This window comes from Dermacentor variabilis, unplaced genomic scaffold, assembly GCF_050947875.1.
Source record: "Dermacentor variabilis isolate Ectoservices unplaced genomic scaffold, ASM5094787v1 scaffold_17, whole genome shotgun sequence".
Lineage (NCBI taxonomy): Eukaryota > Metazoa > Arthropoda > Arachnida > Ixodida > Ixodidae > Dermacentor > Dermacentor variabilis.
In genome coordinates this window covers 5268155-5412333 of record NW_027460335.1, presented here as the reverse complement: position 1 = coordinate 5412333, position 144179 = coordinate 5268155, and the positions used below count along the sequence as shown (strand labels likewise).

General features: G+C 45.0%; 1 protein-coding gene across 1 annotated transcript; it reads right to left on the bottom strand.

Moving 5' to 3' along the window:
* Positions 1-63235: 63235 nt before the first annotated feature.
* LOC142568179 (uncharacterized) lies at positions 63236-112820 on the bottom strand. Its single transcript, XM_075678237.1, has 2 exons — positions 112667-112820; positions 63236-63469 (listed from the first exon to the last, which is right to left on the bottom strand). Exons 1-2 carry the CDS (start codon positions 112808-112810, stop codon positions 63236-63238), a joined length of 378 nt encoding a protein of 125 aa, XP_075534352.1. The 5' UTR covers positions 112811-112820.
* Between the last annotated feature and the right edge of the window lie 31359 nt (positions 112821-144179).

Genomic DNA, 144179 nt, shown 5'->3' with positions numbered 1-144179 from the left:
AAAGGCGTAGGATCACAAATGTCTACTTTTTTATTGTCTTCAGTGGGGGTTGCCCGAAAAGTTATTTAACGAATCGTGGAGGCCTGATTGCAGAAGCGGAATACAATCATTTGGAATAGCTTTACGTTATAGCTTCCCAAGTTTATGCTTGTGGTGGTGCTGTCATCGCGGTTATTCTACTGTCATTCCAGCTTCGTCATCCGCGTCTTGTGATGTCATCGTCGTCACATCTCTTACACCGACGATGCGCGCCAGATTGTCTGATAGCTTGGACCAATAGGAACGTGCTCCTGGTTTTGATGCCTTCGTAGTAGTTGCATCATCGTCACTATAGCTTCCTCTTCTGACTCTCAGCGTGCTATCGTCGTCACGCCATCATTTTTATACAGTGACCAAGCATTTCTAGTCCTACTGTCGAAGTGATGCCACCATGGTCTTTCTATAGTCGTTTCATCTGCTTCGTCATCCAATCATCGTCATGCCGGCGCCTTGACACCATCGTAGCCACATCGTAATCACACGCGATCGTTTTCATACTCTCGTAGTTATCCCATTGTCTATCATGCTGTTGTCATCCCATCGTAGTCACTGCGTCGTGGTGACATAGTCGTGCTCAAGCATTCGTTTTTATACGTTGGGAAGATACCATCGCGGTCGCATCATCGATACCAATCCAGCTTCGTCGTTCGACGCTCATCACGTCTTTGTGGTCATGCCATCGGATCACAAGATCGTCGTCATACCACTGTGGTTTCACCGTCATTGGCATACCGCAATAGTCGTTGTAAGCTTATCGTCGCTAAGTCATCTTCAAACAGTAATTGTCACGTTGTCATCGTCATACTATGGTCATCATTTCAGAATTGTCATGTCGTTATCGTCATGCCGTTTCGTCATACCACCTTCATTTTTCCAGTGACGTAATTCTTCTTTTCATTGTTGCTGCGTCGCCATCATGCAGTCCTCGTCATGCCGTCATGCTCATGCCTGACCTTGGCAACTGAGGACCATAGCAAAGTGGGCCGATGCAAGAGTCGGTGTATGTCCGATGGTGCTGAAGTAACAAAAGTCTCAGGTTGTCCACTATACAGGGTGTTTCAGCGAACATTTTCAAAAATCTTTAAAAGTTGCCTGTGTCAGATATCACAATTCTAATTCATGAGCTGCTCTACTCGAAGCGGCGGACAATACTTGCATAAAAAATTCTGAAGCAAAATCGACTAATGAATGAAAATTCACTAATTATGTTTCAGCTAATTAAATTATGGCCAATAGTCCGATTTGCTAATTCTACCCGTGGTGGTCGCAAGGCGGATCCACTTGGAGGGAATTTTCAAGTTGACACCAGTTTCGAGATATAAATTCCCGAAAATTGCGGAGAAATGCGTTGGCGTTCGAGTTAATTTCATAAGAAAACGTTGTTTCATGCACTGAAGCACACAAGTAACTGGAAGGCCAATGCATTTCTCCGCTATGTTCGGGAATTTAAATACTTGAAACGGTTGCTGTCCTGAGAATTCGTTCCGAATGGATCCGCCTTGCGAAGTCCACTGCTAGAATCAGTAGATTGCAATATGGGTCACACGATAAATAGCTAAAAGGTTAATTAGTAGATCCGTGTTAATTAGTAGATTTTGCATTTCTATTTTTGTGAAAGGTGTCCGCCGCTTCGAATAGACCGGTTCATAAACTAGAATTTAGCTTTCTGCCACAGGCAATGTTTAAAACATTTTGAAAGTGTTCGTTGAAACACCCTGTATATTGTAAATGAAGGTATATCAGCAATACGGCGTGCCACTACTTTGCGTGAATGGTAATGGAATTACCGTCGCTCTTCATGATGAAATATATTGGGGCGGAATTCCGGTTGTTTTTACAGCGAAGCTGTATACCTCCACCCCCAAATGCTTTTGTAATGTCCGTGGACAAAAATATGGGCTGATCCCGGCGGTACTGAAATACCGGACCGATCCGAAGTGGAGGTGATGCAGGCTTCAAGCACTCCGCGCCTAGTATAAATAATATTCCTGATAAATATTAGTAAGTGAAACAAATTAATCAACATTCACATGTATTCCTGTGTTCGTGCGTCACATACAAAAAAGGTGAGCGCGGGCCAATCATGGAGATAGTGCAATGCTGCGCACCTTCTAATACTACTACTACTACTACTACTACTACATCTAATAATAATAACAACAATAATAAATGAAATGAATCATTCACGATCAATTGCTGCAATTCGATGGGTATACTAGACCCGTTTCTGACCATCACATTGGCTCACAAGCAAAAGGCATTGCCATATACGCAAAGCAGAAAATGTATGTACAACAATACAACCTTGTCTTGCAAGAGGACAATGCCACCAACCATGGGGACGTCTGTGCCGTAGAAATGAAAGATGGAATTGTGATATTCATTGTGTATACAGGTTGTCCCAACTATCATTCACCAAGGTTTAAAAGTATGCAAATGCAACGTAGCTGGACAGAATCAAGGCAATGTTGTTTGCCTTCGCGTAGAGATTATTTCTGAAGTTATTTCTTTTTTGCATTCAGTCTTATTGAGTGTTTAGTCTTTATTAATAGACTTTTTAGATATTATAAGTTGATAAAATATGTCAATGAGAAAATTCCCGACATGAGAAATTCCCGATAGCGCTCATTGTTGCTAAATGCATGCGACAAAAAAGTTTTTCCGAGCATGAAAGAAGCATGCGAATACACGCAAATTCCTCGAACGGCCAGTTGCGCGGTAATCTTGCGCGTATGCGCGGGTTTCCTTCACGCTCGGGATAACACTTGCATGGAGCACGTATCTATCAACAGAAAGCTGTATCGGGAGTTTTAATGCGATAGCCTTAAAGCCCCCACGTCGTAGAAGATCAAGCGTCGGCGTCCCGCGTCCTGCGTCGACCATCCTGTGAGCCAAAGATCATACCGAATAATGTATACCTAACCACGCAGACCCACCGCATAGCATAAACCTTTACTGAATTAATTGAATTTTGCAAATTAAAATACGCCAGAAAAATTGTAAAGTACGACTTGCACACAACCTACAGGGATGATAACGTAAATCTGTAATTTGAACAGACGGGATGAAATAATTCTTTTACGTGAAAATTCAAACACAAACCTCTTTTCCAGCTTTTCTACCATTCATAGAGCCGCGCGCCCGGTTCCTGCAGCAACATCATTCAGATGGCACCCGCATCCGCGCTTCCACGGCTGACGCATGAGAGAGAGAGAGAGAGAGAGAGAGAGAGAGAGAGAGAGAAGAAACTTTATTATAACGTGAAAGGATTTATGTGGTTGGGGCCCTCCGTCTAGGGCCCCAATGGCTGTCGCTACCGCTTGTGCTCGTCGTATCAGGGTCAGCCAGAGCTGAGGCTCGGAGCGACGGAGAATCGCCTCCTCCTGCGCATATGTTGGTTGGGGGGATTGTAGAACAGGGATATCCTTTGGTAGTTTTTGGCACTCAACCGTGACGTGGAACGTCGTCGGTGGTGCACCGGAGCCTGGGCAGGTGGTGGGATGTAAGGTTGGGGAGAACATGTTGAGAATGAGGAGGTTCGGATATGAGTTGGTTTGAAGCCGTCTCAGGGATACGGCTTCATTCCGGGAGAAGGATTTTATTTATTTCCGCAACAGGCTTGTTGCGGAAATAAACTTTCTTGTGAATGGCGCCGGTCCTGTCGTTTGTGCTCTTCTTGAGTCCTGGTCTTCCGCGCCTTGCCCTTACTAATTCAAGCATGAACCAACTAGCCCAAGCAGGAGTTTTACTTGAGCATAGGTTGCTTGCCTCACTGCCAGGTACCCGGCAGGGTAGCTCTCGGCAGCCGCATGAACACGGTCATTGCCCGACACTGAGGCATGAGCAGGTGTCCAAATCAGCCTGATGCATAGTATTGAGGGATCGGTAATGGCGGGGACCTTACGTGTGCTGGTGGGAGCGCGATCGGCTTCCTGAGGTATGTGACCCCTAAGGTAGGCTCGACATGTGTCTTGGGAGTCTGTAATGATGGTGTGGTCGTGTTTTGGTGATCTTTTCATGTGACTGACGATGTGGTTGATGGCGAATGCAAAGAGCCGCGTTTCTATCAGAAAGCTCACCTTCTTGCATAGCGTACGCTGCCAGTGTTTCCCGGTAAACATTACGATAACCTAAACTGCAGTTGCCGGGAAGCGTGAGAAGCAGTCGGGGACCTTTGAATGCTATTGGGTTCCGCTCCCAAAGGCGAAGTTTAAGCGCCCTCCAATTTTTTCATGTTACTGTACAATTCTCTCATTGACACTTTTCACTTAGCTAAGATATTTCAGTAGCCCATTAATTAATCAGACTAATTATGTAATTAGGCGGAATGGAAGAAACACTCTGCGTATATCCAAGTGACAGCAAACAACATTACCTTGTTTCATTGCAACAACGTAGCATTTGCATATATTTAGATCCCGGTCCGGACGACGGAATCCCGCACCAGGCCGAATTTTTCATCAAATGCGAAGCCTTCTTTATGAAAAACCCTTATGAATTTTCTTTGTAGCTTCGTGCTACATTCTGGTGAATGCCAATTTTTTTCCTTGGAAGTACTCCCTAAATATGATAAAAAACAATTTTCCAAGAACTTTGCAAGATGCAGGAGGTCAACAATATTGTTGAGCTGCCGGTTGAAGGTAAATGTGTGGTCATAGACTGGCGTTTTTTTACTTACTTATGAAAGCCAGCAGTGTGCTGTTCTTTAAATCTATACCTATGATGGAAAGCAGCGTAAAAGTTGTTTGTACTCTTCAAACACACAAACTAATTGCTTTTCCAACATTTGAATCAACAAGTACATCTGTGCCATATGAAACAGTGTCTTCTCTTCTAAATACCAACTGGAGGAAAACTGAAGGACTACTTTCCTGCTGCAACTAGACATCCTGCAAAAGCATTTTCTGGCATAGGCATTTCAGTATATCGCTTTTTTTATTAACTACATTTTGTGATATTGAGGTCCATCTACTTTTCGTAGTATATGCTGTGTTGATTTTCGTCAGTAGAAGATCGCCACAAAATTTTAGCTGGGTGTCATCGAAAATATGATGAAAAATATGCGAGCATGCTTTTGACGTTTTGGCATTTACATTTCAGCTTGGCTCACTGCTATGATCATCTGCATTATCGTCATTTGAATCAAGATCTGAGTGGGTAAGCAACCGGGTAATTTATATGCTGCCCTCTGCTGCCCTATTTAATTGCCACCGAATAGCATTTTGTTCAGAGCTAGGTAAAGTAAACCCTGTCGGAGTTACTAGTCCCTCCCAAAATGATGCTTTTACGGTTGTGTATGCGTCAATTGCCAAAGAAATATTTTTTTTAATTCGCTGTAACCATAATTCGAAAGGAGAAATCGACACTATTTAATGTAAATGCGAATATTCAGTAAATATTTCTTGCCCGAAATACATAAAGGCCATTGTTGCGTTTCGCCTGCGACACGTGGTTTTGCCGGCGCGACTGCGGCGGGGCGGCAGACATTTTGGCCCGATCGTCGTCGCCGCAACACTCATCGCCAGGTGTTTCCAGGCGCGTCTGCGGCGATGCGACCGCCTAGGGATCCTCCTCGCATTCCAGTCATTGTGCCCGAAACAGGCGATGCCAAAGCAGGGATCTCATTCCAGTTATTGTGCCCGAAACAGGCGATGCCAAAGCAGGGATCTCGTTCCAGTCATTGTGCCCGAAACAGGCGATGCCAAAGCAGGGATCTCATTCCAGTTATTGGGCCCGAAACAGGCGATGCCAAAGCAGGGATCTCGTTCCAGTCATTGTGTCCGACCGGCAGCGCCACGACAGGGTGCTACGAGATCGTGCGCAGCGCCACGACAGGGTGCTACGAGATCGTGCGCAGCGCTACGACAGTGTGCGTCACCATTAGCCCATTGTACATTCACGTGCTCGTCTTTTGAGGGGTTCCTTCTTGCCCTCAACTGCGAGAGTATAAAAACAGCTGCCCCCGGACGCCAAAAAGGAGGGCTCCGATTTCTTCTGCTGAGTGAAGTGCTCTCCCGTCTCTCTACTTCGGTCAAACCTGACCGCCAACTCTTTGCGATGTTAAAATAAACAAGTTGTTTCGTTGTTACCAGTCGACTCATGCTTTGCCGGGACCTTCGGATGCTTCGAGTTGTACCCCAGGCCGCCAGGCCAACGCTACCCTTGGGGCTTGCGACCCAGGTACAACCACGGGCGTCAGCGCCGAGTTCCCAACAGATCGTACCAGCAGTCAGATCCCAAACATCTGGTTGGCAGCGGTGAGATCGCCTACGACTTCAAACAACGGTCTGCCAGCGGCGAGATCGCGACAACGGAGGCCAGCAGCAAAGAGATGCAGTTGACTGTATGCTGAGCAGCTCAACGACGATCCGGGAGCAGTGCAACGAGCCCTGTGTGACGACTGGTTGCCTGCAGCGGAACGACTGCGCGGAATTCCTGCCTGCGAGGTTTGGTGAGTGCGGGACTTTCTTCTTCTGAGCTTTGCCAGGCTTTTGTTAGTGTCAGAAACAGAGCTGGTAATTGTGGTTGTCGTTGCTGCCGGGTTAGTTTGCGGCAAGACAATAGTAAGCAGTAGAGAAAGCAGCATTCAGAGCAGCCATGGATTTGAAGTCGTTGCGCAAACCGAAATTGTTGGAGCTTGCAAGAGAGTTGGGTCTGGATGTCTCGGACAAACTCAGAAAACCAGAACTGCTAAAGGCTATTCTTGAGTTAGAGGCTGAGGATGACGAGCTGTCGGAATGCCTTGAGACTATTGAAGAGAGGGAGACTGCAAAAGAAAAAGAAGAGCGTGAACGTAAAGAACAGAAAGAGCGAGAGCAACAAGAGCGTGACCGTCAACACGCTTTGGAAATGAAGCGTCTTGAGGTAGAAATGGAACGCGCTCGTAATGGAAGTCAGGCACACGGTGCAGGAGAACGCGTATTGTTCAAAATGACTGACCTGATGCGGCCGTTTAAGCTTGGAGAGGACATTGGTTTGTTCCTGGTTAACTTTGAGCGAACGTGCGAGAAGCAGGGGTTCTCTCGGGAAACGTGGCCACAGCGCTTGCTCACTTTGTTACCCGGCGAGGCGGCCGACGTAGTCGCTCGCTTGGATAGAGAGGAGGCAGAGGATTTCGACAAAGTAAAATCGAGTCTGCTAAAAAAGTACCGGCTGTCTGCGGAGGCGTTCCGTCGGAAGTTTCGGGAAAATGAGAAAGGCAAAAGTGAGTCATATACAGAGTTTGCGTATAGGCTTATGTCGAACATGCAGGAGTGGCTCAAAGAAGAGAAAGCGTTTGGTGACCACGATAAAGTTCTGCAGTGCTTCGGGCTAGAACAGTTTTATAGTCGGTTACCGGAGAACGTGCGATACTGGGTCTTGGATAGGCCAGACGTTTGTACGGTGGCTAAAGCCGCTGAGCTAGCCGAGGAGTTTGTGACGCGTCGGGCTCGCGGAGCTAAGGACGGTCAAAAGGGTGAATTTGGCTCGAAGTTTGAGAGGCCGAAGTTCACACCCATGAGATTAAAGGGGGACACGCGTAGTAAGGATGCGAGTGAAAGCAGTCCGACCAAACGTAAAGAGACGGCGGCAGCCAAACGCAGAAAGCGGTTCGAGATGAGGCGAGCGGGCGTTTGTTATACGTGCCAGAAGCCGGGTCACTTTTCGGCGCAGTGTCCGGAAACAACACCAAAAGTTGTGTTTTTTTCAATAGGCAGCACTGACGAGAACATGAAGCTTCTCGAGCCTTACATGCGAGACCTCCTCGTGAACGGGAAAGAGTGCCGAGTGCTTCGCGATTCCGCAGCTACGATGGATGTAGTTCACCCGTCTTACGTAGAACCCCATATGTTCACGGGCGAGTGCGCGTGGATCAAGCAAGCCGTGGAAGCTCATAGCGTGTGTCTGCCAGTAGCAAAGGTGCTTATTGAAGGACCTTTCGGAGCGCTTGAGACAGAGGCGGCAGTGTCATCTATGCTGCCACCCCAGTACCCGTACTTATTTTCAAACAGGTCCGATCACCTCCTGCGCGAGAAGGGGCTTTTGTTTGGTGAAGCTAGTGTTCAGGCCTTAACCAGATCGAAGGTTCGGGAGCTCGCTGCAAAGGCGGTAGTTGCGGGGCCGACGTTATCAAACAACGAAAAAGGGTCAGAGGCGCAGCAAGCTGATATGCCGAGCACGCCCGAACTGAATAAACTAGAGTCTGTAACGTTAAAGGCGCCAGATACTGGAGAGGAAAATCCCGATTCGGGAAAGTTAGAAGAGCTATCTACTGATTTGCTCATCGCGCCTACGTCAGACGGACTTGATAGGTTGCTAAAAGTCAGCCGGTCGGCTTTGATAGCCGAGCAAAAAAAGGATGGCAGCCTGGAAAACGTGCGCTGCAATGTCAAAGAAGGTATCGCCAGGAAAACTGCGCGTTTTGTGGAAAGAGGTGGAGTCCTGTACCGGAAGTATCTAGACCGAAGAGGAGTGGAGTTCGATCAGCTGATCGTGCCTCAATGCTATCGTCAGGATCTGTTGCGCTTGTCGCATGGGGGTTCGTGGTCCGGACACCTAGGAGTTAAGAAAACTAAGGACCGTCTCTTGCAAGAGTACTATTGGCCAGGGTGTTTTCGGGACGCAGACCATTTCGTGAGGACATGTGACACTTGTCAGCGGGTGGGCAAACCAGGGGACAAATCGAGGGCGCCGTTGAAATTGGTACCTATCATTACGGAGCCTTTTAGACGGCTCGTTATTGATACTGTGGGACCTCTGCCGGTAACAGCCACGGGGTACAGACACATTTTGACTGTGATCTGCCCAGCGACAAAGTTCCCTGAAGCAGTGCCGCTTAAAGAACTCAGCTCAGTTGAGATAGTTAATGCACTACTGTCCATATTTGCGCGAGTTGGTTTTCCTGCAGAAATTCAATCAGATCAGGGCACAGTGTTTACTAGCGCTTTGACGACAACTTTTCTCGAAAGGTGTGGGGTAAAGCTGTTTCACAGCTCAGTGTACCACCCACAGTCGAATTCCGTTGAGAAGCTCCACTCCGTCATGAAGCGCGTGTTGAGAGCGTTGTGTTTTGAACATCAAACTGACTGGGAGCTGTGTCTGCCTGGGGTGATGTTTGCTTTAAGGACCGCGCCGCATGCGGCTACGGGGTTTTCGCCAGCTGAACTGGTGTACGGTCGCTCGCTTCGATCTCCGCTTCGCATGCTTCGAGAATCATGGGAAGGTAGGGGCGACGACCCAGTCGTGGTGGAGTACGTGCTTAAGCTCCTCGAACGCTTAAGAAGGGCACAGGAGTTGTCAGGTGAAGCAATGACAAAGGCCCAGCAGAGGGCCAAGGTTTATTATGATCGGACAGCCAGGGCCCGTCGTTTTGAGGTTGGCGATGAGGTCATGATATTGCGCACATCGCTAAACAACAAACTAGACGTGCAGTGGGAGGGCCCAGCACGAATTGTTCAGAAACTGTCGGACGTTAACTACGTGGTAAGTCTGCCAGGAAAGCGGAAAGCACAGCAAGTTTACCACTGTAATCTGCTCAAACCTTATAGACAAAGGGAAGCAGTGGTGTGCATGATGGTAAACGTTCCTGAAGAGCTTCCGGTCGAGCTTCCGGGACTAGGCTCAGTGACGAACAGGGAAGACACCGGTCAAGTCATTAGTGACCTTATCAGTAAAGCACCGCTGTCGCCTGAGCAGAAAACCGAACTACACCAGCTATTACGAGAGTTTCAAGGTCTGTTCTCTGAGAGGCCTGGTAGGACTTCTGTACTTACTCATGATATAGAACTTACCTCCCCAGAGCCAGTACGATCCAAGGCGTATCGGGTGTCACCCCGCCAGAGCGATATTATGGAGGCTGAGGTAAAGAAAATGCTACAGCTCGGTGTTATTGAGGCAGGTGAGAGTGATTATACCTCCCCTTTGATTTTAGTTGAGGTACCGGGCAAGGAACCTCGTCCTTGCGTCGACTACCGCAGGCTTAATTCCATCACTAAGGATCAAATTTATCCGATCCCTAACATCGAGGAGCGCCTTGAGAAAGTTAGTAGCGCTCAGTTTATTTCCACCCTAGGTCTTGTCAGGGGTTATTGGCAGGTTCCACTTACAGAAGAGGCTAGTAGGTATGCGGCGTTCATTTCACCAATGGGAACATTCCGTCCTAAAGTGTTGAGTTTTGGTTTGAAGAACGCGCCATACTGTTTTTCAAGCCTCATGGATAAAGTGTTGCGGGGACAGCAAGAATTCGCTTTACCGTATCTAGACGACGTAGCGATATTCTCCGCATCCTGGTCTGAGCATATGACACACTTGCGGGCAGTGCTAACCCGCCTGCGCGAAGCGGGCTTGACAGTCAAGGCTCCTAAGTGCCAGTTAGCACAGGCCGAGGTTGTCTACCTCGGTCACATGATTGGTCAGGGTCGTCGCCGCCCCTCTGAAATAAAAGTGGCCGCTGTGCGAGACTTTCCGCAACCGCGCACCAAGACCGATATTCGGTCGTTCTTGGGTGTCGCCGGCTACTATCAGAGGTACATCCCTAGGTACTCTGATATCGCGGCTCCCCTGACGGATGCTCTAAGAAAAACAGAGCCTCAAACAGTCGTCTGGGACGAGACAAAGGAAAGAGCTTTTAGCGCCCTAAAGAGTGCCCTAACAAGCCAGCCTGTGCTACGATCGCCAGACTATACAAAAGGGTTCATTGTTCAGTGCGATGCTAGTGAGCGAGGCATGGGCGTTGTACTGTGCCAACGGGAAAATGGAGAAGTAGAACACCCCGTCCTGTATGCTAGTCGTAAGCTGACCAGTCGTGAGCAGGCGTATAGCGCCACCGAGAAAGAGTGTGCGTGTCTCGTGTGGGCCGTTCAGAAATTGTCATGCTATCTAGCCGGCTCGAGGTTTATCATTGAGACGGATCACTGCCCTCTCCAATGGCTGCAGACCATCTCTCCCAAAAATGGCCGCCTCCTGCGCTGGAGCCTCGCTTTACAACAATATTCCTTTGAGGTGCGTTACAAAAAGGGGAGTCTCAACGGTAACGCCGATGGCTTAAGTCGAAGCCCCTAACGTAGGAATCAGCCTCAAAATTGTTTGTTACTGATGTTTTTCTTCCTGAGGCAGGATTTTTTTTAACATATTGCTTTTGTTTAGTGTTTCAAAGTGATGATATGCTTTCTAGTGCAATTTTTCAATTTGTGGACGCGTTCTGAGTGATGCTAGACTACTGTAAGGAACTAGGCAGTGGTATAAAAAGGGGAAAGAGCCTGGCAGGGCTTAGTGAGGGTTGTGCCGTGCTTGCTGACTGAGCGGTTGAGTTTTCAGCGTAGTTCTAACGCTTGCCGGGAACGAGAACAAAAATGTGAACTCTCCCGAAGTCACTTTGCAGTGTCCCGTGCGAACCTGAACGAGAGAACGAGGCCTTCTCTGTGCGCTGCGCTCAAGAAACGTCAAGGGACGCCCGACTTCGGTTATGAGCATCATCGAGCGACATCCCTCCGGACAGCGGATGCAGTCCCCTGTCCATCGGGATCTCCTTCCCCCGGCGGGGCGGTCTGTTGCGTTTCGCCTGCGACACGTGGTTTTGCCGGCGCGACTGCGGCGGGGCGGCAGACATTTTGGCCCGATCGTCGTCGCCGCAACACTCATCGCCAGGTGTTTCCAGGCGCGTCTGCGGCGATGCGACCGCCTAGGGATCCTCCTCGCATTCCAGTCATTGTGCCCGAAACAGGCGATGCCAAAGCAGGGATCTCATTCCAGTTATTGGGCCCGAAACAGGCGATGCCAAAGCAGGGATCTCGTTCCAGTCATTGTGCCCGAAACAGGCGATGCCAAAGCAGGGATCTCATTCCAGTTATTGGGCCCGAAACAGGCGATGCCAAAGCAGGGATCTCGTTCCAGTCATTGTGTCCGACCGGCAGCGCCACGACAGGGTGCTACGAGATCGTGCGCAGCGCCACGACAGGGTGCTACGAGATCGTGCGCAGCGCTACGACAGTGTGCGTCACCATTAGCCCATTGTACATTCACGTGCTCGTCTTTTGAGGGGTTCCTTCTTGCCCTCAACTGCGAGAGTATAAAAACAGCTGCCCCCGGACGCCAAAAAGGAGGGCTCCGATTTCTTCTGCTGAGTGAAGTGCTCTCCCGTCTCTCTACTTCGGTCAAACCTGACCGCCAACTCTTTGCGATGTTAAAATAAACAAGTTGTTTCGTTGTTACCAGTCGACTCATGCTTTGCCGGGACCTTCGGATGCTTCGAGTTGTACCCCAGGCCGCCAGGCCAACGCTACCCTTGGGGCTTGCGACCCAGGTACAACCACGGGCGTCAGCGCCGAGTTCCCAACAGATCGTACCAGCAGTCCAGATCGAAACACCATGAAGTCGGTATGCGCCTGCGCGTAGTACGAAAAGCATGCCGCGACCCGATAACTGACGGCTGAACGATTTGTTGAGTGTCACCTTGCACCGCCAAGAGGAGATCCAACACCAAAAACGTTTTTATAAGGTGTCAGTGGATAAGCTTTATTTCAGTTATCAAGCTGCTAGCGTGGGCGACCATCAGGCGTATTCCACGCCGCGGTGGCCCTGTGATAATATCTTAGTCCTGCGAACAAGCCATAGCTGGTCCTCCGGACTTGGACTTGTCTGCTGGGCCTTCCACTGGTCTTCGGTTGGTGCTTGGATGAGCGTTGTTCCTGCGTTCTTTTTGCCTTCCCAGTCCACGTGGTAAAGGCTGTGTGGCGTTTGCAGAACTGGATGTCTCTGGTATGTCAATCTATGGTTTTGAGACGCACCTCTCTATATATAAAGAACAGGAGCTTACTTAAAGAAAGCGCGCAATTTCGACAGTGATGAAAATGCGAAATAAAGTTTGCCACCACCACCACTATGAAAATGCCACCCCCACGTGCGCTAAGAAGAGAACGACGAAGCCTGCCAATTTTGTGGCAAAAAAAAAAAAATTGCAGCTGCTTACTGTCGATATTTTTGTTAAGACCAAGGTTGAGCCGGTGGCTAAAGAAACACAAATTTCGACGCTCAGGATTCATATTTGGATTTGTCTTGTTTTTGCGGAAGCTTTCTCAGGTCGACATTATTGTTGAGCCGACACTTAAAGGGTTCACCGAAATGGTTGCCACAAACAGCACAAAAAGAACGAAAGTTTTGCAAATATGAACGGTTGCATGAGTGATCTACGAGTTTTTGTGCTGGACAACCATCTCACCTTCCCCTATAAGGTTGATGGCCACGGGTGGCTGCGGTTCTTGACATGCTGACGGTGTAGTCCCATGCGAATTCTGCAGTGGTTTTATGCAACTTGCCTTTTTAGTATACCGCCGGCGTAAAGTTTTTGTCAGTAAGAATATTATCAGCGCAGTATAAAATGACTAACAAAGTGGAGGCACACATACCGTAAAGGCCGGTGCTTTCTTCTCTTTCTGTCTCAGTCTATTTTGGGCTCATAAATATGAATCAAGTACCGAGCACCCAACTATCCTCGCCTTACATAATTACTTACACTTCCGTATTATAATGCGGCGTCTTACACTCTTCACTACTTGCAGTAAGTGCTTTGTCTCGTGTTCATTCAACGGCAGCTTGGAATGCTTTCAATTTTTCTTACAACTACCTGCTTCTCATATGCAAAAGCTGAATGCATTTGCTTGCACTTGTTTTCATTCGCAGAAGTATCTTACTATCCCTATGAAATATTCAAATAAGAGTAAGATGCCTATAGAGATGAAGAACAGTGTGTACCAACTGCATTTTCGCAAGATCAGTGAACTGTTGAAAATGTCTTACAACTGTGCACTTTTATGCCGGAATATCTGTGATGTCAGCGTGGTACTGCAGCAGCCACTTGTCAGTTGCTGAACATTCAAGGCACCGCCGATATAGGCGTATTTATCAAGCATTCACAGCCTCAGAAAAAAAGCAATTATCACATCTAGGTAATCTCGGAAAATCAATGCTGTCCATTACACACTAGCAGCTCCTGCGCATTTTAGCATCTGTCACTAGCGTTACTGAGTATGAGTATTGTATGTTGTTGCAGGTGAGCCCAAAAGAATGAGTAACCACAATGCATTGCCACTTGTGAGATCCAGCAGTCGTAGCACTTATCGCGAGGAAGCATTCGCGCATAAATTTCAGCGAGCAGAGGTCAATAATTATTTTCTTGGAATTCTTCCCAGAAAATATTTTCCACAAGTTACGTGACCACAAACTCTTGTCTACGTACGTGCTATCGGTAGCAAACTTTCAAGGATCACGGCATCTGACAAAGAGATGCATTATTTTTTTTCAGCAGCCTGAACAAGCCGTTCGAAAATTTCATTTCGAGCCTGTACTAGTATTCGCGAACACAGCGCGGTACGCTTCTAATGAGTACTGTTAAAGGCGTGTTCTGACGAACTCGTAAATTAAACGTTGTATCACATCGAACCGCTAATTGTTACGGTCAACTGCACCTCTATGGCACTAAGCTTAACTGCCCGCAGTTTTCTTTATCAAATCCCAGATGTTTTTTTTTTCCTGTATTGGCCTCGTAGTGAAAGAAACCGTGCGATGGCTGCAGCAGTTATGCTGCCAAGGCAATCCTATATATGCCAGGAAAGGGCGACACGGTAGAGGCGCAGACTTTACAAAACTGTGTTTCTTAGAAATAGTACTTTATTTAAAATGTACGGCACCACTTGAACTGCTGTATTCACGCAAAGTCATTTGTACACACCATTACCGTGAACCGGAATCTTGGAACTGCGGCCTTGCACAGATGAGAGAGCATTCAGCTGGGCCTGGGTCGCCTACCACCACCCGTGCCCACCGTAACCACCGCCATATCCACCTCCGTATCCGCCACCGTAACCACCGCCACCGTATCCACCATGACCGTGAATGACGATGACCTTGCCATATCCGCCATGACCGCGACCGTAACCGCCGCCACCGCCGCCGTAACCTCCACCGCCGTAGCCTCCGCCTCCGTAGCCTCCACCGCCGTAGCCTCCGTAGTGGTAGCCCGCGTTGACGGACGATGCGACGAGAGCTAGCATCAACAGCAGGAGAGTCTGCAGTGAACAACGTGGAGCATGTTTTTAAAGTCGTCGCTGCTTCAAAAGCCGAATTTGCGGCATGTACATATGTCAGGAAATGTTTTGCTATGTATAAGATGTTACATTTCCTATTTAAAGAAAGAGTCGCTCGCACCAACTGAAATGTATTTGAAAGCTAGGCAAATATAAAACATACTAATTGGTTTCACTCTTATTTTCTGCAAAGGAATTAAACCGGTGTATCATTTTTTAGCGACATCCTGGCGAGTGAGAGTGATGCCCCGTGTAGACGAGAGTTCTGGCAGCTTCGGCCCATTGAAGAGTACTAATGCCTGATGCTGTCATGAAGCCACGTAATGCATAATTTTGTCTTGCCTTGCGGCCATACACCAGTTTCCGTAAAGAGAAAATGTAACAGAGACTCAAGTTATTTGAATTGGTTATTTGCTGAACATTCAAGAAATTTATTTTAATATATTGATATGTCTTTACTTATGGCGCGCATGAAATGATGAAAAATAAAGAATTATCTTCCCGTGCATCCTTGCTGCCAATTTGCTACGTCATTTGAAGACACGCTGTATCCCCCTGTCTCGGCGCAAGAAATGCCTGCCTTACAACGTCTACTACCTTTATTTTCTTACTGTACCCGCTTATAGTGTCATTGTGTACGCTGTCCCTCCCACACGTACTCAGTACACTCTAAGAAAAAAGAGAGTAAAAAGTGAGTCACGGCAACTTGACTCTCTTTTTTCTTACGAAGACCCATTTTCGCGCGGGTAGAGTCACAAAACAAGAGTCAACATTTGTGTGTGGGTCGTTTGACTCTTAATAGGACGCGAAGAGTCGTCGTGCAAGATTCGTCGTCGCGACTTCTCTGATATTCGAGATGAGTCTGGCGAGAGAAAGATTAAAATGCAGGAGAATAAATACCGGATAACGTCTTATGTTTTAGGCAGGCCCTCGGTTTCCTGTCCTGGTTGTAATGCGGTGTATTATTCTTTCGTCAAGCTTGTCATGTTCTGCAATTACATCGAACTCTAAATATCGATTTTCCTTGAACATGTTTGTTAATATCTCGCACGCTGGCATCCTATGCTAAGGAATACCCAGATTTGTCAAACTGGATTCTGACCATAAGTAAATCTAAAAAATATAGCATTGGCTACTACAGAGAGCACAGCAACGAGATAACAAGTTCAGTATAGGCGCACTCAACACTGTCGATTGTAAATGTAATGGCACTACGTAAAGTTAAATTTTGAGGATTTAGGTTCCAAAATCAAGATCTTGTTATGAGGCGCACGGTAATGGAAAACTGCAGATTTATTTTCAGCAGCTCGGGTTATTTAACGCGCACGGAATGCACAATATACGCGCGTTTTCGCATTCTGCCCCCATTGGAACGCGACTGCTGCGGGTGTGATTGTTCCCGTCACCTCGAGCTCAGCAGCGCAACACCAAAGCCACTGGGCTACCGGAGTGCGTTGCGTTCCGCGACCAGAAACAAACATTAACGTACGCAGCACTGCTTTTGAACCCCCTAGAAATTTAAAAAGAAAAATGTAGCAGTTTCCCCCCAATGCTGCATGAACCACTGCACGAACAACTGCACGAACCAAGGTTCGTAGTTTCATCGCCTGAATAAACTGCAGTAAACAATCGCTTACTCCTTAAATTAGCAAGCACGGGGTCACACGCGCACGTGCAAACATGAACAGATTTCACTCAATGACCGCGAACACTCGCTGTCACAGCCTCGGCGGGATGAAGGGCGCGAACAGAGCGGACAGAACACTGCTGCTCCCTCATCCTTCGAAGCGCCTCCGAAACTTGAAATGGCGCAATAAAAGCGCCCTTCCCCTCTCCCCCCCCTCCCCTCGCCGCTTCGCACCTATCGCAAATTATCTCCAAGACAGAGCGAGAGTGGCGCCAGACCGGGCTAGAGCAACGGCCAGAGGAGAAGCGTGCTAAATAAGCGCCTCCTTTCCCCGGCTTGCGCGCTTTTTATCACGTGACCACCTATAGATACTTGGGGCACCCATCCAGACACTATACATCTCGGCTCGCCCTCGTACACTTCTTTTAACGCGCACAGCTAACGGCGCAGGATAGGATCTTATCGCACTTGACTTTATGCGTAAGGTCACGGCAACACCGACAGATATATTTCGACGGTTGTGTCCATATAATTGCTATCGCAAAATTCGCAATAAATAGAAAATTTCACTAAGGACCAACCCCGCTGCTTCTCCATGTTGTGATATAGCGGTGAACGATAGTTCTAGAAAATGTGTTGCTAAATCTCCGCCAAATGACTACGCTCGCATTTGGTGATCGCGGCACACAGTCGCAAGAACTTGTGGAGGAAATACCGGAGTTCTGGCAGCTTCAGGTGCACTAGATCATTCAGTAACATGGGTGGCTTTGTAGTTCTACTTTACATCAGAGCAAACTGCACTCGACAGAAATCAAGGGCAGCCGCACCGTTATAGCTAAGCAAATTAAGGACAATTACGCCGCGTCTTCACACTTCGAGCACGCTCCGACAGCCCAGCGATAGATATTTCAAACACAACCACACTCGGACGAGCAAATTTTGCTTCTGCCAAGTGAACGTAGCGGGTATTTCAAGACGCGTGTTAAATTCATGGCTGTTTCATTCGTGAACATTACTTAAGTAACGTAAAATTTATCAGTGAGCAAAACAGTTTTTATTTCAACGCAAGGAAACAAAACCGAAACTAGCGCAACTGTTTTGCCCAGTTGTGCAGACACAAAATGATCCAAAGCTGAAGCCGTCAATAGCATGACGCCATTTTTAAGTTGCGCCGCATCACGCGCGAGTACGTTGTCGTTGAGTAGTTCTGAAATCGCTACGTTAGGGGCGACTGCAACCAGGCGTTGCGGCAAGTTACGGTGGGAGCTTCTGTCCGTGCTGTGTGATTGCGACGAGGGGGACCGCCGCCAGCAGCAGCGTGTCGCCGATTTCGTCTTTGCCGACATCGCGCAAGTGCAGCTCGCCGGACCGTCACAAGCGCCCGAAGTGCTGCGGTTTGCACAGCATCTTTTATTGTGATATGGGAGATCGCAACGGACAGAGACGACCAGATGCATACGAACGACTACCAGCGGGGAGTGACCTGTGCCATATTTCTCTTAACGTCTCAGGTAAGCATATCAGCTTTTGTTCCGAGTTTACAAACGGCGCGTACTCGGCCCTTCCGGTATGGCTACATTTTGCGCCACGTTTCTCTTGGCAGTTCACAGACGTTTCTTAGGCATGCGTGCGCGTATGTATGCGAAAATACTAGTGACCGACGGAAAGCCTCAGGAGAGCATCTGAAATTATTGCAAAGCTGTACTGCCAGGAGAAACACCGTTCTTAAGGACCCTAGTGACGAGTGGCCTGTCGCATCGAAAAATACGTAGAATATCAAGTACTGCGTAACTTGAAGTGTAGATACAATACTAGCGCCAGTGTGACTTTCGCATGGCGAAGACAGGTAGTCGAAAAGGCAGCTTGTGTATTCTGAAGATTTACTAGCGCTTTAGGCATATTACCGCGAATAATAAAAGCGCTACAACGCTGTACGGCAGTGTCAGGCGATGTGGCAGCACAGAAATTTTAAGAGCGGTAAAGCGGCTGCATGCACAAGCGAACAGACACAGCGCTTTAAAAGCGCTGAAAGAGAACAAATTTTTTGTGCATTTGGCTGTAAGTAGAAAACACATTAGCTCACAATCTAAGCCTATATATAATGTATTATTTTTACTTAATCTTTATTTTCACGGTTGTAAATATTTGAAAGCATGAATATGCTGCAACATTTATATAGTAAATCCTACTAGGCTTACAAAACCTGGCTGTGTTATGTGGTGAAATTGTAATATTGCTACTGGATTTTCTATTTTGAGTCCGGTGTTTTATGAAAAAGAGGGTCTTTTTATTTGTAGTCTTATGTTAGTGCAGATATTTGGCGAGCAGAAATGAGTTGATTGCAAAGTTGTATCTCCCGGTGAGCTGCATATGAACCCAAATGTATCCTGTCTTGGCTATTGCAATGTGCATATAACAATTTTAGGTATATACAGCCGTAGTTGGCTTAGGCGCTGTAGCGTATTTTGTAAAATTAGAAGGCTATGATTATTTTACTGTTTTCATGCAGAAATACCTTTTTTTCTTGTACCAAGAAACGCTCACAGCATTGAATGAGATAAGGTGTGGTGTATTTTTCTACTAATTTAATAAAGGAAATTTCGTCTGCGGTGTATCAGAGATTAGTTTACTTTCTTTTACTAAACAATGCGTTGTCTCTTCTGCTACTGCTGTTGTTCTGTGTATTTTTGTAATTTTGAAATTTACTTTACTTTAGGTATTCAAGAAATGGCAACATCTAGAAGAAGACGCCATCTTATCCAGCACGTTATGGGTGAGACAGATCGTAGCAGGCACTTTTGCATATCTCATTAGCATATGATGCCATTTGTTGTAATTTTTGTGTCCACTTTCCTGTCTTGATGCATTTTACTATTATTGTGCAAAGGGTAACAGTTTTACATTTAGACAGAGTAATCGCCCAAAGGGGAGACATGGCTGGAGGTGACAACACACACAAACCTCCTTTGTCCGTATCTCTACGTTGCGCAGTTACTCTGTTGTTATCTACCAACAAGCCCAAGTTCCTCATCAGCTACATTTACTAATGATCCGTTATTACAGTTTCATTGACATCACATTGAAAGTACAGAGGTACACAGGAAGACAGAGACGTGAACTGATGAAGAGCCGTTGAACAAGAATCTCTGGAGCCAATATTTCGACAGAGAAGGAGATTTTTCTTCTCAAAACGTTGGCTCCAATGAATTTTCTTGTTCTATCACTATTTAAAAGAAAGCATCATTGCTCTTGCTGAAGTATTATGCATTATGGCATAAAAATTAGCAGGGTGAAATATCAGGAATGTCAGAATTCTTGTATATTCCAGTGCTGGAGCGAAAGCCAGGAAAACAAGATGTAGAGAACCACATTGTTATTTTTCACTGCCCAGTTTGGCCAGCTTCATTCCGAGCTTGCACTTTGTTGCATTAACGACCACTGGAATTCGTTAATTGAATTACCTTGGTGATTTTCTTATATTAAAAGATTTTGAACTTGTATTAATGCAGCTTAACATAATGCATGTAAAAGAATTTACAATGACATTTTAAGGTGGCAGGCTTACAGTTGACTAGCAGGTCACTTGATGGTATGAGCTCAGGTTTAAACCGAGCTTCCATGCACTAACCAGTTACACATTTTTTGTTTCATTGTTTGGATTTTCATAAACATAAGTACTGTTTCTTTTTTGTCGGGCTTCTAGTTGTGTCGTAGGACCTAACTGTTTATCTTTATTTGTATTGGTAGCCATGTTACACAGACAGCTCAATTTTTACTGTAAATCGTGACATGGTAGGACTAAGAACATTTGTGCAAATTTGTTGCAGGTGCACTCTGGCGGCTCCTACCCCTGCGTCCTGCCACCACCCTGTCCTGACTACGTCCACTAGGTAGTTGGGAGCCTTTGGCGGCTTCTGTTACTGCATCCTGCCGCCACCATGTCCCGACTATGTCCACTAGGGAGTTGGCAGCCTTAGTGATGATGCCAGCAGGCTGACAGCCGACAGAAAAATTCAGGTAAATACCTGTAATTAAGCAGCGTCTTTTTGAGTGAAATGGCTTGTAGTCACTCAGCAATAACAGAAGTAACTTCGAAGCAGTTTAGACTTCCTGCTATCCGTGCAGGGATGCTCAAGTCCATGCATTTTGTCTTAGCCGCCAAGAGGCTATGTGTATTAGGCGAAATGCGATGCAAATTTTGAAACTACAAGAGACCACTTGTACAATTTTTTTCTTGCTTAACACAAAAACTACTTTGATAAAGCTTTACCAATTTAAAAACAATACAATGTACTCTCATAAATGGTATTTGGCATAAATTTACTAGGGCTGCCTCAATGGTAAGTAGGCCGATAAACGTACGCCAAAACTGACTTCTTTTCCAAGTTCATCCTCCTCTCTCTGCACTGCTGCATAATGTATCTTTCTGATACCATTCTTGCACACAGGACAAGTCCTAAACACATAGATTGCATAAATTTGCAGCTTTTGCTGTAGGTCACTTCTGTGAAAATAAAGTTAATAAGCCATTTTGTCCATTTTTAATCAGCCATAATAAACTGAGCCGTGGCTAATAAGCAGTTAAGTTTTTGGTGTAAGGCCTCTCTTCATTGTCGTTAAAGATTCGGCCCTCTTAATGAAGGAACCATATTTTTGGCTATGCCATTTTATGATGCATTCTTTGGTGCGTTACACAAAATTTGACATAATGTTTATGCCAGTAAATATTTTTTTTTGCTTTAAGTATTGCGTGAAATTGAGATTTGTTCTATATTGAAGGGCCCTCAGTGTTCAAAATAAAATTCCAAGTGGTCGTGTGCCAGGTTGGAACAGCTGGCATGGAATAGCCTACCTACACAAATAGGGAGGGTCATGTACACTTTATGTTAATATACTATTATTGATCCACAAAAGACAAAATGAAGGATTCCGTCCTATAAGCAGCTCTTTGCATTCATTTCCACTTTTGCACATTTATATACCTTGAGTCTGGTGACTTGTGTCTGTTTTCATCATCTGCTATGTGCAGAGGGTAAACTTCAGATTTGCCCTATGGTACAGAATATTTTGGTGCTAAATATATGGATCTGTGTTTTTCAGGTTGCCTCGAAATTTTACCCAAGCCATGCCGCACACTCGGGCCAGGCCTCGTGCAAACGACGTATAACCAGGTTCAACGCATCAGGGTCGAGGGAGTCCGGAGATAAGGCAACCTGCTGTGCAACCAGCGTGCAACCTTTGGTGACCCCTCTACATGTGCTACCTATTTGACAGCTGTGCCTCACTTTCATCTATCCAAACAGCATCACCGACTGTGATCACTTATCGAACCATGGATGAGTGTTGGGGTGGAGTGATTTGAACAGACATTCTATTTGTCTCTTCAAATTCTTTGCAAATATTTCTGTAATTATAATTCATATGTGTCTTTAGTATCTAGTTTTTAATAGTTCCTTTCTCTTAGAATTCTCACCATCAGCTCCTGCTATTCTAATGTATACCTGCCTTTAAGCCCCGTTTCTCGTAGTTCTTTTGTACTTGTGGATGTAATTGATAGGTTCTTAATTCTTGTTGTACAGAAGGCTAAAATGCGAACTTACTGCATTTTTTCTTCCTTTGATAATCTACAGCACTGCAATGTGTTCAAGAAATGTAACATAACACAGGCTCTGGTGCAGGATAAATTTGAGAGCAATATAGAGTACTTATTTCAAGCACCCGTTATTTTTGAAAAACTCAAGGATATAGGAGCACAAGAAAGAATATATTGAACTAGAGAAACATAAATTCCCCTCATGAGTCTGGTAATAATGTGACTTCCTTTCACTGCAAAGATACTGGTACTCGCATACAAGGTTTGAAACATGAAAGCTATGATACCCTTGGCATTTCTCAGTGCTTATTTGCCACACTGACGAATGTCAAAGGCAGCTGCATAGGTTTCATGCACACATTGGTTGTATTACACCTTTTGAGTATTGCATTTCTCAAACACACGGGTTTGCAACAGTGCTTTAAATAGCAGATGTATTTCCTAATTTTCAGAATTTGTTAGTGCAAGAGTAACGCTACAGATCATGTAAAAATAATTTTACAGACTATATGTCCATGGATGCATGCTTCTTCTGATGACGTAGCAGTGCCATGTGGTCGGGGAATGAATGTCTATTTCAGATTTAAATATTGGCTTCCAGGCCTGGGTTAGTCTCCTACACTTAGTATTCTAGGTCAGAGCCCAGTTAATATAGGAAAGTGAATTAAACTAGGAATTATAAACATCAAAAGATCTTGTTCGGGACACTAATGTAACAATCAGCAAGGTTCTTCGTGCATTCATTTCCAGATTTGCGAGATTATATTTTGACTGGTTTCATTAATGCGAGAACAAATATTTCTTTATTCTCATACTAGAATTGGCTGCCCCCATTCGCACACAACCCTTTACAGGCTAAAAATTAAGTGTTATAATAGGCTGTTTTTTCGTTATGCGCCCTCAGTGTTAAGGGATGCAAACGGTGGCATACAACAGAATGCAGAAAAATGTCTAAGGAATGCAAGCAGGGCATGGGGCTATTTAGGCAGATGCGTGCGTGTGCTATTTATAAAACTCCCTATGGTATGCCTCAAGGTATTTTGTAACCCTTTGGTAGAAACACTGACACCCATTTAAGGGGAAATGCTCCTCGAAACAACTTTTTAAATTATTTGTGCTAGAAATTTGAATGTACGGCCGTTCATAGGGAGTTTTATGTAGACTTGAATTGTCATTGGTTTTTGTGTAGCTGGTGTTCTTTAGTTATGTCCTACATAGTGGCAATATATTTTTATGGGCACTTGTTTATAAAAGTTTCACAAATAGTTTCATGCTGTATCTTATTTAGCTAGTTGTATACCGCAAAGTGGTGATACCTATCCAAACAGCTTGTACAATTTCTGGAACTATGCAAAAAATATTAGGCCACTTTAAATAATTTTTGCAGATTGCAATTTCAATTAGATATTGGTGTTCTGCTTATCTTGAAGAGTATGTACGCCAAATTTAATTTGTATAGGACATTTATAAGTGCACAAGCTCATTCTCATGCTATTGTGAGAAAAAATTATTGAAGTATTCTCAATAATTTTTTTTTTCAGAGTACATGAGAGGTATGCAAGATTAGTATGCAGGCCTGCCTGCCTACTAATCTTGCATACTTCTAGTAACTTTACGTGCTGTTTGAATAGATATCGGCACCTTGCAGACTACAGGGAGTTGAGTTAACTGCAGCACACTGCTTTTTGTGAAAATTTAATACACAAGAAAGTGCCCGCAAATATGACTATATTTTGCCGTTGTGTAGGACATAACTCAAGAAGCAGCTAAACAAAAGCTAATGGAATATATGAAATCTGCATGAAGCACTCTACAATTGGGTCTCTTTTCAAACCTCTAGTACAAATAATAAAAATATTTCGAGTAATATTCGATCAGCAAAACGTTCCCGTTGCTACAGTGACCTACAACATAGCGATGCAAAGCTTAAGGCAAGTCCTCTTGTCGAAGTGATTCTGGGCTGTCTTCCCAAGGGCTTCTGTTAAAGACGGTGAATTTTCCTGCATTTACCAGAAGTGCAATACTAAAATGTTTGTGAATGTGCGATTGGTATTGGCACACTAACAGAAAAAAAGACAGCTCTGTGAAATGTAGACTTGAGACGTGACCTTGTTGGACATTTATATTTTGACTCCATGTATTTATGTTATGTTTTGTACTGAGTGTTTCAGCGGTGACTGCCACTAATTATTGAACATAGCTGCTTCATGAAAGTGCGACAATTTTCACTACCAGAAATTTATAGCAGTGGCAGGCATTAAAATTACAGTACTCCATAACGTCTACTTTGTAAGAACTCGGACTAGCACCAGTTCTGAGATACATATACCCAAAAAGTAATGATCAAATAGATTTCTCTTCCACACAGAATTGTCACACAAGGCTTACAGAAGGCTTTTTGGCAAAGTAATATCTGAAAGAGCAAAGCATTTTCCACCAAGTATGGTGACAAATATTTCAGAGCTGCCAGTCTGAGGACTCCTACAAGCTAACAATACCTTCAGCACTGACTAGCTTCAATAATGGGATGTCAGCGTTTTGCTGAAGTTAATGAAACTTCAAATATTGTGATCTTGTTTAAGAAGACATTTGAAATTAACATGCAGTTCTAATCCCTGTCGCTTTTGTAAATATTTGCCAATTATTTTTTCAGGCTACAATTTTTGATAATAATGGTATTCATTGCAGAAAGAGCTATTACATGGCATTTAATAAAAAAGGTACTGGTCGTTGTAGATTTTCGGTCTTCAGCATTTGTTCTGTTCCATAGCTGTTTCTTGAAATCTGAAATGATGTACCCATCTCTTTGTTAGCAATAAACAGGGAAATCTGTCAGTATGCTTTGTTCAAAATGGAGCTGATCAACCCAATAGTTAGGCTATTCGCTAATTATAAATTACAACGATAATAGTACAGGTCCATAAAAACAGACTGATGCTGAATAACAGCTGTGCCCAGCTACATCCACGCAGCTGTGCCACACAATTTGCATGTGTTCAGAAGAGCCAAATTGCCCAGAGAGAAAGCAGCAGTAACTCATTTTTCGTCATCTTGTACAAGCAGATTATGCGCTAAATGTAATTTATGCTCAGTAAATACATAAGTCAGTCATGTGAGGTGTCTCACTTTAGGTTGCAAGTTGGAACTTCTTGCAATCTTGCTTGTTTTTATTTTTTTTCCTTTGTGAGCATGAGTGACTTAGTTGCCTTGGCACATATTGTCAAAAGTGTTTCTTCATCAATGGGAATCACAAAATTTCAATTACACATAATATTCCCAGTTACTGATATGGTAGACTTCGAGCTTAATTCTCTTATTTTTCATACGTTTATCTACTACGTAGTTTTATCATTCATTGAAACAAAACCATGCAATGCACAGTGGCAACCCAAATTATAAATATCTGTTGCTTTCTACCTTGCTCTACAACATTATGAAGATACAAAGCAAAACTGTAAGTTTGCAATTGTCCCCCATAACCAGAGTTTCGCTTAGAATTTGAAAAACAAAATTGACATCCTGCTATGGTGTGAGAGTTGCTTTGGGCACCAAGTGAACTGCGTAGCACCTGTGCTAGAGTGCACAACAAAGCAGAAAATCGCACCAGATTGGAATGGCAGTGGTAAGTTAATTTCACGCACCATTAATGTGGCTTATCATCTGCTCCTGTTTTGTTTTGTGGGAACGCATACATTGGGAAGACAATTTTTTGCACCAATCTTACCTTAGCGGGACACCAGAGAAAGGTAGAAATCAAGAACAGGTATTCACACTTTGTTGCCCACACTGTATTATCTGGATGTGTTTCACTCTACAAAAGACTACTGTGGTAGATAATCATAAAGACAAAAGAATTAAAAGAGGTATGTGTCAGTCATCCTTCGATGACCTCCAGTGTTTATAGAAACACTTCTTTCTGTATATGTGCCAAGCCGTAGGGAGGCTTTACGTTACTCAGTCATGCTTTCCAAGTTAAAAATCTGAATAAGGACAATCACAAGAACATTGTATGAGTGATTTGTAAATGTGGCACCTAATGTAACTTATTTACGTGCGTGCTGAGGGTAGATTATAGCCAGTGCATAATCTGCTCTTACAGGATAGCTTGTCATGAGTAAAAGAAGCCTTCCTCACATCTTCCTCTTTGTTTCTTTTGGACATTGGTGCACCATGTGTATGGTTACAGCTGCATGCATGCAGCTGGGTATAGTTTGTTTATGTGTTCTGCTTCCTCCCTTGTCCTCATTATTCATGTGCAATCTTTGCCGTAACAAAATACAGCTACCTGTGCTACATATTTTGTCAGCGTGTTTGCAATATGGCAGGTTTTGTATTAGTGGTTATTGCAATCTCTGAAATTGTCTGTGTCAGCTATTATACTTCGTCTTGCAAAAGTATGTTTGTCAACATAAATAAACAATTAGTATAAATTTTGCTGTATTTATTTTTGTAATATCTGTTGTGAAGCTTTTATACACTGTTGCACGTTGTATGACAGAATAAAATTGATGCACAACTTTTTAATGTGGTATTTTTCAGATCAATTTTCAACTGCCACTAACATGCACAAGTTGTGGGGGAAAAGTGCCAACAAGAGTACCATAAGGTAAGACAGCTGTTCTTACTGTTAGATTGGATTATCAATTGCCGACCAGTTGTTTTCAGCAAGCATAGTATAACGCATAGATTATGTAATCTAAGTTGGAATATTGTTTTTCTTGCACTTGATTATCTGGGTCTCCTTTGTACATAAGTGCGGCCTTTTTTATTTGTTATGTGTAGCTTACTTGCTTAATATGCTAAATCGTAAGTTCTAAATAAAAACACGTCTCGAAGAACAGTGAAATAGGTTTAACTTATAAATGTTTTGACATTAGAGACTTGTGCAGTGCTTAATTGAACTTCTACATGAGTTACCTAATATTTTGGGGTCTCATTATGGTTCTGAGTTGCATTGCAGTGTCATGCATATGCACCTGCAGGCTACATATTGGATGTTTATTTAAGGCTGTTTTGCTTGGTTGGCTATTGATTCCAGTTTAATAGTAATGAGAACTGTCTTGCTTTCATGGTGATTCTGTGCTGACTAATACATTTGAATTTTCCAGAAGACAACAAAGGGTGATGAAATGCTAACTTATTGTTGCTAACCTGCCACGTCCTTTTTGGCAAGTTTGCTATGGGTTCTTTTATGTTGTCTTTTCACAGTAGTCATCTTGAGAACTAGCCGTAGTCGTGTGTACTTACAGCAAAAGTTGGTGACCCATTTTGAAAAGTGGCTCGACACTGCCATCCGAGAGTCAAACGACTTACATGGATTAGTTATTTTACTCTATTTGCAAGAGTCCTGCACCACACACTAAGGGTAACTTGACACACACTGCTGGAGTCGTCAGACTCATCACGACTAGTTGCCCGAATCCTTGAGCAGTGGTCATGTGACCCTTTATCTTGACTCGTCTGACTCATGCAGAATAGTTAACGGGACTCCCTCAGCAGTAGTCGTGTAACCCTTTTGAGAAGGTTAGGAGACTACTACAAGAGAGTGTGCATGACTATTGTGTGTGGAGTCACGTAACCACCTTGTATCGAGCACAGATAGTCTCGGGACTCTCTGCCGAAAGAGAGTTCGGGTGTCTCCCACAAAGTGTGTCGTATACGTGGCGAGTCCAGACTCTTCGAAAAGAGTAAGCGGTACTCTTTTTTTTCTTAGTGTGTACTTACTCTCTCCCTTTCTTCCTCTTTCTATTCCCTTTCACCCTCCCCCAGTGTGGGGTAGCAAACCGGATGCTGTTCTGGTTGACCTCCCTGCCTTTCCTACCCTTGCTTTCTCTCTCTCTCTCTTACTGTACCTACTTCATTTCACGAACACAACCTCTATTATACTTGATATACACCTATCCTTCTGAAGTCTGGTTCACTCTTGATGTGATCAAGTGCTGATGTCCTATAATTTATTTTCCTTTGCACAATCTCTTGCTTCCTGTTGATGTTACCCAAGCCTATTCTTATATCAAGGAACTAACAAATGATGGACAAGAAAAAAGCAATAAGTCACTGCCGAAACAGAACTGAACTTGAGTTACCACTATCCTTAAAGCAGTTTAGTTGCGATGATTACTTCGTAAGTTATACTTCCATATTTCGGGCATCAATACCCCAACATTGTTCAAGAAACTAGACTGACCTGCTAAACAAGAAAGAAAAAATTGTCACCACCCAAGAACGCCGCCTCTAATCAATACGTGAAGTCGATACTTTCCAATGCTAACCTCACACGAGTTATATAATTTTCAAGATGATACATTATTTCTAAGAGCAATTGCAGTTTATCGTTAAGTGTGCTTCCCGTAAACTTTTCCGATAGGCAGAAGATGGTCTGAGGCGTTAAGATTATTGTAATACATTAAGATCGCAGAAATGCTTTTATGAATCAACCGCTGGACTGATCTGAATAAAAGTTGTTGCATTTGAAAGAAAAACATAAATTATAGTGTCTGTAGGAATCAGAATGTAAGGCCCGGAAAAGTTTTATAAAGCTTTACGAATATCGGTGACTTTTCACAAAGCTGGACGCATGAAGTTCACAAATTCGTAACAGTGCACCAAGAACAGATACTGATGCTTTGTAAACTGCATCTGTTAGCGCGTTTAGAGCGAATGAACTTGACGCAATTATTCTTATCTTGCGTGCATTTATTACAACGTTTACAAGGTTTCGTTAGGACTCCTACTCACCTAATAATGGTATTTGTAGAAAGATACAGTATTAATCGATTTGCCCGCGTCAGATGTAATAATATGTGCACTTTATAGAATTGGGATATACTTTTTTTCATGGCTGAAGCAGAGATTTGTAAACATGAAAGTTTCGCTTTTTGAAATCTGCGACTTCAACAATTTCTACAACAATAATTAGTGGTCTAAATAAGAAATCCGTTAACTACAATCACTAGATTTGAACATCTTTTTTTTTTTAATGCGACAAACTTCATCTCATTCGGTGTAGTGGTTGCTGAGAAAACGCGATTTCCCCGATGCTATGCATTTAGATAGGAGCGCCTGAGCTAAAGCTTCCCTTTAATGTAGCGTTATTGCTGAATCTTTATTGCTAAGGGCAAGGTGTAAGACGTTAACGTGGCGCTATTGGATGTGTGATATGCGACCGGGTGCCCATAAAAGCACATTAATATGCTGGTGTCCGATTCGGTGCTTGGGCAAATGGACTTCTATCCTACAGCTTACACCTGCGGGCAAGCCGGAGCCGTTAGAGGCGCATGTCTCGAGTTACTTGGCTGGACATGATGACGGCGTAACATAACGCTTTGAAGAGACGAAAGCGCCTTTTTAATCTATGAATGACGGATTTTCTTAGCGCTACTTCATGATAGTGCCATGTAATTGCACAAACATAACAAGCGGGACCACTTTGCACCTAAAGCGAACAGATGGACAGCACAGTTTACGTATATAATAGCGTAAAGGTTTAAAGTGATATGTAACTGCAGTTCCTTTGCCTTTGAAGTTACTCCTAAAACATTCAGCGCCTCTATTGGTTTTCGGTGGAGGTAGAGGTAAACGCCTCAACCTTTTTACAATTAAATTTACAGGCAGTTCGAAGATTGATAGCTAAAGTTAGATTAGCGTAGTCTGCAAGGATGCGACCCCGTTTCATAACTGCCCTTAAGTCGCGCACTACTACAGACACAAAAAAACTCAGGGAGCGGATACGATACTAAAATATCACTGAAAATTCTTTAAAAGTTGTTAATCTCCATATCGAGAACAATGGGCCAGGAACATACCGTTGTCTTCATTATGGCCTGAGTTTGACTTGGAGGTTTGAACGGCGCCTCTACGTTGAGCGGTCAGACAATGAATCACTGCGAGCTATGGCGCACCTGGTGTTCTTATATACTATTCTCCCGCCGTAGGCAGAGCGTAAGTAAACCAGCACACGTCCGACATTGCGTTCGCAAAGAGGTGAGAGATCGACGTCACACCTTTGAGAAGCCACGCGCCGGTCTTTGCGGCGGCGGCGGCGCGTAACGGAGTACCTGATAAATCGGTGCTTCGCCACGGGTGCATTCAGTCCATGCAGGCACCAAGCAGATATTGCGGACAGGAAGGGGCAGCCTACGACACGGACAGCTGCCGTGCGAGAGAAAGTCATTGTTCGTACGGCGAAACGCGTCACTGAACGAGCGGCGCTTCGGCTGATATTCCAGCGAGGGGAGGGGTGGGAGAATGTGCGCGGAAGCGTTCGACCTGGCCACACTGCAGTTTGAAGGTGAATGCAACAAGGCGGCGTTCTCAAAATGATCGGCCCCTATTTTACGAGTTGCGTGTCGTTGCGAATGTTTGCGATTCCCCGACATAATGTCTGCATCAATTTATTCGTCCTTTTTTATTAGCTGTCAAATCGGCAGCCGTAAATCATTATGAAAGAGGAAACACTAAAACAAAACGTTCTAAAAACGTATCCATGACGTACACACAGTGGAATGAAAGGAGGGAGGTTACAAAGGAACGGCAACACCACAACCCTGAATAACTTTTAAAAACACATAAGAAGCGCACCGACAAATAACTGTTAACAAACAGACAAGGAAGTCACTGTTCATTCCGCAGGGCTTTCAGAGCCCATCTTCGCTTCACTAGTGCTAGCTGCTATAGCGTGTCAGCTCGCATTGAGAATGATAAAGGATGTATACCAATGCGACATTTCCAAGCGGCATTTTTTCATAGTGTGAACAAACAGCACTGATATTAATAACGCAGACTAAGTTAGCCCAGATGAGCGTTAGCGAATGGTCTTCTTTTTTTTCAGGAGAGGCAGGTATGAATAAATAGAAAGCAGGAGAGAGGAGAGGTTTGCTCAGTGAGCATGCTTCGTGCCCGCGTACAAGCTCTCCGCGAGGGGGTGGGTGTCCAGTATTTCCACTGAAAATTTGAATATTCCTTGCTAAGCCGCACGTTGAGGGCGCATGCAAAGTATGTCGCGCATCGACTCGGAATTGGGACAGGTGCAGCAGTCAGAGTTTTGTTCCCGTCCATTCTTGCGAAGTTATCGACGAGGGTACGTAACAGCCAGGCGTTTTTGATGGAGTAGAATTTTTTGCTTCGCCGCCACCCAATCGGAGACATGCAGAATCCTCAGGCTAAGACACGAGCAGCAGTTTTGACTTTAACAGATCTAGAACTCTCTAGATCTAGAACAGATCTAGAACAGATCTAGAACAGATATAGAACAGATCTAGATCTAGATCTAGCGATCTAGAACTAGACCTGTGCAGGACTGAAACAGCTACTAAACTATGGTTAGGCAAGCATAGATTTTTTCATCACAGAAAATTAGCGCTGAATGACTTAAGAGATCATGTGAATTGATTCTCATTTGATAGACATGGTCCGATGCGTGCAGTCACTAGATTATCGCAACTTATTCATGAGAACCGTATTTAACCCATGAACTAGCAAGATACAATATATTTGGATATAATTCTTTTATTGATTGGTTTGTTATTCATATTTTCGAAACACCTACGAAAGGAAACATCAAAACGTTCCTCCAATACCCAAGCTAGATACACTAGTTAAAGCCTTGTGTAGCTGCTGGTCAAAGGTAAACGTATGGCCAAAGACTGGCATTTGGTGATTGCTTTTCAAATGTAAATGCGTGTTATCGAGATGTCTCTGCATAGAAATAATGAAAACAAGAGCTTGCTTAAACAAAGGAAAAGCTTTCGCAGTGGCGACAACATGACCGCTGCGTCCGCTAAGAGAAGAATGACGAAGACGGCGGGTTTTCTCAATGGAACATCTACTGCTTCTAACGATTGATATTTTACGTAAACACTGCTGAGCAAGCACGTAAATAAGGGTAAATTTAAAGGCACAGACTTATATTTCGATTTGCATAGTTGCAGATGTTTTTGCGAGGTTAACAATAAGTGTTACATTTACATTAGGCATATATTAGCATTTACTGTGTTACTGTTTATGAGGAATGGAAGAGGTGACTGTACCAGACGGTTATTTAATGACGTTAGGACATTTTGCGTAGTGCGAAATTTTGTCTGAGGAATACTTGTCGGAGTAAATGATGACACAAGTGATGGTTCATGAACAGGAGAAATCGTCTTCCACCAGGCCGGAGCACGCAAGTACAAAGGAAACTTATAGGGTTTACTTGAGAAAAAGCTCCTCCGGCCTAAAAAATATCCGGCTTAATGCAGATTAAGTGTGACCCTCCTTGTACAGAACTGCAATGCGTTACTAGCCCGCATTGCCCTGGTTGAAATGTGGATGGGGCTTTGCAACATATTTCATGTGCGCAGTAGACGACACTGTGAGATGAAGAATTAGGGATGAATTTTGTCAGTTTGTTCAGCATTGACAATGAAATAAATTATGCGGACGAAGCGCTCAAGCACAAGTCTATAGAAAGCGAAGCTTTTGTGCAAATGCCATACAAGTAAATGCAATGTATGTAATTTTGTTTAGGTTCACGGTATGCCAGGCGTAATCCCCTGCAGTGTTAATATCTATGCACCCCACAGGTCATAAATTTAACTTCATGCCGTGTTTATGTTACGCACTACACCTTTGATAAGCTGGGCCGTAATGTAGACACCAAGCCAGCGAATGCTCATTGTGAGAAGTCGACACAGCGATTACATGAGAATAAAGACAATGTTTGATGCTTCCTCAGTACACGAATGCTGAGGAGGGATCCAGGCACAGATTATGACGACACATATGCAAATGGATGTAATGCTTCTATAACCCTTTTGTTACATTGCAACAGTGTATCAGATGGATTAGCTCAAGAATATAACCTGCGTGTAAGATTATGAACCAAATGTAGCAAATCAGAATCAGAATCAGAATCGGTTTTTATTGATATCATTAGAATGATCATTAGAATATCATTAGAATAGAATATCATAAGAAAGTAAAGGAAACCGCTCAATATCATGCGGATCTGATGAAAGATCTGCGTTCTATAGTGATTCGTATGGAAGGACATTACGCGAGCAGTCATCTAGTGCGGTTATTTATGTTATTATTAGGCAGAACAGAAGCGCTATCGTCAGCACTACTTTCTCGGGCCGCATTGTGCGTTTACACGGCGCATTTTTCATAAAACACAGGTTTTTTTTATATAAAGAGGCTGCTAAACTACAGAACGTGGCGTCTTTCCAGAGGAGTTCCCAGCCGGAACGAATGTGTCTGGCCGCACATACAGGATAGTTAACAAGACCAATTACCACAAATTTGTGAATTATTATTTGTTATTAGAACCTTAGGGGCAGTTGCGAACATATTGAAGTTAGTGGCAGCGACCTTTAAATAGAAGTTAGAAAAAAGGCGCGCTGACGCGCTCACAAGAAGAGAAAAACGGACGACACAAACGCCTACTATCAACTGATGGGGATCACAGTGCCCGGAAAGAACCTCGAAACGAACTACATCTGCGCATTGTCAGGAATGGCAGCTGTCAAGCTTACATGTCAAGCTTATCTACGCAGATTCGGGAGAGGCCACGCTAACCGTAACTCAGGGACACGCGTAACCCTACGTGAACAATAACTGTTGAGGCTTGATACTTCATCTTAGTGTGGCGAAATCAAAGGCTGGATAAGTCACGCACTTCCGCTATTATTGATATGCTAACCCTCTACTACACAAAGCTCTTCTTCGCTCTTATGTCTGAATAAAACTATAGAGTCATCAAATTCAAGTTCATCAATTTACGATCACGACAGCACAACGAAGATTTAGGTGGTTTGTTGCTCCGGTTAACAGCACTTTACGCTCAACTACTCTCTGATTGATGCAATGACCTTGTCCTACATAGCAGCAACCACAGCAAGAATGAACTTTATATACGACGCCCATACGATATTTGGTGAACGTGTTAGTGTGTCTTACATAACACCTGTCGGGCCTCCATTTGCCGTTCACCTCTTTTTTATTGGTCTCTACAGCGGCGCATAACGTGCTTCCGTAAACACAACGTTAAACCGGTATTACTCCCTGCTTTCTACCCGCCGAGGTGGCGTAGTGGCCTTGCGCGGCAAAGCATGAGGGCGCGGATGAAATCCCCGCGGCTGTGGTCGCATTTCTAGGAGGGCGAAATGTAACAAAACGGGGAAAAATTTGTGTATTGTGGATTGGGTGTACGCTAAGCAGCTTCAGGTAGTACAAATTAATGTGGAGCCCATTTCTACGGCGTGCCTCATAATAATATTGTGGTTCTGACTCATGAAACTCCTGAATACTGCTCCCTACTTTCTCAAGTGTATGCGACCAGGGGCGCTATAACGTAAAACTATTCCAAACTTTTCTATTCCAATTTTGCAATCAGCCTTCCGCGATTGGTCAAAAACTTTTTGGACCCCCCCCCCCTCCCTTTACCTGTCTGCCACGCGACGTCACGAAAACCGTGATAGCTCCCCATCTGATATAACATGCACACATGAATTATGCATGATTTCACCGAGAAAAAGAAAAATAGTTATTTCACATTCGACGCTTCTTCGCCATTAGCCCTGAGTCATTGGTCAAAAGTTTTCGGGCTGCGCCCACTTCACCTGCCTCTCACGCGACGTCATAAAACCGTAAAAACTCAGCGCGTCAAAGTGACGTGTACGCGATAAAGATGCAATAATATGCCGAACAAAACTGAATTTTCGTCTGAATAGCCACAGGCTGCCCCGTTCCGAAAGGAATAAAAGATGGCTGCCGCTGATCGCTCAGGCACTGGCTACTTGCACCTGTCGAAGAGCATGCGTTTATTTGCGTGTAATAAAACTTTCTATGTGGCCGTGTAACGTTTTCGAACACTATCGGCCCGTTTACGACCTCGTTCTGCCAACTCTCCTTTGCTAAGGATCCGTTTTAGCGTCATTCTTATGCTTCCTTTGCATGCCGCCGCGATTGTCGACGAGCCACCGCAAGCTAAATAAGGGAAAGCGGACCAATCGCAGACGCCGGCACCACTCTCTTCATCCGGTTATCGATTTTCAGTGCAGTGCCTCGGCCCTATCGAATCCCTCTCCACTTTAGCGTGCTCCTCGCCTCTTGTGAGCCAATTAGATAAGACAAGCCGATCAGTGTAGGCAATGTGATTCGTTTTTCAAGCAAACAAAAGTGACCTCCTATGAAGGAGGAGAACATTTGATTGGTCAATTCAGGCAACCCTGTGGGTGACCGCCCGATATTTGCGTCGGCGGTTACGCAAATTTGACGTCAGGAAATTGGAATAAAAACACATTGGAATAGTTTTACGTTATAGGGCCCCAGGAATGGATGCAAGCACTACCCACGACTTTCTTCTTATTCTCATTGCTTTTGGCAACCGTGAAGGAACTTGAGGAAATGATGAACTGATGGAAGCATTTCGAAACATAGGTTAATGCAACGCGAGTATTGCCTGCTACAATTAAGAGTGTAACTTGAGCGTTAAAGCCGACGCTTATTAAGTGCAAGCATGACTTGGTGAGCGAGGAGTTAAGGCGAGGCGTGGCTATTCCGTTCTTTACATCGATAGAGCGTGTCGACGGAAAGTTTAGTAGTGGTGTTGACACCCTTGGACAGCATCGAAAACGCACAGGGTTATCGGGAAACGTCAATGTATTCTTTAGAAATCATTAGCTGTTTCCTCCGACAGTTCTGTAGTAAACATGAAGCCTCCCCCCCCCCTTACTTTGAGTTCATCAGTAACAGAGGCAATGAGATTGTCAAAATGATCACTAGAAAAAAAAGCAAGCAATTGTCCGCATAGTGAAAAATATTTAGTGCGCGGTCACTTATGCGGCACTCTAGCTCATTGTAGACATTGGTTAAGTGAATATAACTTAGCAAAGGCGATACCTTAGAACCAATGTAAATTTCCGGTTTGTATAGAAACATACCAACCTTCCACTCCACTAGCGTCGACATTAAATACTTAAATACACGGAAAATAACTACAGGAAAGCACCGGACAAAAAAAATCAAATTTTTCTTTGCAAACTCATTCCTGACTTTGTTCCTTTATATACTGCTCTATTCTATATATTATATATATATTCCTTTATTAATTCTGGTTAACCTCCTTGCCTTTCACTCATTTGCATCTCTCTATCTCTCTCTTTATATACTCCTTAACACATCTCAACAACCCGTCGTGTGGCCGAGAGTAATAAATGACTGCAGTATCCACAATGAAAGCTGAAGAACTGTCACCCTACGTCGCTCTTAAGGACTGAGCAATTGTCTGGGAGTTACGCCTACGGAATGAGTCTTAACAGCTTAGTGAAGCTAAGTTGTGCTCCACGTAACTAGGGACAACAACCTGTTAGATCTCTTTCTCCTCAATAATCGCGCAGAAAGGAATCCCCTGTTTATATGTTTTAGCGCAAAAGAACTGTTCTGTCGTGGGCGATTTGACTTTGTTAACATAAAAAACAACGTACTCGCTTTCTTGCTAGCGTGAATCTTTACTGACTATCTCAACTTTCTGTTCTTGTAAGTTTCATTTAACTCCATCCCCATTTATTTGAATTTAATTAAAATTGGATTAGATATGGGTAATTCCATGTGACACACAGCAGCCGACAACTACATACTCTCCGATTTCTTTTAAGAAAATTGTCGGCATTTATTGGGCATAAAAATGCACTCCCAAAATATTTTGCGTGAAAAATTACTTTTATCCTTGAGCTTTAATTCACTACTATCCCTAAGAATCTTGCGTAGAGAGAGAGAGAGAGAAAGGCAAAGGAAAGACAGGGAGGTTAACCAGAGATTATCTCCGGTTGGCTACCCTGTACTGGGAGGGGAAAGGGGATGCAATAGGTGAGAAAGAAAGAAGGATAAAAAAGGAAAAAAACAACCTAAACACACACACGCACGTACACACGAACTAGGCGTTCCTAGTCTCACGCAGTGTCACCCTACAGCCCTACGTCGCACAGTGTACATTCACAATTTGTCAGAAAGTCCCGTGCCTTTCAAGCATCGCAGCAGCGCCTTCATAGCAGATCGCGCTGATGTTCGCGTAGGGCAGTTTCCAAGGATCTTCTTTTCTGACATTGGGCGCTTGTCCAATTTGTCTAGGGTGGCTCAGAGGATCGCTCTTTGTGGGTTAAAACGAGAGCACTGACAAAGAAGATGCTCGATTGTTTCATTGCACGCGCAGAAGTCACAAAGTGGGCTGTTGGCCATTCCGATAAGGAAAGAGTAGGCATTTGAAAATGCTACTCCAAGCCATAGACGGACTAGAAGGGTGCAGTCACATCGTGGAAGCTCGGGCGCAGTATGGAGCTGTAAATTAGGGTCCAGGGTATGGAGGTGTGCACTTGTGAAATCGGATGAATTCCATTGGGCTAATGTTAGGTCACGCGCAAGAGCGGAAAGTTTTTTCACTGCGTCGGCTCTCGAAAGAGGAGTGGCAACGCAGTTGACGCCGTCATGGGCAGATCGGGCAGCTGCGTCTGCTCGATCATTGCCATGTATGCCACAGTGACTAGGCAACCACTGATATATTATATCGTGTCCTTCGTCAACTAGTCGATGGTGGACTTCTCTGATCTCTGCGACGAGCTGCTCATGTGATCCACGTCGCAGTGCTGACAGTACACTCTGTAGGGCTGCCTTGGAATCACAGAAGACTGACCATGCGTGGGATGTTTCCTCCTTAATGGAATGAAGAGCAGCACGCAGGGCTACCAGTTCAGCAGCTGTCGTTGATGATACATGTGACGTCTTTAGCTGTATTTTGACAGATCTTCTTGGTATCACCACAGCGGCAGCTGCGCTTGCAGATGTGACTGAACCATCGATGTAAACGTGTACGCGGCCACTGTGCACCTCATGTAAAAGTTCTAATGTGGCCTGCTTAAGGGCAAACGACGGCATCTTGGCTTTCTTCATGATTCCTGGGATGATGAGGCGTATTTCAGGTCTGTGCAGGCACCATAAAGGTGAGGATGGTCTTGCTGCAGGCATGTAGTTCGATGGCAATGAGGTACGATTGGCAACAATTATGCGACTGAAAGTTGCGTGTGGCCTTTCTGTGGGTAGAGCGGCAAGATGGTGAGAAGGTAGTCGGGCAACGTGCCGAATGTGTGCCCTGAGAGCGTCGGTTGCCAAGTATGTTGATATTGGGTAATCTCGAGCTATGACAATCGTTGCCGCTGTAGATGCATACCTCGAAAGACCGAGACACGTCCTTAGGGCTTGAGCTTGTAGTCCCTGGAGCACACACAGGTTTGTTTTGCAGGTGTTACCAAGCACAGGAAGGCTGTATCTTGCGTAACCGAGGAACAAGGGGTTATAAAGCTGCAGCATTGACCGCACCGATGTACCCCATGACTTTCCGCCGAGAAATTTCACGAGATGTATTATTATCATCAACCTCTTCTTTAGGTATGAAACGTGCGGGCTCCATGATAGGCCGCGGTCAATAATTACCCCTAAAAAGCGGTGTTTTCGTGCATTTGCTACTGCTTGCCGATTGACCTTTACAGTGTAACGCTTCATTTCCTTCCGAGTTAAAGTAACAAGGCAGCATTTCTCTGAAGCCAGCTCTAAGTTCTGCTTTCGCAAGTACAGTGATGTTAGCGTAGCTGCCTTTTGTAGCCGTGCTCGTACCTGCAGTCGTGTTACAGCAGACGCCCAAATGCAGATATCGTCGGCATATATTGATACCTGAACTGTGTTGGGCAAGTATCGGACTAGGCCAACGAGCACTAGCTTGAATAGCGTCGGGCTCCCCGCCCCCTCCAACACTTCGCCTTGCGGTACTCCACGGCACGTTTTGTGTTCAGTCGTGGCGCCATCCTCGGTCATCACGAAGAAATGCCTGTCGGTAAAATAACTGCACAGCCACTGAAAAGTGCGGCCACCGATTCCGGTTTCAATCAGAGCATCTATAATGGAATAATGTGCTATATTATCATAGGCGCCTTTTATGTCTAGGAATAATGCAGCAGTGAGTCGTTTCAGACATTTTTGATGCTGAACAAACGTTACCAAATCAATGACATTATCTATGGATGAGCGCCCACGCCGGAAGTCAGCCATATCATCTGGGTACACGTTGTAATTTTCCAGGTACCATTCCAGGCGCGTCAAAATCATTCTTTCTATTATTTTACCTATGCAGCTGCCCAGGGCGATGGGGCGGTACGATGACAAGTTTAACGGTGATTTACCAGGTTTGGGAAGTGGAACCAAGCGGCTGCATTTTCATTCACGTAGAACCAAACCGCTGCGCCAAGACTAGTTGTAATAGTTTAGTACCATGAGTCGTGCTTTCTGCCCAAGATTGGAGAGCACCGCATGGGTAACCCCGTCCGGGCCAGGTGACGAAGAGCGCCTGCAAGTCGCTAGTGCCGCTTCAAGCTCCTCCAGCGAAAAAATTACATCCATGCGCGGATCCCGTGGCACAGGAGTGGGACATGGTGTAATTGCGCGTTGGAAGTGTAAGCTGGCAAGTCTTGAGCAAAATTCTTCAGCAATGTTAATTTCGCTGCGACTTTGGTGCAAAGCGAGGGATTTGAAAGGAACACGCTGTTGCGGGGATACGCGAAGCCCACGCACGGTTCTGCATATCTGAGATAATCGCTGACGTGGATCCAACCACTCACAGAAACGTTTCCATCTTTGAGATTGTAGTGCATCGATGCGACATTGAATCTTCTTTTGCATCAGCCTTGCACCTCGGAGATCTTGGATGGATATAGTTCTCCTGTAACTTCTTTCAGCCCGCTGGCGAATTGCTCGTAGTCGCTGCAGTTCTGCTTCATATTCTTTATTTTCCGGGAAAGGCTGGAAACTACGCGTAGCCTCTTGCATAGCTTTTTGAATTTCGTGTTCCAGACTTGAACGGTTCCCTTGCTGACATACTCCCTCCATGTGCGACCGAAACGCCGACCAGTCAATTCGCCGGAGGGTCATGGAGGAGCATTTCGATAGTCCCTTGATCTTCAGGCACGTCGGGATATGGTCGCTTCCATGTGATTCGATGTCTGTAAACAATTTTACGTTTCTTTCAAGACGCCGAGAAACCAGGGTCAAGCCTAGGCAGCTGCTGTACGTAGGTCCGTGTAAATATGTCGGACTACCATCGTTGAGGCAGTAAAGGTCGTGCTGTGTGGCAAATGATGCTAGTCGCCTTCCCCTGGAGTTTATCTTCAACCTCCCCCAAAGCGGATGGTGAGCATTAAAATCTTCTGTGAGAATCGTCGGGCCGGGTGTCGCTGATATCACGTTTTGCAGTCGTTTAGAGTCGAAGCCACTAGAAGGAGCGATGTACATAGCGACGAGTGTGAACGTAAGCTTGTTCGTTTTCACAATTAAACAAACGTACTAATTGCCGTCGTGAGGTGGGACTGGGTGCAACACGTAAGTCAGATCACATCCAATATATGCAGTTACCTTGCTCACATCACCACAGGTAGAGGACAAGAATGCCTCATAGCCCGAAATGCGTATAACATTCTGCACGTTCAGTTCGCATATTACGAGGATTGGAAACGGTTTTCGAAGACAAAGTGTCTAAAATCTGAAATTCTCGATTTGAGACCACGGGCATTCCACTGCAGTAGAGGTGCCTTCTTGAATTCCTTGTGGAAGGGCAGCGAAGGGCGGGCCATGGTGCTATGCGATGCTTTCAAGTAGTGGAGTCAGCGCGTCCAATACTTGCACTGCGCTACGAGCAGCCGGAGTGTCCATGTTCGTCAGTAGCAGACGCATGACATTCGTGAGCGATTTGAGCATAGCAATCACTTGTGAGTCCTTGTCTTGCATTTGGTCAACTGTAGTGACATTTGACTTTAAGTGGCGAGTCATTTGGTGTGGCTCCGGCGCGTGGCATGTCCTCGGCAGTGCCGGCCACGCCTCACTTGATGAAGCATGGCCACTTCTTTCGTTGACATTCGTGGTCCTACTGGAGACAGATGGAACAGGAGGCGGCGTTGCCGGACGAGACATTTCCCTTGAACCGGAAGAGTATTTCATAGACTTTCGTTTCCGGGAGCGATGTCGCATTATCGCTTCAGAAGCATCTCTGTGTGGCGATCTGTCTCTGGCCATTTTTCTCAAGATTTTCTGCTCTTTCTTTAGGCGTGGACAGTCTTTTGAGGATGCAGCGTGCGATCCTTGACAATTTGGGCAATTGAGCTCTGTTGCACGGCAGGTGTCAGTGTCGTGTTTTTCGGAGGATGGTAGCCATATCGTTGTATTTCGGCAAACAGCACTCACATGTCCAATTCTTTGCCACCTTCTGCACTGAAGTGGTTTGGATACGAAAGGTCGTACCACATGCCGAAAGTGGTCTACCTTTACATGTGATGGTAGGCAGTCACCTTTAAACACGAGCCTTACACAGGTCGACTTGACAAGGCGCTGAGCTTGTAGTAAGGCAACACCATCTGTCGCAGGTTTGATTACAATTGGCAGGTCGCTGTCGTTAATGGATGTGTTAGTGTCATAAACAACAAAAGCCGTGGTTTCGTTCTCCAGCGGAAGGAGGTAGTGGACATTGATGTTGCCCAGGAGCTTTACTGGAATCAAAGCATTGATTGCGCTTCGGTTGTGGACGTCAATAGCCAGGACGTTCTTTCGAGTAATAATTCTTATATATTTGATTTCTCCAGGGATTAGAGCCTCCAGAGGAAAGGAAATCGCTTGTCGATTAAGGCGGTTGAGGTTGTCGGCAGGTGTGTCCGGCACAAAAAGAATTGTGTGCGCCGATGGCCTTCGCTGTGAAACGATGCTAGATATTCTTGACGAAGACCGTCCGCTGATGTTTCTTCTCTTGGCCTTCCGGTGTACCACTCTTTCGAAGCCTCCGTCATCTGAGGCATCGTCGCTTGAGCAGGAGTACAACACAGTGCCCTCGCTGTCAGCTTGACTCGGTGGGCAATTTCTCTTCTTCGGGCCGGTACCTGCCGAAGCAGCCACGTCGCGTCGGCACTCTGCCAACTCCACTTCCATTGCCGTGGCAATGGGAGCGGCGTCTCCCAGTAAAACACGGGAAAAGCCGAAAATACTGCAGCGCGAAGGAATAGTGGTCTCTACGAGAATCACTTCGTCTTCGTCCAAGAATCCTGCGTAACACAAGAAAGAGCTGCGTGACTACCGCGGCAGTTCTTACGGGCTTTCGGGTGCTGTCTCTAGGGGTTGTAAAACTCAGTGAACTTCCACATTGTAAAGAAGGATGACCAGGGAAACTGTGTATGTGGGCCCCTTAATGGCGAACTGCACCTCCACCGCCGGTCGGCCCGACATCGCAGTATCTTCGGGATTGGCCTACACATGGGGAGGACTTAACGCCATCTTCACCTCTGCCGAGTGTCGGCCCGGCAATGCACTATCTTCAGGATCGGCTCCCGTATGGAGAGTGATTAAAGCCTTCACCTCCGCCACGTGTTGGGCCGCTATTGCACTATCTTCGGGATTGGCCCACGTATAGGGAGTGCTTAACGCCTGCTTCAGCTCTGCCGCGGGTCAGGCTGGTATTGCACTATATTCGGGATCGGCACACATATGGGGAGTGCTTAATGCCTGCTTCACCTCCGCCGCTGGTCGGCCCGGCATTGCACCATCTTCGAGATCGGTCCACGTACTGGGAGTGCGTAACGCCTGCTTCACCTCCGCCGCGGGTCGGGCCGGTATAGCACTACCTCCGGGATCGGCCGACGTATGGGGAGTTTTTTGCTTAGGACTTGAAAATTTCCTTGGACGGTAGAGGTATACAGCTTCGCTGTAAATGTATTTGTGTAGCACATATTGAGCAACACAAAGCTCGATCAAGAGTTTTCCTTAATGGCCTACAAATTACTGGGTGACAGTTTTGCTCTGATTATAATGTTTGAGAAGTTCAATTTAATTTTAATAACTAATCACGTAACTAGGCAAAATGCAAAAATGACTCATATGCCTGCGCAGCACACGCAGCACCGTCAGGGCGTAGTTTGGAGGAGCGGCTCCTTAGCAGACCGAGGAAAACTGCTCCCGAAGCGGCGAAGCTCCCGGCCTCATTTACCTATGCACGGATATGAGGGTATTCGTGGCGAAGCTGTCGTGCCCGATTTGCGGCTGCACGCACGTCAGGTGTTTTGCGAAAAAGCTGTCGTTCCTGGCACATGAGGTCATTCACGAAAAAAGCTGGCGTGCTTGCATTTCGGCAGCACTCACTTGAGCGTCTTTGGGGCGGAGCTGCCGAGCTGCATTTTCGGTCGCACGCACTTGAGCAGAATTTTCGGCCGCGCCCTGTCCCGTTTTATTCTCTTGTGTGTGTCTGTTAATTTGGCGTCTTCATATTTTATAATGAATAGCTACCAACTAGCCCAACAAGAAGTGCTTTTAAGCACTTGAGGGTCTTTGCGGCGAAGCATGCACTACACAGTCTGCGCGGCGGAGTCTCGGCGTCGTTTTCAACAGAACTGAACTGTCCGCCAGTCGTCGATGGCGAGCAGCGGCTTGTGCTGCTCACCACACAGCCATTTGTTGAGCCCGACGTTGGCTGTTTGCAGCCGCGCACCGCGCACGCTCGTGTCCGGACGCTTCAGTGGCGATCAGGCCGTTGAACCGCTGGGCACTCAGCGGCCATGGCTGCGCAGCCATGTTGCTTCCTCATTTTAGAGCGCAGCTCTTTCCTGCCTTTCGCGTCGTAGTCGCCGTCGTGCCTCGCCGTAGCCAGTTCCGTAGCCGGGGCCAGCGTGCTGCTGAAGAGAGTAAGACTCGCGCACGGCGCGAGCCTTACCCTCTTCGCCTCTCCTTCAATGCTACCCCTGCGCGGCAGCCATCAGAGCGCCGGCTCGGTGGCAGCTGATCTCGGTGATGTGCTGCTGTCCAAGCCGAAACGCATAGGCGCCGACGTTCGCCACTGCGCGTACCCCTCCTCCCTGGCAGCGACCGCGCGAGAGCGTTCGGTGTTCTCCGATTGCCGAAGCGTTGGCTCGGTGTCAGTCGATCACGGTGCGCGCTCCACAAGCCGAAGCGCAGAGCCACCTTCAGTTGACTCGCTAGCAGCGTCAGTCAGTTGCTGACATCTCTTCGCCGGGCGAAGTTCCTATGCGCCTACGCGCTGCCTCCCGCAACCTCGCGATAAGGGAGGCAGTTGCGCCAAGTTACGCTCTGATTTCGGCGGCTGATGCGAAATGTTCCGCATGAGACGGATTGTCCGAGGCTCACAGACGGTTTGTATTATAATATAATCCGTCTGCCTATATGAATAGCTTATTCTCAGCCAGTTCTTTCTGAGCCATGAGCGAGGCAACCGGTGGAAGTCATTCGTCTGCCGCTGCTGCTAAACGAGCTGCCCGAGCAGAGGCCCAGCGCCGTTGCCGCCAGAATCCAGAGGTGCCCTACGCCAAACCAGGCATTGGTGCAGCAAGTCGAGCATATATCCATATATTTCTTCGATCACAAAGCTTCCTTGATGACAGTCACGAACTGGGAGTAGAGTGTTTCTTGAAGAAAGATGTGTGAAGAATAAGAAGTCTGCAACTGTACATACATGTCTTCCTCAAATCGTTTGCCTCAATATATCGGGAATCCGAAACAGCTGAAGAGCTGCGCTCAAAGTTCACATTTCGAACTTACGCAATCGTGGGCTATTTTTGTAACACTAAACGTAATAGAAATATGATTCGAGAACAAGGATCTACAAGTAGCACGTACGTGTGCACTATGTGTGAAATTCATTGCACATATTTTTCAGAAAGATCGGAGGGCTATTTTTAAAGATTTGGTGCAAAATTTATGGTCCGTGAAAGGATGTGTATGCAGGCGCCTGGACTAGTCGTTGCCTCCGTATTCAGTGAGGCTCGGGATTGCGTTGATTCCACGTCTGGTCTGAATCGTCTCTCATGCCATCTGTGCCTGCGTGGCTGCACAGAGTAGCAAGGTGGCGGTGCACTACCGGCAACCGATTTCAGACCCGGGCGTAAGGATGAACTTTTAATCTAGAGATCGTTATATTAATTCTGTGGTAGTAAACCTAAGCGGGGCATCGAAAACAGCGGTGTAAGATGTTTCCAACAAATAATAGCGACTCCAGAGGGGCTGCCCTGACGGCTCGAAACTTTTATTAGTTTCAATAACAATAACAGTTAAGTTCTCCTGTGCATCCCCTGACTTAGTTGCCCAGTGGCTTAGTGTAGCCATGCCTAATGAAATCGAGCTCCGCGGGTCTTATTATTCTCTGTCCAAGCAAATTGCGGTTCACGTGATGTGGCACTGAATCAGAGCACAACCAACTGCAGTGATTTATTGTCAATTATATTGTTTATTTACAGCATAGGGTGCCTTTCCGTGAAAACAAAAAGTGCCTAGGGTTCTTCAAAGCAGGTTTCATTTCATCGACTTCCCCAGGTAGATCTGCACGCAGTGCAGTCTGCACGTGCGTGACCAGCCTACCACCATCCATGGCCGCCGTAACCACCTCCGCCGCCACCACCACCGCCACCGCCACCGTAGCCGCCGCCGCCGTGTCCATGGAGCACGATGACTTTCCCGTATCCCCCATGGCCGCCGTAACCACCTCCGCCGCCGCCGCCACCCCCACCCCCACCTCCACCACCGTAGCCTCCGTAATGGTGGCCCGCATTCACAGTCGACACAGCAAGTGAACCAATCAGCAGTAGGAGGGTGGCCTGTTTTGAAAAGAGAAATATGTGCCGATATCATACATAATTCTTATTTCATTTCATTTACTTTTACCATCAGGCCTTTACCGCATTACAGAGGGAAGCACACCTGTTCACCAACTATTGGACAACGAGATATGCTAGGATCGTTCAGAGTTAACCAGCAGTCACATCCTTATAACGGAAACAAAAACGGTACTTTTAGGAATGCAAACCCGAAGTATTCCTTCCATGCATTTTCGTAACACTGTCATCATTTCTGCAAGTATCTAGCTCTTACGGGCTGTAGAAGGAACCTCGTTGCTGCCGCAGCAGGCACTGCACAATTTTCTTTTTTCACCGAGAAAAAAGCAACCATGAAGCTAGCCCATTGCTACCTCCCGCTCTATTCATGCCGATTCCTATTGAAGTTCCTGAAACGCACCAGCCCGAGCGACTGTTTATGCTCCTCCTGTGCCTTATTGCGGCAGCATCCGCTGCTTACTCTCTCATTATCTTACTCTTTATTTCCCCCTCTCTTCACCCCCATTGTGGGCTAGCCATCCAGACGCTCCTCTGATTGGCATCTCGGCCTTTTCTCTCCTTTCTTTCGCTGTTTCTATAATTTCGACATCAATACTGATACATCTAGTAGTACTGGTGGTGCGGATTTCCTCCGTGCATCTACAACAATCATGGCATTGCTAGAAAGCGCGCAGATTTGCCTATGCTTGGCTCTGGCTTCGAAGAGCCTTTTAACGTCTTCAAGCTTACTTTCTACCGCAAAATATTTTTACCGCAAACAGAAAAGCATATCGCGGGCTTTTCTTGCAGATTATTTTACATAAAACAAAATTTACTCTCATATCCATTATGTAGCGTCGCGCATAAAAGCTCCAAGAGACACTCAGGCAGGTTTCACCATCTGAAAACAACAAAAAGTCCAGGCAGACAAGCAAACGTTCATTTAAAATGTATTATTGAACGAAGCAAAACAAATCGCCAAGCGTACTTGTTGCAAAAAATAGAGTTACATATGAAAGCGGCAGGAAGCTTAAAAGCGACATTTAAGGTTGGTTGCCAACCAAAGACATCATCTGGTTTATCGCGAGGCCGTTCATTTCCATTCTTGAAAATCCGTTCCCTATCAACGTACACAGTGTGAGGCGACTTTCCTGACTTTTTTTTTCGAATACTGAAATAGCGGATGGATAAAAGAATTTGGGCAATAAACGTCTGGTAAATTGAACCCCCGAGTACTCAGCAGATTCATTTACTTATTTATATACTTTCTTATTTATTTTGCCCAAAGAAACTTTAGGCATTAGGGAGAGGAGTGCTTTACTGGATGAATAACAGGGCCGGTATTTTGCAGCGATGCCTTTTCCGATTCTATGCTTTTTGACGCTTTTCGCGCTTTGCCAGTGGTCAGAGCGACGGTCTGCCCACATTATCAACAGGATCGAACGGCCGTGTGTGGTGGATGATAAGAATAGCATAGAATAAGGCATAAGGCATCGCTACAAAATAGCTGCCCAGGTTCGAAATAAGTTGGACGATTGTGCGCATTATTTCCCGAACATGCATTGCAAGTTGAGGGTTTAGTTTTTAGAGCATTACAGTACAAGGTAGTCTAAGTAGCAACAAAAAATAACCAACATTAGTTTATACATGTACTTGCTTTTAATACAAATTTAGCTAATGCTTTTCCAACATTCTGGTTATTATTATTAATACGAGTCCGAAGTCCACTATATTTTGTCGACGTGTGGGGCAGCAGTAATATCAAAAGTATGACACGTTACATGCACAAATTTTAACTTTATGCTGATGATCAGGTGGGGGAGATAGTTGATGTGGTCGTGACATAAGCTCAGATGTGAATTAGGGTGCTTATACAGCGCATGAAAGAAAAATGTGCCTCGCTTCAAGGCCCTGATTACTGCTGCACAATACAGCTTTCCGAAGGTTTGGTGGGATGATTTGCGTGACGCGTCCTGTTGGCAAGTAAGAATAAGAAGGCTTATGACGAAGTGCTTTCCTTTTCTCGATATGCTTGCAATCTATCATAAGTTGTGCACATGCTAAGAGTTGGCGATTTCATTTTTTCACTAGAACAAGGAGCATTTAATTACAAGACATGGGATGTATAGGAACTAAAAATATATATGTTTTAGGCTCCTCTAACAGATACTAAAGCTGTCTTTTAATGTTGAGTACATAGGCACCAAATACTCTCCTTTAGGCCCCAAGTATAGGCCCCACAAATAAAAACTTCCGCCATGCAACTGAACGTAAACTACTATTTGCTAAGAAACAAAGCTCACTAGTGCGCTGTTTCGTCAAATTCACTTTACTTGTGCGGCATACAGCTGCAACTACGAATGTCTCATAATTACCACCACATGTGTTAAAGAAACGTGACTTCAGGATTATGACCTGTCGCTTCATTGCTCGATCGACAGTGATCGTGAGATGAGTTCTGCCGTTAATTTTAATCTGAGAAATAAGTTCGCTATACCGCTGTTTTGTGAAATTCACTTGTTTCCTCCATAGAAAGCAAGGAGGCAAGCCGCATAGGTTACAAGACTTATCTCATGACTAGGTTGCCTGACACTACGAGAAAAGTTGTGAAATAAGTGAGTCACATTAAAATTTTCAAGTTCCATCTTGCTCCTGTTTTCAGTGAGTGTTGGTTTGTATTCAGAAAAGGAACGGCTCAACATCTACCGAAGTTAGGGGCACATAGTGGTACTTCGGAACTTTCGATGATTCAACACTCTCTAGAATTTCAGGATGTTCGCTATTCAGAAGCTTTGACAGTTCTTTCGGCACCGAAAAGCCGTAATTTGTTGTGCGAGGCGGATTGAAGTTCTGATACGAATATATCAGCAATAATTTCATCGGGGATGGTGGGGAACATTTCCTGAACATCTGAAATGACCCACACATCCCGGTCGGTCTTGCGCCTGAGCATTCAAGTTTCTCGAGGATGTCGGCTAAAAACGTTAAGCAAGCGCACAAGTACTCTTAATCACCTTCAAGTGAATTTCGCATAGCGTAGTTACAGCACTTGTCACAGCGACGTTGTCGCCTGCTGCAAAGCTGTTAACAACAGCCTCTGAAGCCCCTAAGTGTTTGTGGTAATAACCGGCTGCCTTCATCCAAGTTCCCCAGTGGGTGATAGCACAACAAATAAAATGAGGCTTGGACAAAACAGAGAAAAATACATTTTAGGCTTTAAAAATCTGCTATAGGTCCTAACGTCATAGGCCAGTGCAGGCACTAGAAAATGTACTAAGATATTTCTAGGTCCATACTTAGGGCTTCCGTTTCGAATTGGTACGATAACCCAGAAGAAAGAAAGAGGTTTTGCCTAATGTTCTGGCCTCTACTCTAATACAACGGTTATGTCGCATTTACGAGCAGTCACTAAAAAATTCGATACTTGTCCTATGACTGACTTTCTGCAGAGAAAGATCGGCCTTTGATTTAATGCACGGCTTTGACAATTATCGAAAATAACAAGACAGGGAACTGTAAGAGTGGCTTTCTTCCCATAGAGGACTAGAAAAGGACGACCCATACATACCGTTGTCTTCATACCGAACTTAGGTGCACTTTCGCGTTGTCAAGATCCAACCGTAAGCAATGTCTCACCGACTCAATGAAAACTGTTGCGCGGTTTCCCTCCTTATATACGACTGAACAACCAAGGCGTGAGAGCGTAACTAAACCAGCACATGCCCGACAAATGAACTGTAGAGAGCCGTAAGAGTTACGTCACATTATTTCGCGCGCTACGCTCTTGTGCGGCGGCGTCGATGCGTAACGGATCTCGGAATCGCTGCCAGTGCTCGAGCACCGGCATGAATTAAAGCCAAGTCAATGACTGTGACAGAGCTTTAGTTGTGCACGCTTGATTACAGTCTTAGCTCTTACATGTATAGCCGTACCACATGTGTCAGTTAAAAAATAATAACTAAAAAACAACTCCATGATGCGGCTCTCGTGCGCAACCACATCGGTGGCCAGCGCACTGCGCTGAGATGTGGTTGTTCTGTTTCAGCTGTTAACGGGAGCAATACCTTTCGCAAAGACAATAATGGTCGTCGCAAATTGCCCACGCGTCCTTGGTTGGTGTGGTCAGCGTTATAGTTTTATTACAGTAAGAGGCATAAGGCTTCGTAAGGACCCCCTTCTTTTATTGCTCAACAACATTTCTTTGAAGTACGTTAGGCATACTTCGTGCAACACACATGCCTTTGTAAGTTTGTGAATACAGACACCAGTGCATTATTGCTCAAGTGGAAGCGATGCGATGGCAATCCCGCTGGGTAGGAAGGCCTAATGCTCCTGTATCGCATTTTTGGTGCGAAAGAAAGAACACAGCGGACGCGAATTATAATTAGTCTCGATCCCGTTACTGTGGCCGCGAATCTCATAGCCAGCGGGCATAGCTGATCTGTACTCCGCATGTTATTTGTCTGCCTGTTTCTTGATATATATTCTTTGTTAGCACTGACGTTTAATGTGCTCATGCGCTGCCATCGTGTTTACGTAGTTTCTTGTCAAGCGAAAGGTAGGCAAGCCTGCGGAAAACAGAGTATATGGTTTGAAAATGGGAAATTTTTTGCATTGCATAAAGAGAGCTTTGAAATATATTTGGGCACGTCCTGATTCTTTAGTTGATGTTTCATAAACTCGTGCAATCTAAGAAAAGAAACTTCGGAAGCCACTAGCTTATAGTGCCCCAGAAGCTGGGCATGAATACCAGATCGTATTGTAGTACGGTGAGCAGTGGAAGTTTGGCGCCATACACTAAGCAGTACTTATGGGCTGTTATTATTGCGGTAGAAATTATATGCGCGCTTCAAACTAATTTTAGCCGCCGTTATCACCGTCAGGCTCCACATATATTTGCGTTAAGCATAGGCTCTATGCCTTTTTTAATATTGACTGATTGTCAATTCTATATATATATATATATATATATATATATATATATATATATATATATATATATATATATATATATATATATAACATACTGCATTGTGCGTGTTATACCGCCACACTATTATTACGCTAACGCAGCTCATACCAGGTCACACATACATTCTTGACAAAATTATTTCTTAGAGCTTGGTACCTCACAAACAAATGTCATGAAAGTGAACACTGACAGGGCTTACCTTTTATCTTAAATCATCTCAGGCTATTAGATAATAAAATTGCACAACAACATCAGTGCTCAAACCTGAAAATGATGTAATCTTTTATGGCACGCATTTTTTAGGCTGCTCAATCTCAGGGATCTGTCCATCAAAAAGATTCGGAACGTAACCGTACGGAAATGTGGTGCTATGCCATTGAGAAAGATTTTGTCTGTAATAAACAAACGTAAATGAAATTGTGCCAAGGTAGGTTTTGAACACAGGACCACTAGCACAATAGCTCAATCCTCTAACCATTAGGCCACGGGCGCATACCTCCGCAAACTGTAAACAATATCGTGAAGAATTCCCCGTGCGCAAGCTAGCGTGTTCAGAAGATTGGCGGATTTTACGAACACTCCACGCGATCTTTACCCGAAATCAATAATTGCACATAAAAGTACTGTTTCCTTTAGTTATATTAAGTTTTATGTAGAACATTACTCACATTAACCGTACGACTTCCCCATGCGTCAAAATTATAACGCCAAGTGGCGAAATATGCTTAAACCTGTTCGTGTTCCAATTGCAGAGACTGTTGCACAGAAGAAGCTGTAATATAAGATCTCAGCCTATATCACTTTGCTTGCTGGAACTTATGATAAAACAGCCAACGCGGACTAGGCAGACCTTGTAGGCTTTTGCCAACGTCCTCCCAGGCGTTGTAGCCGAGGTAGGGTGACTAGAATTGTACCTGCCGGTTCGTGGTTACCGCAGTGAAGACCACGTACCTCACATCGCGGTAAGCACGGCCCCGTGTGTTGTCGTAATACTGGCCTAGAAGCTGCAGGCACGGGGGGAGTTGTGGGGAAGGGGGGGGGGGAGATATAATTTATGAGAACGGCAGAGTGGTCGGCCTGAGCTAGCCTAGAAGCCCTAGTGAAATCGCAATGAAGCAAGGTAGGCCCGCCCATATGTGCAAAACCTTTCCGTAGTTCAGATGCAGAAAGAATGCCCTGCTCCGCGTGCGGCGCATGCTGCAGCTCTACGCTAGAGGAGCCCATACGTGGTACTACGGGAACAGGAGGCCCAAGCTAGGCGTCATCGCAGAAAATAGAAAAAGCGCTGCAGTTGAAAAGCGCAAAGCTGATGCCCACATCGTGGACGTCGTGAGCGTGCCGCAGTACGGCAACATGCGGTTTAATACAAGGCAACGCGCCGACAAGGCCCTCTAGTTCTAACCGGCGCTGCTCACGGTTATCGAGCTTTATCTGCTCATGTGTGTACACATGCATACCACACCAGGCGTTTTTACCTGGTCTGCTCACGTTTATTGCAATTCGTACTACCACTACCGCTACGAGTATTACACCTCGTGTAATCTTGACACGTGTACTTTTTTTTTTCTCTCTTTCTGCGGTGGCCGCTTTTCACCGGTGTTAAGGGGACGGGTTTTTCTGAAGCATTAATAGCCCCTGCTTGGAGCTCGATTCAGGTTGACTGCAGGACGGCAATTAGGCGGGTAAGAAGAGGGGATGTAAATACAAATAACAGAAGTTTAATACATCGTTACAGTTGAGCGGTGCGCTCCAAGGAAAAAAAACAATAAAAACGTTCAGTTTGCGTGCACCTGCCCCTTGGGGGCCGGTGCACCACACGTGGCGGCTTTCTGGCCTTCTTATACCCCCCACCATCCGGGCATCCTCATTCCCTGCTGGTTCTGGTACAGTGCCTTGTTAGGACACGTGGGGGCAACCCAGACGGAGGAACACGAGAGAGAATCCACCCCTTGGAGTAGAGGGGTTGAACGTCGTAAGGAGGAGAGCAGGATTTGCACATTCTGTGTATACTCTCGTCGCATAAACTCGACGGACCACTCTGTACATGTTGACGAGCGTGCTGGTTCGGCACGCCGTGTCCCATGCCTTTGGCATTTTTTTGCATACATTGCCCCACAAAGTCAACCGTAACACCGGCTAAGAAATGGTAAACGTCATCGCTCGGAGAAGGACGCTCCCGCATGTATCGGAAGTTCCGTGAAAGTTATCCACGGTTCTACCTGTTGTCTGTTGCCACCGAAACTCATGTAATCTGACTGTATGCGCGACGCGAATTCTGTAGTATTTTCTTAAAGGCACGCGGGCGCCAGCGATTAAGCTGGGAACTTCGTTGAGTCATGTAGAAAAGCGGACGCACTTAGCCCGCAGATCAGATTTGCGACAATCGCCGTCTTCGCTCGCCGCTATCATTGTGCCTGAGTGTTACTGGCTTTTTTTTAGCACAAGTTGCCACAATAACGAGTTAGTTGTCAGTGACGTGACTCACAGTTGTCGCTACTGCGTTCTTCACCGTCACCGCAACGTGTCATCTGGCGGAAGTGCTTCTGTGTCCATGTAGAAGTGCTTCTGTGTCCATGTAGCGGACGCCCCCGTCCAACCGCGAGCCTTGCCCGAAGCGTGAACAGGACGCCAAAGCCGCCGCGAACCATCGATCTAGCCGCAGGCTACAAGTACGGCCTCTGTGGCGCTGGCTTTTACCCGAGACGACCAATAGCGAAGCCAAGTCAAGTACCACCATGACAGACTGAGTATCACCTGCAGCCATCGTACTGTGAAATCCCAGGGAATCACCTATCTTTCACGGAACTTCGTTCGATGGCGCAGAAAGCTGGCTCGAAACATCCGAAAATGTTTCAAACTTCAACAACTGGAACTCTGAGGACAAGCTTCGTCAAGTGTACATTTTCTTGGAGTGTTCGAGCCTCGAGCGCCCAGTCGCGCGGCAATATTGCGTGCATTTGCGGGCTCCTTTCACACTCGGAAAAGCACTTTTATGCAGCACGTATTGAGCAACAGAAAGCTGCATCGGGATTTTTTCATGTCGCCCTACAATTTTCTCATGGATATTTGTTATGAAATTATAATATTTGAAAAATTGAGTTGAAAAAGATATTTATTTAGGCGAAATAAATAATTGAGTATTTCCAAGCCACTGCAAACAACAGTACATTGGTTCTGTCAAGGTACGCGAGATTCGCATATTTTTATACTTTGGCTATAATTTAGCTGGGACACCATGTATATTAATGTTCTCAAATATTATTCAAGCAGGCCCATTTTTTGTATTTCTTTTCGCTTACCACCACTGTACTAGATCTTAGTTTAAAGTGGTTAAAAAAGCTTTCATTTGCTCGTTTTTTGCGTCATTCGCTCGACTTAGGATTCGCAAGTCGAACTATTTCGGGGGTCATTCTAGAAAAATCAAATTACGGCAGAACTCACCTCACCATCACTGTCGACGGTAATGCGATTAGCACTCGAGCAATGTAGCGACAGACCACATTCCTAAAGTCACGTTTCTTTTTTGTTTACACGTGTGGTAGTGATTATTAGACTTTCATTGCTGCGGCTATTTTCCGCATACTTCTATATCATCCCAATTTGCAATCGTACGCGCTAGCCAAGCACGCTCATGAGCATGGAAGCATAACGACGACTGTATGACGCTGGCGCAGTGACGATGGAATAACGAAGAAGGAACTATATCGAAAAAACGACGATGGCGTATATCGACGACGGCATGACAATGAGATGTCGAATCCTACAATATGACGATAGAATAAAGAGGACGTTGAGGACATGAAGACAATGGGATGACGACGACTGTGTGACGAAGATGGCGTGAAGATTACAGATGACAGCAGGACGAAGAAGCGGGAATAAGGGGGATGGCACGACCAAGGCGACATGACGCCGACGGTATGACAACGAATTCACGGTATCGGCTGAGTGACGACGACGCTAAGATGACGATTGAATGGCAACGGCGGCGTACTCGCCGTGATATGGTGACAGGATTATTCGCGATAGAAGTGCGGACAACGAATGACGTCGATGAATTGACGAAGGTGGCATGATGGTGACGGCATGAAGACAACTGGACGGTGATACCCAAGTGATGAGGATGGTGAAAAGACAGTGCGACGACGATGGCATGACGACAACAGTACGATGACGACGGCATGACGAAAGTTGGCTGTAGAAGTTATAAATGATCACGATAGAACGACCGCGACGGCATCCCTACGACTGAAGGTCAAAAGCGTGGCAGTTTGGGCGAGTTGGTATGTCATAACTGTTTAAGGCTATTAGCGCAGCTCAGGACGAGCAAAAAAGGAAAGAGGTAGGGGTAATCAAAAAGAGCGGAAAACAGGGTTTTCCGCTCCCTTTGATTACCCCTACCTCTTTCCTTTTTTGCTCGTCCTGAGCTGCGCTAATAGCCTTAAACAGTTATCCCTACGACTGTATGACAACAAATGCATGACGACGATGCTGTGACGACGATCACATAAGAAATGCTTGAGGACAATGGGATGATGACAATTACGGGGTGATGACTATACGATACCTGTATGACGGTGATGGGATGGCGACGACGGCATCACGAAAGTCAGATGACAATGCTAGATTGACAATGATGACATGACCACGGCAGCACTAGACGACGGTCTCACAATGAAAACATGGTAGCGACTGTCTGACGATGACGTCATGACAAGGGCCGGCATAATCGCGATTGAATGGCGACAGTATGATTACAATACAATGGTGAGGAAAGATTGATGTCAGTGGAACAAAAAAGGCGCTATGACGACGACTGCATGACGACAATGGCATGACGTTACTTAAATGATGACAATGATAAACGGCAGCGCGACGGCGAGTAGGTATGCCGATGACTTTGTGACGGCAGAGCTGTGTTGACGACATTACGGGAATCCGATGGCAAAGTTGGAGTGAGGAGGGTACAACGATCACAACGGCATCACGCCCTCGAACGAACTTCTTATGGCTCAAGGTATTTGGGACCACTGGGTCGGAGTAGGCGTGACGATGACAGTGAGAGCATAGATAGATAGATAGATAGATAGATAGATAGATAGATAGATAGATAGATAGATAGATAGATAGATAGATAGATAGATAGATAGATAGATAGATAGATAGATAGATAGATAGATAGATAGATAGGCTAAAAACTCCTTATTAGTATCCACGACGAAGTCCGTGTTTCTTCAAAATTCGCTGTCAATTCGCCGTCCAGTTTGTACGATGGTACTGCTGCAGCTCCCTCCGCTGTTTTCGTTTGCTCAAGTCATTTTAAAGTTCGAGCTGCCGATTAGACGGATTGAACTTAAGACACCTTCAGTTGACATAGCCTACTGCGCCCTATCTTAAATAATGCCATCAGTTAATTTATTCGCAGAAGCACCTGATTCCTATTCGTCTCCTCTTCTTCCTGTTCTCTGCGCTAGCCGCCTCGTCCACTTTTGTATTCCTCAAATTAGCGAAAAAAACTATTGTTTTTCTCAGTGCTCTAAGAACATATACTGCGTCAGCGAAGCAGCAAATATATTGGTGTGATAAGCTTTAACTACAAATGAAGTGATTACGTTGCACTGAGTTTTACATCGGCAACAAGCTTTTTTGCCAGTGTAAAAACTCAGCGCGGCGTAATCGTGAACCTTTCGCCAACTTCATCGCTTTTCAAATAAAATACTTACCCTTCATTTCAAGAATTCGCTATTCGAAATGGCGGAGTATACACTCGTGCTTGATTATAAGGACCAACACCACGTATCAAAGTCTCGAGGATGTTAGATTCTTACAGTGAGAACATTTTCGAATGCTTTTGCTGCCCGACTGGCGCTGTTGTAGTGCAGCGGCGCCTGTTCCTCATCGAATGAACGAGGCGGAATTAATTCTACTGAATATTTCGCTCTCATTTATTCTGAATGCCTTCCTTTTATGAGCTTATGCTGCAGGTATTGTCTGCAGTTCAAGAAGGTGTTTGGCTCTTTAACGAATCCCACGAAAATCGCATCCATTAAATAAAAAAGAACAATTATTGGGTTTTTCGCGCCAAAACCACGATCCGATTACGACGCACGCCGTAGTCAGGGACTCATGTAGAATTTAGACCGCCAGCGGTGTTTTAACGCGCACCTAAATCTAAGTAGACGGGTCACATCTCTTTAAACAATATGTGTAACGGTAGCGAGTCACTGCTGTCATTCAGCGATTACGACAGTCAACTCGTATTTCGTGGCCTCCTGTTGCATCGGCTCATTGCATTCATTACGATGAAGCACCACAGAGCTTCATTTATTCTGTTAGCAATTACCAGAATACTGAACAAAAAAGAGACTTCACCGTTGCCATGGTGATTCGCACGAAGCCCAAGTGCAAGGTTGATGAGTGGCCCGCGTCCATCATACTGCGTGTGCAAGAGCAAGAGCCGAGAAGGGTGAACCCAGAAAGGTGATCCGAGAAGGGTGATGAAATGATGCACGCTGCGTTCCCGTGCACCATTTGTTTGAGATTGCGTGAGGAGGAGGAAGAAGTATGGAACTTTATTATTGCAGAAATCGTTGCGCGGTTCATTCCTGGGTGGTTCCCTCTGACAGGGCTCCACTGGCGATCGCAGCTCGCCGGGCCTGGTAGAGGGTCGTCAGTTGGCTTTCCAAGTCCAGTTCGGAGAGTCTCGCCTCCAAAGACCACGTAGCGAGTGTGTGTGCTGTGACTCGTGGCGAAATTGCGTCGCCCGGACGGTCGGTGCATTCGTGTGTTATGTGTGCGAGTGTCGCTGTGTGGTTGCTACACCAGGGACATGTCCGGGACGTATACCTGTCTGGGGAGATTGCTTGTAAACGAGACAAGTGTGGGTATGTGTTCGTTTGCAGGCGGCGCCAGTTCCTTGCCTGGAGTTTATTTAGAGCTTTGTGTGGGGGAGCGTATTGTGTTCTTTCGAGACGTTGGGGCTGCAGTATTTGTTGACTTGTGGTTAATAACTCGTGGGTCGCTCGTCCGTCTGTCGGGGGCTGAAGAACGGTGTGGTCTGTCGCTCGGCTAGTGAGACCTCGAGCTGCGTAGTCCGCCTCTTCGTTGCCCCGCAGGCCTTCGTGCCCGGGGCACCAGACCATACCGTGGGTCCATTCTAGTGAGCGGCGCAGGTTTCGAATAGCTTGTATAGGGAGTGTTCCATTCATGTATAGTCGACACGCCGCTTGCGATTCCGTAAGGACCCGTGCGGACGTTCGCTTGCTCTCGGCGTCGCGAAGTGCGAGAGCGATCGCTGCTGCTTCTGCTGCTGCGCTGCATGTGGCGCGGATGGAGGCTGAGGCTACCAGGTTCCGCTGATTGACGACCGCGATTGTGTATTTGGGCCCACGACGTGGCGACGAGGGATACGGACTCGCGTCCGTGTAGTATGCATCTGGGTCTCTGAAACAGCGTTTGTGCAACATGCGGGCACGCGCTGCTCTCCTCTCTTGATTGTGCGTAGGGTGCATGTTTTTGGGGGTAGGGTCCACTACAATGTTCTCTCTAATGTGGTTAGGCAGTAGTTGTTTTTTCTTTGCAGTACTGGGGTGTCAGCGGGTACTCGCTGAAGATGGTGCTTTCCCTGTTGTGAATTGCTGAGGCGCTCTCTCTGCGCTATGAGATCGTATACTGGATCCTCAAAGGTGTTGTATACCCCTAGCGCTAGTAATTTCTTTGTGCTTGCCGGTAGCTGTAAGGCTGTTTTGTACGTCGTTCTTATAAGACTGTCCATGCGCTCGGTCTTGCTTTTGCGCTTGGCTTGATATGGGAGTGCGTACGGGACACGGCTGATAAACGAGGGCTTGTATCAGTCTTAAGGTTTCGTCCTCTGTGAAACCATCTTTGCTGCACGCCACTCTGGCGATGAGTGATTCGACGCTTCTTATAGCGTGATTTAATATGTCTGAGGCCACCTTTATGCCGTCGTTCTCCTGGACGTGCATACCTAGTAAGCGTGTTTTCGGGACGAGCTTTATAGGTTGCCCAGCAATCTCGAGATGTACTGGCGGGGCTCGATGTTTCTTAGCTTGCTTGGGCCGGACTTGAATGTACTCCGACTTGTGTGGGGCACATCTCATTACTGCTGTGGTTAGGTATGACTCGATGTGTCCGATAGCTGTGAGTAATGTGTTTTCTCTGTCGCCATATGAACCCTTGGTTGCCCATAAGGTGATATCGTCGGCATAGAAGGCACATCCGAGTTTTGGGATGATTTCCATTTGTAATGCAAGTTTTCTAAGTCCAATGTTGAAGAGAAAAGGAGATATTATTGATCCTTGCGGAGAACTCTTCTGCGTTAGACCATATATGTGTGACTACATGCCTGCTATGCCGATGCGGGCATTGCGGTGACTGAGAAAAGCCACGGTATACTGATATACCCGATCTCCGCATCCTATATTACGGCGAGGCCATCTAGGATGGTTTCGTGTACTATATTATCAAAGGCTTTTTCTACGTCGGGGGCTAAGAGTATGTTATTGTGGCTACCCGGTTGTGGGTTGAGGACTTCTTCCTTGAGGAGGAGGAAGACATCCTGTGCTGACATACCTTTCCGGAACATCCTTACATGCAATCGGGGTGTAGTCCATGTTCCTGCATGTGTTGTTCTATTCGAGTGGGTACAATTCGTTCAAGAAGTTCGCCCAGGCAAGACGGCGAGATCTGTCGTAGTTGATCGAGCCTGCACGGTTTTCCTGGTTTGGCTATAAGGACTATGTGAGCCGTAGTCCATTCCACCGGTAATTTTCCGCCCGGTGTCCACATTTCTTGCTTCAGCTGCTGTGTGAGATTGCGTGACCTTGCGCGCACTAGGGGAGGATACCACGCATCTCCTCTTCTAGCCTGACCGTCCTCGCGCAAGTCTATGTGATCGGCTCAGCAAAAACGCGGCCCACGTTCTCTATGTTAGAGGTAATTTGCGGCGGATGCCATGCATAAGATTTGGGTTTGAGCCTTGTTGGTAAACCCTTCCTTTTGTGTAGTACAGAAACTTCCAAAACCACAGACAGCAAAGCAGTCTACAGAAGGTGAGATACGCTTGTTTTACGCTTGTGTGTTTTTGAAGTTTCTGCGTTCAACAGTATAAACAGCGACAAGCGTTTTTTGAGGTTCCTGGGGCCTTTCTACGCGTTTTCTTCCCGTGCACCTAGTGTCGCAGGTCACGCAATCGGAGTCGCGGAGCCACGGCATCGTTAAAATGATTGAAATGAGAGGCAGAACGAGGAGTTCTCTCCCCGCTGCCGAGTTTCATCATCACGCCAGCCTTGTAGCAGTGATTACTTGCTTTTATCTTTATGTGTGCTGGCGCGCGCGCGATACCATGCTTGTTTAGCTAGTAAGTGAATTTTTAGTGCAATAAGAACTGCCTATAGATTTGCACACCTTGTTTTTTTACTGCGATAGCAATTATACGGAGACTCCACGCGCATTCTTGCCGTAGGTGTCGTCCTGATGTTCCGTATAAAGTCCAAGCCCATAAGACTGTCGCCACGCGTTGTATGCTGTATGTTCGAGGGAAAGCACCCTAGAGAAGCCGACAATCGCGGCTTAATATGACGTGCACGAAGGAGAAAGGGAAGAGTAAACGCACCGTCTTCCGGCGCGCGAAAGGCCTTAGGGGGATGGGAGGGAGGGGGGGGGGCGGCGGCGTTGTACTTCGGCAGCAACTGCGCATTTCGCAACCCGGCGCAAAGAGAACTGACACTGACGATCGCAGCTCAGTCTCGCGCGCCATATATGGAGTAAAACGGGGATGCAGCGCGAGAGGGAGGGGACCGGCTTCGACTCCGCCAACAAGTGCGTGCTTTGCCCAGCCGCGAGCGGTCGCGCGCCATATCATGAAATGGATCTGCAAACAGCTCACACCTTTTTGCGCACTGCATTCTAGCCGCTCTTGCTTTGATACGGTAGACGGTGCAAAGGTCACTTCGCTCGCTGCTGCTGCCGCGCTTGCTCACACCAGCGCTTTGACAGCGAGTGTCCGCACTGATTGAGTGCAATGTGTTCATGTTTGCTTGCTCGCGCTGACGCAATGCCTGGTAATTCATTTATTCAGCGAATGTTTCCAAGTTTATATGGCTGATAAAACTCCTATCCTTACTTCGTATAGCTGTCTCGTATAGCTGTATCAGCTTCATCGAAATCAATGCTTCGCTTTTCGGGCGAAACTGCGTTTTTTTTGCAAGCGCTTCTGGTGTTTCCTCCTGTAGTCACCAGGCATGACTGACTCCTCTATCACGGAACTGCGGCTAGCATTTTGCCAATTCACTGCCGTGGTGGCTTAGTACCTATGAATGCTAAGCACGAGGTCCTGGGACCGAAGTCTGGCCACGGGGGCCACATTTCGATGTCGGTGCAAGGAAAGAACGCGCGTGTTCCGTGCATTTTTGGCGTCTTAAATATCCCCAGGTGGTCAAAATTAACCCGCAGTCTCTCACTATGGCGTGCCTCAAAATAATATCTTGATATTGACACGCAAAACTCCAGCAATAACTTCACTTTCCCACTTCAAACACAATTTGACACAGCTGTCTAGCATGTGCAATGAGTGCACCTTGGCTACAATGAAACCACTATCGAATTCACTACATCTACGGCGCTGTAACGTAAAGCTATTTTAAGCTCTTCTATTCCAATTCTGCAATCAGTCCTCCACGATTGGCAAAACAAAATAACCCCCACTTCGCATTTCTCTCACGCGAGGTCACGACAACCGCGATATAGCTCACCATCTGATATCACGTGCACACATTCATTATGCATGAACAGAACGAATAAGAAAAATGTTTATTTGTGATTATCTAGTCATTAGCCCTCTGCTATTTGTCAAAAGCTTTAGGGCTGCGCCCACTTCGCCTGGCAGTCCTCACCGCGTCAAAGTGACAAATTTAAAGATGCAATAATATGCCGAACAAAACAGATCTTTTTTTTCTAAGTAGCCTGAGACTGCCCCGTTCTGACGTGAATAGAAGGTGCCTGCCTTCCGATCACTCAGGCCCTGGTAATTAGTAACTGCCAGACAGCGTGGATTTCTTTGCGCATAATAAACTTTTCCGTGGCAATATAACGTTATCAAGCCTTTCGGCACGCATACGACATCGCTCTGCAAACTCTTCTTTGCTGAGGATCCCTTTTAGCGGCATTCTTAACCTTCCGTTGCACGCCTTCAAAATTTTCAACCAGCCACCTAAAGCTAAGTAAGGCTAAGCATACTAATCGCGGACGCCAGCACCACCCTTTTCATACGGTTATCTATTTTCACTGCACTGCCATGGGCCCACCAAAGCCCTCTCCATTTTAGCGTGCTGCTCACCTCTTCTCAACCAACGAGGAAAGCGTTTGGTTGGGTTGTGCAGACAACACTGTGGGTCACCACACGATGTTGCGTCGGCGGATACGTAAATTTGACGTCAGGTGACTGGAATAAGAATATATTGGAATTGTTTTACATTATAGGGCCCCTACTCGTCACTTTTGGGACAAAAATATAGCTACTGTGGCATTTAGCGTAATTGCTTGCGGACATTTCAGGGGCACCTGTTTCCCACTGTTAAATCAGTGAATATTTACAATTGCACTGACTGAGATCTTGGAATTGTGCATCGCGCTTGGTTGGGTTGGTTGTAACAAAATATAATGTTCAGGTGCTTAAGATGGTGTTTTTCTTTTGCATTGCTTTAAGGTAGCTACTCAGTTTCAATGCTAATAAAGAAAACTCTATTGGGAAGAGCGCTGAGCTATTTCGCATTTTCCTACTGCTTTAGTTGTCCATTCTAACCTAAAGATAATTTTTTGACGTTCTCACGTGGCAAAGTGCGCTTCGTTTTCTAGCGTTCTTCTTTTTTTTTTCGTAGACACCTGTTGCTGATGAACCAGTACGTCAGTTATTACCTCTAGTACTGTTGCATACCAACCCAAAAGAGATACCTTTTGCACTCTAGTGGCAGCAAACCTCGCTGCTCCGTGGTAGGTCCAGGATACGATCCATGGGTGAATGGTAATTTCCTACAACACATTGTTTTCGCTGACTGCAGTAGATTCATGAAAGACGGGGAACAGCGCACATTGCCTATGACTGCAGTACAATTAAGAGGTCTTGCTTCGAGTACGATTCTTTATTTACAGCATGAAACAGTACTACACAAGTAGACCTTTCTTTCGTTTCTGTAGCCCGCGATTTCACCTTTTCATTCCTTACAGGATTGAAGCGTGGTGGGCACGAAGGGGGGCATACTGTGCCTGGCCATGTTACCACCATCCGTGGCCGCCGTAGCCGCCACCGCCTCCTCCTCCCCCTCCGCCACCGCCATAGCCTCCTCCACCATGTCCATGAATCACGATGACCTTGCCGTATCCTCCATGACCACCGTATCCACCGCCGCCGCCGCCTCCACCACCGCCACCTCCACCGTAGCCTCCGTAGTGGTGACCCGCATCCACACTTGACACAGCAAGTACAACTGTCAGCAGCAGAACACCAACCTGTGTTTTAACGGAGAAAAAGAAGACCGCAGATCATTAAAAATTCGAAAGCAAAACTACGTTCCAAATCAGACGGATACGGGATACAGCGTGAACCAGATGGTCACCCGTAGTGCGTCAGCATGCCGTATATTGATTATATTTTTTGCTCATTTTCTCTCCAAGCAGAGTGTCATGCTAGAGCACAGCTACCTCAGATCCATCTCCCTGCGTTTCCTGCACAGGTTTAAAGTTCGAGGAAAAACTGCCGGAATTAACTCAAACGTGACCGAGCAGAAGCCTCACTTTCGTTCAATGTGACAAGCTTGTATTTGACAAATCCTGCGCGTGAGAACGCGAATTCATGATATGTTTCCAAATCAATAACAATTACACCGGTTCATCAACTAAATGCAGCCTACTCCTTCCTTAACTAACCTTTGCCTTAGTATTAGCATCCTTTATGACAGTGCAACTTCCACAGGCTTCTGCCAGTGTAAGAATATCGATTTTACACATCGTATTCGAATTGGCAATATGCAGTCCACGGCACTATACAGATTAAAGCGTATAGAACTGCAAAGCTGGGAGAGTAGTCAATTTTACAGTAAAGGTCGTTAAAGGTTCTCATTCAGGCTTTCGACTAAACTGTCACTGGCATGATATCGCCAGTTTTCTTTTAGAAGTACAAATAACGCCTATGTCCGTTTTAGTAGTTGAGAAAGGCAGTCCTTGAGGTGCCGCCAGGAAGGTTCTGTTTTGATCCATGATATCTTTTTTTTTGTTGTAATCTTTCAGTGCAGCACTGCCCATTAAAGCCCTTACTGTGGAACTTATGAGCAAAAGGAGTAAAAAGGCAAAAGCAGGAGCCAACGTTTCGACAAGTGGCCTTGTCATTTTCAAGGGAATGAAAGTCCGCTTGTCGAAACGTGGCTCCTGCTTTTACCTTGTCCTCCCGCCTTCCCGTGTTTTCCCTGTTGTTGATACCGTGATTGATATCACAAAATATTCATTGGAACGGCTTTATCTGCGAGTGACCAATTCTGCCTGTTTAAATTACCGTTGTCGTATAGTTTACACGTTCTATAGGTATCATGTGAAGAGTGCGCATGTAAATGATTTTAAGTTGATAATAATGCCATTGAATGTATCGTATAAAGTATCAATTATTTAGAGAGTTGTACGTTAGGTTTTATTTTCCCAAAAGACGATTGGCAAACACGGACATGGCTGCGAAGGCATGGGCGGAGGAACATTGACTACAAAAAAATCCTGAACGTGCTGAAAACACGAAAACGAGAAAGCTCCTGCATAGTACGTCCGATAAAATGGAAATTGCGAAGCGAGGATTGAAATCTCTGACCTTTCGCTATGCAAGCAAGAAAGTCGAACGCAAGAGCGCCTTAACAGCTGAGAGTGTTGTAACAATAGGAGCACTAACAGCCTAAGCCACTAATCTGACACGACACTTGCCAGCACAAATGCAACAATCTGGTGACACAGTATGTGTACCGTGCGTTAGCGCGATACCGGAAATATTCATTAAGCAGGAGTAACTTGGAATGTTACGGCTAAATGTGTTGTGCTCCTTTTTTTTTAAGGGTACAGAATACAACACTAACTATATACGAGACTTACGTTTAGTGGTTTGAAATAATTCATAAACAAGCTATTTTTTCCACAAGTTACTGCAGCTGTGCTCTCGCAAACGAACTTAGGAAGTTAACTTTGCGCAAATCATCGATAAGAATATGCTATAAAGGCAGGATGAACATGCATACAAGTCACCTTCATAATCATCCTCATAAGCGTATTTTTTATCTACGTTACGCAGACTGCCGCTCAGCCATCGCCAAATAACCCTGTCTTACGTCATCCGAGAACGATACATCCATTGTTACTTTTCACCGATATTAGTCATTACTCTCGTTGGCAAGCACTATTGATATTTCCAACTCTCCATACTTCCATCTTCGACGTCAGGTTGCTATAACACAGTCATTTTTAGTAAGCTCAACACTCACCAATGCCTTCATTCTGAGATGAAGCTCTGAGGTCTTGCTTGTTCGGCACTGCAAGGACAAGCTCATTTCTGACTCCGGCGAGCCGCACTTCTTATATACTCCAGCGACGCAGATGACAAATCGTAACTAAACCAGCACACGACTGACAGATCCAGAGTAAAAATGCCCTTACCTAACAGCGTGCTTCTTACAAAGCCGCCTTCACTTTTTGTGAAGGTAGTCGAGCGGAACAAATCATTGGTTGGCTCGGGGAATCGCTACAAGCGCCCGTGTGCCCGAAGGCAACTGGTGGTGCGGGCGGCCCTTTACGTGCATAGTACTCTCTCCGCTTGATAGCTCATGACATCATACTATGTTTTTCTGGGCGCTTTTTGCAGTGATATAATATAGGTCACTATGCGTTTCAGTGAAATGTCCCATTCGTTGTACGTCATTCATAAATTGGAGCAAGGTCTTTCGAAATGCAAATATTGTGACATGATTGAATGTGCTTTATCTATTGTAACCAGAACATTTATATGGTGGTAAAGTGCTTCCCTTTGCGATTGCAAGGCGCTTCTACTTCCTGGCGCCACTACGACACCGCACCGTGAGTGATCGACTCGAAAACCGCCCAAATACTTCGCATACGGCTGCCGAGTGAAGAAAGGTTCGTGATAGTGAACTGCACTGAGTAGCTTCGGAAGGTATCGTTATATTTCCGGCTAGCAGTGAACTGTTTGTTAAGTAAAATTGTGATTTGGCACTCGAAACATTGCTTTTCATAAATGTCGTTTCCCCGCTCTCGCACTTACAGCTCCAGAAAAAGCTGATTACAGTGAAGGAAGGCGGGCCTGCATACACGCCAACACCATTCCGCTGGTCCATATGCAGACAAAATTTATTATTTATTTGTTCAAGGTCTTCACCGGCTCCGAAATGGAGTGTTGCGTGAGGGTGGTTACGATAAGGTTAAACAATGAAAAGAAGCAAGGAAACTTGTACAAAAATTCACCATTATGGAAATGGCGCCTATACGTGATTATGTATACTGCGATGTGTGCGGCGCATGCTACAGCTCAACGCTGGAGGCGCCTAGATGTGGCGCTTCAGGAGCAGGAGGCCGAGGCTAAGCAACAACGTCGGCAAAACCGTGTAGTTCGAAAGTGCGAAGCGGGTGCATGAATCATGCCAACTGTGAGCATGCCGCAGAACGGGAACGCGATGCCAACACAACACGATGACGCCAATAGGACAGTGTACACTTCAAACCGATGCTGCTCGCGGCCATCTAGTTCTCTCTGTTTATCTGTCTACCACGCCACGGTCCTCGTCTTTACTCAGTCAGCTTATATTCACTGTGATTCATACGGCCACTGCAGCTACGAGCCTTACACATCGTGTATAGTATTTAAACACGTTGCTATCGCATTCATTGCTTCGCCCTTATAGTAAAATTTTGATTTCTTGTATAATCAAATTGATAATATTGACCGGTGATCGATTTCGAACAGAGAACCTGTAGCGAGGAAGCCCGATAGTGTAAACATTACGCCATGAACGTTTTTTTTCCACCGTAACAGCGTGTGTCATAAACACATCGTCGTTTTGGCATGCACAACTTGGAACATTATTTAAGATCTCTTAACACGTCAATGTTCGCGAAAATGGCGATGTTCCCGCAGAAAGCCACAGGCCTGCGCGACACGCGCAGCACTGTCACAGCGTGAGCTCGACGAGCGGCTCCAATGGAGCTCCATTTTCGGCGCCACGCAATACAGGGTCTACGAAGCGAAGTCTCTTCGCGTCGTTTTCACGACAACGATCTGAACTGTCTTCCCCGCGTCAACGGCAAGCTGCGGCTTGTCCGGCTCTCTGCACTGTTGAGCCCGACGTTGACTGGTCGCAGTCGCGCGCGTATCACCACGATTCGCATCTTCAGCAGCGGTTCGTACCTTGCGCGAACGCGCCATAGCGTGTACTGACGAGTGAATACAAGTATGTCAACACGCACACGTCATATCCCGTCACCCGTGGCACGGTGTGTTCCTGCTGATTATGATGATGTTAACGAAGGTTTATTGGCACCCCTTCGAAATGGCATTGGTGGCAAGTAGTCACCTAGCCTTCTTCAGTTAACCAGGCCCAGATACATGCAGGATACAACTCCTATATGCAGCTGCTACATTTCGGGACGTCTGGCGGAATAGAAAGAACGGGAATGCAAAGTTTGTACAAATCGACGCTACGCGGCGCGCATATCAAACGGCACAATATGATGATAATGACGACTATTATTGTTTAATGGCATTCCATTTGAAACGGGACGGGGAAAAACAGTCACCTATCATGAGTGAATTATTCAGATATTCCATACATGTTTCGTTACGGCAATATTTCTACATCGCCATAAGCTTCCTTATCTTCCTCAAAGCTTATCTATATTGTACCGGTACCTGTGCATCTACTACATGGTGTTCTACCTGGTGTAATAATGTGCAACTGCAATGCAAAACATACACGTGTCGAAGCTACGCGGCGCGCATGTCCCATCTCGTGTCTCATCGCGTGCTAGGACGATGCCGCTCATGAAAGCAAACGCTGTCGTCGCTAAGTATTTTCAATGCTGCCAATTTATCTAGCATGTCAATCCATGCTGGCTGTTGAGGGAGCGCCAAATGGACATCCCTGAACCGTACTACAGCTTCAAAGAAGTGATCTGTGGTGCCGGCAAAATCCTTGTTGACACGTTCTATCTTTTGTGTATTGTTTGTGTATAATGTCTAAGCCGGCAATAAAGAAAAAATAAAAGCTGGCGTGGCTCAGTGGCAGAGTAATTGTTTCCCACGCAGTGGCCCCGGTTTTTATCCCTGCGGGAAGTGAGTTTTCCTTTTTTTTCTCATTTCTAGCGCCGGACAGCTGCGGCGGTGGCGGCGGAAATCATCGCCACCCGGAAAGGCTGTTCGAATGAGCCCATAAGAGCTTACGTTGTAATAGTGCTATCTAGAAATGGTGAGTCAATCCCGAAGATATAGTGCAGCATAACATTGTTGACCCGTCCCAAAGATTGTGCAGTAAACAAATTTTCGAGTCCGACACCCCTCCTAGTCGACTCACGCTACGCTCGAAGCGATTAGGTTAAGTGCTCAGTGACTGTGACCCTATTTCCGCGCCAGTTAGCTTAGAAACGCTTTGCCTTTCATCCACTTCAACCGGATGTTGAATTGCCTTCCAGCTTTCATTCTTATTATTTTGCTTTCACGTGTACAATGTCGCGCACCCCTGTACCCCATTGTTCGTTCGCACATTCATATCCTTGGGCGTTACGCGCCCTGAAGTGCAGCCACGTTATCTGCATAACTTTATGCTACGAATGTCTTTCACACTTAGATGCGATCAATATTGATGGCAGATAAATCTTCGAAGTAGCTTTCTTGGGTTTTTATCGCCAGTACAAAGCAAGACTTTAGGAAACAGCTCGTGCCTTTATTAATTTCCTTCATCAGGAGCGTGTCATGCTTCGTGGTCCTGTCTCTTTAATATGCGCGCCACTGCACTGAGCACAGATGATGAACTTGCTCTAGTTTTTCTGTTTTTGGCCTGTAGCAGACGGCCGAAGAGAACAAAACAAACAAACAAATAAACTAAACAGCGTGCAACTACGAAGTGAGGGGGGAATAGTGATATTTTTGTCTTGTGCTATAAAATTTACATAATGCTATCTTGCGTTTGTATCATGTCGATCAAGTGACCACTAGCGTCAGTGTATTGCTTTAAACGCAGAATCTTTCACGTGGGAGTTGTGGAGCTTCTTGAGAAACGTCTAAATCGTTTCTACCCGTGATAATAGCTGCTGTGGTTGAAGTTTCTGCAGGTTGCAAAGAAATATGATTTCAAGTGCCACGTGAGTGAGCGCTTACACACCGCCACATTCGTACTCCGACATGTGCTACGAACGAATGATAAATGCTGCACACAGATCTATGGCACAAACATGCCTTGAGAAAACGGGACGTAACGAATACAATGCTCGTTATTCTTTTATCACCAAGATAACTTATTTGTTAGTACTTGTTAGTACTCACTATTTCTGGGTACAATTTGTTAGTTCTTGTTCCCTGTCCTATAGCTTCGTTCACCTTTGTCTGCTTTGCCATCTGCGCGGAATGCCGCTTTGGTGTTTTTAGCGCATTGACCTGCCTTGACTTGCAGAACGAACCAGCTAGCTCAAACCAAAGTTTTTCGGACACTCAAGACCGCCGCCTTCATGTACTCCAGAAGAGCAAGTGCGGCCTCCAGGGCTGAGGAAGTGTGAGGACAGGCTACCGGGATCTTTGCTTCTGCGGAGGGGCCGCTCGTGCAGTCCACTCCAGACACACTGGTCAGTCTGGCATTGTTCGTCGAAGCGGGAGCAGTGGCAGAGTAGGTGACCGATAACAACTTTGCAGTCCGACTTTAGGGGACACAGGTGAGACGGCCACACCAGTGTAACTGCCGCAAGAGCGAGTGAAGGTTGCTCCTATGAATGCGGTTATAGGAAACAAAGGGGGTCAAACTTACATCGGTAGCCAGTCTCGCAAACCATCTGTCTCTTGACAGGAAGACAATATCAATAAACACAACACCCATTGACGCATTCAGCCAGTCGCTGTTACGCTTCGCTGCCTCTCTGGAAACATGGTGGGCGGTTCAACACGGCGCACCGCGAATCACTTGTCGCTCTCCACTTGCAATGTGGGACGCGTTCCAGTTTTCACACGACAGCTGTCTCGAGGGTACGCGACACATCGGCCAGTCCCCCGCGTTAAGTATAATTCTTAAAGAAATCGAGACACTGCTCTGTCTGGTTGAGAACCTTGCGTAAGGGCTGCGGGGGGGGGGGGGTGCTGATAGAATAAAAAGAACACAAAGCGCGCTGGTTGAGAAGACAGCTAGCAGCTCACATTCTCACATCGGTTAATTTACACGTTGGCCTCGGTGTTACTATTGCATACGCACACTGTTGGTTTCACACAGATTCAAAACTAATCAGCTGCATATAATTTCCTCATACTTTCGGTAACAGCGGACAGGGATACTGAAAAAAGGAAGAAACACCACAACGCTGCGCTAACTCACTAGTGATATTTTAGTCAGGAGGTTCCCACACGCATTATTGGAAACGAAGTCCAAAAAAAAAAAAGCCGTACGTGAGCAGGCCACATGGTACACTTCGATCGATGCGTACCATGTGCTGTGCGCATGTGCCGTTTTTCCGAGCATGAAAGAAGCCCGCCAATATGCGCAAAGTGCCTCGAGCGGCCAGTAGCGCGGCAATTTTGCGTGTATTCGCGGGCTTCTTTCACGCTCGGAAAAACACGTTTATGTAGCACGCATTGAGCAACAGAAAGCTGTATCGGGAGTTTTTCATGTTGCTCTACAGTTTTCTCATTGACACTTTCCATCTAATCATAATTACAAAGGTGTGGATAAATAATCAAGACTAATTGTGTAATTAGGCGAAATGTAAAAAATAATCGTAATATCTCCAAGCAGCGGAAAACAAAGTTACCTTGAGTCTGTCCACCTAGGTGGCATTTGCATATTTTTAAATATCGGTACATGATAGTTCGGACACCCTGTATGGAGGGCGCTTTTCTTTTTTCTAGAAGATTCAAATTAAAAATAATTGTCTATGGGAAGTAGCTAAATTCTAACCCTTGATCTAAATTGCTGGATTAAGCGGCCATTACTTCTACGAGAAATCAAAATGCCTAATTATATGAATAAAATAAATACCCATACTAACTTTTTGTTTAATTATTTGACGGCCCATATTTTGAACTACGAGTTAGAGCCGGTGAGGTGTTTTTACGGAAAACGTCTTTTAGTTCGGTTAGCATAGGCGGTTCCTTGTTAAAGCCGCCTGTACCTAAGACAAGTTATGCTGTAATCGCTTATATATTTGCAACCGTACAACTGACGCGGCTTATTTTGGCGTCATTGTATAAAGTAACGAAGTCGTTACTTGGTCATACATGAGTCGCGTGCACAGTTGGCACCGTTATTTCCACGCACATGACGAAAAAAAGGGCTAAATTTAGCCTCTCGCTCGCTGTTCAGGGAGGCAAAGCTGGGCAGTACTTGCGTAGATCCGAGCGGTAGCGATGACGTTTGAGCGAGCTCCCTCAGTCATAGCAGGTATAGTCAATTGGTCCTCAGAGCTGTGCTTATCAGAATTTATAGGATTACAAGTGTACAATGTGTTTCTCAACTTTACCGATTCTTCAGATATGGCGCCCCCTCGTTCCACACGTAGGGTGCATAAATTACTTGCAGAGACTCGGGAAGCCAGACAGGCGGAAGCCATTTCGCAAGGTTAGATTGCAGGACCCCCAATAGCTGCAATCTAAGTTGGGCACATAAGCATTGTAATGCGGGAACAAATACAAATTGTGTATTTGGTCAAGTAATCTTTCTACCATAGTTCCCACATATACACCCTCAGCATCACGCACAAGGCGTTTCACGTGGCTCCCTGCGGCTACGTTCCCGGTACAAATAACCGGATATGTCTTGAACTTTAAACTACAACAGTTATCACCGAAATAAATATTTGGATATATCTCAACAGGCGCTACAGTGCCTCCTCTAGATATTTTGCGCTTAAAGCAAAACATTGAGGCGCGTGGTCACTTGGATACGTTCTATCGATCCACATTTCTTCAAGATAGCTAAAATCAAGAACGGGGCTGACAGATGGAGTAGTACAGTGTGGGATGAAGATTATAAACAGAGATAAGGTGCCTTTCTGAGGCACCTTATCTCCTTTTAAAACATTCAAGATAACTAGTGGCAACAAAGCTACGTGAAGTTTGTATTGGATATTCGTCAGGCCCACGCTATATTCTACAGGAAGACGTAACTGCGGCGTCACACGGAGTGGTACCGGACCTCGCCGTAGACGCGGAGTTATCAGAAGACTCGTACAACGTGGACAAGGCCCCGGCCGATGTGTGGGCAGGTCCGGTAACCCCCGGCGAGGGAAGTCCCCGACCGTGCGTAGACTTACACAGACGACCCTGCATAGACTGACTCGGACAGCAGTGCTTACCCATGATTCAAAAATACCCCTAATTTGTGAGTAGAACTTTTGCGAAACCCTTGTAAATATTGTAACAAATTCTCGTAAGATATAAATCGACATATGGAATTTGTCTGCTTTCGATGCTACCATGGATGCAGTTTACAGAACTGCGATATCTATTGTAGGTGTAGTGCCGCGAAGTTGGAAGCTTCGTGCTTGTATTTTTTCAAGCTTGCTAGTTTTTGAAAATTTCTTTTGAAAACATCGAGAACTAATTCGAAATTCCGCTCCCAAAATTCACTAGAACTGAACATTCTCTTTCAAATGCAACAAATGTCAATAAAATTGGCCCAGTGGTTACCCGGGAAATTGGATTACAAGGAAATCGCCTGGAATGGACGGCACACCTACTGCTTTTCTCATGAGATATGCCGAGTGGTGCTCGAAATATCTGCGCATCCTATTTAGCAAGTCTTTATCGTGTGCAGAAGTTCCGGATGACTGGAAGTACGCAAAAATTGCCCCAATACCCAAATCAGAAAACAGGTCGCTTATCACTTCGTACAGGTCGACTTCATTGTTAGCCACATGTGCAAAATTTCTTGAGCATATCATATTTAAACATATTTCGGTCTTCGTGAATGAAAACAATATAATTGATTCCAGGCAGCATGGGTCTCGGAAGGGACTGTCTACAACAACACACCTACTCGACACTATTCACGAACTCGCAGCAATTCTAGACAGACAGAGCCAAACTGATATAATATTCACAGATTTCGAAAAAGCATTCGACCGTGTGTCTTACACTAAACTGCTGTTAAAACTACAAACAATACTTTAAGATGTTTCTTTAATTTCATGGATTTCTGCATATCTGTCGTTAAGGCAGCAAAGTGTGTTTATTGACGGCACGCGTCCTGGATCAGCACCGGTTCGGTCAGGCATTCCGCAGGGCTCCGTCCTTGGGTCTCTTTTCTTTCTAATTTTTGTCAGTGATTTAATAGAAGAAGAGAACGGGAACATCCGATTATTTGCAGATGACTGTGTACTATATCAAGAAGTTAATAGCATAAATGATGAGGTCCGCTCGAATTATTCACTAGCCAAGCTAGAAGCGGGGTGCGCCACATGGCAAATGAATATTATGCAAAGAAAACGGTTGCAATGTAACACCAAAACGCCACGCCTTAAAATTTTCCTACAATTTCAGTGGTAATAATCTAGCTGCGGTTAGTAGCCACAAATACTTAGGCCTCGTGATTTCATCCGACCTTAGATGGAACGAACACATGTATTACAGAAAAGGCAATGCGCCAACTTGAGAAGGTCGCTACGACAGCCCGCACAATAAATCCGTCTTTTAACGTACAAACGTATATTAGACCAATTCTTGAATACGCGTAAGTAGTATGGGACCCACGCACCCTGAAGAACAATACACAATTGGAAAACGTTCAAGTTAATTAGTTAAATGGGGTTTAATGGCGCAAAATCGGCTAAGGCTATGCTGCGCCAAACACGAGGTGTGTTAAAATCTAGTTTATGAAGGAAAAGGCTGTGTTAGTAATTTATATTATATGTAAAAAGCCAGTGTCATCTAGAAATTTACGGACGTCACATAGCGTCACCCAAGCGGATCATCACCTAAAATTATAGCAGGGTGTAAAGGTATGTGTAGTTGATATAATTTGTGCAAAAGTGCTCGTTTGTGTGTTTCAATGTGTGTACATGTCAGTAATATGTGCATACCTGTTGGTGTTTCTTGACATTTTACGCATGTTGGTGTGTCTTCTTTCGTAAGTAAAAATTGTGTGTGAGGTGTCTGTGACCAATGCGTAGTCGGCATAAAACTACTTCGATGAACCGCTCCTAATGATAACATGACTTCCATTCGCCAACTATGAGTTTCGTGAGATGTAGCTTGTTGTCGGCACAACGGTCCCATTCGCGTTGCCATGTTGCCGTTAAGGCTTTTCTAATTGCACGGATGCCATCTTTGCGCGGAAGTGTTGTGTTTGTTATCTCTTTGTACGCTGCCATCGATGCACATCTATCGGCTGCTTCGTTACCCAGTATGCCAACAAGTCTTGGTACCCAGCAGAAGCGGATTGATCTCGCGTATTTGTTAAGCGCGACCATGATTAGTATATCCCCTAACAGGGGTTCACACTCAGATTTCAGATTTAGAGCCTTCAGTGTACTTAAGGAATCAGTGTATATGACTGTTTTTGTGCTTGCCAGTGATAATCTTTTTAACTACAACCGATACACCATAGACTTCAGCAGTGAAAACAGAGACATGTTTTGGTAGACGAATACTTCTTTCCCGATTTTCTGTTACGGCCCGTACACCCACGTGTTCTTTTGTTTTGGAGCCATCAGTGTAGCATTTCATGTGATTCTGATATTTGTCCTGAAGAGCATGGAATTCTTGTATAATGTGTTCGCGTGGAGTGTCTCTTTTCCTTAAATGTGTTATTGTCCAGTCGAACAACTGTGCGAAATCGTACCACGGGGCCAACCGTTGTGGTTTCTTGGCAACCTGGAGGACTTCGTGGGGAATGTCATAATCCCGACAGTATTGTTCACACCGCAGGACAAGTGGCCTAATCATGTTCGGTTTATTTGTATAGTGTAAGTGTGAGTTGCATTGTGTGAGGATATTGTAGCATATGTGTTGTGGTGATGACTGAATTCTGAGTACGTAGGAAAAATTGAGTAACGTTCTGCGCTGCTGTAAGGAGGATTCATTACACTCGACATAAAACTCTGAATAGGTGAAGTTCTGTAGGCACCACTTGCCAGTCGCAGTCTAAGGTTATGTACTGGATCAAGTCGTTGGATGTAGGACTGTCTGGCTGAGCCGTAAACCACGGAGCCGTAGTCTAAAAGACTACGCAGAAGAGACCGGTAAATACGTAAAAGACAGGTTCGGTCGGAACTCCAGTGCTTATGAGATAAAACTTTGAGGATATTCAATGCTTCATTTCCCTTAATCTTTAGTGTTTTAATGTGGGCTAGGAAGTTAAGTTTGGTGTCAAAGGTTACTCCTAAAAACTAATGGTCTTGTTTCACTGGCAGTATGACGTCATTCAATTTTAGGGCTGGACCGCTGCGTAGCTCTCGTTTGTGAGAGAACAAAACAGTAACTGTTTTCTGTGTGGAGAAACGGAAACCATTTTTGTTAGCCCATTGTGTAAGTTTATTTATTGTAAGTTCAAGCTGCCTTTCACAGGTTAACAAATTTGAGGCGTGGCAAGCCACTTAAATATCGTCTAAGTATAAAGAGTGCATAAGAGACGACGGTATGATCTCATTAACTGAGTTCATTTTTACGATAAAGAGTGTAGTGCTGAGAACACAGCCCTGTGGAACACCATTTCACTGTTTAAATGTATGAGATAGTACTGAGCCCAGACGTACCTGAAATGTTCTATTAGACACAAAATCAGCTAGGCAATTGAGCATTTTACCCCGGATGCCGAGGTCAGCAAGGTTTCTTAAAATTCCGCATCTCCATGTGGTATCATAGGCTTTTTCTAAATCGCAGAAAACTGCAAGACAGTGTTGTTTGTGTAAAAATGCATATTGAATTTCATGTTCTAGACGGACAAGATGGTCAGTAGTTGAACAACCCTTTTTTATATCCACACTGGTGGGGGCCAATAAGGTTTCTTGATTCTAAAATAAATGAGAGTGTTATATTGATAATGCTTTCATATGATTTTGCCAAACAGCTTGTGAGGGCAATAGGTCTGTAGCTGCTTGCGGATGTTGGGGATTTACCGGCTTTTAGAAATGCAACTACTATTGCCTTTTTCTACTCTTCCGGCATTATGCCAGATTCCCAGATTAAGTTAAAAAAATTTAAGGAGAGCATCTACAGATGCTTGAGATAGATGATGAGCCAGCATGGCGTAGTGAATACGGTCGTGACCTGGCGCTGTGTTTTTCCCTGCAGAAAGAACTCTTTATTTCTTGTTGTGTCAGGGGGAATTGTACGGTTCATTTGATGCGCAAGTAGTGGGCAGCTTCTGTTTTTCAGCAGACTTTTTGTATTGTAAAAATTCCTTTGTGTAATACCCTGAACTGGATACATCGCGGAAATTTTCTCCAAGTATATCTGCCTGTTCTTGCATTGTTGTTAGTGTACCTGGACTTGTAAGTAACGGTATTGTGCAAGATGAGTACTGTGCTCTAAATTTCCTCACCTGGTCCCACATTCGTTTCGATGTGACCGTACTATGAAGATAAATATTTTTGCACTGATGATTTTTCAGCCTCTCTTCTAATGAGTCGTGCTTTGGCTTTAGCTTGTTTGAAGTTTAAGAGGTTGCGACAGCTGGGGTACCTTCGTAGGATTCCCCAGGCCTTATTTTGTTCTTTTTTAGCGTTGGTACACTCCTTTGTCCACCAAGGGTATAGCTTTTTGCGCACAATACCCTATGAGTGGGGTATCGCCTTTTCTGCCACTGAGATTATTGCCTCAGTGGATTTTTTGTTACGTTCATGAACGCTTAGATCTGGCGAAAACACATCTTCCAGTTTCAAATTTTCTGTAATGAACAGCCAGTTAGCGAGCTTTAGTTTCCATCGGCGTGGCCTAGTGGTTAAGGTTGGTGGCGATAAGAGTTTAATGACTGCTGGTAAGTGATCACTACCATATGACCTGTCGAGGGCCTCCCACTTAAGATCATTAAAAAGAAATGGTGAGGAAAAAGCTAAGTCTAAACAACTAAAACTGCGGGAAGTTGGTGAAAAGTACGTTGGGGCACCTGAATTTAAAAGGCAGATATCATTAGATAAGACAAAATCTTCAACCAGCTGTCCTCTTTCATCAGTTTTGACGCTGCACAAAGAGTACAATGAGCATTAAAATCCACTACTAAAACAAAGGGTTCTGGTAATTGATCTCTTGAATTGTCTAATTGCTTAATAGTGAAGTGGGTGTGGGGTGAATTATACAGTGAGCAAATGGTGATGGTTTTGTAAGATAGAATGGTGACGGCTACGACTTCTAAAGATGTATTCAATTGGACATTTCGGGTAGGAGTGCCGCCCTGCACGACTATAACCACTCCGCCTGACAAACGGCTGGAAGATTCGCGGTCCCTTCGGATAACGGTGAAACCTTTCAGAATTTGACTATTTTTCGGACCGAGATTTGTTTCCTGAAGACATACAGGAACTGGTGAAAAGATATTGATAATGTCTTTGATGTCGCCTAGATTGTGTATGAGACCTCTACAATTCCAATGTATAATGAAAGCCATTTTGAAATTGGGAGATAAGAAATGGCACTACGGAAAGGATAAGAGGAGAGATGTTAGGCGACATGGATTTAAAAAGGCTTATACAAATAAGCGATAACCTTTAGGTTATCGCTTTCTTATTTTGAGTGGTTATTTGGATTTTGTCCCTCTTACCGAGCTCTAGAGAGCGCTTGTCCTTCGATGTCAATGACACCGGGGTTTTTGTGTCGACCTCCATCGCTCTCTCTGAAGCGCTGGAGGACCGAGAGTTAGGCGCCGAGACACGTGTCTCGGGCCTTGGGATTAGTTTGATCTTAGGGCCCTGCGGGACTGGTGTCTGCAGAGCCCCCGAAGATGATGGAACAGCACTGGCTGCTTCCACCACGGGGGCGGGAGGCCTCACTACGGGACCCCTGTGCGTGGGCTCGCAGGAATCCTCAGGCCTATGTGACGATGCCCCCACCTTCGTCACATCGGCATAACTTCTTGGCGGAAGGTATGATAGCCACTTTCTTGCTTCATAGAGCGAGAGTTTTTCTTTGAGAGAGCAATTACTTCTTTTTCTTTTTTCCAGCAAGGGCCGGACCGCGAATAAGCTGGGTGATCTCCTTTGCAGTTAACACAAAGAGGGTAAGAGGTGCAATTGTCCCTTTGGTGATCGTTAAAACTGCACTTAGCACAAGTTGTTCGTCCTCTACATACCCCTTGCCGCCGTGGAGAAAAGAAGTAAATAAAACGGAGAAGAAGACAGGAAAGGTCAACAAGTGAGAGATAAAGACGAAGATTTGAGGAGAGAGAGGCAGGAAAAGGCGACTGCCGATTTCTCCCAGGTGGGTAATTCTGGAGGTGCCATCTGCGTGAAGCAGAGGGCAAAGAGGTGTGTTGCCTCCGCCGGGGGGCCTTAAAGGTCCGACCACCCGGAATCGGCTCAACCCCCAGGATCCCCCTTTCTCTGGACACGGCTAAGCCGCGCACGGCTACACGCGAGAGCGTCCAACCCTCATGTGCTCGGGTACGGGGTGTCGCAACACACCAAACGCCTGCTGACGCAAACGCACCTGCGGGGGGAAAACATTCAAAGAAAAATCTGTTAGATTTGTATTTAACATGTTATAGCTGGCACGTATCTCCGACTGTTATTAACAAGAACAACCTAGAAACATTAAATGTAAGGCCATTTAGGAACCGACTGAAATACATGTATTTACTTCATCATGATATGCTAGGGATAGATAAGGATATCTATATTACTTCAGTTACCAGGCGTGCAACACGATATAATCATCCGAAAAAATAAAGGAATTTTCTTGCAGAACAAACGTATTTAAAAACACGTTTTTTCCTCGGACGATAGGTCAGTGGAATGCGCTCTCCGCCAGTACAATAGAACGCCCGACCGTGCAGTCATTCAGCAACATTCTGAATAGCCTATATACGTGATATTACCGTATACGTATGTGTATGCATATGTATGTATGTATGTATGTATGTATGTATGTATGTATGTATGTATGTATGTATGTATGTATGTATGTATGTATGTATGTATGTATGTATATATGTATGTATGTATGTATTTATAAACGTAATTTTTTTCTACTTTTTTACTCCTTGTTATCAATATTGCGCTGTTATTGATATGCTCTGTACAGCTCGTGCGCTTCAGCGAATATCTGTATCTTAAAATATATGGAAATGTTGTAAAGCTTTTTCGTTGGAATGCTCTGTACAGCTGGTGCGGATCAGGGAATATGTCTACGGAATGTATTGAACTCTTGTAATGATTCTTGCTGTTCATTTTTTCTTTTGTTCAATTTTTTGTTCATCTGTATAACGCACTGTCCACTCCTGCCCAAGGCACTCTAAGACTAAGGCCGGCAGTATCCTGTCGATAAACAAACAAAAAAAAAAACCAAGAAAAGCGTGTCTGCGTTTTACATGCATTTCAATGGGCGACATCGGAGTTAGGCCCAGCTAAAACTGCCGCGAAGTGCTTCCGACGATTATGCTAGCCTGATGACTCCGCAACATTTTTAAACAAGAGAAAGAAAGAAACCGTGGCTGCGTTTTGGGAAGCCTCTGAAACGCCCGTAATCACGGCTGGGCTTGCCTCGTCGCGAATAAACCTTCCTAAGAGGTCAATTTCCAGCCGACGAGCGGCCACTCTTTATCAAGAACACTGATAACGCCGGCAGCACATGTTTTGTGGTGAAGTTCAGTGTGCAGGAATAGCTTTTAACTCTGTTTGGTTGACGTCATAATACGTCGTCGCGGGAAGTTTGAAAAGTCTAAGGTCACTAAGCCACGTGGTGGCGCTCCGGCGAACTGAACCTTCATGTTCAGAAAAGGTAGATACGTTATAAGAATAATGCGTGTAGAGGCGAAACGTGCGAATGTGGTGAATGGACGGCGTTACAAACAAGAACAATATGCTTTTACGTACATGGCGTAGAAAATACCCGACTCATCCCAAACAATACCGTGCATATAACAAATCACGATAACATCCGATTTCCAAGCACTTCGCCATTCCCGGGCCTTATTTCCTAAACTTGAAGAGCACAAATACACGAGCGACTGCATGCTTCCAAAAAAACTAGGCTTCAACCCAGCGGATAGTGCGCTAGGTATACACAGAAGTGGCCACAACACAGGCTCTCAACCAGATCATGCAGGACGCTCGCAGAATTTCTTCTACTCGTACACAACAGAAATGCGTGGGTGCAAAGCCTGTTTTCAGCCGTTGAGAACAAAGAATTTTCGAATTGCAAGTTCCTGGTGTTTGAGCTCCTTGGCGTCATCTTGTGCGCATTCGGCCGGCGCAAGCAACACTTTTGGCAATCACTTGTCACGTTTTCGACAAGCGTGAGTACCGAGAGAAGGTATATGTTGCTGCGGGACCATAAAAAGCGTCACAAGCTTGTCTCTCTAAGATTCAGTGCACGCCAAAGCAAGGCGGATTTAAAGTGGTGGCGAAGGCTGGGCCGAAAAGTGGTTTAGCGCGACTGCAGCACAACCAGAGGATGGGGGGCAAAACACTCATATAAAGAAATGATAAAGCTACAAAATCGGAATGTAATCTGCCAATAGAAAAGAAAAAATATATTAGCACCTTGTTTTATGAAAGAGGTAAGTCATTTTATTAAAACCTGGCAAATTTTGTATTTTTGCAACACTCTTGACCTGCCCCCTATTCATGAGTGTGCGGTGCATTACAGCGCGTCTTTGCAGGCCTTGTTTCGATACCCGGCTGACCCGGCCACAGTGGCGGGAGCTTACGAAGCGATTTCTTATCGCCAGCTGTCTGCGATGGCGCGCCTGGTAAAGCGTATAAATTTAGCTCGCCGGTCTCAAAATGCTCCTTTTGCGAAGTTTTCGTCGTCCTTGCACGTCGCTTCTTTGTCACCGTTCAGTAAGATTTGCAGCCCGCTGCACCGCTGCGGCAGTTTTCTCGGTTTTGTCGTTTCCTTCGGCGTGCGGCCAGTGCGAAGTCTTTTTCCGTCTTTGCACGCTTCGCGCTCTTCTTTTGAAGCGCTTAGCGCTTCATTTCAAGATGAGCTTGCGGCATGTGAAGAAACGATGCTCCGTGGTACACTGCGACAGCGTGGATAGTACCATTGGTGTCACGCTACACCTATTCCCGCTGGACTTTCACAGGTGAGCTCTTGACAGTGTCGTCTGCTCTAGGTATGCGCGATAGCTTCGATATGGTTTCGCCGGGCTGTTCGCTCGTGTTTCATAGCTGTAACCCATTCGTGCGTACTTGGCTTCATGTTTTCGGGGATATTTATGTACTACACTGCAGGGCACACACTTTCAGTGCTGAGGTGTGCGAAAGAGGCCCACATTTTTCTAATTTATAGTGAGTTTCATGCAGCTGACTATCACCAACGTGAACTTCACACCGGGCTCTCAGGAGCAACCACGTGCACACTACTGACCGGGAGGCCCATTTAGAACAAAGTTTGCTACCTGAAAGCTCTGAGTACGACATTGTTTAGTTTTGCAAAACCATGAAGCCAATTTGAGGATCCCCTCGCAACTCGGAGTATCGAAACTCAGCCTCGTGTATGTGCGCGGCTTTGAGGAGGCTTTAACTGGATTCGCTCAGCAGAAGTTATTGCCTGCCTTGGTATTGCTGTCCTACATATACATGACTGTCAGGGTAATTTTAAACTCTCTTCACTCTCTTCACTCGTTGAGCTTAGAAAAGCTCATCCTCGTGCCACGCGGCTAGCTGCGTTACCGCACTCTGGGGCGCAGAGAGCTTGGCGCGAGCATTTACTACCATAGTTCAGATGTAATGCAAGTATAATTTACTGCAGTTAGCAGTGACAGGAATAATGACGCATTGGCGTTTCGAGTATGCGTATTCCTTTTTGCGCAGTTGTATCTAACGTGCATGTTGCATCACGTCCAGGTGCCGAGCGTGGGCGCAGTTCTGCCGCAACGTCAGCCTGGAGAAGAAGGCGCCGTCGCAGCTACGAGAACTCAGGATTTGCTCGAGGCACTTCGAACCATCTGTGTATCTGCCGTCAGGAAGGCTGCGACACGATGCTTTGTCTACTCGAGCAAGCATTGCCGGTAATTTTTGTTATCAAACTTTTAAGGCATTCGCCGCTCTTGAAATGTCAGGTTTTGTGAAAAAATGAAATTTTTCCTTTTTGTCGTAACCGTAAACAGTCTAGCGTCTTTTGCAAAACGAATTATGTATCTGTCTTGTGGCTTTAAAAATTACAGGAAATTTTTACCTGCACCCTGCTAAGCGAAAACGAAAATGGAAGTATCTCTTTCACGTGAGCACATATAATTATATACATGTCGTGTGTGTGTGTGTATATGTGTATATGTGTATATGTATATGTGTATATGTAATATTCGTTTTACGTCTCTTGCATGCAAGTTTAGCGATTCAACAGTTGTCAGTATTTGAATCAACTAGACGCTCACACAAGGCGGTGCTCCAGCCCTTTTATTTGTGTACTTTCTGTATGCCGTGCGACATTGTACAAGGCGTATTTTTCCGCTGTTGGGATCGAAACTTCTTTTCTCCCGGTATGCACTGTACACTGTATGTGAGGTTCGTGACAAATGTCCAACATAGCATAGAATTAGGTTTGTGCTTGTGGTAAGCTAATGGCACAAGCTTAGTAGGCGAAGGGTGCTGAAGCGAATTTCTAGGCACGGGTGCGGAAAAAGTACACTGACGGTGTGACTACTCTTGCCTGATATTTCCGGTAAAAAAAAAAGGATAATGGAAGTGGGATATTTGGTAGTCTGGTATGGCAAAGGGCTCCAAAGGATCTTAACGTGAGTCTGTCAGTCTTCCGGTTCAGGCTGTTTGATGCCGCTAGCCACTTCAGCAACGGGAACCAGGCGACTCTACATGTTTTGCAGCAAGTGGGAGTTGAATCTTTCATATTCACCGTGAAACCTTGTATCATGAACGGTCCCTGTCGTGTCCAGAGGGCATTCTCGTCCTTCCTTTGATAGCTCAAAAGAAGTGAGGGGGGAAAAAGGGTGAGCCTTCCTAAATGTTTGATGAATTTTAGTACTTCAGAACTTTGCTTTCTTGTATGCAGAGCTTCTTTTTTCACCTTCAGTCTTATCAGGATGCAATCTTATGCCGACTTGGGCAAGGTACGATTGGTGAAAAGCTTCTCGAGATATTGTGTGCTCATGTGTTATGTATCAAAGCACGCACTGAACGATTATAGAAATGCACTAATAATTGTTTGTGTTGTTGCCTTTTACCTCAATATTCATGCTAGCGAAAGCCAATGTTTGTACAGGTTTTTATTTTTTGCGATAATTGCTTACGAATTCATTCTTGTTGCATCTCATTGCGTAGGCCATAGGCTGACCTGCATAAATCCATAAACAATATGGGGCACATTACTTGATTTGCGAGCTATCGTTGTTTGTGTGATAGGCGAATTTCGCACTCTTCAAAGTAAAACATAGCATATGAAAATTGCAAATGATTTACTGGTGCTCCACAGCTGCTGATGACATCAAACTAATGTGCCTAACGATTAAGGGTGGTAAACAGAATTTTATTTCATTGGATAAGCATTTTTCTTTCTAGAGTGATGACAATGTGAACCGCATGCTGTGGAAGCTATAGTTCTTTGGAAATTATTTACTATAAAGGTACTGAATTCTCTTTTCTCTCCGCAATAATGTTGCCATTTCAGACACCTCAAGCGAATGCAGCAGCGACATGGACTGTTCACAATCTCTGAGCGAAACTTCGGCATCAGTGCGCCGGGCTGGAGAACCAGGTGAGCAGGGTTGTATATGCATAACAGACATAAATCTTTTGAAAATGGTGACGACTGAAAGCTCATTGGACTGCTTCCTATGATAGCTGCTGTCTCCGGTGAACCTATTTCCAAGGGGTACGTCCAGAGTCGGCCGTCCCAGTCGCTGCTACTCTTCCAAGAAGGTGATTGTTATTTCGTATCTGCTCGAACAGCCTGAGGAGGTATGGCTCAGAAATATGCTACAATTCCTTGTCTGTGCGCTGTGCAGATGCAGATGGTGCCAGCCCTACTGGTTCTACGCTGAACCAAGCTTGTTCCCACGCCAGTGGCTTCATAATGGTTCAGTGTAAGTGTTAATTCCGCCTGTGGTGCTTAGTTATTATTTGTGCATTGTTGGGTTGCTGGCTTCCCTGTCAGAACTGTGCTGTCACTATATTTTGTTCTTTATATTCTGTGGGCGCAGCTGACCACACATATGCAGGACCAAGCACTGAAGCAAGCGCTTCATCTCTGGAACCTGGCACGGCAGGGGTGGCCGCAACACTGTCAGCGAGTGCTGATCTGTCACCAGGAGCTCCATTCAGCAGTTCGCCTCTTTCTTATGAAGGTTAGCAATTTTACAACGCTTTCGCAATATTGCGCACATCTTGGTGCTACAGGACTACATGCAGCTATGACTAAACCCGACGTAGCAACTTATTGCTCTTCCGTCGACTCTGTACGTTGCAGGATCTTTCACCAGCCCCATCAATGAAAGGCGGCCACTGCAGAAACTTCGAGCCAAGCTCAGGCAGCTGCGTAACCGCAACAAGAGGCTGCAAGGACTGCTGCTTCAGCGCCGTCGCATGAAGACCACTGCCGAATTGGTAGATAGTCTGCGTGAGCATTTAACACCAGCTGTTGCTGCTTTTGTTGAAGCTCAGTTAAAGATGCACAATGTCAGCAGGTTTGGCCGTCGATGGTGCAGCCAAAACAAAACCTTTGCTTTAGGTTTATACTTCCACAGCCCAAAAGGTTACAGATATTGCAAGAAACTCCTGAAACTTCCATCTGTTCGGTCACTGCAGCTGTGGCTTGCACGCGTACCATTGAGGGTTGGATTTTATCCTGAAGTTTTTGATTTGATCGAGAAACGGGCAGAGTCTTTTCCACGGCAAGACAGGGCTTGCACCATAATTTTTGATGAAATGCACGTTTAAAAGGAGCTGTCGTACAATCCAGTGTCGGACAGATTTGAAGGCCTTGAAGAGTGCAGTGCAGCACAAGGTCCAAATCTTGCAAACAAGGCGCTTGTGTTCATGGCCAAAGGAATATGTACGCCGTGGAAGCAGCCTCTTGGCTACTTCTTTGCAGATAAGGCAGCGCCTGCAACTGTTCTGCATGACCTTCTCTTCAAATGACGCAAAATGTTGGTTGGAGCTGGATTGCAGCCTGTGGCTGTGGTTTGTGATCAGGGGAACCAAAATGTTTCTCTGTTTTCGAAACTTGTGACCCCTGAAAAGCCGTACTTAAGTGTGAATGGTGAACCGCTTTTCTTTATTTTTGATCCACCGCATTTGCTCAAGTGCTTGCGCAATATGCTCTTCAAGTATGACTTCAGGGTAGGCAGTGACACAATTAAAAGCTCGTACATACGACAGGCTTATGAGAAGGATCGAGAAATGCAAATTCGGTCCATCCCAAAGTTGAGTGCCCGGCACTTTAATTAAACTTTTGCTTGAAGATGTCTGTGAAACTCGCAGCGTAGGTATTCAGCAATCATTGCGCTGCTGCATTGTGCACATTGGTAACATTCCAACAGTTGCCATCAGAGGCTATCCACACAGCCAGATTTGTTGAGAGGATCGATAGACTCTTTGACAGTCTAAATACTTCACAGAAGCGGGGAAAGTCTCTGTATGCATCTGCAATTTGTGCAGGATCTGTGCATGAAGAGTTTTTGGAAGAGTGTATTGCAGTTTTCGAAAACATCGAAGTTCTAGGCTGTGCGCGGCAGCCTCTTTGCATCCGTGGCTTCTGCCAAACTATGAGGGCTGTGCTGCTGTTATGGAACCACCTGTCCTCTCGCTATGGTTTGACATACCTCCTTACCAGGCACCTGAACCAGGATGCACTTGAAAACACCTTTGCTATTGTTAGGTCGAAATCTGGATCTAACAGCAACTCGTCTTGCCGGCAGTTTCAAGCAGCATTTAGGCATCTTTTAGTTATCAACCTTTTCAAACTGTCGGAAAGCAGCAACTGTGCTGAAGACATGTCTAGCCTTCTAGCCACTCTCCCAGTTTGTTTATCTAAGTCTGCTCCTTCTCTCTGTACAGCTGCCACATCTTTGCCAGTTGCAGTAGAAGTTTTGCCATATGATTATCAGTCTCCAATACTGGAGAACAACATTGTCTATTTTGCTGGCTGGCTTGCCTACAAGTTTATGAATAATCACAGGTGTGTTACAGGGCCACATACGTGCGAGGTGAGGCTAGAAAATGCCGCCTTTGCCGATCAGAGCCAAGTTCCCTTGTACTTAAGTGTCAAAAATCCTGGAGAAGGTGACTTTGGGAGCCTGTCAGTTCCTACACCCTCGTTTCTAGCTTTCATCAATGCTTGCGAGCAGGTTTTTGTCGCATCTAGTTCCAATATGGTGGGAAAAAAACAAGTAGGGCATGATCTGTGCATGTTGCTTCATGCCAAGGTAGAAAAATCGCTGACTGTGTGTGGTGATGACGTTTATGATGGTTTGTTTGCCCTGTTCGTCAGGGTGAGGCTGCATTGGCTTGCACGCAGAAAAAATCTTGAACTGCACAGTCAAACTACTAAACGGAAAGCCACGAAGCAAGCACTGAGGCTAAGCAAATGAAAAGGATGCAATTCCCGAGCTGTTGGCTGAATATTTTGTGAAGTTGCAGGCTATTATGCAGCCTGTGCAACAAATCAGCTTAGTCTGGTTTAACGGTTGCAAAGGGTTTTTTTCTGGTTCACAGCCTGGTTTTATTCTTTTATTTTTTACTTGTGTATTTTGATTTGCTAGGATGTGACGTGGTTGATCACAGGGGGCAATGGTTTAACAATGTAGCATCTTTCATTGTTCATTCCACTATGTCACTCTTTTAGGGTACTTTTATGCCATGTACAGCCTGTTCAAGTGTCACCTATGTACTTGTGCAATATTGTCAGATAAAACGCCATACCGATAAAGCGAATGCTTCTGAAAGGAGACTTTCTAGGCAATGGATTTACCTAGTTTCCGTGGCGCTGGGATTTTTCCACCTGCTCGCCCCCCCCCCCCCCCCCGCAGTTCCGTGCTGGCAGGTATAATGAAATCAACCATTGTCATCATAACTACCACTCGGCACCACTGGCTACCAGGCCACCTTTTAGCAGGCTAGTTGCATCTCAGAGTTTTTAGTAGGATCTTTGTCAGCGCAACGAACAGAACAGCGCTGGACATTTATCTGGCTATATTGTAGCGTAGAGTACACTGATTACATGCTTTACTGCCCCGCGAATGTCCTTGCACTTCACTGTACGCTGTACTTCATGTGTACTTTTGTTTACGTAAAATTACTTCAAATTGATCCGGCTAACGACTAGAAGTACTCTGGAGATGGTACGCCGGCTCAATGTATGGTATTTGCTCCTACGTTGAGCACGTTTGAGGGTGCTAAAGCTGGCTTTAACATTGCCTTGCAGATGTAAACGCACCTGCTATATTCTTTCAGCTGAAGAAATTAAATGTGAAGAATAATCCCAGTGTGCTCTATGGTCTGTGTTGATGCGCCTACTTATGTCATGTTATGTTTGCTTCAATTGAAGCTGTCGTAGCATTGTTTTCTATACTTTTCAATTTCCTAACTGACAACGTTCGTGGCACTTCAGGGCTTTTTCCTATCTGCACTGTGACTATTGAGATGATTAGCCAACTTAAACAATACTGCTTGTGCTGCCTGTGACATGTATTTTTTGTTTGTGTGCCAAGGGTGTGCTTTGTGACTGTATTTGTTTGGTTGCTGCAATAAACAATGAATATGAAACTATGACAACCATACTTGCCGTACACTCTATTGCGAACTGTGCACTTGAGCCAGTGCTTTGTGCATCATACCTTGCTGTACTCAAAAGCTCTCAAAAGTACTAGCACCAGTATTTGCACTACGAATCATGCATGCTTCGCCAGTGTCTGGAAGTCTTGCTGCCTTTCTATGCTGCCCCTCCTTTACCAGTCACTTTCATTGCGTTCCCAATTGCACATTAACAAGGCCATAACTAGCAGGAACTCGAGCACATTTGACTGGCAAAGGTTGGGGCGCGCTGAAAGGCAGCAACCTTCGAGAGGTACGGGCTCGAAAACGCGGATTCTACAGAAAGACCGCTTTATAATTCGCGCCAAAAGCATACGTATGCGTGACGTCATTCTACGTCACGTTTGCGTAGTTTGCCCCCCAAAATCCAGGGGGCGCTGGAGTGCCCACGAGCCGCCATTTTTTGGACCAATGGGCGTCTATGGAGCCTTCGCTACCAGTACATCTACCTTGGCCAAAGCAGCTCCCACCACGGGCGAGCGGCTTTTCGCTCCGTCATGACAGGCGCGGCGAGTGCGCTTCAAAATTATCCCGAAATGTAACAAAATTAGTTATAATCGTGTTGAGGTTCAGAGAAAGTTACGTGAACTTGTCCCAGTAAGACTCAGTACACGCGAAAGAAAATGCGTCATACGGCTGAGCCGCTTTCCGCTAACTGTCACAACGCCAGGCGCGGCGAGCGTGCCTCAAAAGTATCCCAACAAGTAACGAACCTAATTAAAATAATGCTCCGAGTCAGAGAAGCCGTCACGATCTTGTCCCAGTAAGGTTCTGTACACGCGAAACTAACTGCGTCCCACGGCCGAACTGTTTTTCGTGAACAGCGTCATAACACCAGGCGCGGCGAGCGCGCCCAGAAGCTATATCCGAAATTAGTTACCATAATGTGGGACTCGCAGAAAGCATCGCAATGATCTCCCCGAACATTTCATCAACTCAAAATAACTGCGCCAGGACAGCTGAGCTGTTTCTCGCTAACTACGTCACAAGTCGAGGTTCCGCACCTTAATCCTATTTGCTTGAAATGCATTGCAGACTGTCAAACAAAATTTCGCACCTTGCCGTACTCCAAAAGTGCCGTGGAGCCGTTTCGAAGTGCAGAGCAAACGCAAGAATACGGCTGTAGCCCAACAACCAGGCTAAATAAAAAAAAAAAGGAAAAAAAGCAGGCAGACAGGTCGCCGAACAGACCAAAGCTCACATGCGCAGACAGCCTCGCTCGCTTTGGCGGCATGTCTGACGTGTATGCATCAGGCGCATGCATCTGGCGCGTCATTTGACTGTCGCTGGGTAACGCAAGAAAGGTAAGTCGCAAAGTATAGCTTAATAAATACGCGGATATTTTAGTTTCGCTGGGAAAGAATTAAAGATAATAGACATTGCTTTTTTTTATTTCACATTATTTTTCTTTCCTCTGCTCGCGGCAGCAAACGGTCAATGTTAATACTAGCGTGACGTAGTTCTTGTTGCCAGTTTTCGCCGCGTGTTTCCACTTGTTCAGTTTCCTTCTCTATGAATGAACGTGGGGCGTCGAGCCAACTGTGACAGCTCACTGCTTCGTTATATATAACTTGCTCCAAGAACCTTAGAGCATGCGCGGCAAGCTTATCTGACGGGCCCGTCTAACGAAAGTTCAAGGACGCATGGAGGCAGCTACAAACGGGCACGTACCCGAACCAAAACGTACTCAGCGAAATGTATCCCACACAATACAATCACAATATGCCCCTGGTGCCACGAAACACCCACGCTGTATCACATAACGTGGGCATGCCAGAAGGTAGACGTGGCACACGTTATACCAAACCCGAGTGCGGAGCAATGGGAGGGAGTGCTCTCCAGCGATCGCCGGGTCGACCAAGAAGGTCTGATTCGGCGAGCACAACTGGCAGCAGCATCCGGTGGAGCCCTGGACTAAGGGCAACCGACCGTTGTGCTAGAAGATGGAGGAAGCCATCTGAAGACCGCAGAAGACCAGCGAATCTAGAGCTAATAGAGTTTTTGACTCACTCACTCACTCACTCACTCACTCACTCACTCACTCACTCACTCACTCACTCACTCACTCACTCACTCACTCACTCACTCACTCACTCACTCACTCACGCATCAATAGTGGCGCATCGTTGCACTACAACAAAAACGCGATTACAAAGTGGCTGGGCGGTAAAGAAAAGAACAGGAGCGCAGGTGGCAAAATTTAGGAGGATATATCTAAGCTTGTTTTCCAAAGGCTCGTCAGACGCTTAGACTGTACAGAGGCATACACGCTTTCAGCGTACAACGAACGCTTTCAAAAATTTTTATGGTTTGCCTGTGGCCGATAGCAGAATTCTAATTTATGAGCTGGTCTATTCGAAGAAGCGGCGTTACTTGCACAAAAATTGAAGTGCATAATCGACAAATTAACAAAAATTCATCAATTATGCTTTTGACTAATTACCTTATGGCCCATATTGCAATTTACAAATTGTAGAGTTGGCAAGGTAGACTTGGAACGAATTCTCAGGATGACACCAGTTTCCGGGCATTAGTTCGCGAACTTTGTCGAGAGATGCATTGGCGTTCCTGGTACTTTCTTAACTGACGTACTTTTTTGGTACTTTCTTAATTGACGCACAAAAGTAGCTTGAACGCCAATGCATTTCTCCGCAAAGTTCGGGAATTAATTTCTCGAGACTGATGTCATACTGAGAATCCGTTCCAAGTTGATCCACCATGCGAGCTCCACGGCTACAATTTATAAATTTGCAATGTGGGCCATAAGGCAACCAAGTACTGAAATTTTCTTAATTAGTCGATCATGTATTTCAATTTTTTGCGCAAGTTATGTCCATCTCTACGGTTAGACCAGCTCATGAACAACAATTGTGCTATCTGCCGCAAGCAACCTTTAAAGATTTTCGAAATTGTTCGCTGAAACACTCGGTATACGCGACAATTTACTAGAGATTCTATTGAGGAGAAGCCCCGTGTTTGAGAAGCGCCGCGTCCCACGCCAGGTTCTGTCGTTTGCTACCCAATGATCCGCGCCATTTGGCGAGAGAACCACGACAGAACAAATTGTCGGCGCGGCAGCCTCCTTGGACGCTGCCTTAGACGCTGATGTAGCGCTAAATTCGTTCAGTGTGATAGGAAAAAATTAGGCCAGCTGCTAATTTCTTTTACAGCGAAGCTGTTAAGGGCTACTTCTCCCAGGATCGTGTCCGCGTGTTAAGAGGAAGCTTTAGCTCGGGCCCGTCTCCGACGGAGCCTGTTCAAATACCTGTAAAAGGTATTCTGAGGTATTCTTTTCTGAGGTGATCCCTGAACCGATTTTAATGAAACTTGTTGCAGTTGAGAGAGAAAGCTAAATTCTAGTGACTGCTTGAAGCGGAATTTAAACTTAGGGCCTGAATTTTGTTAAAAGAATTTTTCAAAATTTGAAAGTTCGGAAGAAGTTTACTAATAGCTCTGCACCCAAAACAGATATCACCGTTTTGTACACGGTATCCGTTAGATCATTGAGAGCGGACAGATTCAATATGTCATTTTATATATTATGTGAATTAGTTACGTTGTCTGCAAGGGTTCTGGAAAAGCTGTATTTCCATATTACGGATTTTTTTGAGATTCATGTATAACACATCAATTTTGTCCGCTTTAGATTTATTATCAGATGAAATTCACAGAATTGTGATATTATGTTTCCTTGCTGAGTTACATAGTTGTAAACATAATAGTTTCGATATCAGAAAATTTTTGAATTTTGCAAATTTTCAATAAAAAATTGACGACCTAAATAAAAACTTCCAAACAAACTGTCACTAGATGTAAAATTTGTCCTTTAACTGCAACAAACCTCGTCAAATTTGGTGCAGTGTTTGCCGAGAAAAACGAATTCTTTGGGATGTGTTTGGGTAGGAGCACCCCAGCTAGAGCTCACGAGTGGCTCCAGCGTCGTCGTCTTCCACAGCTGGCTCGATGGTGCCCCTCGGCGCTACAGCGCGAACAAGCTCGTGCTACTGCTCCAGCGTTCGGCGTCGCTATTAATGACTAATTAATATGTGTCTATTATCAATAACATTAATTAATTAATTAGGGAACACAAATACGTAACCAATTTTACAGCGAATTACAGCGAAGCTGGGAAGGTCTAGCTCACCCAGGATCATGTCCGTGTGTAGACAGAAAATTCTTACGAGGGCCGATCCCGAAGCTACTGCAATGCCGGGCCAAATTGCGGCGGAGGTGAAGCAGGTGCAAGCACTTTCCACACGTGGGCCGATCCCGAAGACAGTGCAATGCCGGGCCAAATTGCGGCGGAGGTGAAGCAGGGGTTAAGCACTGCCCACACGTTGACCGATCCCGAAGCTAGTGCAACGCCGGGCCGATCCGCGGCGGAGGTGAGGGTGTTAAGCACTTCCCACACATGGGCCGATCCCGAAGATAATGCGATGCCGGGCCAACTCGCGGCGGAGGTGCAGTTCGCCATTAAGGGGCCCACATACACAGCTTCGTGGGTCATCCTTCTTCATTGAGTGAAAGGGTACTGAGATCTTTTTTAGTATGTATTTACGCCTTATTTTCATAGGTCATTTACTGTGGCGCATCCTTTAACGCGAAGCTTTCTTGTCGAGCTGGAGGCACTTTTTCGTACGTACATACAACTTCTAAACCCGAACCAGTTCAACGGCATGGTGGCGCCATCTACCAAACCTGCGGCGAATGAGTAGTTTACGAGCGCAAAGAAGTTAACACGAAGCGGCGCCACCGTTTCAAGTGGGAAACGAATATAAACGCCATAAAGGGGACTCACTCGCGTCGACTGCTGCGGGAAAATTCACCCTACGTTGACGTCCTCATTTTATTTTATTTAATTATTTATTTCTTTATTTATTTACAGGATACTGCCAGCCTTAGTCTTAGGCCTTGGGCAGGAGTGGACAGCGCGATATACAGATGAAAAAAACAAAAATTAACAGCAAGAATCATTACAAGAATTCAATACATTGCAATAGACATATTCCCTGAACCGCACAAGCCGTACAGATCATTCCAACGAAAAAAGCATCACAAAATTTCAATATATTTTAAAATACGGATATTCACTGAACCGCAAAAGCTGTACAGAGCATATTGATAACAACGCGATATTGATAACAAGGCTGAAAGACATCGCGCATGCTCGGTAGGTTGAGCAGCAAGAAATTTACAAATAGTAATGACAAGCAAGCGAAAATAGCACTTCCGTATATTGTAAATCAAAAAGGAAAAAGAAAAATTACATTCATACATACATATACATATAACATCAACTCTAAATGCTATTCAGCTGGTTGCAGAATGACTGGACGGTCGGGCATTCCACTGTACTCGCAGAGAGCGCGTTCCACTCACCTATCGTCCGAGGAAAAAATGTGTTTTTAAATACGTTTGTTCTGCAAGAAAATTCCTTTATTTTCTTCTGATGATTAGATCGTGTTGCACGCCTAGTGACTAAAGTAATGTACATATCCTCATCTATCCCCAGCATATCATGGTAAAGTAAATACATGTATTTCAGACGGTCCCTATATCGCCTTAATTTTAATGTTTCCAGGTTAATTTCGTTAATAAGAAGTGTCGTAGATACGTGCCAGCTATAACAGTTACACACGAATCTAACAGATTTGCTTTGAATATTTTCCAATTGAGTAATGTTTTTCAGGGTGTACGGGTCCCACACTACCGAGGCGTACTCAATAATTGGCCTAATATACGTTTTGTACGCTAAAGGACGGATTTCTTTTGTGGACTGTCGAAGCGACCTTCTCAAGTAACCAAGCTGGCGCATTGCCTTTTTTGAAATATGAGATATGTGATCGTTCCATCTAAGGTGGGATGAAATTACGAAGCCTAAGTATTTGTAGCTACTAACCGTAGATATATTATTACCACTGAAACCGTAAGAAAATTTTAAGGGGTGGCGTTTTCGTGTTACTGAAATAGCAACCGTTTTCTTTGCATTAATATTCATTTGCCATGTGTCACACCACGCTTCTACCTTGGCTAGTGAAGAATTCAAGCGGACCTGATCATTTACGCTATTAACTTCTTGATATAGTATGCAGTCGTCTGCAAATAAACGTATTTTCACGTTTACTTCTTTTATTAAGTCGTTGACAAAGATTAGAAAGGAAAGAGGCCCAAGGACGGACCCCTGTGAAATGCCCGATCGAACCGGTGCGGATCCAGAACGCGCGCCGTCAATAAACACACTTTGCCGCCTTAACGACAGATACGCTGAAATCCACAAAATCAAAGAATCATTTTTATTTTCTTTGCAGGTAATCTTCTTCTTAAGAGGGAATTTTCGGCCCCAAGTTTGGACGAAAGAGAACAGGTAGTTTTGTGGTATTGCAGGGAATATGAGGATTGATGAAGTAAATATTCGAATTACGTGTTTGTGCAAGCCATCACTTCGACATACCACAGCACACACTATTAAGTGCACGGGCCAAATAGGAGTCGGTCAATTTTAAGTTCTAATAACTTTTATTGTTTAAATGCTGGTGTGCTCTTGTGGTACAAAACGTGAACTGCAGTTTCTTGCGTCAATATTCGAAAAGGTGACTTATTCAGAATCTCTAGAAAGCTGCGAGCCACCAGTGGTAGTGGATGGTAGAGCCCTGTCTACGCGGCAGATATGCCGGGAAAAGAAATTACAGAGTTGCATGCTAGAAAGTCAGTTCTCATATTACTGTCCGGCGGAGTTGCGAATTTGCATGCATAGGAATGGGAATTCTTGTGAAAGTTACGGAAAACCACTGCTCCTCCATGCAATATTTGCACTCGCCTTGGCTGATGTGTATAAGAGATCCTGGATCGTTTCGGTTCTTTTCTAAACCCATGTCACATCAATGCCTCGACTGAAGGGGGTGCTCACACCCGCTGAGCTTGCGGAAGCCTTAGGTCATCGGCACGCCATCAAAACAGCCAAAGTTCTAGCCGCTCAACTTGGAGCAGCTGAGGCTAGCCGCACAGCGAGGCCATCTTGGACATAGGCATATCTGCCGGAAGGGGGGCGGGGCACTGTCAAAAGGGGAGGGCCAAAGTATGTCGTTTGCGCTCCCCCCCCCCCCCCCCATGTTTTGAATGCGAGCACTGGCACTTTCGGCTGCACGCTAGAAAACCCATTAAAACTACAGTTCAAGCTAAATTTTCTTTCTTAATAGAGTGCACATAAGTAATGCTTTTCTTTATTATGTATATCCCTGCTTGGACAACGACGACTGTCTTTCGTGCCTTCGCAGGACGTCCTGTAGCGGACGACGCGCGGGATTCGCCATACACGCTCACATTGCAGATAAAGCCAGGCGCTGGGCAGTTTCCATCCTAACAAACTGTCAGCAAGCCAACTTGCATCATGCCCAGTTTTTTTGGGACCGCTATATCCCTATTCTAAGACACAATCCGCTTGTTACAATCTGCGGGTGAGGGGGAGGCCCAGATAAAGTATTATAATCAGTATTATAATCGTGTCCCTTACGGCCTGAAATCATTGGATTTTCAAATGCTAGTAATATTTAATCTCTTTCCGGTGCCGCGTTTCAGTCTCAGTACCTTATCACCAGAAGAAATCTAATCAAACCTCTTGCAGGTATAACTGTCGAATTTCACTGTGTAATGAAGACTTATGGTAGATGTGCTCGTGAAAGTGACCTTGATCGAACTCACAGAGCCTTTTAAAAACCAATAGAACACTGACTTGAGTTTTTTCTAAAGACATGTGTAACTTCTAATTGACGATTACATTTTCAGGATGTTTCTAAATAAGACCTGCACTATTACTTGTTTCCCGACAGGAGCAAACACAGGAGATATTCCGTATTTTGAAGAAAAAAAAAAAGAAAAACGAGGGCCTTTTTTGGAGATGTGTACCGAAGATTTGCACTGTGTGGGTTGCTTATGTACTCTGAAAACAGTAACTGTGTCGTCGCCTTGTCCAATTTTTATGCGTAACACACTGCGTTTGGTTGTTTTCCCCTGGTATCCTCGGTAAAATATGCGGGGCACGTTGTTTATATTTATTCGACTTATAAAACAATGTTCCCTGTGACGAGTGATATCAGTTTATCCTGTGTAGGTACATTACAGCCTTTGTAGAAAGGTATTCGTTGAAGCGTTCCAGGGTGTCATAATGCCGCTAATCTAGATGGTTCCTAGGCTCCCAAAACAACGCACGACATACGAACGTGAAATTCGATGGAAATAAGAGAATTTCAAGCGCAATGCGCTGCGAAACTCTCACTTTCCTGCTTTAAATGGAAGCGGCGCAGATAATCACTTAACCATCGTTTTTCATGCGTTTTCGTGAAATAGCTTTAGTCACGAAGTACGATCGACTGTCAATAAATGTGTAAAATTGGCATAAATTAGGATAATGACAATGTGAATTTTATAGTAACCCATCATAGTTACGCAGTGATTAAATATTCGCTTATTGTACAGTCAATCATGCTACGTTTCTTCATAAAATATAATGAATGACCTGCTCGAATTACATGCACACGTTAATTATCGGGCAGAAGGATTACAAAAAGGGAAGAAATAATTTTTCCCGATTACTACAGAAACGCTCCACTCAAACGGCCTGTCAAAGATGGTAGTGCCTTCATGAAAGCGGTCGTTTGAAGCGATACATTTCACTCAGAAATTAAATAGGCGTACTTTAAGAGTGAAAAATGTTCAGTTTACTAAAATTTGAAGGTTGTCTATTCCTTGCAACCGCTGCACAGTAACGGCGGAAATATGTTGCGTTCACAAACGTGTACGCCGTGACTGAAGGGGATATGACGAGATTCGTAGTTTGTTTCTCCGGCGTCCTCAGTCAGCTAAACAAGGCATCTTGTTTATATCTAGGTTGGTATGGTATGGATAAGGTGTATGCAGTGTTTTAAATCGTTGGTTTAAATGCTCACTTACCAGTAGTATATGTATGCAAGTGGTCCATTGCGTTATTAACCTGTTTTACGAGCGGTGTAAGACCTAGACGGCTGCGCTGGCATAATTGAAACACAAACTGTAGTCAAATTTTGCAAAAAATAAGGACAACAATACGCCAGTTTTACGTGCGATGGTAAATACGTGTTGATCAAATGCGCTAAAAAAGTTGTAAACAAGTGTTCGAAAGAATCATGCTACAGCTATCAGCTGGGTTTCCCAAAGTCCCAAGAGACGTCTACGTATCAGATATTTATTACTTTGAAGGAATAGGCAGCATCCTAAGTGGAATGGGTCAAGTAGTTTTAACCTTCCTGGCTTATTTGGGAGCGTTACGAATAATTATTGAACCCTCACCTTTTTTTCTTCTTACCTTTTCATGAGTGATATATAAGTTTCGCCTGGTGTCCACACTGAACTAAAGGAGGCAGCTTCGTTATGTTTGGTGACTGCAAGGACAAGTTAATGTGTGATGTAGAGCTGAAGTTCTAAATAGATGGGTAATTTGTCTTTCACAATGAAATACGCATTCCAGGGTGTTTGAGCGTTCTAACGAGCGGGAAGAACCGAGCCCGCTGCCCTGGCAGAACTATAGAAGCAGCCAAGACCAAATTTACCGAAAATTTGTGGTACACTGTGGAAACTCTCTGTGCATAGTTGACTGCAGCTGGATCAAACACAGCCTTCCTAAAAAATTCTTATTGAAGTGTTGCATCGTGTGATATGGCAGCTGTCAGCTGGGCCTCCAGTGTCTGGACACAGCTATAATTTAAAACAGGTTTATATTTTCTGGAAAAGGGAGCAGAGACATGGCAAGTGCAATGTGCGACAAAATTTTTACGTTCCTGGTTCGGTTAGAAGCGCTGCAGATAATTAATGAGCCGTCGTTTTTCTTTCCCTGTTTTCAGGCGTCGTAGCAGGTTTCGTCGTAGTTTTAGCGATGTCCTCGGTGAACTAACCAAGATAGTTCGTTTATATTTGCCGAAAATAAAGGGCGCGTTAGGGGCAATATGTAGGTAAACTGCGAAAATAGGGCACTAAATATAACCTTTGTAGCAAATTACGCATGTGAGCTAGCCGGAGCTTTACAAATGTTTTGCGAAATGTTATCCCGTTGCCCTGGAGGAAATGTGCAGTCAACCGATTTCACATCTAGCGGAAATTGAATCGGAAGGGGGTTGGGGGCGTTATAAAGCAATGAAGCATTCCATACCCCCCTCTGCAATTGTAGTGGTGGTTTTCTACAGATTCGCTGGACATCTACTATCGCAGGGCCGGGATGGCGAGTAAAATTTTTTGGTAATTATTCGAAGTAAGTCATGTTGATTGTACGTCATTGCTTATAACCGCGACAATACTATTACCTAAACTAGCGATAGACTTACGCTGTAGGCTTAAACAAGTACAATTCTTTGCTGAATTATTCAAATTGTTTGTATTATTTTTAATAATAATATTAATAGATATGGAAACATACAAGCACGCTAACAAAATCGGGATGGAGCAAGCTAACAACTGCCTCCGAGAGGGGCACAACACCTGCTTACGCTTTCAAGAGGAGGGAATGAAAAGAGAAGAACAGGAGAAGATAGGAACCAAAAATATATGAAAGAAAATAGGAAATAAACAAATGACAGAGACACGGACAAAAGAAAGCAGGAACACGGAAAAAATTTTCTCTAAACGGGAGGCCAAAGCAGTTTTCTGCATGAAAGTTAACAAGGCTTTATGGGCCTGGTCGCGCTGAGCAGCACTCCTTCTCGGAAACAGGCAGTCGTCAATCGTCACACACTTAATTCAATCAGTGCGTATTCCTTAATTAGCAGGGCACGTTGTGTGACGAATGCGGGACATTCCAATATGAGGTGTTCAACTGTCTCACAGGAGCCACAGGAGGTGCACGACGGACTTTCTACTCGTCCTTTGTGATACAAGTGCTCGCGCACCAACACAGAACCAATTCTTAGTCTCACTAATAGTGCTCTACGGGACAAGACCACGAACACGGGGAGGGAGCAAGCCGTTTGCAATACGGTCGTCTGGGTGCTGCTTTGGAGATGTCGGCGGATTAACACACAGGCGTTGTCAATCATACAATAAATTTATGGGCAGTCACTCCCGTTGTGACCACAAGTTGAAGCGAGGTGATCAGCCTTTTCATTGCCAGCAGTACCCACGTGCGAAGGTAATTACTGGACGATGAGGGACACCCTAAGAGAAGCAATTTTCTCGGCGGACTCTATTACACTGCGTAGATTTGGGCTATTGACATCCTTTCTCAACAACCTGCTAACGGCGGCACGGGAGTCTGTAAGGATGACGATCTTCGATGTGCTTATTTCTTCCTGTACATACTTCAGAGCAACATCGATCGATGCCAGCTCTGCAGTTATTCATGAGGATGGATGAGATATTCGAGACACCCCTCTTATGTCAGTCGAAGGGCAGAAGAAAGCTGTTGCAGCTCCTTGGGCGTCGCTGCTTAACGATGCGTTCGTAGATACCTTAAGACGGCATTTATTGTTTTGTTCCTTCAGAGTTGTCAGTGAGGTAGTTTCTTCTGAACTGCTAGCAATAGCAACGAACAAGGACGCCATTTTGCTCATGCGGGAGAATGGTCGCTGAATCAGCCGGTCATTAACTGCTTGTCCATCTGATGCTCGGTGCAGACGCTCTGCATGGTATAACACTCTCTGGTATGCTTGCAGCTTCAGGGACAGCTGGTGTGCTACAGTGAGTAATCGAACAGACGACGCCTCAGAAGGTAAGCCAAGAATGACACGTGTGGCAGCATGATGGTCCCGTTCCAATTGAGGCATCAAACTAGGAGGCACGTTCAATGCTGGCAAGGCGCACATCACTCCGGAAAGTACAGATGCTTGATATACGTTTAGTGCAGTCATCTGGTCGCAGCCGTCACCACTAGCAGTCAAGGCGGCCACATACCTCAGATGGGACGGTGATTTGCGCCGCACAGACGAGACTGCAGGGTGCCAGGATAGGCAATCATCGATAATTACGCCAAGGTAGCGGTGTTGCTGTGCCCAATCTACCGGTGTATCTCCTAGGTATAGCTGGCTCATGGTTCGACGAGTGCGTTGTCTCGGATGAAACGCAATTGCGGCTTACGTATCTCACGGCTCACGTATGTACTCTGATGTGACATTCTGAGCTCTCTGCAAGATTCTACGAAGACATGGACCGCGTTGCGAAGGACCGCTGATCCACCGTGCCATGTCATCAGCATAGATTGCTATGCCTATTGAAAAGTTACATTTTGACGTAATCCACTTGGAAATCCAGCCAATACGCTGTTGAAGAGAAGCGGCAATAAGACGTGGCCGTGCGGGACACCGCATTTAGGATTGCGAGTTTCACTTGTTGCTTCTCCAACGCGCACTTTCATTTTGCACTCCGATAAAAATGGCCCACAAAACGAACCAAACAACCCGAAATTCCCGTAGTCATAAGTGCGAAAACACCCGCCCTAAGGGGTACCGAATCAAATGCTTGCTGTATGTCTAGGAATAATAGTATTTTTACAGAGTGCTTGTTTTCTCGTGCAGATTCAAACGATTATCTATGGTCTGCAATACTGTCGAAGGCTGAACGATGGCGATGAAAGCCGCTCATGACATAAGGAAAGAAATTCAGTTCCTGTAATCTGCTATCTAGACGAAACAGTACCATTCGTTCCATCAGCTTGATAATATTAGATGCTGGTGATATTGGCCGGTATGACTTGAGAGGTTTTGCAAGGACCCCGGTCTTTAAGACAGGTATCACAACAGGTGATTTCCATTCGTTGGGGCTTAGACTCGTTCGGCACACTCCATTATATTCGTCGACGACGAGCTGATGATAGGCCTTATCGATGTTTCATAAGGCTTGGTACGCGACATCGTTTTCGCCTGGGGCAGTGCGCTGTTTAGAAAGGCTAAGCGCACAGCTAAGCTCCTCGAGAATAAAGCCTGCTTCATCCGCCTCGCAAGCAGGACCATAACAAGTGGTTATGATACCGTGACTTGTGAGAGAATTAATGTCTCCGTTTGTGTGGTCGTCTCCTGACATAGCAGATATGAAAAGGTCGGCAAATGCTTCCGCGAGAATTTTCGGCTACCGGCTGTCGTTATGCACAAAGCAGCAGTTCGATTTGCGCACATCTCCGGAGTTCGGAGAGCCTTCAGTACGCACCATAAACTTCCGAAACCACTTGCCGTATGCAGTGACCTACAAAGGGCCGCCCAGCCCTTTCGACGAGGTTGTTTGTGTGTCGCCGTATAGCTGCATCTAGGCGGTTATGTACTGTCCAATCATAGAGTGGTTTACATCAATGCACCCTAATGTAAGCGCGCCGTAGACAGGCGCGCAGCTTCAAAAGCTTAAGATCAGGCTTTAGTTTATCTATGCGCAGCCGTAGTCGTACCGTAGCTTCTTGTAGGCACTCACTCACCAGTTTGAGCAGCTTGTCGTGTGATGGCGCCTTAGAAATCAGCTGAGGGAACTTGTCCCAATTTTTTACAGCGTAGGCGGCAGTCTGGCGGGTAGGAGCATTTTCTGGAACCGACCAAATTGGTAGGTGATCTGATGTCAGCTTCACATGATCAGGCGAAGTACACATATCTCGTTGATATCGCAAGGTCGATGGTGGATTGCTCCTTTCCTCGGCCGACAAATGTAGCCGAGCCATCATTGAGGGTTTGAAGAACATGTCTAACAATAAGTTCATTGATCTCCACGCCACAACTGTCTTGTGGACGAGAACACCAGCGAGGAAGGTGAGCATTGAGGTCTCCGCACAGCACGACAGGCTAAGTACTCCAGTAACGTGGTGTCTGAAGACCGCATCTGTCGATAATATGTGCTTGCTACAGTCGTCGCTGCATCTCGGAGACTTACAGCAACAGCCGCACATTCCAAATTGGCGTCGCAGATGTCACCTGTGTTAATAACTGCGAAATGTAGGTCAGCTCGCGTGTATAGCGATAATTTTGAAGTAATTTGTGGATGCGTGACGTCCGTGCATTGGAAAGTACCGCATGCTGGCAGTGTACATCGAGTGTTACTGTGGACGCCTACGAAGCTTGGAAGTCGGAATTCTTCTTTTATAAAAAATTGGTTTCTTGAAGCGCTATAACATTTGGTGGATCGGGACACTGTGGGGCACTCATTGCATTTTGTCCCTATATCATTTTGAGATTTTATATAGTTGCAAAAGTGAAATGTTAAGTCATATTATTTTCCGGGCCCACGTGTGGTTTACCATGCGAGACTCATCAATGGGTGCGTGTCATGTTAAATGTTAATACCAGTGACAGAAGCATTTCCAGCCTATTTAACTTATTTAATAGCAATATATATATATATATATATATGTTGAGAGAGAGAGAGAGAGAGAGAGAGAGAGAGAGAGAGAGAGAGAGAGAGAGAGAGGTCAGATAGTCTGCTGTTTGCCCCTCCCTCCCTCTAGAAATACGCCGGAGCTAGCTGGTACGCCACTGACCTTGGATGGATGGATGGTTGTTATGAGCATCCCCTTTCGAACGGGTTGCGCCACAAGCTCTTGCTATTATACTGCCTAATGTCCTACCTAGGTAAAAAAGAAACAGGAAAAAAAACTCACGATGAGTTCCCATATCCAAATTTGTTTACACCGTAATGTGAACATTGTTTTTGTACAACTCCGTTGTTTCTTGTTTTCTTTTTTTGCGGGGGGGGGGGGGGGGGTCGTTTCCCTACTTTTCTTCCATCAATGTTCTATTCGCCTCTTACTAATCTCTTGCGGACATATTTACTTTCCTGCTGCTCTCGCTGAATCCAAGGGCTTCATGGAGTCCTGTGGTGCCTTTGTCTACCGTTTTAGAAAACCGACATTTACGTGTGAACCCTAATCTATGTATTTTCTACAGAAGCCTATGTAGAATGAAACATGCGATCATCTTCGCATAGCTTGAACCCTGTAACATTTGCGGGCGAAATATTAAGCTCGATATATTACCTTTAATTTGGCAGTCTGAGTACGTGCGGCTAGATCAGCATCTTAGAGATGTTCTCGCCATAAGAAAATTCCTGCGCTATTTCTGCATTGTGCGGACATTCCTTTTTAATATTAGCGTGGATAGTCTTTCCGACGTTAACAGAGTAACGAGTTATCAATAAATGGAGATGAAGGTAGCCATTTATGCTTATTACCACAGGGTTATAATATCGCGATTTACGTGCTAACGATGTTACAAGGCGGATGGCCAATAGCTCGTAGAAACTATGTAAGCCAAACACTCCTTCTACGAGTTTGTTAATTAGCAATTATTGGGAAACTCCATGAGCATTTTAACCATCGCCGTCATCGTCGCCATGCTTTAAGCGGTATCAACATTGCTGGTACGGGACGCGTGAGGATGGTCCGGAGGTCGCACGCTGATACTCGACAGATGCACAGTGCATTTGCCTACAAAAATTATGACGCCAAGTGGAGGATAGCATCCCTGCTTTGCAGCTGTGTGCAACGTGGAGCATGGCTGTTGTGAGTAAACCGGGCACCAAACTACAAGGTACGAATGTCGACTTTATTTCTTCTGTCTCAATTCATGCTCCAAGGAAGGTGCTCTGCCTCCAACGCCGTTGCCACCACTTCTGATTTTGCCAGCGTAGGGAGACGGCTAGAAGCAGCGTGCTGCCCCTGCGGCGCAGAAACAGCTGTCGGGTCGCGGGCTTCATCGCGTCAATATGTTCCCTCCGCGCAATGTTAGAACCCTCTCCGACTACGTTCAGCACCGCGCTAAACTTTGATATAGCTTTGAATGCTTCGCTCTTCGGACGTTGCTGTCAAATTGGTTGCCATTGGTGCGGCAATAAGTGCTTTAGTGCCTATTGAGAAACCACTACGCACACATTAAAAATAGAAACTCTTAAAGCTATTATAGACTCTATACATAGTATGGAAATGTGTCTTCCCGCATGCTTATTTGACATATTTCTCCTCGCTTATAGTGTAATTGCAGTCCACTTAAATGTTTTTCGATGATGTATTCATGTCTGTTACATTCTAACTGCAAATAAGATTAGTAATTTTGGAAAGCACTTATAAAAAATCTTATGAGGTATGAACTTGCGGCTTCTACGTAATTCTCCGAAATAGGAGCAATTGTGATACTGCTTCGAAACGTTTTGCCTTGCTTTATGAGCGCGCTCCTTTTCGATGAACATGTATGCGTGTTGATTTATACAGTGTGGATTGCGAAGGATTGCGAAGACTTTAATAACATACAATTAATTTGTCGTTCGCAGTTCTTTCACCATCTATGCACTGGAGGCACCTATAGGGTAGATCATCTTGTTGCGCGCTCTCGACATGTAAAGGCGCTGAAATCCGTCAACCCACGGCTTCCTGATTGGTCTTTTTCAGACGGTATACTAATTGTGTCGCAAGAAAATCGAAATTTATGGTGATTGGTCTTTCTCGAAAGCCATTTGGTGCATGGCTAGGCACCCGATAACCGATGGGTCCATTAGACGACATGCTGAGGTTCATTTATTCCACTTACCATTCACTTGAAGATAATGTACTCGCGCTAACTATATGATTATTCGTTAGAAGTTCTGTCAGTCGTTCTTGCGCCTGTCAATTTGTGCTTGTTCTCTCCTCGCGTAACTCAAAGCGTGTTCGCGTTTTCAAGTTTAGCTTCTTCTCGGCAAAGTGTTATCAGCCTTCTAATATTCCCGTGATATAGTAGGGTTGAGAGGTTGCCATGTGAATGTATTATCGTCGTTTGGAGGAGTATTGATTACGCAAAGCGAATTAAGAACTTATAGGGTTCCACTGGAAACCTGCAGTAGAGGCATAGATGCCTTTATCAAAGTAGCATTTTTGTAAATGGCTAACCTGCGCTACAATCTGGCACTGCAGAAACAGACTTTAATGGGACCTAAAGCGAAACAATAATGCAATTTAGACTAATGAAGCGTTGTTTGAGAACCACGCAGGCAGTAATTTAAAAAAAAGATAGTTTGATTATTAGATGATAAAATGAAGGTCCAAGTATCAGTATTTGAATTTCACGCCGAAACCGCAGTGCCGGTACGTCAGCGTGACGTCAGGGATTCCAAAGTATGTTTTCACATTTGGGCCGCGTTGGGTTAATAAAGGTTCCCGAAACTTGCCATGCTTAATATTTGGTTCATTTAGAACACAATGTAGTCAATCTGTACCGCTATATATAATTAGTAGCCCCTTGAAGATGCCATCAAAATCCAAGACGTCACAGCCCCCAGGTGCAGGAACTTAAGTAGGCGTCGCCACCCGTATTTCGTTCTTGCCCTTTTTTTGGCTTACCGAACGTCTTATTGTTGTAAGAGTAGTGTTTTTGGTGTTGTATAACGGTAATTTACTGATGCAGAAGAAATCATTTTTCACTTTAGTGTCCCTTTAAGGTATAGATGCGCTTTAATATGTATGATGCATTCGTGAAACATAGTGCGCCTGAAATGAAGAGTGTCACATGTTGTAGTGTAAAAGTTTTGTATTAAGTCACATGTAAGTTATCTCACCCAGTCTCAATATGAGCTGCTAAGGCCATAAAGGCGCTACTATACAGATTCAATTATCACGTATGTTATTTTACTGCTAATGTGTCAAAAATGCACAAGCACCTATTTCTATATAGGGGGCTACATCCTTGATATATTTAAGCCATGATGTTCCTAATAGTTTAGTGGTTACAAAGCATACCAAAGTTTTCCCGTGAAAGTCATGAATTATTGCTAGCAGGGAAAGGTTGACAGATGTATATGTGAACTTTCTGATGCAGTGCTCGCATAAATTCGGGTGTTGGGCAATCACCTCGGAAATATAACCAATATATTGCTGCAGTCGTGTTCAAAGTGTTAGTTTAAGTTAGACATTGAATCAGACAACGTGCCGAACTTTCTGCATGATGAACTGTTGATACCTCTAGACGCATAATTATAAATTGTAGCAAATGGCTCAAAAAGATTGGCTTAACACAGAAATAGGCGGATAATTAAAATTTATATGGAAGATCGATGTGTTACTGAACGCAAAAACACTTGTGCACTTGTATTCTTAACGAAAAGAGAGAAAAGAACACATTTTTAATTATATATGATCATTTTTCTTCTAGATCTGCGAAAAGTAGCCTGATGTGATGTCCACGACTTGTGCGCAGCGAAGGCAGGACCAGGAAAATATTGACGTAGAGGTCCGGTAAATTATTTTGGTTCGTTTCATCACTCTGAATATTGGGGGGAGAAAATTGTGGGGAGTCACATTTCTCATATTAGAGAGCAATACTGCACAATATTTATATAAAAGAATCTAAACTTCTTTGAAATTGTACGCAAAATCAGAAAACTACATTAGGCGTTCTGTTATCAGGAGGTGTGGGGTCAAAATTCAGCTACGAACTGCTGCGAAAAACCTTCACGTTTAATATTGAAAATTTTTATCTGGTTTCTTAAGGAAACAATGCAACACTTGCGCACACCTTTAAAACTTAAAGTTAGACCAAACTGAGAAAAGTATCGTGAGGGTGCTACACTACAAAATAATTGTGTAGTCTAAACACACAATTAACGCTAACCTCCATTAGGCTGACGAACGCGCAGTTCCAGGGCGGACCATCAATAACTTTTTATAATATTTGCTTTAAGAAACATTAAAATTCTGCTTCCGTAACTGCTTTCATAGGAACAGACTCAAAACCTACAATCCCCCCCCCCCCTCGTCATAACCGTTACGCCCGTAAAGGCGAGGGCCCTTTCAGATGAAAGAACAGACTTCATTGTCTGGAACGAGGCTCTCGCAAATTTCCGACAGAAACGCTTTTGGCCACTTGCTTTGCAGACTAAATTCACATCTTCTTTGCTAAAGAGACATTTGAAAGGGCTGTATAGCCCTAACTCAAGCAAACCTCGACACTGCTTCTACATACTTCGATAGTTCTTGACGCAGGCACACACACGCACACACAAAGAACACCGGCCACTAAAAAATAATCTAAAGCACTCTAGCTGCGCTGCAATTTTTGCAAGCATTATTCCAACCATAAAGCACACATACTACACACGTGCACTTGTATCTGTTATTTCCTAGTCCTCGTTTCAAGTTGTGCGCAAACAACATTTCCTACATATTTAAATTGTAAATGATAAGGTATACTAAACAAAAAGTCCGTTACAGGAACATTATGGCCAGGGCTACATAACTGCCGTGAATTATGTTTTTTGTGTTGAAGTGACCACAACCTAGAAAACGCAGTTTAGACATAGTTGATGGCTGATATGGCAGGGTGTGAGAATGATAATGGGATGTGAAGGGCTCCTTCTGACTCAAAAAATAAACACTTATTAATGCAACAGTGAACCACCTCGCCTTATTAATGAAAGTAAGTCATTTTCTAAACTGTATTAAAAAGACTGCCGTTTCCTGTTTTTGTTTCAAACGTGTGAACAAGAAATAATAACACTTAAGCATTCATTTATGTCTTTTATGTAAATATTGTCTTTAATGCCCCACCATGCCTTTAACGCTGTGACAGCTTTGTTTGTCTGAATAATGATATCGCCGAAAGAGTGGTGAATAATATGGATGTTTGTATTACCGTTGCACATTTTCTTCTGTACGCAAAATTTTCTTCTATACACAAAAAGCAAAATTTTCTGAATGCGAGCGACATAATAAAAGCTATGTTGGTTATAAAACCAGCTGGTTGACTTGCACCTGCCGATGAAATTCCCCCTAGCATGTAACATTTTGTTTTATTTGCGATGGAATATCTTAAACACATTTTCTACGCGGAGCATCATGCTCACACGCATCGAGTATCTGGCTGATAATTTTAGCAGACGCTGTGGGTCTGATTCTGAGTCCTAGCAGTCTCCTTACGTCCTTGCAGCAAATATTTCATGACTCATGCTATTTATATTATCAAGAGTGTAAATTACAGCGATAGCACATGATTACACGCTTACAGTGTTACCAATGACGATCGATATAAGGAAGAAATCCTATCTACAGACAGGCCATAAATAAAACGACGCAAAAGTAAGAAGCTTTTCAGTGAAGCTCCCTCATCGCAACATCGTGCACTTGGCTATAATATTATACACTGCAGGGTGATACTTTTAAGTGACTCGGAATTTTTAAACCTTTTCTTTGGCAGGTAGCATAATTCTTGTTATTCAGGTGGATTATTGAAAGAATCGGACGCGAGTAGCCCGTGAAATCGAAACACATATTCAACTAATTTACAAGAATTCGCTAATTAACTTTGAAATATTTACTTTACGGCAGATTGTAATTTACGACTTGTAGGCAGTGAGCTTGCAAGAATTTTTCACTTGAATTTATTCTCCAGAGTGCCACCTGTTTCGAGTGTTGCAGAAAAGCATGGGTGTTCCAGTTACTTCTGTACTTCAGCCCCCCCCCCCCCCCCCAAGAAAAAAAACAAGAGTTTGCTTAAAAAGTAACTGGAACAGCAGTGAATTTTTAGGGCGATTGTGACGACGCTTATCTGCAAACTGGTGTTATACTGGAAATTCATTACAAGTGGATACGCCTTTTGAGCTTATCGACTAAAGCTCGTTAATCTAATAGTGCCGTAAATCAATTAATTGGAAAGGTAATTACTGATATTCTTGACTATGTGAATACGTGTTTCGACTTGTCTTGAAATTAATGGCAGCCTTTCTGAACAATCCAGTTCGCGAACTGGAATTACGTTATCTATTATGCAAAAAAGGTGAGGCGTGCAGACAAGACACAAGAGTAGAGAAGTGGACAACACGAACGCCGACAATAAACTGAAGGGAGCACTGACCTCTTCTGCGCGAGCTCTGGAATGGTATCACCACGTGTCAGTCGGGTACACGTGCCGGTCTACGTGAGAGATAACTCTTAAGACACTTATTTTATTTATTTATTTTATTTCCAATACTGGTGAGCCCTGCCGGGCTGTTACAGGGTGGGAATACAGAGCACAAAGTTCGCGCAAAGAACGCAGTGAAGTTTTCTTCAACACAGTCAACCCTGTTATTGCTCGGAAACACACAAGAATTCAAGTTATTCCACTCAACAATTGTCTTGACAATGAAAGAGTGCTTAAAGACATCAACTCTTGGCACATAAGGCATTATAGCGTGATTGTGGTTAGTTCGTGGTGAAACCCTTCCAGGAGGCTTCAAATACAAACTAAAATTCAGGTTCAGCTTATTGTGATAGAGTTGATATAAAAACTTAAGGCGCGCGATTTTCCTGCGCACAGCCAACGTAATGAGACCAGCCCTGGCGAGCATGGAGGTTACTGAGTGCGTTTTGTCGTAATCAGAAAAAATAAACCTAACCGCCATTCGCTGAATGCACTCTAATTTATCTGTTATGTATTGTTGATGAGGGTCCCAAATTATGCAAGCATACTCTAAATTTGGTCTAACAATGGTAGTGTATGCCTTAAGTTTAATATCTGTTGCAGCATCTCTCAATTTACGCCGTAACAAACCAAGCTTCCGCTGGGCTGATCCACATATGTTTTCGACGTGTTCATTCCAGTTGAGGTTACTAGTGATAGTTGCGCCAAGATATTTCAGCTTTGTGGAACACTTAATGACATTATTATTTACAGCATACGAAAACATCAACGGAGTTTTCTTATTCGTAACTGTCATGCAAACAGATTTATCAAAATTGATTTGCATATGCCATTTTTCACACCAGTTATAAATTCGACATAAAGCATCATTTAGTCGTTCTTGCTCAGAAACACGTTTAACGCGACAAAACAAGAGGCAGTCATCGGCAAACAACCGCACTTCAATCATAGGATGTACATCAGTTGCTATATCATTAATATACAGTAGGAACAAAATTGGACCCAAGACCGAGCCCTGAGGTACACCTGATGATACAGGAAGGAAAGAGGAGCACTCGCCATCTATTTCAACAAACTGTTGTCTGTTGTGTAAGTAGGCCTGAATCAACTTAATAATTTTTGAATTTACATTATACACATAAAGCTTTTCAATTAGCTTGCTATGGCTAACCCTATCAAATGCCTTTGATAAATCCAGAGCGATGACATCAACTTGTTCGCGACAATTAAGGGCTTCTGCAAAACTGTGTATCGTTTCAAATAATTGCGTGACAGTTGACAGACGCCTTCGAAAACCATGTTGTTTGTTGTAAAAGATGTTATTGTTTTCAATATATTCTACTAACTGTTTACTAATTATATGGTCTAAGATTTTGCAAGCCGTATAGGTTATGGAAATTGGACGGTAGTTCCTAATGTCTAGCCTGTCTCCAGCCTTATAAACAGGCACAATCCTCGCTAATAACCATTGACTTGGTAATGCACCATTTATTAATGACAGAGAAAAGATTTTAACCAAGAAGCATGCAATCCATTCACAGTATCGCTTTAAATACTCATTCGGTATTTTGTCAGGACCAGGAGACTTTTCTACGTCCAATTTTAGCAACATGTCGACTATACCTTCTTTAGAGATAAAAATGCTATCATTAGTAAGGCCCTCGCATTCTAAATCTATTGCAGCACTCTCATCTCTTCGGCTGAATACAGAACCGAAAAAAGTGTTGAATTCTTGGGCAATAATTTGCGGATTGTTGCACACGGTATAATTTACAAGTATTTCATTGATTGAAGGCTTTGATCGGGCAACGTAACGTCAAAATTTTTGAGGTGATGTTTTAAGGTAATTAGTCATTGTTGTAGCAAAAAACGACGTTTTAGACGCTCTTAATTTCTGACGAACTTGAGTGCTAAGGGCCGATATTCTCTCGGGATTTTTCGGTTTTCGTTGCCGCGCACGACGTAGCTGACGTTTTCAATGTATTAACTCACGAGAAACCCATGGATTGCTTTTATGTAAACGCGTAGCTCTTTTTGGGACATAGAGAGATGATAAACAGGTCACCACTTCTGTAAAATACCTCCATAATTTATCTACATCATTTTCTTCCGGCATACGGTCTAAAGCCAATTCTAAATAATCTAAGACCGCCGTATCATCGGCTCGGTTAAAATTATAGACATGAGCTATCCGGTTTTTATTTAAACATTTTATATTCTTTAGAGTGGCTACAAACCACCTTATGGCCCGAGATTCCTTCCACCCCCCACTTCAGTATTATATTCAAATATACTCTCCGATACGAATAAGAGGTCTAAAAGGGCGCTGGAATTTCCTTGAAATCGCGTAGGTTTCTCGACCACTCTAACCAAGCCATGTTTCACCATGACTTCCAGCATAAGTTCCGCACGTGGCCTCTCAAGTGTCCCAGGGATTCTTGCATCCCAATTTACTCCCGGTAAGTTGAAATCAACCATCAAAATAACTTTACTTCTATCTGTAGTTATTGTTGTTAAATGCTGATCAATCTTCTCAACGAACTCAATAAGGCTTCCCGGGGGTCTATAAATTACACCGATCGCCAACGCAAAATGGTGAAAAAAAGAACTTACACCATACGCTTTCATGCACATAAATTTATGGCAGAACTACATATCTAAGTGATTTTTTAACTAACAGTGCAACGCCCCCGCCTCTCGACGCCCTATCTGTACGCAGGACGTTATATGCGCCGGGAAAAACTTCATCGTCCGCGATACCCTCATGCAGCCACGTTTCAGTTATTGCTAATATATGTGGATCATCTAATAGCGACACGCATTCAAGTTCGTCAACCTCTTTCACAATGCTGCGAGCATTTACGTTTATCAGCCTGAGTTCATGTTCCTTTCTTTGTCAGTCTTGGCCACGGGGGCCGGCTTCGGGGTTACTGCGCATCCTCACCCTACAGTTAGACTGGGCGTCCCATGTGTAGAGGATGTAGTTAATGAAAAGCTTGTCATGAACAAGCCTTACCTTAGATCCTTCATTTTTATCAGTTTTAGCCGACTGCCAGAGCAACTTTCTTTTTTGAAGCGTTTTGTACGAGTAGTCGTCAGCGATGCTTATCCTCGTGCCTTTGAGTTTCTTACAGTTTTTGAAGATAGCTGTTTTTTTTTCATTGTAGTCGTACAAGCGTAAAATAACGGGTCGATCACGGTCATCTTTTCTTTTACCAAGTCTGTGAATTCTTTCGACAGACGTCGGTTTGACACCAAGCCGTGTGAAAAATATGTCCCTGATGACCTTATGTTCTAAGTCTTCTCGCGTCTCGTTAACACTTTCCTTTACACCAAACACAATCAGATTGTTACGCCAGGCTCTGTCTTCAATATCTCAAATTTTTTGTTGTTGACGCTGAACAGTGCTTTCGAGAGTTTTAACAGCAGCCTCGATATTTGCCAATTTCACACCTTGCTCGGCAAATAAATCAAGCTTCCCTTCAACATGCGTCAGCCGGGCTTCTAGTAGCGTTTGTTTTTCCAAGATTTTTTCAAGCATTTCTTCAATAGGAGGACCCGGGTTGCTTTCTATGTCCCCGGCCAAAAGGAGTTCCAGGTGCGACCATAGCACGTGCAAAACATCACGCCACTTCACTGGGAGGCGCAGCACAACAAGGTACAAACAGTTTGATCGTAACTGCGAAACATAGGAGTAGTAACGAACCTGCAAGGCAATCCAAACGTGTCTAAACGACATTGTCGTTGTGGTGCCGCCGCTCCCACTGAAGGCAGTCATGTACGGGTTGTGCCTTATATGCTCGGTGCCGGTCGATGACGTGCTCCCGCCTGGAAGGTTCCATTGGCTCATCCCGAGAACGTCACCATCGCCTCCTTGAAGCCATGATGAATCGGACTGAAGTGGACTGTCGTTGCTGGTTGATACGGCACTGGCGATTAGCGGCAGCATCTGTAAGGCAATCCAAACGTGTCTAAACGACATTGTCGTTGTGGTGCCGCCGCTCCCAAAGTTTGCTTTGTTGGTAATATTTTGTATTATATCTGTGTGAACGATATTCTTTCACATGGTTCACTTTTTTCGTTCATTATTTATTTTTAATGTTATTTCTACCACGCAGCCTAATAATGTTAATTTTTCTGCTACCTGACAGGAGGTCCCCTTACAGCTTTCTGCTCTGGAACTTATTTCTCTATCTTCAGTTATATATTACACATTAGTAGCTCGATAAAGAATGACTTCGGTTTTGAAAACATCATTCTTATTAATAATCTGAATGCAAGAAATTATGAAGATTGCACGCACCTTGGGGATCAATGTTACGCGAAGCATTTCGTGTGTAACTAGATGTTTATAGCATAGCTTGCGATTCTGCAGAGTGCTACCAGTTGGCGCAACTTCGCCGCGCAGTGAACCGAAGCGTTAACTAGTCAGCAGTCCAGATAAGCAAAATACATTTAGTGCATTGGGGGAAAGAAAGAAGAAATTGATATAACCGGAGTCGCTGGAATTATAGGTAGCTGTAAAATATAGACAATAGGTTTTAATTAGGCGAGAAATATCAAGGACAGATAGGCAAAATGCTAGACTGCTACGCATGCGCATAATAATTGATTAGCTCAAGCAGGTGGGCGAGTATTTGTCGCCGCACTGTTTCGAAGGGGTTGCCAAGAGCGACCCTCATCATTAAGTGAACCATCCTGCTCGTCTCGCCTGTGTGATGACAATCGGGCAGCGACAGCATGACAATATTGATGATGATGGCTTTAGAAAGACAGTGACAAGGATGACATGACGGCGTCGTTATTTTACTCCGGAAGGGGCATTTTAATGTCTGTACTGTAACGACGAGCAACGATTCTTAAGGAATTGCAATGTGTAAAATAGACAGTTCCTAAGGTGCTGAAATGACATAAATTATCTCATAGTGCTAACTGCAAGAATAGTGCCTCAAATGCAAGAATTGGGGAAACCAGCACGCTCTAGATCAAGGGAAGAAACATGTCGCTGTGTGACGCCTCACACTCAAAGCGGTAGCTGCACGTTAGAGGAAGTATAATAGGGTTGTGATAATGTAGTGCAAGAAATGCGCTTGAGGCCTAATGGGTTAAACATGACATTGTTTCACTGTTAGGGTTTTCTGGTTCAAATCCCACCATGCAATTTTCTCGCTTTAGAGGCCGCAAACTGCAGGACACAGGAACCTGTCTACATACAGCACAGTCCCTTATCAGAGGCAAATAAAACTTTGTATCGCAATTTAGGCTGAATAACTTTATAATGAGGCAAATGTTTTTTTTTCGTCTTAGGCATGTTACAGCTGCAGCGAACCACCGGCAAAATAGGTTGCCGCTTGTGCATTAAGCAGTCCTACAATGCAGCAGTGGCGGCCGCAGTGAATTGACAAACCTGGGGCTAAAGAATTTCAGCGAGCCAGCACGGTATGCAGTTGGTTACCATTATTAAAGCACAGCATTCATTGCCTACAGGCCAAGGTACACACACACACACACACACACACACACACACACACACACACACACACACACACACACACACACACACACACACACATATATATATATATATATATATATATATATATATATATATATATATATATATATATATATATAGTTATATCATAAGAAACCAACAAACACTGACACCAAGGACAACATAGGGGAAATTACTTGTGCTTAATAAACGAAATGAAGCAACGATAAAATAACGGAAATTAAAGTGGATGAAGAAACAACCTGCTGCAGGTGGAAACCGAACCCACAACCTTCGCAGTTCGCGTGCGATGCTCTACCAATTGAGCTACCGCGGCGCGGTTTCCCCATCCTCTTTCTTGGGTAATGATCGTCCTAGTCGAACCCTGGGAGAGTTAGCCAGCGCCGCCACTCACAGACCTTGGCGGCGGATGTGGGACGTCCTTTTTGCCGCCGGCGTCACGAGAACGTGAACCTCGTCTAGATCACGTTTATATATAGTCGTCTGGATGTCGCGCACAAGGCGCCGAACCTGAAGCATGTGGTATCATGTGGTATGGCGGCACGCGCTGCCCAGCATCGCTTTCCGGTACCTTGCCTGGTGCGTGTAGTAATACGTCTCTTTAGGACACAAGACGCGGCGGGGTTTTTTTTTTTTTTGGTTCAATAACTGCTGGCGGCATTTGTCGCCCCCACGATGAAACTTCGTACCGATAGGGAAGGCCTGCAGAGGCCAATTACAGAACTCAGTTTCGTCGTTCTGTTATGCAATGCCTTCCATAGCAAGGTTTCATTCGTACTACGTGTACGACATCTGGGAGAGTCCTGCGTCGTGTGAAGCACACTTTACCTTTACGAATTACCTCGTAATTTAAACGACTCAACCGGCGAAGTACCCTGTAGGGGCTATTATAAAGACGTAGTAACGTTTCCGAAAAAGGACGTGTGCATACAGACGTCCACACCCAATCTTTGTCTTCGGCATTGTGCTGCACGTCTGTTCATGTTAGGTTATACCGATTGGTGTCGATGTATTGCTGTTGTATGATACGTCGGTTACTCTCCTAACCTACTCTTGCTAAAAAATAAAATAGAAGACGGCAGAAAATCATGAAGTCACGCGTATGTGGCTTTATTCAGTGAATATAGGAATAACCTTATATTAAGTTACTGTTGTCAATCACCACATGCACAGCTTCATGGTCATTGACCTTCAAAGGGTGGAATGACACTGAATATTTTCATTAGTATAGTTAAAGGAACGTGATTAGCCAGAAAGTATGTCAACCTCGCCTAGGAACTCTTCTACAATACCGTCACCTTCGCTACGATCACACCTTTTATGACACATGCTGTTAAAAAAATAAAACACCCTGCAATGAAGACAGCGAATCACATGTTGGCGGATTTTTTTTTACAGGAAAGCAATTCCTTTTATTTACAAGAGGAAGCCACCGTCCGCAGCTTTTTTTTTTTCTTTGGCAGTGTCTCAAGTAGTCTAGAAAACGTCAATTACGAGCACTTCCTTATTAACTATTTCCAACTGGCTATCTGTGCTTGTCCCCACACTAAATATTGAGAGCGTAAATTTTTTTAGGTAATGCACGCTCTCTTTAGATCGGGCGCAGGAATGCAGGTACCATTGCCTTCAGCCAAAATCGTTCGCTAACATGGGGTTATTGGGTGGAATCTTGTGCTTGAACTCATTACATGTGTCTCTTATCTAAGCTTTAAACAGCCATAAGAGATCACTTACTGCTGACTACGAGAGCTTCTTGAAACCTTCTACCATTGTTATTGCTTAGGCGTGAGCCATTTTCTGGCTAAACAGTTCTAAGCTGAGCCAGTTGGTTCATGATCAAAAGGTTAAAATCCGATCCAACCTAAGCACTTCTTATGAGTTGTGAATGCGAAAGCAATAACGTCCAATTGAAAGGCACTGATCTTCCTTTCAGTTATGAATTCCTCGTGGGCAAGCGAGCGCTTGAGACGCTTGGCCAATGCCTCCCAGATAGCACAAGGCACTTCGATAGCACTTCAATCCGTGACGTCATGCTACTTTGCCCGACTGCCAATGAGTCTAATGGGGACGCTCCAGAGTAAGCCGCGGGGATTTTGATTTCACCACGTTCGTCACGCCGAGGTTGGCAATGGAAATTTCGGCCCATGTAGAATTTCGCCAGGAAGCACAGGGCACAGGCATGATATCAAGGAGGCGCCGATTTAGCCAAGGGCGTAGGCACTCGGCCTCTGAGCACAGGGTGGTAGTTTTGAAACCAAAGTTTTTCCTTTCGAATTTATTGTGTTTCTTTATACACTACTTTCTTGATAGCGATTACAGAAGCGAAATTAGAATGCAGGCGAGAGTTTGCGAGGACAAAGGAACGTGCGGATAACACTGGCTTGCGAGAGCGAGGCTGAGGTGGAATCTCGGCGATGCCCTCTCCGTTCGCACAGGACGGGGCGCGCCGGCGCCGCAGCAGGTACACCATTTCACCTGCTCCACTCCGTCGAGGCGCGCACCTGACGTGGCGTCGCAGCCAATTGGAATCGAGGAGTCGTTTCTCTGCTACAGACGCCGGCTTTTGTCGCTCAACGAGCCATTTGATGCTTTTGCATGAAAAAGAACAAATGGAGCGATGAAATTTAAAATTTCTGAAGAAGTACCTCTGAATGATAACTGATTGCTTCGAGTAGCTTTAGCCAGCATTGTATAGTAAAAGGTGTTATTTCTTTTCTAAGATAACCAACTGCAAATCTATATAGCGTGTACTTTTATTGCGATAATTCTTATATGGATACTCCAGGCGCATTACTGCGGTCGGCGTCACCGTCGCCGTGAGATTTCGTATAAAGCCCAAGGGTGGTAAAACAGTCGCCGCGTACCGTATGCTGTATGTGGGAGTGAAAGCATGCGTGGGTGAGCCGGCGAACGCGGTTCAATCTGGCGTGCGCGAGCGAGCAACGCGGCTGGAAAGCGTGCCCCCTCTTGTCGCGCACGAGGCAGGGAGGTCTGGCTAGGGAGGAGGGGCGTTCTTCTCCTGCGGCTGCTAGGGTGCCTCGATGTTCTCCTCGCCGACCGCTCCGAAGAGAGTGGAAACAACCGCCGCGTCTTCTACGGCGTTAGCCTGCCGTATCGCTGACGCCGTAGTAGACGCCTTTGGCGGACGCCGTAGGGACACGTTACCGGCGCTTATGTGTCTTGAAAGTGATAAGCGTCTTTCGTTTCTTTAGATCACTATCATCTGCGACGTGGCCAAAGTGCGCGTCCGCACGGGCCTCACCTTCAAAGCGATCTGCGATGTTTGCAGAGTGCGTGTAGTGCCGGTAGCTTCGTATGCGCTGTGCTTTCGACATTCTGTTCGCGTTGAAGCGAGGGATGCACGAAGGTCAATTCGCTCGCTGCTGCCGCGATTCCTCACTCCAGCGTTTCGACTGCAAATTTCCGCCCTCATCGAGCGAGGTGTGTACATGTTTACTTGTACGCGCGTGGCACCATGTTTGTCAATTTAGTTAAAACGCGTTCGTAGGCTTGTTGGTTTGAATCTATGATAGAATGTGTAAGCGTGACTGAACAAGGACGTAGAAAGAAGCGGACCGACAAAGACAGCGCTATGTCTGTGTGTATGTTCAGTCCCTGCGTCATTGTTCAGTCACTCTTACACATTCTAGCATTGTTAAATTAGTTGGTAAGCGTACGTTCACAAGTTTATATACGGCTGCTAAAGCACCCATCCTTACTTCGCACAGCGATACACTAATTGGCTATCGCAATTGGTGCTTCGCCTTTCGGGCGAAACCGCGACTTTTTGCTACAACTTATTTTTTTATATTGTGAAAAAAAGCTAAATTAGCCTTTGTGCCCTATTTTTTTTATTTCACTGTACTTTCGCTAATGTTTTTTTATGTTTTAGTTGTAACCCCTCCACTTTTTCATGCCTTCTGCCTGTGAGCATAATAAATAAAAAAATTGCAAAATAAAAATGACCATGGAGAGCAGAATTTGTTCATCCTTGCCTGCGACAGAGCCTGTATCTTAAGGAGGGGACGCAGCATACACGACGCCAGTAGAGACTTTCGTTTAACCTAGTCCACACGACCCAAGTATCAGCATCGGAAAACTGGAATTTGATTTTGTATGAAGCTGCGATCAAGCACCGCGATTACCGATGTGGTCACCAAAGGTTAAACTCACAGCGACAGAAGCACCTTTAAAAGGTGCGAGAGAGGGTTTAGTCACCTCTACATTAGTCCCATGTCTCTGCCTCACCTCCCTTCTGAAACAAATAAGCGAGAACTCCTGTTATGTTTGGTTAAGCCCGCTTTAAAGCCTATTGTTCGTGCTTCGGAACGGGCAGTTCTGTCTTTAGCAAAGCCACTGTATTCTTGCACGATTTTGCAGTGGAATCTGCGCGGAAGGGTCATGACAATGGTAATAAAATATAAGGTTGAACTGATTTGTTACTCCACGCAAAAAATCAACTCTGATGAAGGTGTTGTCTTTCACTGCGCTTTTAAAGTTCACACAAACGAGATAACTCTCCACAATTCCTTGCATCGTACCAAGCATGCTTTTCTTCAAGTAAAGCGGTCCGCCGGCACCAAGAGCGAATGCAAGGGATGTTAAGCGAAAGAATAGAAAATAATGAAGACAAATGGGAACTGTTATAGTTTGGGACCGTCTGAAATATTTTACTCCCAGAAAAAGTCCTTACTGTACATAAATGTTTGGCAGGTGTCCTGAGCAGAAAACAGAGGGATTCAGTGTGACCACGATTGTGTTGTCCAAATTTGCTTGCTTCTGTTCTACACTGCGCCCGTTCAGCTCCCTTGAGGATCTCAGTTCCCTAAAGTGGTATTAGCGGCCATGAAAAAACAGGTCTCTTTTCTCATACAGAATCAGCTACATACCACCCGCTTGTATCCCTCCCTAACAAAATGCCTTCATGCCCTCACCATTTATTTCAGCCTAAAAGAAAAATTATTTCACTACCACTGCTAAGAGGCCTGCACCGCTGCCAAGCGATCTTCGATTAGATCGAGACGTAGGTTATTCGCCCGCATTGCTGTCTCACCTACACCCAATATTTGTGCACCTTGTTTTCATTTGGAGTCCCTGAAGCTGCCACCAAATGTTGAAATCTGAGTCAGTCTTCGAACTATATCCATTTGCTGTCAATACTACGGTGCACTATGACATAATTACTTATAATGCAGTCATGACTATTATGTTCTTTTGCCTCACATATATGTATGTATCTACTACAGTATTTGATCGTGTGCCAAGTTGATGTTGACATGTAAGGTCTTTTGGGCCCCGTCAAGCTACTCTGGTAGCTTTTAGCCCAAAAAGACCATCCAGTTTCTGTTTCTTTTACTGAAAAATAAAGATTGATTTGATTTGATTTGAACTTCACGGCTGAGACCAACGTTCGGATTTCTGAGGGCAATAAACACGGAGTCTGGAATATGACGAAAAAGAGGCGCACGTAGTTACATAATTTTACATGTAGTACACAGTTGCCAAAAAGCTGCCGAATAGTTGACATAAAGCTGTCGAATAGCCTTAAGAGCCCACCAAATTGACTGGGCACATTGTTGGTGCCTCTCTATTCGACGAATTGGCCAATCCATCTTTAAATGGCGCGGCGGGTGGTGACGTTATTCGTGTCATATTTCTTTTCTTTCAGAAGGGAGTCGCTTGATCAGAATTCACGATAACCTTGGCTCTGGGCGCTGGCTTGGCTGCCTCACACCATGTTGCCAGAGTGAAAGGCATTCCGCAAGCGCAAATTAGCCTCCCTGGAGAATGCAAGGAAGCTCTCGTCATCACATGGACGCATCGGATGAGACAACTAGTGCAACATAAAATCCTAATAGTCTCAGAGACAGTGTGGGTGTTCAAGCAGTTCGGAAGTCATAGTATGAGTTTCTACACGGGAGAAATGTTCTGTGGGAGATTTTATTCCAAACACAAGACGGGACACCGGGAAAGAAGAGGACTGGCGAGCGCAGTCTGCCTGAGCTTGCTGGGCCCTTTCTTCTTTGTGTCTGTTCTGGTCCCGTGGTTTTATAACAATGCTTCACTACCCCAGCTATCAACTATGTTGCTGTAGGGTGTTTTCAAGGTGGACTCAAGAGTACCACGTCTTTGACTGATGAACGCACCACGTGATCTATTTTACGAGTAATATGGGAGATTGTTGACCGAAGATATAATCATGAGGTCAACGACAAATTTCAACGTGCAACGATGAGTATAAACAAAGCTCACACTTGCACTCCGAAGCGAACAAGCACTTACCTATGATGAAGTCAGGAGCAGGCAATTTGTCTGGTGCTGGCGTTATGTGATTCTGATATTTATATGCTGCAGTCTACGCGGAAGGCTAGTGAAATTGTTGTCTATCAACAAAGCCCACATGGATTGATATTCACAAATATGGTAGTGCACATTTTAACTCACTAATGCTAACATGCAGAGCCAGGCTGTAAGTAATTAAGAAGCTAAGTAAGTATTTTTTCTAGCCATAGAAGAGTACTGCTAGAGTAAGTTCCTCGTTACCAAAAGTTTCACAATACCCCCTAACCGCTCCCGCTTAGCGTCAAGCCGCTTCGGCGACACAGTAATATGCATAACATGGAACAATTTTTGACAGCGCTTGTCATTTCGAACAGTTTCGGGCCTTAAGAAGGAAAACTATATCAACGATTCGGGAACATACACTTTTTTTTTTTTGCTATCAGTGTGTGTCTCGTATTCGTTCACATTTAATATGTGAAACAACTTGACGTATGGCGTGAATGCTCTGAGACAGGGGAGTTTAGCGGTTGTTTGGCTTTGAACGCATTTGTCTTCGTCTGCTAGGCGACTGCGCAGTCATGATGTACAACACTGAAAGGTTCTACCTCCTTGTAGAATGCCCCGGGGCATTTTTTGCAGCCGGATTCATTTTGTTACTGACAATGAGCAGCGCAGAATTTCAAATTTCTTACACCGTGGCCCAAAACATATGGATGTCAAGTCGAGCGACGGTTCCTGACATCAAGAAGCATGATCTCTCTTTTTTTTTGCAAGATGTCAATGACGAAAAGCTTGAATCATGATTAGTTGTCATAACGATGCGCAATCCTGGAAGTAAGCATTTTACTATCACTATATACTAGAGCTCGCTTATCCGCAAAGATTGTTTGCGAAACAGTTATGCTAGTTTCCCTAGTTCCGCTATCGCACTAACTGTAAACTAAGCCTGCCTATAAAAGGGTTTTAGATATTGCGCAGCAAAAATTTGGGACTGAATACCACGGGGCTTTCAACAGAACGCAAAACGCCGTGGAAAAAAATGAAACAAATGCCCGGCGCTTCGGGTGAACAAAGACCAGGCCACTTTGTCTATCAAAAGCCGCTTGGGTACAATAAGTCTTAAACATATTAAGAAAAAGGGCCCATCATTTACAGGTAAGTTGAAACAAATTTAGTCAAAATTTAACTAAATTCCATATGGGAAATTGTATACGTGAAATTTACCTATTGCATGTTTGATTCCACCAGAGCTGCATAAGCACAATGAACAATCCAAGAAATAGCAAAAGACGCTTACGGTTGCCTAGACGCCTGAGCAAAATGCATTGGATCGGCATGATCCATCTCGTTCCAAACGTTTTGCAGCTACCGCTAACACTCATTGTGCCAGTTGTACTCGCAAGGCTGCACTATTATTCAAACCGTGCATTGTTGTGGCCATTTTTTCGGACAATGAGTACGAATTGAAGATACAGTTTGCTGGACGAGGTGCTTGGGCTCAAGGCAGATTGAAGCCCTGGAAGGCGTAGTGTTGCTTTATGCTGAAGGTGACAAACCAGTTCTTCGACAGCTCCAAATGAGGAAGAAGGTTCACGAGGGGGAAGTTGTCGGCCACCCAACTATTGCATGAATGTAAAGGAAAACAATACGGGTTCCTGAGAAACAAAGTTTACAGTTGAAGAAAATTATTCTTGTCGCTGGACCAAACCCGGGGCCAGTGCCTTTCCAGGGCAATCGCTCTACTATTAGAGCAAGCCATGACGTTGACGGATCATAGCTTGAGGGATAATTAATCGACCACTTGAAGCACTGGGACAATGAAAATTACAGCTTGCTGGAAAATTAACGTACAGCTTGCTGGTTTTGGCTAAAACACGCAAAACAAATATCCACTCTCTCTAAAGTTAGCAAAGCCAGGCTGTGCGCAGGTGTCTTCGGCTACCGCGGTCTGCCCCAACTCATGCAACAATATTGACGCGTACAGACCATCTGATTCGTAGATACATCACAGGTGACAACTTCAGAGTCCACATTCGACATCTCTGTCGCGTCCCTAGTCACAGTATCGATGCCTTGCCTGTGCAACTTATAGTCACATTTCCAGAACTTATTGTGACACATCAGGGCTTACTCCCATCGGACTTTACACTATCAGGAAAACGAATGTTACCCCTGGCGTGCCTACGACAGCCTAACGTACACTTCACCATTACAAGAATTCCGAAAAAGATCAGCCATCCAACACTGCCTCGATCACATATGATATTGTCATAATAATCGAGACATGTGGACAAATATAGCACGTATACGCCAACGAATCTGTCTCAGCCATCAGCTCCACAGACGCTGCTGTAATCCCGGTTATCATTCATGATCATGTTGGAAGTGACCCACATAATAAACGCTACAGTAACAGAATTAGTTGCCCAACGCGCTGCTGGTAATTACATTGTGCAAGTATACCCCCAAAAGTATGACATTTTAATGTCACTCCAAGACAGCCTTTCAAAGCCTGCTGTCAGCCTTACGACGCCAGACCCATGAACAGCTGCTGTTTGAGACTAGAGAAGTTATTCATTAAACCATCACGAAGGGACATGAAAGCATCCTCCAACGGCTGCCGGGACCCTGTGGCAAAGTCCGGAATGACTTTGATGATGGCGGCAGCTGCAAAGCCCATAAAAGAACGCAGACAGTTCCCGTTATTTTGTGAAGAATAGACTCTTGGAGCGGTCTTTTTCCTCGCACCGAGACGCAAACTTGGTGGAATGCCCCCATTGTCTCAAAGTGTAGTCTCTGCAGGCTTGATGCTACATTGAAGCAGGAGATCCCATCGCAGTTCTCATGCCGTGATGCTACTTCTCTGTACCATCTCTGGTTAGGGGTGGCTTTTATGAAAGCCCACCGAATCTTTATTGGAATGTCGGTCACATCTGTGACGCCTGCAACTGTGAAGGGACGATAAAATACATGCTGCGTTTTTGTGATTGTTATGACATCGAACGCGACGTTGTTCGAAGCTGTGAAACGGATTAGATAACAGATCGTTTTTAGAGACAAAGATTCTTGGACTATGACCCGATACGTCGCAGGCTTGCAAAGCGACATGGGCATTGCTATGGTTGACGAAATCGACTGGCCTCAGTGACCAATTTTAAGAGTGATGTAATAGAGAACCACACGTGCTCCTATTGGTAGTCCTCTCTCCCTCCCTCACCTTTCTTTCATTTTCTTCCCTTAACCTTCTTCCCCGCGTAAGGTACTAAACTGGACGCACGTGCAGTTGGCCTCCCAACCTTTCCTTTTTTTCTCCTGCTCTTCTTTCTATACAGCACGTTGACTGAAGCAATAAAAAAGGGATAAAAAGCGTTAATTTTAAGCACAGGGAAATGATTCCGTCAGTCCGCGCGACGGAGTGAAACAAGATAGAGTAAATCCGCTTCCTGTGATAGGAGCTCGGGCAGCATCGTCGGAACGGGAACGGACAAATGAAACACTTCACTGCAACGGATTCTTTCCTTTAATATATCAAAAATTAAAACTGAGATTATGATGTTGCCTAGATGGCATCACCTGCTCACTGAATTAAACCTCGGCCAAAACGCTCGCATGCATCCAAGAAACGTGCACGTCACTCGTGCTGCAACAAAATGGGGTTAAGTATACTTCTGCTAAAGAGGAGAGTGTTGTAGAAAACGCTGTTTAGGAAAAGCTTTTTCTTCACGCGGGGACGTCATATACTTATGGAAATAGAAATTGTTTGCCATACTTTGGGTATATATGTCCGGGCAATTATGAACATTTTTTTCAGTTTGCACAAAGCCGTAACCTTTGTCTTGAAAACTTCACCGTAATACTGATAGGTGTTCTTATTCATTTCTCTTGCGGGGACTGTATTTCCCTTTCTAACTTAATGGGCCCCTCACCAAGTCTGACCATTTTGAGCGGACAAGCGCAGAGCATACAATGCGCGCCAACGATCGTTTTTGCAAAGAATTACATAGCTACGCGCCGCGTAAAGGTATGAAATTTCAGTCTGAACGCCGTTTTCCCTTCTCGTAGCAGCCGCTGTGCTCCAACCCGGACGGCGACGTACTCGCGTCCCTGCGCCTACGTACTCGGGTTCGCAGAGTGATGTCGCTGGTGGTAACCCGTGACTGCGAGAATTATTCAAGGCACCATCTGTTATTTGTGTGATCTGTTGCTTCAATTGACGAATTGACGTTTAGAAAAATGAAAAACACACAAACGGAATGTCTGTGTGTTTTTTGTTTTACTTCGCACCAAAGCAAGAGAGGTGTACTTCCGCTTTGTCTGCGTGTTCGCAAGGTTGTACAGTCAGGTGCGCAGGTACCGAGACTACGCCATTTCCTACGGTGTTGCAGCGCCGTGATAATGCTCTGCGATCCTCTTGTTCTGCCTCAGTATTCGTGTAGCACTGAATTTTACCGCTAGTCATGCGTCCTTGCGCACAGCGCGCAAAATTGTGCGCTGCGCGAAACCAATCGCAAGAGCTCGTGCGCTGTGCAGCAAGAAAGAAGCGAGGAGAAAAAAATGAATGATACGCGATCCCCGAAGTCCGGTATGGGAGAACGAAGGGAAGGAATTTCGCTTGGGGAGGATAGACGGGGCGAGTGGAGGGAGTGTATCGCTATGCAGAGGAACTCGCTTCCTGAAATCATGGGTTCGCGGCACGGAAATTTTATTTATTTAGGAATACTGCAGGCCTTAGAAGGCCCAGGCAGGAGGGGAGAGGTACAAACAAAATAGAAAACACAATAGATTGACGAAGGAGTAAAAAAAAAAGAAAATGTCCGGAAAAAATGTGATAGAAAGTACAATTGCATAATGAGTAAAGCATCTAAATAATGCATAGGGAGTGGCAGATACACATTGAAACACTGTTTCACAAGCACAATTTCAAAGTACAGGAAATGTAATAGAAAAAAAGGAGGAGTGCATAATTCAAAATTACTACAACGCGCAAATCAATAAATATTGCACAACGATACAAATTGAAACGAGAATTCGTAAGAACAAGCACTAATACTTCTATCTCGGCTATTAATGCATTGATGTAATTTTTTTTGCGGCGGAACGCTCCCTAGAGGACACCTAACAACGTTCAGAGTACAACCAAAATTTCCTATGGGGCCTGGTGAGGGACCCTTTAAAGTTATCGCTCAGCGCAAAACACACCTGCATGGAACTTGCTCGAATGTGATTGCTGATTTTACCTGTCATGTATGTTCTCGTGGAACTCTGTGCAATCATATTGTAAGCGCGACCCGAAATGTGTGGTGCTTTCTGGAAGGCACGCGTGCACCAGCGATTCCGGGCAAACGTTCAACGAGTCATGTATAAACTCCGACGCACTTGGCCCGCAGATCAGATTTCGACGACCATCGACACTGCTCGCGCTATTATTGTGCTTGAGTGCTACTTGTATCGCTGGGCACAAGTTCGCGCCACAAAGAGTTCAATTTATAACTCACCGTTTTTGACAATGCGTCGTTCTTCGCTGTCGCTACAACGTGAGAATATCAGTAGCTTCGTTAGGGTAATATTCTTTAAACGTGAACATTTTGAGACACCGATAGTAAGATTGCCCTAGCTATTGCGTGCAGTGCAACTCCTCAATGGCGTTTCTTTTATTGTAGCGGTAATCTGGCTCTACAAATTTATATACCCAAAAATGGTTCCTGCACCACCCGATCAATAACGAGGGACGTTGTCACAGTGTCCATTAGAAGTGCAGACTGGTTACCTAACTTTGTGGAAGTTGTGGTATGTTGCGGACCTATCTAACATCAAGATCGGGCATATAACCTCAAGTCACAATCATTTACCCCTCCCCCTAATTTTCATGAATTCTGTTGCTTTTTAACTGCACTGATTTCTGTAAGGAAGAAAACCCAAGCAGCTAATATTACATGTTTTTAGGAAAAAGTTAAGTCCTGCTGTGAAGACGCTTTTCATTTGCGCAAAGCAAGTAAGCCCAAACATTCTACAATATCATGGGTTGCAATAAAGTTGTTTCAAAGGAATCAAAGCATGCGATCGCCTGTATCATAAGCTTGAATTATCTAGCCCTGCTAGATGAATACAAACAAATGGGAAACAGGTTAAGCACTGATCTCCAGAAAGCTCGAACTAAATGTTCGGAAAACTTAGTTTATTGCTATTTGTGATTTTAAAAAAATGCAGCTCAGAAGGCTCGCTTACAGGACCACAGCAGAATAGCTTCCCTGGTACCCTTACCGTTGATGGTGCTGAATGCCGCAATGAGTTTTGTACGATAAATTTAATTCCTATTTTTAACTGCAGGCGCACATTCGTCCTGTAGCTTTGAACTAAATTAAGAGAAATATATGTCCTCTGTTTATATTAATTTTATATTCTTGTCTCCTTACATTGAATTCGAATCATTTCTTTACTTACCACGTTAAACAAGATACACCGCGGCTAATAATAGTTATATTAAAGCCGATATTAAAGTTATATTTGTTATTCATCGTTTGTCAGCAACATTACAGCATATTTGCAATGGAGCTTTATCTACATGCATTATTCCGGTTAGTATGAAAATAGCGGGGATAGTACTCTTGCCTTTTTTGGTGGTGCTACCAATGACCTCAAGTACGTAATAAAAGCAAGGCTAACAAATTTTCTTGACGAACGTGAAATGCTTCTTGGGGAACAGTTTGGCTTCCGTGAAAAAATTCTATGGAAATAGCAACGTTAAATATAAAAAATAGCTAAGAATATCCACATCAAAAAGCACACTATCAGGATTTTTTTTTAATTTTCGAAAAGCGCTCGATTTGATAAAGCATAATATACTTTTTCGAAATCTTCAACACAACGAAATTCGAGGTATAGCGCTGCCGCTGATAAGTAGTTATTTATAAGACAGGTAAAAGTAACGTGTCTTCACGGGTATAAATCAGAGCTGCAAACATTTAATTACGGAGTGCCCCAAAGTTCTATACTGGACCATTTATCATTATCTACATAAATGATATTGTGCACATGCCGAGAACTCCAGCTATGGTTTTGCATACGAATGATACTAGCCTCTATTTTTCCAGTGCTCATTTAAAGAATCCAGACAAGGCAGTGAACAAATGGTTGTATTCTCTTACATATCACTTGGATTCAAAGTAGCTACAATTATACGTCAGGAAAACGAAATATGTAATGTTTAAGAGTTAGAATAACACAAAAATATTTTTGTTCGATATTGAGATAGTGACATTGAGCGCGGCCCCGTGTTTAAATTTATAGCGCTACTTCTTCAGGAAAATCTGATCTCGACACCCCAAATCAAGGTACAAGCCAGTATGTTTAGGTCAATCTCTGTTATACTCAAACTCAGGAATCTGGTACCGAACTGTCTGAAACTGCAGTTGTACTACGCACTAGTTGATTCTCATCTCCATTAGAGCCTTCTAATAGGGGACTTCAAGAACTAAGCTTGAAAGGCTAGCAATTCAATGTCTTCACCCAATTGATCACACAACGCAGTTTTCTTTCAAGCTGAAATTGCTTCCAATTACATAGCTTTACACCCTAAAAACACTTTGTTTATTCGCAACGAACTAGTAAATGACGTAGCCAGTTGTATAGCAGATTGCTACCCCAGCAATGCTCCCTATGATCTTAGACACGACCGATTTAGAACGCCTTTATTTAGGACAATATACAGCAAAAACACTATCCTACCAAATACATAACCTTCTGTACAATACCATACATATTTGCAAAGTTATTCAACAGGCTGTCTCTGACCTCCGTTGAAAAAATGTATTTAATATCTGGTCCCTTGCTGTCAATAAGTAGCTGAATTAAAGATTTCTTTCTTTTCTTCTACTACATATGTTGTTACTAATTGTTTGCTACATTTAATAATTCGAAGTGCCTCGTTTTGCGATAGTAAATGTTGTGTATCCTTGTCTACTCCACAGTATAGTGTCATTTGCCGTTCACGTAATATAGTTGTTGCTGTTTTCTTTTATGCAAAATATATAGCTGGCTACTTCTCACGTGAGTACGTTTCTGTTGAGGATGAACGGTGGTGCACTGTCGGATGTGTTTCTTCTTTTTTTTTACGTTTCGCGCCATTTAAGTATCAAACAGGAAGGTGGTCCTCGTTTCGTTACATTTGTGTGATTGTTGCTATTGTTTTAAACCTGAAAATGTAAGCCTCGCTTACTCACTGGTAATGAGTAATGAATGGGTGGAGAGACCCTAGTCAGACAGAGCTCATCTGCCTTAATTTTTTTTTTCATCGCAGGCAATGTGTGTCTAAATAAATTGAAAAGAAATAGTTGGTCTACTGTCCTGTTTTCTAGCCACTTTTCTTCCCAGGTACATCAAGAAATTGCTTAGTTTTAGTATTTCTTGCGTGAATAATTCCTTGCCTTGTTCGTGCCACATTGCGGGCGCTCTCTGCTGCTATCTTAACCAGTAGACAACAACTTGGGCCACCGTAATATGTCTCTGGGCATGTGCCCGAATGCGCAAACAGAACAAGAGACAATTTTACCCGTTTTTACGTCAAATATTTAAAAAAGGTCATTTACCAAAAAAGTTGTAAGCCAGGAAGTTGATACACAGAAGTGAAAAAATTGGCAGTAAAAGCAGCAACGTGAAGGGAAAGAACACTTGCGCGAATATCACAGAAGGCTTCCATTAACAGCGATACCCTCCTAAGCCTTGGGTGCGGTATGTTATGTATTATTTATTTAAAAGTGCGGCCAGTGTATTTATTGAATCAAGCTGAAGTTGGACTTTACGTTAATAAAAGCGGAATTATATCATTCGTTCTTTAATTCTTAGTTGATACGGTGGCTAATGCATACATGATTCTAAGTTAACCAGGTAGCAAAAAAAGAAACGCTTGCATTTAGCCTAGAAAAGCTCCAGCTGCGTTATGATCCTGTGGATCGTAACCGCAGAAGACGGCAGCATTTTAGAATTTCCAACGATGTCATCACGCGATTCCACAGTTTGCGCGAAGAGCCAATTCCAGCTGCTCTATTATTTCTCGGGCTAAATATATTTAACAAAGATCCTGAGATCTTCAGTTGTTTTCATTGCAATAATAGTATATATGAGCGTTTTTTACGAGATACAACTTTCCTTGCCTCTACAGCTAGATTATAACAAGGCAGTACGATGTTTAGCTCAAGCTTGAAGGATTGACCTATAAAAACGTGAATAGTAACAAATTTAAAAATTAACTATAATGCGCGAAGACGCCTTCTCTCTCTGTCTTTGCAGTTTGCTGTATGAATGCTATATCTCTGGAACTTTTTTTAGTGGTATTTCCTCCAACCCAGCCATCTGTTGCACCGCGTTGCTGGAAAGTGAAAAAATAATAATAAAGAAGAGTGAACTATGTTTTTCTTTGTTGGACTTTAGTGCAGCAGGCTTTTAGGCGGGTTTGCGTTTTCGTTCGCAGCTATTTTGGTAAGTCATCTACTACGCGAGTGTCTGTTGTTTTCCTTTTTTGTTTTCTGCAAATGACGCGCTGACAGTTATTTAGACTAAGAACGATTGCCTAATATATACTGGGAACACAAGAATAGCCGATTTGCGGTAAATTCACTATTTTAGGACTTGATAACAATATTTCTAAAACACGTATTTTTAGATGACATATGCTAACTTCTAATATTGACCAGTGACTTGATGATGCTATATTGACTTCGTTCACGGTGACCTCTGTACCTTAAGGGGCAACTAAAAAATTATTGCAATGTCAACAATAGATAAACTCTGGCACTGATTCCGATATCGAAAGTACTGAAAGCATAATGTCCGCATTGTTTAATTTTATGGCTTTGCAGCTCTAAATGAAGCGGTACATTTATTCCTAAGAAAAAATCAAGTGCTGGGGCACTCTAACGTAAAACTATTCAAATATGTTTTTATTCGAATCTCCTGACGTCAAATTTGCGTAACCGCTGACGCAAGCATCGGGCGGTGACCTGCAGGGTTGTCTGATCACACCAATCAAACGTTCTCCTTGTTGATAGGAGGTCACCATTGTTTGCTTGAAAAACGAATAACATTGCCTACACTGAGCGGGTTGTCTTATCTAATTGGCTGACAAGAGCCGAGGAGCCCGCTCAAGTGGAGAGTTATACTGTGGGGCCGAGCCACTGCACTGAAAATTGAAAACCGGATGAAGAGGGCGGTGCCGGTGTCTGCGATTGGTTCGCTTTCCCTTACTTAGCTTACGGTGGCCGGTCGAAAATCGTGGCTGCATGCAACATAAGCTTAAGAATGAGGCTAAAACGGATCCTCAGCACAAAAGAGTTGGCAGAACGAGGTCGTAAAAGTGTCGAAAGCGCTCGAAAACGTTACACGGCCATTCAAAAAGATTTATCATACATAAACCCATGCTCTCCGTCAGGTTCGAGTAGCGAGTAAGTGAGTGATCGGCTGCAGACATCCTTTATTCGTTTCGGAACGGGCAGCCTGGGGCTATTCAGAAGAAAATTGAGTTTTGTTCGGCATATTAATGCATCTTTAACGTGTAAACGTCACTTCGACGCTGTGAGGTTTCGCGGTCTTGTGACGTCGCGTGACAGGACAGTGAAGTGGGTGCAGCACGAAAACTTATGACCAATAGCCGAGGTTTTATGGTAAAAAGGCGTCGAATCAAAAATAACCATGTTTCTTTTGCTCAGTACAACCATGCATAATCAGTGCGTACGCGCCATATCAGATGAGCCGCTACCACGGTTTTCGTGACATTGCACGACGGACAGGCGAAGTGGGGTTGGTCCAATAAAGTTTTTGACCAATCGCGGATGGCTGATTGCAGAATTGTAATAGAAAAGTTTGGATTAGGTTTACGTTATAGCGCCCCTATTCATTCATGAACAGCGTGGTAACACTAATAGTAGTACGAACTGAAATTTGGGGTTGTGTCAACTTGATGCTTGGGGTTGGGTCAACTTGAAATATCGAGGTGGGCCAACATAAATCTTGGGCATCGGCCAAATTAAATTTGGGGGGGGGGGAGCCAGCTTGAAATTTTAACATGGTGCCACAACAATTTTTGGTTGGGCCAACATGAAATATGAGCGCAGCCCGACGTAAATTTGGAAGTGGACCAACTTAAATTTGGGGTAGGGTCAACTTGAAATCGGGGGGTAGGCCAAGTTAAATTTAGGGGCACCCAAATTGTAACTTGGGGGTGGGCCAAAATTTAAATTCAGGGTGGGTCAACTGAAATCCGGGGGCGGGCCAACTTTAAATCTGGGTGTGGGCCAACTTGAGATTTTGGAGTGACCAGGTCACACATTCCCTGAAACGCACAATGTCATCTGGTTGCCAGGCCACGCAGGGGTCACGGGCAACGAAGGGGCGCTGTAGAATTGGCTTGTCGAGCGAGAGTAGAGACCTGGCGTCTGGAGCGCAGAACGTACGCGGGGCCCCACCCGAGTCTTAGCGGAGCGCATGCCCGGGATTTTAGACTAATTCCGACATATACGTACCCGAACCACGGACTGTTGCATGCCATCTGGCCTACGGCCTATCCCGGCCACTGCGCGTGACGCGGGGGGAAGCAAACTCTCGTCCACGTAATGTGCTCATGCACGAGCAGGCCCCGAAAATTGAATTTCCCCCTGTTGAGGCGTAAAATCGCAAATAGGGAGCAGTGGGAAGCCGTCCTCGCCGACGCTGACCTGGAGACCCAGGGGGGTCTCCTCGACCATGCCCGGCGAGAGGCACTGGCCAGTGCAGTCTCGGAATAGGGACCCACCCACCCGCTCTCAACAATCCTTTCGTTTTCACTCAATAAAATGCTATTCTCTCTAGGGTTGCCCAATGTGAAATCAAACGTTGCTGCGCGTCCTTCGAGTTATGAACAGCTCCCGGGCAAGCCAGCGCTTTGAGACGCTTAGCGGGCTTTAATTTGGACTTACCTAGGCGCAGTCAGAACGCAGAGAGAGCTTGCGTGGACAATGAAGGCGCGCGTAACACAGGTTTGCGTGAGCGACAGCGAGGGTGACATGACGTGTCGGAGATGCACTCTCCGCTGACGCAACGCCCCATGCGCTACTGCGACAGCTGGTGTTCCCATACGACTACTCAGCTCCGTCGAGGCGCGCTCGTGCCCAGCGTTCTTTCTCAGTAGGTACTGTTGCCCTGAACAGGCCAGACGTGGCGAGAAAATCTGACGTCTACTAAAGACTAAACATTCCTTACCACCGGAAAGGCAATTGGTATACGCACATAAATTAGGAAAAGGAAGTAAGCGAGACTAAGCGAAAACGAAGTCACAGCAGAGTCAAACCATGCTTACGCTTTAGTAGACAATTCTCAGAATTTCTGTAGTTTTTCTCAAGCGAAGCTTGTATTGGCTCACTAGGTTCGGTGGAGGTCAGATGCAAAGTCTGGTCACGCAAGAACCCAGCTGCTCCCAGAGCAGAGCAGCGGTGGGAAAGGGTGGTTTGACGAGATGACAGATGCGCCGGCAGTGGAGCGTAAGTCAATAGAAAGTATTCCAGCTAAAACCCCTAAATGATCTAAATGCGACGACACCTCCTCTCTCCTCCTTATATGATGGTGTTCCTGCTCTCGGCTCATCCCGGGCGTCGACAGTGGTGGCACCTAGGCCGGGCAAGCCAACACCACCTAGAAAAAAGAAGGCCTGAGCGCTCGGCGAGTGTCGTCACGGAGAAGATGCCGGCGGCGTGCTCGGGGATACGCGTTGAATGAAGGGATCGCGCCCTTATGGGCGACGTTAACGAGAGCGCAGTTGTTTCTTCTTTAGGCATAGTTGAGCAGATTGCCCGCAGAGAAAAGAGGGTGTTCCAAGATTATTTCATTTTTACAAAACTATTTACGCGCTGTATTATTAAAAAGCCCGTCCATAAAAAATGGTTAAACCTTAGGAATGAGAACCAATTTCGGATAAATGATGACAGGGAGCATGGCTTATGTTTAAAAGTTACAGTGCTGTCCCCTTCTGCAGAGCAGCTTCCTTGCCTTGATTTATCTTTCATTTATTTATCACAATACCCACAGTGCGCGTAGGCATTACAGCGGGAGGAGAAGAAAACAAAGAACCGATAAATAAAGCAGGCAAGACAAAACATGTACCTGGCACACTTTCATGCTTGCACATACACACAAAAACACTATGTTGCGTCAGTGGGCGTGCAGAGCTTTAAAATACATCGTTTGAGAGAATCGTTGCGACATCAAATGGCAGCTTGTTCCATTGGCTTATGGTTCTGGGGAACAATGACATTTAAAACGCTTCAGTTTTGCCGGCTATTTATTTAACCTTATTTTCATTGTCCAGCCGTTGAGAAGCGTAATCAGGCTTGGAAGAACATTTGCCGGGATCAATACCTGTTCGAGAGTGGAATATGTTCTGAAAGCGTTTCATTCTGAGATATTTCCTGCGTTGCTGTAGTGGTTCCCAACCGAGGCTTTCTTTTGCTCTTGGAACACTGAAATTCCTGGTGTAATTCGAATAAACAAAACCAACGGCTGTGCTTTGAATTCTTTCTAAACTGTTCACGTCACGTGCCGACCACGGATCTCACACAGCACAAGCATAATCCAGAACACATCGGACATTTGATTTGTACAATGATGCCTCTGTCTCCAGGGGCAACTTTTTCCCATTTCTGCGCAGGAAACCTAGAACGCGGCATGCTTCAGTTGTGATGTGATCAATGTGATGGCTCCAAGAAAGAACAGGTGTGAAATAAACGCCGAGATGTTCATGCTCCTGAACCGATAATATTGTGGTTGAATTCAAAGAATAAAAGAAGTCATGAGTGGTTCTTTTTGTCGCAAAACGCATATGAACGTTTCTTTAAGGTAATGAGCATGTGCCACTTGTTGCACCACTCATTTACCTTGTACAGGTCGTTTTGTAAAACATTGCAGTCATGGGTAGTACGAATAGTCCTGTAAAAAACACAATCATCGGCAAATAGACTGATTTGCGATGAAATACCGGAGCAAATATCATTTATATAGATAAGAAATAAAAGTGGTCCAATGAATGATCCTTGGGCCACTCCAGATGACACATCAACTTCACGGGATGTTTTGCCATTTAGCACAACTTTTTGTTTTCCTAAATTTAAGTATTCTTTCATCCAGCTAACAACCGTACTGTTTATGTTATATATTTCCGATTTTTCTATAAGTAGAGAGTGAGGGACAACATCGAACGCCTTCTTAAAATCTAGAAACAGACAGTCAACAGAAAAACCCTTACCCAAAGCTCCTGCTAAATCATGCGTCAGCTCAAGCAACTGTGTTGTACAGGAAAATCCACTGTGAAATCCATGCTGCTGGGGGCTGAGCAAAGAGGGCACGTTCATGTGGCTCATAACATTACTGTAAAGCACATGCTCAAGTATTTTACATGCAACGCTAGTAAGCGAGATAGGGCGGTAATTCAAAACACTACTTCGTGGTCCACCTTTATGCACAGGAACGACATTGGCAAATTTCCAGTCATCTGGTAAAGAGATTTCTAGTAAACAATTAGTAAAGATTACGCACAGATATTTCGACACTTCCCGTGGGCACAAAGAAAGCAGTGCCAGTGACAAAACATCAGGCCCAGTTGCTTCAGACGCATTCATTGTTTTCAGAGCGGCCTCTATTCCTCGTTGGTCGATCATGATATTGTCCATGGGCTCACCCAACACTGGGGTGGATCGCGCCACAGTATTTTGAATGTGAACACTAGCACCATACAAAGAACTGAAAAAAAGAGATAAAGCACTCGGCTATTTCAATGTAGTTATGGACGGTAGCACCGTCGCTATCGAGGGCCGGTACTGATAATACACCTTTCTGTTTATTATAAAGAATTGCCACAATTCTTGCGGTCTTTTCTGTCTGCTCAGGTGGAACGTGCTAAAGTACTTATTTTTGGCTGTCTGCATAGCTCCATTCATCTCTTAAGTTTTGTTTTTCAGTTTATCTTTAAGCTTTAACGAAGGGTTTTTCTTATGAGCAGCGCAAACGTGCGCTCTGTGCTTGGGCTCGCAGTTCACGTGTCGTGAACACCATGGCTTACTTTTGCTGCGCCGCGCAGTCATAACCCATGATGGTACATATCTCTCACGCATCTCGAGCAACTTGTTCTCAAATACTTTCCATAGCTCTTCCATATTCATGAATTCAGCCTGTGTCTCAAATGCATCATAGTAGGAATCTAGAGCCAGGGTCATATCACGGACACGCGCTTTTTGACAGTTGTAGATACGCTGTGGAACACTGTTAGCAGCTTTCACATATTGCAAATTCATATCGCACAATACAGGTTGGTGGTCGCTTATGCTCGGCAGCACCATTGTAGAACGCACCGGCTCTGGCGTGTTAGTGAAAAATAAATCTAAAACATTTTTGCTCTTGTGGGCTCTAGAACTAGTGTTAACTAGAAGAGGCGACACATCTTCAACATTTCTTTATTTGACTAGCTGCAAGCGCTGGAACTGGGATCTGCTAGAGACCAATCGATTTCAGGAAGAACGAAATCACCGCCTATAACTAGATAATTGGTGCTCACCGTTTCCATTGCGGCGGTAGCTCACCTAGAATGTTAACTTTGCTTCCTGGTGGACGATAGAACGAACATACCGATAATGACCTACCGTTCTTCAATCTAATCTCTAGCCACACCATTTCACATTGACAAATTTGAGAAATCGCCAGCGTCAAAGAGTGCCGTTCATGCGACCACAAAAGTTCTTCAACAAAAGGTTACCACTGCACCATAACACATATCTCATGACCACTTCACTGGTGTGCCCTTCTTCACATTCGGGACACATTTATTTATTCCAGTCTGGATTAGGCTCTAAACGAATAATTTGATTTTCGAGGCCCCCCATTATTAGATACAGTACCGAAGTCCACATATTTACAACACCTCAAATGAGTTTAGCAATGGACATACAAAACGTTTATTCGTGCAACTATTTAAAAAGAAACTCCACAAAACTCCAGTGTTACTCTTCTTTGCCTTAGCATTGGCACCCAATATTCTCTCATTGATCTTACGCAAACATGAACGCACGATTTTTCGGCCCCGATTTCTCATTGCTCCAGCAATTGGGCACGCAGCACTTATTAGGCATATCCTGGCATTAACGTAATCCTCATTCCGCGGCAATGAAGGCTTGCGGGACACACAATCGCAGTCGCAGCACAAGCGCAGAGATAGATGCACGGTGCACGTCTAGAAAAAAAGTGCGCTCGGAAGCATGTCGCCCCATGCCAGTACTTTTCTAACCCCGAAGCTATCCAAGGAGCGGCAGGGTTCCCTGAACTAATCGAATTGTTATCGCCGTCGTCGTCCACTAGGTCTTCCGCATTTCATTTTTAACACAGGTGCGCCGCTCGTAGCTTCGTAGCACGCTGCACTGACCTTCTTTGTGGGCCTCTTTTGCGTGACGTAGTTGAAGGGGAGAGGGTACAGCCAGAAGGCCTTAAGTAGAGGGTGTTGGTACAGCCAGCACACGCTCCCAACGTCCGCGCCTTCGGCGCGCAGCTTACTGCGCCTGAAGGATTTGGTTGTGGGTTTATGACAGGAGAGGTTCATAAAGGAGTTACTGCAATAACTGCCGGTATCCACGTCGCCCAGTATCCAGTAACGCCGGAAGAAATAAAGAAAGCCTTGGGAGCTATGCAGGGGGAAGGCAGCTGGGGAGGATCAGGTAACAGCAGATTTGTTGAAGCATGGTGGGCAGATTGTTCTAGAAAAACAGGCCACCCTGTATACACAATACCTCATGACCTCGAGCGTACCGGAATCTTGGAGGCACGCTAACCTAATCCTAATCCATAAGAAAAGGGACGCCAATGACTTGAATTATTATAGACCGATCAGCTTACTGTCCGTTGTCTACAAGGTATTTACTAAGGTAATCGCGAATACAATCAGGGACACCTTAGACTTCTGTCAACCAAAGGACCAGGCAGGATTCCGTAAAGGCTACTCAGCAATAGACCATATTCACACTATCAATCAGGTGATAGAGAAATGTGAGGAATATAACCAACCCTTATACATAGGTTTCATTGATTACGAGAAAGCGTTTGATTTAATCGAAACCTCAGCAGTCATGGAGGCATTACGGAATCAGGGTGTGGACGCGCCGCATGTAAACATGCTGAAAGGTATCTATAGCGGCTCCACAGCCACCGTAGTCCTCCATAAAGAAAGCAACAAAATCCCAATAAAGAAAGGCGTCAGGCAGCGAGATACCATCTTTCCAATGCTATTAACAGCGTGTTTACAGGAGGTATTCAGAGACCTGGAATGGGAAGGATTGGGGATAAGAGTTAATGGAGAATACCTTAGTAACTTGCTATTCGCTGATGATATTGCCTTGCTTAGTAACTCAGGGGACCAATTGCAATGCATGCTCACTGACCTGGAGAGGCAAAGCAGAAGGGTGGGTGTAAAAATTAATCTGCAGAAAACTAATGTTTAACAGTCTTGGAAGAGAGAGAAAATAATGCAGAGAAAGGCTGCGAGGTTAACCAGAGGTAGTTCCTGTTGGCTACGCTGCGCAGGGGGAAGGGTTAAGGGGGATAAAAAGAGAAACAGAGTGGAAAGGGGAGATAGAAAGAAAGAGAGACAAGCGCGAACAAAGCGCATACACTACGGAGCGGTAGGGTGCGGCATTCTTAGAGTCTGTCGTGAAGCCCCGTGGACCGCAAGAACCATAATAGCGCGAGTAAGGCCTTCAACGCGGATGTTCTTTCGGAGCATTGGCCTAAATCTTTCAGTTCTGAAAGTGGACCATTGTCCAATTGGTCCAGTACTCTGCACATCACTTGTCTCTCAGCACTGTACCGCGGGCAGACACAGATAATGTGTGCTAGCGTCTCGTCGATGTTACATGTGTCACACGTGGGGCTGTTGGCCATTCCTATGAGGAAAGCATATGAGTTTGTAAAGGCAACGCCTAGCCACAGACGGTAGAGCATGGTATGTTCACGTCGTGGTAATCCAGGTGGGAGGTGCATCCTATGTCCGGAGACAACGAACGGAACCGACACATGGTGAAAACATTCGAGTCCCACAGGGGCAAGGTACACTCACGGGACATCAATCGCAGCTCAGCCGCAGCGTCTGTTCGCGAAAGCGGAATGAAGACTCGTTGACCACTTTCATGTGCAGATCGGGCGGCTTCGTTGGCGTGGTCATTCCCACTGATGTTACAATGTCCTGGAAGCCACTGAAAGATTATGTTGTATCCCTTGTCATGGCTTTGATGATATATGTGACGAATTTCTGAGGCCAGTTGTTCATTGGGTCCGTGGAGCATTGGGCTTCGTATGCACTGAAGGGCTGCCTTGGAGTCACTAAAGACTGTCCATTCTTGCGGTGGCTTCTGCTTAATGAAATGAAGTGCAACACGGAGCGCCGCGAGTTCTGCACCCGTCGATGTGGTTACACATGAAGTTCTTAATTTGATTTCCTCAGATTGTGCCGGGATGATGACTGCAGCAGTAGAACTGTTGAGTTTTACTGAACCATCTGTGTATATATGTTGCCGGAATCTGTGCACGTTGTGAATGTGCTCCAAAGTTGCTTGTTTCAAAGCTTGCAATGGCGCTCCAGCTTTCTTTTTGATTCCTGGAATTGTCAGTTGCGCTTGCGGCCGGTGCAGACACCACAATGGATCTGACAATCGTGTAGCGGGCATGAATTCTGATGGCAAGTAGGACTGATATCTTACAATAGTTTTAGCAAAAGTTGAAAATGGCCTTTTTGCTGGCAAGCAAGCAAGATGGTGTGAGGGAATCCGAGTCAGGTGTCGGATGTGCGCTCTCAGGACATCCGTATCAATGTAGACTGTCAAAGGAGCGTCTCTGGCTATGGCCACTGTCGCAATCGATGACGTAGTTTTGGGAAGACCGAGACAAGTCTTGAGTGCTTGGGCTTGCACGCTCTGGAGTTTACGAATATTCGTAGTGCAAGTATTTCCTAGTACAGGTAAGCTGTACCGCAGGAAGCCCAAAAACAGTGTTTTATATAGTTGCAACAATGACGGTACTGTTGCACCCCAGGACTTCCCACTGAGAAACGCAAGAAGGTCCACAATGGCGGCCAAACGCTTTGTCATGTACGAGATGTGAGGGCTCCAAGACAAGTCTCTATCAATGATAACGTCAAGAAATTGGTGCGTTTGTCTATATCGTATAATTTGGTCATTAATCCGCAAAGCATACGGGGCCATCGCTTTGCGAGTAAAAGCAACGAGTGCACATTTCTCAGCGGAAAGCTCCAGGCCTTGTCTTCTTAGGTACGTTGACACAGCCGTTGAGGCTTTCTGAAGTCGTGCGCGGACTTGTACACGTGTCACGCCTGAAGCCCATATGCAAATGTCGTCTGCATATACGGAGAGCTGAACGGTTTGCGGTAACGAATCAGCGAGACCAACGAGCACCAGGTTAAAAAGGGTAGGACTGAGTACACCGCCTTGCGGTACACCACGACTGGTATAGCTTGATGGCGTTGGTCCGTCTTCAGTCAAAATAAAGAAAGATCTTCCATTCAAATAGTTGCATATCCAGCGAAAGGTGCGTCCACCAATCGCAAAGCTTCTAAGGCGTCCAGAATTGCATGATGATCTACATTGTCGTACGCACATTTAACATCAAGGAATGGGGCCGCAGTGATTCGTTTCAGATGTTTCTGGTGTTGTACGTATGTTACCAGGTCGATAACGCTATCTATTGACGAGCGGCCACGTCGAAAACCAGCCATTACCTCTGGATAGACGTTGTAAAATTCCAAGTACCATTCTAACCGTGTAAGGATAATTCTCTCCACTACCTTGCCGACACAGCTGGCCAGTGCTATTGGACGGTAAGATGACAATTCCAGCGGGGATTTGCCAGCCTGGAACTGGACTGGAACAAGCCGACTGGATTTGCACGTTGTAGGGACCAGGCCGTCACGCCATGATGCGTTGTATAGGCCAAGAAGGGCATCTCTGGCCTCTAGACCAAGGTTTGCAAGTGCAGAGTATGTGATGTCGTCGTGTCCTGGTGACGAAGATCGCCTGCACCCAGCAAGCGCGGCCTCCAGTTCTTCGATGGAGAAAGCAGCGTCTATGCGAGGATCTCGGGAGCAAGGGGGCACAATGGGAATAGGTGCGCAAGGTGAATACGTGAGCGCCGGACCCTGCGATCCTTGCGCAGTAACCTTCGGCTACCTCGACTTCTCGGCGTCCTTGATGTAGGGCTAGAGACTTAAATGAACGACGCTGTTGAGGAGCTGTTCGAAGTCCACGGATTGTTCTCCAGACAACCGACAGAGGTTTACGCGGGTCGAGAGACTCACAAAACGATTTCCAGCTTTGATTTTGCAGTACAGCAAGGCGACGCTGAATTTTCTTTTGAATGCGTCTGGCCTCTCTAAGGTCGTACAATGATTTAGTCCGTCTGTACCGTTGCTCCGCTCGCTGGCGGATTGCACGGATGCTCTGTATTTTTGAATCAAAATCTATGTATTTTTCTAATGGCCGAAATGAGCGCATAGCATCTTGCATAGCCTTGGCTATCTTAAATTCTAGTGTGGACGAAATGCCTTCGTGGCATGCGTCTTCCATAAGTGATTTAAACACGGGCTAATCGATTGTTTGTTTAAAATTTGATGGAACGGATTTGGTGAGGCCTTTTGTCTTCAGGTAGGTAGGAATGTGGTCACTTCCGTGGGTTTCTATATCTGCGAACCAATGGACGCAGCGAGTGAGACATCGCGAAGCAAATGCTAAGTCTAAACAACTACTGTACGTCCGGCCACGCAGAAACGTGGGACTGCCATTATTTAGACAACAAAGTTCATGGTCGCAAGCAAAGGACACGAGGTTTCTTCCTTTGGAATTTATCTTGTTGCTTCCCAAAGTGAATGATGTGCGTTGAAGTCCCCAACAATAATCCATGGACCAGGTGTCGCATCTATAATGTCACTCAGTCTCTGCCTATCGAAACGACTTGATGGAGAAAGGTTAGCGCCCACTAAAGTAAGCGCATGTTTTTGTTTTTTCACGGTCAAACACACATACTGATTAGTGTCATGTCGCCGCACTGGATGAACAATGTAAGTCAGTTCACACCGTATGTAGATGATCACTTTGCTAATGTCAGCGCAAGTCGATGACACATGAGGTTCATAGCCTGAGATCCGGACGGGTTTCTGTAGCTTCGGTTCACAGACGACAATGGGGAATCGATTGGTGAAAACGTAATGGCGAAAATCACTGCGGGATTTCAAGCCACGGGCATTCCAATGCATAATAGATGCTTCCTTGACTTGTCTGAAGAACGGCTGACGCGGTAGAGCCATCGTGCTTGCTACTCGAGGCTCGCAAGAACCGGATCCAGGCCGTCCAGCACTTGTGGTGCACCTCGAGCAGATGGCGTCTGGATGTTATTTATCATCATGCGAATGAGTTTCATTAGAGATTTTATTATGGCGATTACTTGCTTGTCTTGACCTCGCACGGGATCTGTGCCCTCACTGGTTCGTCGGTAGTCCACCGTCGACCTTTGTTGGGCTGGAGGACTTAATGTCGGAAGTGCAGGCCAGTCCTTCGCAGTAGAGGTATTCACTGCGTCATCAGACACCGTGTTGTTACTGTGGGTGAGCGTCTTGGGAGCACCAGCCTCAGGAAGTAGCGTCTGTCTTGCGACGGTATCAGTATTTCTAGTAGACGAGGATCGTCTACGGTGACGGCGGACACTACGCCGTCGCACTTTGGCGGCGGCCTCTCGGTGAGTTGAGTTGTCTCGCACCATTTGTTTTAGGACTTTCCGCTCTTTCTTGTGTCTCGGGCAGTCTTTCGACGATGCTTCATGGGGACCGGAGCAATTGGCACACTTGAAGTGAGTCGTACGGCAAGCATCAGCGCTGTGCTGCTCAGAGCATCTTGCGCACACGGTCGAATTTTTGCATATGCCGCTGACATGCCCGATCTTCAAACAATTACAGCACTGAAGTGGTCTTGGAACGAACCGTCGCACTGGATGACGAAAGAATCCAACTTTCACGTGGGACGGCAAGCTACCTCCCTTGAAAGTTATCCTCACACAGCGTCAATCTCCTAGGCGACGGATTTCAATAATAGGAACATCTGCTGTGGCGGGTTTGACCAAAATAGGCAGATCGTTGTCGTCGATTGACTCATCGACATCATAAATAACACCTGATATAGTATTGCTGTCCTGTAGTATTATCGTGCGAACATTTATCTTGCCCAGCATTTTCACTGTACTCAAGATATCCAATGCTGCTCTGTTCTTGACGTCAACAGCGACAATGTCCTTACGGGTGTTAACTCTCATATCCGTGATCTCATTTGGAACAAGAGCCTCTAGTGTTACAGATATGGCTTGCCTGTTTGGCCGATTCAGGTTGTCGGTCGGCGTCTCGGGTAAGAAGAGGATGGTATGAGCCGTGTGATGGGCCTTTGCTGCCACCGTCGTCCTTGTTGAAGACAAGGAGGCAGTGACGATTTTCCTCTTTCCTTTCTGCCTCACAACTGTCATGTAGTCGCCGTCATCCGACAGATCTTCTGAAGCAGAGTAGTGCAGCAAGGTGTCCTCGCTGCCTGTGTCGCTCATCAGGTGATTGCGCTTCCTCGGAGCGCTCGACGCTGTGACGTCGGTCTCCTCCGGACGTCTAGCTGACTCCGCTTCGATCGCCGAAGGTCTCGGAAGCGGCGCCTCCCGAAAACACGCTAAAATACTCGCAAAATGAGAGCAGTAGAAAACGGGGTTCCACACAAGAGCCACTTCTTCGTCTTCATCCAGTCTCCGAAGAGAACACCAGTATACGATAGGTAGCGAGGCATTGGAAGTGGTAAGGGAATGCACCTACTTAGGGCAGGTAGTGACCGCGGATCGGGATCATGAGACTGAAATAATCAAAAGAATAAAAGCGGGCTGGGGTGCGTTTTGCAAGCATTCTCAGATCATGAACAGCAGGTTGCCATTATCCCTCAAGAGAAATTTGTATAACAGCTCTGTCTTACCAGTACTCACGTACGGGGCAGAAACCTGGAGGGTTACGAAAAGTGTTCTACTTAATTGAGGAAGACGCAACGAGCTATGGAAAGAAGAATTATCGGTGTAACGTTAAAGGATAAGATAAGAGCAGATTGGGTTCGGGAACAAACGCGAGTTAATGACATCTTAGTTGCAATCAAGAAAATTAAATGGGCATGGGCAGGACATGTAAAGAGGAGGGAATATAACCGATGGTCATTAAGGGTTACGGACTGGATTCCAATAGAAGGGAAGCGTAGCAGGGGTCGGCAGAAAGTTAGGCGGGCGGATGAGAGTACGAAGTTTGCAGGGACGACATGGCCACAATTAGTACATGACCGGGGTAGTTAGAGAT

Excerpts from the sequence above, each read along its gene's own strand:
- LOC142568179 (XM_075678237.1), bottom strand. The coding sequence starts at position 112,810 with ATGAGCCAATGGAACCTTCCAGGCGGGAGCACGTCATCGACCGGCACC. Across the intron at positions 63,470-112,666 it reads ACGTTTGGATTGCCTTGCAG|GTTGGTGTTCTGCTGCTGAC; the intron begins GTTCGTTACTAC and ends GTTAAAACACAG.